We start from the raw sequence: 139864 nt of genomic DNA, 5'->3' as shown, positions 1-139864 counted from the left end.
TTTGGCTGACAGGTAGAGTAAACAGTGCTGAACATTTTTAGCAGGGAGTGCCAACCTGATCTCTCTTCGTATAGCAACAGTTGCTAGGTAACATATTTACCTTAGCAACCACCATTTTGGGGGTGTTACTTTCATTTAAAAAACTATATTTTGACTTCTAAGCGCCAAATTTACAATCCCATATCAAGCAACGTTCCAACCATTTACAGCAACAGTTGCTAAGCAACACATTTTCCATAGCAACTACAGATAATATTCCTGCATACCACATCTGGTCATAATATTTGAATGAAAATTGTTAGAAAATTGGTCAAAGTATGAAACCTGGGAGTAATAAGCCTGAAAAAATCAGAAGCAGTCCAAATAATTATAATATCTGCATAATAATAGTATCTAGGTAATAAACCTTATTCAAAGTGTGTTGGCTTTCAAGAGGCCGACTACTTTTAGCAAGGGATAAAGTGGTATTCAAGCACTCAATTGAAAGTTCACTTCTGGCAAGTTTTTGGTGTTTGAAATAATTCTAAACTAAGTTGACTCAATCAATTTTTGGTGGTCATTCTTTAATCTCTCCAAGATCAGAGATATTTAGGTTGTAAGTACCCATGACCTCCTGGGGAGCTCTTGTAACCGTTCTTCAAGAGTGACCTCTTGCTAAATATTGATATTGTGGAATTATTTCCTAGGGTCGATCTTTTACATAATGTTTAAATTAATCTAGAATAAATATGGTTTCCAAATGGATAATTATGGGTGAGGTTCTTTTCACATGCAATATATACATGTATTATACCAATAATATGGAACCCATAGACATCGTCTTTGGAAGTTGTGCAATGTTTTACTTTTTAAGCATCTATTAGTACCTTTATGATTTACCCACATCAATAATCTTACCTTACGGCCTTTAACCATTGGTTGCTACAGAAAACATATTACTTACCAACTGGTACTTCGCATGTGCTTGTATACATGGTATAATTGTTCTTGGGTTGTTGTGATTAATGTATTAATGCGCTAATAAAAAAGATGCGATTCATAGAAATTATAATCATAAAAAAGATACCCTATGATAAATGGTTACCGTGGAAAATGTTACTTAGCAACGGTTGCTATGGTGCTCATTTTGTCTACCTATGGAAAAATTCATCACATGAGAAATCTATGGGCCAGATTTAATTTCTGAGCTATTCTGAGTAAATTGTAATGATCTGAACTAAGACAAAGAATCTGTTGCTACGGAAGAGGGCCACTTAGCAACCGTTGTTGTGAATAAATGGATAAAAACTATTATGATACAAAAGTACATGCTTTAGATTAAAATTTATATGACATATCGCCTGTGAAAATGTAACTCAAGCCCAATTAAGCTCAGTTACTAAGGTACATATGTTACCTAGCAACCATTGCTATGTTTGGTGAACTCACGTTGGCACCCCCTGCTAAAAATGTTTAGAATAACTTACTCTAACTTTGTGCCGATTTTCATGCTTGTACCATTTTCTGAACATTTTTTTCACCAATCACCTAGACTTTTAATGCAATCTTGCGCCCTAACTTAAAAAGGCGAAAGTATGCACCATTTCTTCCTGTTCGCACCATAAATACGGCATCTTTACAGTTTTGAGAGTGCATGTTTCTTTTTGCATTCAAAATAATACTGAAAATTTGAACCTTCCGGGGGGTGGGGAGGGGCAGCATGTTCATGTGATAGCATATGACAGAATCTGAATGTCTCTTTAGCCAAAAAAACTTTTTCAATGGATAGTGGTATACCAGAATGGTACGGTGACATTTTTTTTTTCTCTGATAAGAAAATATTTGGCCCTTCTGACACCACTGCTCTACAGGATATGTAACTCTGCACCCTAAACTACGCCGCACGATTCGACTACGACGCTATTACGGACAAATCGCATTGAGATTGAATATAACAGATTTGAAGTTCGGAATAGAACAGGAATACTAAAAGCAGGAGTATAAAACTATAAGTCCAGGGGCCCGTTTCATAAAAAGTTACAACTGTTGTAATTTTGCAATTATGGCAACTACCATGGAAATATGGCTCAGCAGCCAATCCAAATAAAGGTTACCTAGGTAGTTGCCATAATGGCAAAGTTACAACAGTTGTAACTCTTTATGAGACGGTCCCCAAATCTGCTTCACTTCGCAGCCACTGAACTGAAATCTTGCATTGAACGCAGAGGGCGTTTTGATGCGTAAAGTGTGCCCCATGGGAACAGGAACTCCCAATGTTGCATTTAAAGACCCAGACCGGGACAAAAGGTCAAATTGACAAATGTGAAATACATGAGCTACATGTACATAGAACAAAAATGTAAATTTTATGTATATAAACCGCTTGACAGCTGAGTATTTAGCTTAAGAAAACTCAAATTAAGGGCTTTCGACAATAATAATAATAATAATCTAGGTATATTTACCCAGGGTAGCCACTTCAGTTTCGAAAACTGTTCTACCAGCGGGCCCTGCTATTATTATTACCCTGGCTTTAGCTGAGCTGCCTAGGCGCTCAAGCATAGGCTTTCTTGTGCTTTTGTTTGTATGGATGTATGTTTTATTTATTTAAATACAGAATAAAAAACATGCTTTCAGCCGCAAGGCTGTTTTTCAGCAAGTCCGTACATAAAGGCTGAAAAACATAAAACAATAAGTTATAAATCAAGAACAAAATAATAAATATAAACATTTGAACAGAAATAAATTACATGATAGAAAAAGAGATTCGAGATAAGAGAATAAGAACTAAAAAAAACAAACAAAAATATATAAATATATACACATTTAAAACATAAACAAAAGTACAATCAATATACATGACAATAAATGAAAACAATACAATGGTCAGAATCTCAGTCAGCAACAATTACGGAAAACTAATTGGAAATATATTTTTAGATGCATTTTTAAAAAGCTGGTAGATTTGTTTGTGTTCTTACAGATTGGGGGAGGTTATTGAATAAATGACTGGCAAGATATAAAGAGCCATTTTTCACATATTGGTGTGGGATTTTGGAAGATGAATATACTGTTCGATATTTCTAAGTGAGTGTAGCGTGTAAGTTTTGAGTCTAATACATTTGGAAGCAGATTATTTGATAGTTTGAATATCAAAGTGACGAGGTCTTTCTTTAACTTTACATTTAAGCAGTTAACAGAAACAGTCTGATAAAGAAGTGTTCTACTGCAGCGACAATCCACCTGTAGGATTATCCTCATTGCTCTGTTTTGGAGGATTTGAAGCCGTTTCAGAGAAGTTGAATCAGGTTTCATCCACACGGTGTTACAATAGTCGAAATGGGGGTGAATCAATGTCTTATACAAAAGAGTAGCAGTGGGTATGTCTATATATGGTCGGATTCTCCTCAACATATAGAAACTGCGTAGGACTTTGGATCGGACACCGTCAATGTATGGTCGCCAAGTTAATTCCTTTTATCAATAACGATACCCAAACCCATACGGCTTCAAGAACGTGACGTCATGTTGTGTTAGAAGCGTTGTGAATCCATAGGTTTGTACACATAACACATTTGTGATTTTCAGCTTTTTATGTTATAAATTATATTTTTTTTTATTGCAGAAGAAATTGGCACTGACAATTATTCAGTGCTTACAATGGATGGAAACCTACAACCCTTCACTAGTTTTTGAGTGTGATTTCTTTGTTTGTCATGAATTAACGGCTACCTGACAAAATAATGTTCCCACTATGAGCTCTCACTTTACTCCCTATGACCCTTTATGTCTTCTGGACAAAGACTTCTGAAGATGAACTTATCAAAATCGAAAAAAAAATGCACACACACACACACACACACACACACACAATAAAACAGAGCTTTCTTAACACTATTAGTGTAATGTAAATTGCCATTAAATGAAAGGTCGATGACCTTTTGACCTTTCCGGTCATAACTGTTTAATGGAAGGTCAAGGTCAATGGTGCTGTAAATTCCTTTGTTAAGTTTAAAAAGATAAATAATTTGATGTATAAATCGACCCATTGACCCTTATTGACCCCATTTGACCCCGAACATTATCAAGATAACCACTAGAAATTTGACACCAAGTTGACAATTGTTACTTGTGATGTCATCGAACGTTGGAGGTGAAAAATCTAACTTGGCCAATTTGTCCAAATAGATGACATATGCTGTCTATTATTTGGCCTAAATTGCTCTCTCAGAAAAAGATGTTACAGATAATCTAAATGCCGATAGAATTTCAAAGCTGCGCCAAATTAGCGGGAAATATAATATGACAAAACGTTATTTAAAGCTGTAGATTCCATCAGTTCAGGCTTATAGTTTAAAGAGGAATGAAACCTTTGGAACAAGTAGGCTTGTGTCGAAACAGAAACAATCAAAGAATAAGGACAAGGAAAGTTTTAGACAAATTGGACAAATAATGAGAAAGTTATGAACATTTGAATATTGCAATCACTAATGCTATGAAGATCCATCAATTGGCAATGCTACAAGGATGTGTGATGTCACATGTGAACAACTTTCCCTTTGAGGGACTATAAAATACCCCCAAAATGTCTCATTTTGCTTTTTCTTATATGGTGATACAAACTATTTATCCACGACCCTGCATTATGTATTCTTTAGAAATTTGTATTACATGCACTCCTTTAGAAAGAATATCATGATCTACTGATATATGTGATAAAAGAGACAGTTTAAGTGAAATGCGGAGAGTTGTTCACAAGTGACATCACATATCTTTGTCGCATTGCCAATGTGAGGATCTCCATAGCATTGTTGATCGCAATATCCAAATGCTCATAACTTTCTCAATATTTGTCCAATTTTTCTCAAACGTTCGTTGATCTGTTTCTTTGATTTTTCTGTTTTCACACAAGCTATCTTGTTCCAAAGGTTTAATTCTCCTTTAATATATTAATGATATTTCTATGTCATAGAAAAAATGCTTAATCTGAAAAGCATAAAACTAACCCGGATTTTCTGTGTTGAAACACAACGTTTAAATAACTACGTAACGTTACGTTTTAAGGCCGATGGAAAGGACAAGAAAATCTGTTTTCGAAGCCAGAAAATTTGAGCTATTATTTAGCAAAATAATAATTAATACTCAGCTGGTAAACGGTAGAAATGCATAATGCTTGAACTTCTGAGTTATGAAGTATTACAAGCTTTCAATAGACCAGTTCGTAGTTACTCATGGACAATTTTCGGTCAAATGACCTTTCATTTCTTTCATTATGATAGGCAGATTTCAAAGCAAGATATTACGTAAGCTTGCCTTACATAGCAGGATGAAGAAATTAGTCCAGTAGATATGTGAAAAAGATTCTCGAATCTGGCAGAAAGTGTGAAATTTGGCACACAGGGGTATTTTTGGGCGCTGATTTCAAAAATTACCGGCCCCAAGCGATTTGACCTTCGGGTCGGCCGCCATTTTGAAATCCAAGATGGCCGCCATGAAAAATCATTAAATGTCATTTTCTTGAGTTTTACATGGCATGTGACACTGAAATTTGGCATATAGGGGTATTTTGAGGCACTGATTTCAAATATTGCCGGCCCCCAGCAATTTGACCATTTGGCCGGCGGCTAAATGGCCGCCATCTTGGAATCCAAGATGGCCACCATGATATATTATTGCAATCATTTTCTCGAGTTTTATATGAACTGCGGTATTGAAATTTGGCATATAGGCTTAATTTGGGGTTCTGATTTCAAATATTGCCGGCCCCAAGTGATTTGACCATCGGTTCGGCCGCCATTTTGAAATCCAAGATGGCCGTCATGAAAAATCATTAAATGTCATTTTCTTGAGTTTTACATGGCATGTTATACTGAAATTTGGCATATAGGGGTATTTTGAGGCACTGATTTCAAATATTGCCGGCCCCCAGCAATTTGACAATTTGGCCGGCGGCTAAATGGCCGCCATCTTGGAATCCAAGATGGCCGCCATGATATATTATTGCAATCATTTTCTCGAGTTTTATATGAACTGCGGTATTGAAATTTGGCATATAGGCTTAATTTGGGGTGCTGATTTCAAATATTGCCAGCCCCAAGTGATTTGACCATCGGTTTGGCCGCCATTTTGAAATCCAAGATGGCCGCCATGAGAAATCTTTAGTGTCATTTTCAAGAGTTTTACATGACGTGTTACACTGAAATTTGGCATATAGGGGTATTTTTAGGCACTGATTTCAAATATTGCCGGCCCCCAGCAATTTGACAATTTGGTCGGTGGCAAAATGGCCGCCATTTTGAAATCCAAGATGGCCGCCATGAAAAATCATTAAATGTCATTTTCTTGAGTTTTACATGATAGGCGACACTGAAATTTGGCATATAGGGGTATTTTGAGGCACTGATGTCAAATATTGCCGGCCCCCAGCAATTTGACCTCCAGGTCAGCAGCAAAACGGCCGCCATCTTAAAATCCAAGATGGCCGCCATGAAAGATAATTTGCTCAAGTCTTACGTATGGCCTGTAACACTTTAAATTTTGAAAAAAACTTGATCTTTGCATCCTTGATCAATGAAAAGAACATAGTAAATAGATGCTATTTTGAATTCCAATATGGTTACCAAGTTTGAATGATGTTCAACATTATAATGGTGAGTAAAACCCATTGCATTGGCACTGAAAACAAATCCAACACAACCACATCTTTGTCCGTTGCAAGGAATTTGGCATCCTTAATTGCTGATATAGATGTTACGTAAGTATGAAGCACCATAAATACACAAACCAGCTAGCTTCTTCCGCAGTTACACATTTGAAGTGGCTTTGGTTGAATAATAACCATCCAGAACAATCATTTTCTGTTGAGAGGCTTTAAATTATTTCTTTGAGTTTTATATGATCTGCATTATTGCACTTTGACAAATCGACGGAGTGTGGGGTGCTTATTTCAAATATTGCTGGCCCTCAGCGATCTGATCCCGAGTCAGAGGCAAAATGTCAGCCATCTTGAAATCCAAGATGGCTGCCATGAAAAAAGATCATTGAAAAAAAATCACTTTATCTAGTATCACGTAACGTATTATTTTAAAGTTTGGCATCTAGGGATATTGAAATTGCCCCCAGTAATCTGTCCAACAGATATGCTGCAAAATGGCCACCATCTTGAAATCTAGAGAGGGTAGACTGTCATGAAAATTCATTAAAATCATTTTCTTGGTTTTAAACAATTTGAGGCACTGCATTTTAGAAATACAGGCAGGATTTTGGCCCGCTGGTTTTAGAATATTGCTCCAATAATTGCAATATTTTATTACAAATCAACATGAAGAAAACTGCTCCAGACTTGAAGTACTGATGGTTATATAGTAGTATGATGATGATGATGATGAAATGAAATTAATATTAATAATGGATGATAATAATACATATTTTATTGTTCAAAATAGAATTCAGTAACAGAAATGCTCCGAAAATTTATTTTGCCCATACCCTGTAGATCGTGAGCCCGGCAGCAACTTAGCAGCGCGACATCGGACGTTGCTCTATCCTTTAAAAAGGGAGTTCACCCCAGAGAAAAGTTTGTTGTAAAAACAAAAGAAAATATGATATAAAAAAGATATTGGTGGATCCATCAAAGATATTAGAATTTTAAGTTTTTGATTTGTGACGTCATATAGGCTACTGTACGAGCAGCTTTCCCATTATGTTGTGTGATATGAAATGCATAAATGGTTCATCGTGGGTATTTTTTTTTTCTTTCTGGAGCGGGTGTGAAATCATTAGTTTGTTGATATACTGAGGGTCCAATAAAAAAACATTTTCATTTTTTGAGGAGGCTACATTTCATTGATTTTTGTACTATAAGAAACATGGGGGAACTGCTTGAATCTGGCGTCACAAATGCACCAAATGAAATTCCAATAGCTTTTTAAATATTTGATGGAATTTCCTCAAACCTTCAATATTTTTTTTCATTACTTATTCTGTTATTGTTTCAATAAACTTTTTGTCAGGTTGAACTTCCCCTTTAATTCGTTGACCGCCAAACAGGTTAGAAGCAGCTCCCCTTTTCTAACATCTTTTGGTCTGATGCTGTCGGAGCTTGAACTCCCGATCTCCCGATTGTGAGGCGAACATGCTCCCATTGTCAGATTGTCGAACACACGATGGTTATTCAAAAATGCCAAATTTCAAAATAATACCTACATTATAATTATGATGCTTGATTTTTTTTAATGATTTTTTTTATGGCAGCCATCTTTGATTTCAAGATGGCTGCCATAAATTGGATGAACATTACTGGATTCGAAAGAAGTCTATGGAGATCACAGGGAAATCTCAGTTGTGGGCGATGCCGTCGAACTTAACACACGTGTAGAAAGCAACTCGGACGCCAAAAGAAAGCTTATTTTCTTTTCTTTTGACTGATGATACATATGTTTACTCACCATTGTAATGTTGAACATCATTCAAACTTGGTAACCATATTGGAATTCAAAATAGCATCTATTTACTATGTTCTTTTCATTGATCAAGGATGCAAAGATCAAGTTTTTTTCAAAATTTAAAGTGTTACAGGCCATACGTAAGACTTGAGCAAATTATCTTTCAAGGCGGCCATCTTGGATTTTAAGATGGCGGCTGTTTTGCTGCTGACCTGGAGGTCAAATTGCTGGGGGCCGGCAATATTTGACATCAGTGCCTCAAAATACCCCTATATGCCAAATTTCAGTGTCACACGTCATGTAAAACTCATGAAAATGACATTAAAGATTTCTCATGGCGGCCATCTTGGATTTCAAAATGGCGGCCGACCCGATGTCACATGTCATGTAAAACTCATGAAAATGACATTAAAGATTTCTCATGGCGGCCATCTTGGATTTCAAAATGGCCATCGGGTCGGCCGCCATTTTGAAATCCAAGATGGCCGCCATGAGAAATCTTTAATGTCATTTTCATGAGTTTTACATGACGTGTGACATCGGGTCGGCCGCCATTTTGAAATCCAAGATGGCCGCCATGAGAAATCTTTAATGTCATTTTCATGAGTTTTACATGACGTGTGACACTGAAATTTGGCATATAGGGGTATTTTGAGGCACTGATGTCAAATATTGCCGGCCCCCAGCAATTTGACCTCCAGGTCAGCAGCACTTGGGGCTGGCAATATTTGAAATCAGCACCCCAAATTAAGCCTATATGCCAAATTTCAATACCGCAGTTCATATAAAACTCGAGAAAATGATTGCAATAATATATCATGGCGGCCATCTTGGATTTCAAGATGGCGGCCATTTTGCCGCCGGTCAAATGGTCAAATTGCTGGGGGCTGGCAATATTTGAAATCAGTGCCTCAAAATACCCCTATATGCCAAATTTCAGTGTCACATGCCATGTTAAACTCAAGAAAATGACATTTAATGATTTTTCATGGCGGCCATCTTGGATTTCAAAATGGCGGCCGACCCGATGGTCAAATAACTTGGGGCCGGCAATATTTGAAATCAGCAACCCGAATTAAGCCTATATGCCAAATTTCAATACCGCAGTTCATATAAAACTCGAAAAAATGATTGCAATAATATATCATGGCGGCCATCTTGGATTTTAAGATGGTGGCCATTTTGCCGCCGGCCAAATGGTCAAATTGCTGGGGGCTGGCAATATTTGAAATCAGTGCCTCAAAATACCCCTATATGCCAAATTTCAGTGTCACATGCCATGTAAAACTCAAGAAAATGACATTTAATGATTTTTCATGGCGGCCATCTTGGATTTAAAAATGGCGGCCGACCCGATGGTCAAATCGCTTGGGGCTGGCAATTTTTTAAATCAGCGCCCAAAAATACCCCTGTATGCCCATTTTTACACTTTCTGCCAGATCCGAGCATCTTGGCCACTTTTTGTCACATAACCGCTCCACTAAATTGAATAGACCAGGTGACTAGAATAGCACACCAATGAACACTTTATGAAGGTATTTGTTGCATTCCTACTTTGAATGCATATCATAGCATGTGGCACAATGTACTTGGCAAACTGTGAAATACCAGTCGTTCGTGGACGCGTTTTTTTTTGTGGATGTAAATGAAAACCACAATTAAAAAGAATATATGAATAATCAAGACATCAAATTTGCTGCTTATCTCATTAGATTTTAAACCACCATGTCACTTTAGTACAAATGACCTTCCTCTGATCATGCGTAGAATCTTTTGATCATGCGCAGAAAGAAACTACGAACTGGCTTATTGGTATGACTTGTCAATTTCATGTTTGGGTCCAGTCTGTGTCTTTAATTTGTTTTAGAGTGTGGAATTGTTAAAACCGTATCAAATCATTGATGTTTTTTCCATTCATATATTTCCAAAGGTTATCTGTTTGATGTCACCCAGTCCTTCACGAAGGTATTCATCATCATCGGTGTCATCCACGCAATCGCGGTCATCAATCTCCTAATCGTATGGTTTCTTATCAAAATACGTCGAAAGCACATTCAAACAAAATAGTGTTTGTGTCAACAGATTGCTTTGAAACTTTCAGACTAGGGTGTGGTTTCATATAAGAAGCGCTAACCAAAACTTCGAGAAATTACGATTATTATTAGAAAATACACAGTTTGCCAATCCCCAATCATTGCTCTTACTGAAACTTGGTTCACGGAAACCCCGAATTCCTTATGCACCCTTCCGAATTATGATATTGTTATAAACAATAGGAAAAATAAAATTGGAGGTGGACTAGCATTACATATTCCGTCTTCATTTGATTATGCAATTAGACATGAATTTGAATATATAAATGAAATCATCGAATCCTTATTTGTAGAAGTAAAAATTCAAAAAGATAAGAAAACTCTAATAGGTGTCATCTACAGACCTCCTCAAACTTCTTGTAGAAGATTTTTTACTTGCTACTAATGAACTTTTGCAAAACGGAGAATTGATAAATAACAATTGTATCATCACTGGTGATTTCAATATTAATCTCTTGACCAGTAATCACTCTTTAACAAATGATTTCCTTGAATTAATGTTATCTTCTACTTTTTTGCCTATTATTTCTAGACCAACCCGTATTACTGATCATTCTGCTACGCTTTTAGATAATATATTCTGTAACTCTCATCCTCTTCCGAAAGCTGGCATTGTAACGACAGACATATCCGATCATTTTCTTATTTTTACCCATATCCAAACAATGCAATCACTCGCAAAAATGGAAAAGAAATATCGGATCTGTCGCAACTTTAGTGATAAATATATTGAACGCCTCCAAATAGATTTAAGCTCTGTTGATTGGTCTGACGTTTATAACTCGAATGAGAATGTCGATGACTCATTTGACCTATTTTTGAAATCTTTCGATGACTGCTTAGATTCTTGTGTTCCTTTAAAGAAATATCAAAATTACGATTATAAACGTGTTCCAAAGCTCCCATGGGTTTTTAAAATCTATAAATCGGAAAAATAATCTGTATGTTTCTTCTATATCAAATCCAAATGATATTTCACGGAATAGATACACGTCTTATATAAATACCTTAACAACTACTCTCCGAATAGCAAAAAAGAGGTTTTATTCAGAAAAAATAAAATCATATGAAAACGACCTTAAAAATACATGGAAAACAATAAATGGGGCCCTCAACAAAATTAACAAATCTAGTGCTGTTAATAAATTATGTGTAGATGGAAATATGGTTGAAGATACTCATTCTATAGCAAATGAATTTAATACATATTTCTCTCAAATTGGACCAAAGTTAGCTGGAAATATTATGCCTGTAGAAAATTCGTTTAAGGACTTTTTGGATAAACAAAATGATAGTTCGATATTTCTTACTCCAGTTCATAGAGAAGAATTACTTGAGATTGTATTTAATTTGAAAGCAGAAAAGACTCCCGGTTATGATGGCATTACAAATAGAGTTGTGAAAAACATTATACATTCTCTTGCTGATCCTCTGCTTCATATATTTAATTTATCGTTGCAGCTTGGCCAGGTCCCAAAGAAGATGAAAATAGCTAAAGTTATACCCATTTTCAAGAAGGGAGACCAATTAATTACTAGTAATTTCCGCCCAATATCTTTGTTAACTTCGTTCTCAACAATTCTTGAAAGGATAATTTATAAAAGGACAGTTGCTTTCCTTAAGAAATATAGTATTATATGTGATAATCAATTCGGTTTTAGAGAAAAACACAATACAACTCATGCTATATTGACATTAATAAATAAAATATATACTTCTTTTGACGATTCTGATCAAACCGTAGGGTTATTCCTCGACTTCTCAAAAGCGTTTGATACAATAGATCATGAAATACTATTATGTAAGCTATCAAATTACGGTATCAGAGGGACAGCTTTACAATGGTTTAGGAGTTATCTTACTGACAGAATTCAGTTTGTTACAGTAAATGAATCAGAATCTCCAACAAGGCCAGTTTCCTGTGGAATTCCACAAGGTAGTATTCTTGGCCCTTTGCTATTTGTACTTTATGTTAATGATATGAAAAATTCATCTCCTGTTCTCTCATTTATTCTCTTTGCTGATGATTCCAATATTTTCTTTACACATCGTGATCCACATGTACTTGTGAGCACTATGAATGCAGAATTTAAAAAGTAACAAACTGGATTAAAGCCAACAAACTGTCGTTGAATCTGCAAAAAACTAATTATATGCTTTTTAGTCATTCATTGAAACATCTACCGCATCAAATACTTTTAGATAATACTGAAATCAAAGAAGTGCAAACAACAAAATTCTTAGGTCTTACTATTGATAACAAGCTTACGTGGAATGCTCATATTAACAATATTTGCAAAACTGTGGCAAGAAATATTGGAGTCATCAATAAGCTTAAAAACGTTCTTCCAGCACAGGCGCTATCCGTGTTGTATTGTGCATTAATTCTACCATATCTTAATTATGGAATTCGGGCATGGGGTAATGCCTCTAAAACGAGACTCAATAAATTCATGCTACTTCAGAAAAAAGTACATAGAATAATATGCAATATGTCCTTTAGAGCTCATACAGATGAATTGTTTCGTCAGAAACGTATCCTTAAAGTCAATGACCTTTACCGCTTGCAACTATTCCAATTCATGTATCAGCTAGATAGAAATAGTGTACCTAATGTCCTACAAAAGAAATGTATGAGAAACAATACTTTACATTCATATAATACGAGACAATCAAATGACTATCACTTACCCAAAAGTAGAACAGTATTTTCTAGCAAAACTGTATTTTTCACAGGACCAAAACTCTGGAATTCTCTGGACAGAGTAATAAAAGAGGCAGCTAATCTGAACCAATTTAAATTACTCATCAAAAAATTTCTTCTGAATTCTTATTGATTCAATCAAATATTTTGTGAACTTCATACTTATCCACGGTAGTATTGATTATTTTAAAGTCAATATTTAATTTTGTATATAGTGGATATACATTTATGTTACAGTGTTTATATCTAAAAGTATATAATTTTATAGAATTTTGCTGATTATTTTACTCTACTTATATCATATTACCCTTGTATAAAATTTTGATAGGGGGTCTACATTTTAAAGGCTTTGCTTTTTAGTAGGCCCCTCCCCTTTTTTCATTTCATTGCTATGTTTCAATCCTGCATGTGTTATGCATTTTTTTCATTGTAAAAATGATTTAATATAAATGTACTTTGATGATTGTGGAATATGAATTTATCAATAAATAAAAAAAAAGAAAAAAAGACTTGTTAATATAAAAAGTTTGCTATCAGCCAGTCAAATTTAAAGATTTTAGTAGCACAAAACTGTAATTGTTATTGCAACAAGTTTCATGAAACGGGCCCCCAGAGTAGGTGGATCCAGGGGGGGGGGCGAAGCAGTCACTGCCACCATGTTAGCGGCGCAAAAATAAAGAAGAAAGAACAAAAGTAAAAAGGAAGGAGAGGAGAAAAGCGCTTCGCACTCACATTATTGATTTCCTTAGGTAACCAACCTGCTAATGGTTACAACAAGTAGTTATAACAATCATTTTTTTAAGGTTTGAATAAGAAAAACACATAATTTTATTGGGTCATACATACTAAGGATTGGAAGTAAAACCATTTTTAACTTATTGAAATTTGTAGGCAGTACATTTTTAAAATATGTAATTATATAAGCTGTTTTATACAACACAAAATGTTAGGTGATCGTGAGTGTCACATTGAAAATGCATTTTATTTTATTTATTTATTTTCCTGTTTTAACCCAATCAATTTAACCCTGTACTCGAGCCAAGGTAGCAAAGAGACATGAATCTTATCTTTTTATTCTCTAATGAGCAGTGCTTATATGATTTAGGTTACCATCACTGACTATAGGTAATTAAGCTTTTTTTTCAGGGCAGTGATCTTTCTCTGCCTTGCCTGAATAGGGCCCTTTGTTCCCTTTTTGTCCCAGGCAGGGAACCAATCATTTTGACCAGCTGCTTTGGATTTTTCTGGGCAAGAGTATAAGTGTTCAGTAGCTTTCCATTAGCTTTTTGCACACTCCAATTTCCAGACTTTGGTGAGCACACATCTCTGTGCAGTTTTTCTCGAGCCTGCCAGAAGAAAATTAAAGCTTAATCTATTTCCGAGCAGCTATATTTTTCCTGATTTTGAGCTGCTAAACATTACTACCTGCATGAAGTTTTAAAATGGGGTTTAACACCAATTTTAAGCCCGTTTTGCTGAAGTCATCGGTGAGTGTAAAAATGACTTTTCATCCCCTTTTTAATGACGTGTTAAAGATTATCTGATGTGAGATATACTGTGAAAGATTTGTGGGATATTAACATATATTTTCTAAACTTATAATTCTGAAAGGATATTTTGAAGCTGGTGCTAGTAGGTAGTCATCAATTGTTTGAACAGTGGAATTAATAAATGTTTATAATCATGATAGTGAAGTCAGAGAAGTTTGAATATGGATGTTTATATCATTGAATATTAATATTTGCAAGTGAAAAAGATTTTTGTTTATATATTTTTTTAGAATTCAATGTAGGGCAAGACTTCCATATGTCCCCTCCACTGAACTTGAAAAAAAAAACCATGGAGGTTTATCAACTGAATAATTATTTAATATATGTCTAAAAGATTTAAGAAGGAAAAGTTGGATACATTCCAAAATATGGCTTTATTCCATCAAAATTTCGAGAAAGTTTAACTCCCAACGGCATCGGTTTATTTGGTCAAAAAAATAAATACCCAAAACTCTTGGAGAGTAGACTAGTCGAAATATCGTTTGATAATCGTTATGAAACCCATGGCTCTCAACAATTCCTGCTAGCTCAGTGAGTAAGGCGACAGACTGGAGATGCTTCGTTCTGCAGCCAGAGGTTCGAATCCAAGTTCCAACCGGAAGTAAGAAGAAAAAAGAAGAAAAGGAGAACGAACGACGGGGGTTTTGGAGAAGTATTTCTTTATGTCCCCTCCACTAATAAAAAAAAATACTTCTCCAAAACCAGAACTTACAATGTATTTTGTTTTTCTTATGATCTTCATTGGAAAGCATTTTTTTTTGTTTTAACTTCTTATTGTAAACAAATCAAATTCCACTGAAATAAATTGTAAATAGTTTGATATTGAATGGCACAAGTTTTGCTGAGTCTTATTTGAGAATATACATGTTACAGTTAGTTTAACGTTTTAGTGTAAAAAAGTGCATATAAATGAAGTGTCACAATAACCTATACCGAAAGAATTGTGTTGTCTGTGCATTTAAGTGATGAGAAAATTTCCTAGAAAAAATAGAAATGTAAATTAACAATAAATTAATAACATATAACATAAAAATTAAAATATATTGCAAAGCTTAGAATCCCTTCTTTCATCTGGTGCAGCCAATTTGATACATATACTAAAACATAGTCTGCTGTCCAAGCCCTTCACTTGATGAAAGTGATCTGAACATGCAGGATGTATAATGTGTGTGAGTGGAGGTGCCGTGGCCGAGTGGTCTTTGGCGCCTGACTAGACACATGAAGGTCCGGGGTTCGATCCCCGGCCACGGCACTTTGAGCAAGGCATTCAATCATCACTGAGTGCTCCTTTATCCTATATTCAAATGGAAGTGCTATAATAATTATTGGTAACTATGTGTGCACACATCTCCATATCTCCATAGGGTACAAGCCAGTGTGTGTGTTTAGAGCATGTACATATCTACATAGGGTACAAGCGGGTGTGTGTGTTGGGTGTGCGCGGTCATGTAAGTGGGACTTTGTGTGGGTGAGGTGGATGGGGGTGGGTAGTGTTTGTGAGGGTTTATGCGTTGTGTGGGTGTGTGTGCGTCGAGTTGCGTGCGTGTGTGTGTGTGCGCGCACGCGTATGTAGACTAGTACTTGTATCCTAAGTTCCCCCGTTCATCTGAGGGGGTTTGTCATGGCGCAAATTGCTCACGAACTGATAAGAGGAAGCTTGGTCGTTTACTCGCCAGAAGCTCCCGTCTCATTGTGGATTTGAGAAACATCACACCTGTACACGAATCTCCGTTCATTGGAATATTTTTATTTTCCTCTTGGAATCAAAGTGAGTATTAAAAAATGGTTAACAGTTCCCATTTCATTTACTAAACTGCTCATATGTAATTTATATCGAAGTTGTCCTGACACTCTTCAAATTGATTTATTAACTTTAAAGTGATTGGCTAACATTGCTTTGACTTTAAAAAAATCTGAGCTAGAAGGTCACACTTGTCACCTGTGTCTGTGATATGTTACAAAAATGAAGCCCAGAAAAAAATGCGTTCGAAAATAATTATTTAGTGCTTCAAAAATTGAAATATAAAGAGACCGAAAACACCATCTTAATTTCATCCCATACACTTATTTGTACTATTAGACGCCTATTTATTTACAAAATCGGGGTTTGCCTTGTAGTTTAAGCTTTTCATTCTCAATAATGTTTGTTTTCAGGGTTTATTAGTTCTATACATACACATGTTTCATCTTGGTTTGAGAATTATTTTAATCGGCTGCTCACAAAGTTAAACAATACCTTTAATTGTTCTAGATTCTAAATTAAAATCACGAATCTAGCTACTGATTCAATCATCATGATCATGATCGAGATTCTTTCGCTTGCAGGGTCGTCAGGTGCTTCATAAGCTCAGTGGTGAGTACGTTGTTCATCAAGATATGTAGGCCTACGTTTTCGCAACAAGAATATAGGCCCAACACCCTACCACTATGAATTACATGACAGAAAAAAAAGGAGATCTAACAATTTATATGAAAACCAATTCAAAATTGTGTCTACCTGTTTTTCGTAATACATACTTCAAAAGTAGGCATAATACCAAATTATTGTCTTTACCATCTCATAGATGTTGTGGCTCAGTGGATAAGTCTCCGGAATTTGAACCACAAGGTTCGGGGATCAAATCCCACAGTAGCACTGCACACGCGTCCTTTGGCAAGGCGTCAGTATCACCACTTTCCACCCAAGTGAAGTAAATTGGTACCCGGTAGGAAGGAATTCCTTGAATGCTTGAGCGTCCGATCAGGTAGCTCCGCGCCTAAGCAGGGGTAGTAGTATTCAGCGCTTAGAAACATTGTTATTGAACGCTATACAATTGTTGCATATTATCATTATTACTATTATCATTAATCTTCAAGTAGGCACCTGCACCATGGAGATAATAATGCTCTTCAGATCATAAGCATAGCCGCAGGGGGGGGGGGGGGGCGGGGACTGCCCCCAGAAATTCTAAAAACTTGTAATTTGTCACTGATAATTAAGAGTGTGCACGAAATCCTCTCATTTCAGTTTATAAATACATATTGCCCCAATGACAAGCTCGGTCGGTTCGCGAAAATTTTTACCCATCTTTCTCCCCCAGGAAAAAAATCCTATTTATGGCCATGCTCATTTGTAAAAGGCATATATACAAACATGCCCCATGTCATTGGAGGTGTATCCATGTGTGTGGGGGGGGGGGGGGGTGGCTAAAAGTAAAATATAATACATATGAAACGCACTGGCAATGTTTCGTAAATTTGCACAGTTCTTAGCAGATGCCTGATTCAAGAAGTCTTTTATTTATTTTGCTTCTCATAAGACGAGAAACAAGGTTTATGGTATTTGTTCCCGGCTATAAAACGCGTCGTCTATTACGTAACTTTGGATGGATGGAACCCAATCGGAATGATGAAAGATGAGTGGAAGAAAATAAACAAGGAGAATATTTGGCCTTTTGGAAATACTAACATAGAGTAGTAGCTCCATGCTTTAGCGGTACCTCAGGAACCTCTCCAAATTCAGTGATTTTGTCCTGACATATAAAGGAGACAAAGACGATAAAAAAAGTAAATGAAGTTGAGGATGAAGAAGAAAAAAGAAAGAAAAAATAATAGGAAGAAGAGAAATAAATAAATGATAGAATGATAGAGGATTTGTATAGCGCACGTATCCACCTTGCTAGGTGCTCAAGGCGTTCTTATAATACCCCGGCTAAGCTAGTCTACCGATTCTGGTGCCCACAGCTTTTTGAGGAATTTCTTGCTGCCGGTACCCATTTACCTCACCTGGGTCGAGTGCAGCACAGCGTGGATAAATTTCTTGCTAAAAACACGTCTGGCTAGGATTCGAACCCGCGACCCTCTGTTTTAAAGGGGAGAGTCAGAGCCACTACACCACGATGCGCCCAAGATCGAGGAGGACGAAGAGACAAGGGGAAGAATGGGGCGAGGAGGTGGAGCTGAAAAGGAGAAAGAAAAAAATCACATCCTGACTTCTCACAGCGTGTGTTACCATTGTAGTATTCTTGGAGAACAGGAATATCTTATTGTCTTTATCACAAAAGGAATTAATTATTCCTTTATTATTTTCTTATTATTTGACATCTTCGTTTTGCACTTTAAGTGAAGTTGATATTCTTTGATTATACAGATGGCGTTTCGAATCATTCTGGCAATCTTGATAGTAGGCACATCATCGGTTGTAGAAGCTGGTCTATCAGGTAAGCTTGTGGTAATAATAATAATAATAATTGGCATTTATATAGCGCTTTATCAATCAACGACTGTTCAAAGCGCTTCACAATTATTATTACCCGGTCACTGGATTCATAGCATTTCAAGCAGCCTGTTAGGCGCAAACTTGCTGAACCAACCACAATGACGGTTGTTTCCTACCGGTGGTAACATGTTTTATATATAAAAAGAGAATTTGTTCGACCCCTATGGCGATCATATCTTGACAAAATGTGAAAGAAAAGGATTGTGGAAATGACGTTAATTCATTTTGGTCGCAGACAAAAATTCTCAGTGTTGAAAAACAGAGTACATGCAATGATATTGCCGTCAAATGACAATGAACAGCTGGGAGGTCTTTGTTGCAAATTGTGAAACAAATCATCAGTTTCGTCCTTGAGTTTTGACAAGCGACATATTTGCAATTTTTCGTCAACTCCGAGACTCTGAAGGAAATGGCTGTCCGCTTCACCAATTTTCGACAACGACCTCCCAGCTGTTCTTTGTCATTTGGAGGGCATTTAAAAAGCATTTTCCGCATTCGTGAATCCTCCGTAACGTTGCCGGGCGAAAACCCCCCAATGGAGCATTGCGAAATGAATGAATTTATCTATTAGAACATCATTGGCATCTCCCAATATTCTTGCTCGAAACAAAAATACAAAGTAGTACATAACAGATCAAGGGCGGAAATCTCTCCTCAAAGTTGGGGGGACCAGGGGCTGGAAAATTTGACAAGCAAAAAAAAAAGTAAGGTCATCACGTCCAAAATCCATGTTTTATTTTGATTTTGAATGATGTATTTCTTTCCATCATTAAAGAACAAAATAGCAGGGGGACATTTGATATTGCGTCCCCCTACTATTTGGGGTAGGGGGACGCGTCCCCCCTGGGATTTCCGCCCATGTAACAGATATACGATTTCAGGAACACAAACAAATCAACAATTTATCAGTATTTCATCAAAACTTAAATCTTCGTTCAGTAAATATCTTATAATAGAAAAGAAAGATTAGCATGCAGGGGAGATAAAGAGACAGATATAAAGAAAGAGAATGTGAGAGAGAGAGAGAGAGAGAGGAGGAAGCAGAGAGTAATATGAACAAAAAAGACGAAACAAATACCGTAAATCATGATTTATTATTACATAGAAACATATGAATACCTTGTGTACAGCGGATGTGATAATAATAATAATAATGTGACTTATAAAGCGTAAAATCCACTCTGTAGAGTGCTCAAGGCGCATAAAGAGCTAAGAGTTAAATAAAAAAGTTTTTAGAAGATTTTTGAAAGTTTCGACAGAGGTACATTTTTTTATGTCTTTAGGAAGGCTATTCCACAAAGTGGGGCATGCAAAAGTAAATGATCTTTCCCCCCAAGTTTTTGAAACTTTTGGAATGACAAGGAAGTCAGAAGTGGACGAGCGCAAAGACCTGCTTGGTCTGTAGTAATTGATAAATGAAAGACTGTATTGTGGTGCTGATGCAATTAAATGATGCACATTCTCCTTTTTTAACAACCAGATCAAACGTTCACGTGGATCGACCTCTCTGCTGGCGTTGCAGCCACCGTGGGCATATGCGTCTTCCTCGTCGGTATCGCCTTCATGATCAACGACCTCGGCTTCAGGGAGTACTTGGCGGAGGTACGACCAAACGGCCGACCCTTCGTAGAAGACCTTCCCGATGTCAATGCCCCCGAGCCGATAGGTACCGTCTTCTCCCCGCCGATGAGCGATGGGAATGACCTCGCGGTGCCTGAGAAGGATGATGACGATTTCACCAAACCATCAGCAGCAGAGGTGGGCTACGTCAACGAGGGTGAACTGCCCATCGTACTGTCATAGGCAACACGGGGCAAGGACATTGCATGATTAAACCGTTTTCTACTGAAACCGGGAGATACCTTTACAAAGCCTTTGTAATTACATAAATTAGTAATCAAAGAGTTAAGTGTCTATCTCGATTAAAGATGTCACTGTTATCAATCATTGGGTGAACTATTTCATCTACTAAGGTGATATCATGGGTAAAAGAACATATTTTTTTTAAAGGAAGCAAGTTTTCTCGAATTGCATTTCTTATAGGACCTTAGTAAGGGAGGGGGGGGGGGGGTGTCAGGGAGGATTGATAAGGTACAACAGCCTTCCTCTGACAGTGTGACTTTTCTGTAATAGCTTCCCATAAGCTATAGTGGAAGTCTTGGCCTATTGGGCAAATACACATTAAAATCTGCGAGCAAGAGAAGCGAGCTAACGAATTTGTTATTGATATTAAGAAAAAAAAAATTGTGATAGACTTTGGCATACTATTCTGAACTTGATAGCATATTTCACCTCGTCCCTTTTCTTTTTCTTTCTCCCTTTTTTTCTTAACCTTGAAACCTTTGTTGGAAGGGGGTGTATGCCAATGATAAATAGAGCAGGATAATGCCTGTATTTAACCTTCCTTTGACATAGATTTTAGATAAAATTTTGGGGTTTTGCTAATGTTTTTTCTCTATTCAAAGCATCCTTTTGTTTTACTGGACGTAGCCTTAATCTATATCGAGCATAGTAAATGTATAAACTGTATATTTTTGTTTTTGATTAATGATATAAATGACTGTTTACATGTGTTATAATAACTGCGGTGAATATTGTGAAAAGTTGTTATGTAATGAACAATGAAATCAATTTAAACGATTAAATTAAAACATAATTAACATTCACTATTTATTAAAACATGTGTTTTCTTACGCCCGGATTTATTCATATTATGTTTGGAGTGTTCACACACACACACACACCCCCACACACACCCTCACACACACAAAATGTTGTGAACCAGGTTTGCAGGAATAATGAACTTAATAGTGAATATTTTGAGATGTAATAGTCGGTCCTTTTGCTCCCTCATATCATGACTAATATTCTAATAATTTTCTTTTAATATGATCATACCCCTATGTCAATTTTTAAGAAGTTTTATTTCGAATTCCGTACATATATCCAACGTACATTGGTCATGTTGGTGTAATGAGAAAAAACAATTGAGGGGGTCAAACATGGCGTATGGTGTGCGAAAAAAAAAATATCGCGAACGAGCGATGTGAGTGCATGAGCATGAATGTTGACCTTTTATAACAAAGAGCTAACTTGGGAATTGATTTTGACAATGTAAATAGTAAACAACACATTTTACTAATTTTCCTGTTCTTTCTTTTTTGTATTTTTCGTTTTCCACCTTTTTTTCTCAGTCTTTGATTTTTTTTTCTTTCTTTTTTTAGGGGGGATGCCCAAAAGCCCTCTATCTATTCGTCAGTGGCACCATAAGCCTGGGGAGTCCAATAAGGTTCCCCGTCGTATACAATGGGCTACTATGGGTTCTGAGGGGTGGCTGGATTTTTCCCCCGAAGTTTTGAATGTGATCTTTATATATTTGGCGCCCTCTGTCGTTAATATGTTTAATTCCTCTCTAATATGGCATTTTCAGCGGTTTTCTTACAAAATTGAGTAATAATGTATTCATTGAAATAAAAATACAGACAAAGATTATACCCTGAAACCTTCTCTCCCCATTCCACTCTTCAGAAGTGGTTTTATAATGAAAAAAAAACCCATACACACACGCACACCAACGCGCGCACACACTATATTTTCTTTTTACTTGGCACCTGATCAAAGTAATTTATTTTTCTTTGAAAAATATGATAATGATATCATAACCTTCACACTCTAACTGCACAGGGAAAAGACAGTCATATACTATAATTTCGATATATATTTAATAGAATAGGGGCCTTCAGGTTTTGGGGATTTACCACCACTTAACATTAGGTAGTTTTTTTGCAACTACAAAGGGGACGGATTCAAGAACACAGTAAATCTATTGAAAATGCCCGTCAAATGATAATGAACAGCTGGGAGGTCTTTGTCGAAAGTTCGTGAACCTGAACAGCAGTTTCATCCTAAGTTTCAGTGCTTACTAAAAATTACAAATATTTCGTTTGTCCAGGACGAAAACTCTGTCTCGATTCACACATTTTCGACAAAGACGTCTTGGTTGTGCTTTGTCATTAAGGACGTTTGACAATACATTTTATGTTCTTATCTCGTGGAAGCGAAATCTCACTATTGACTGTAAAACCGACAGTATGTATTCATTTATGTATGCTCAGATAAATGGCACCGGAAAACGTAGTCAAATATGGAAGGAAGTTTCCTCACTTTGAACAAAGTGCAAGAGAATCGAGTACCCCTAAGTCATCGACATATACATAAAATGAACAGAGTTGAGTGTCCCTTATGAATTCGAATGTAAATCTGAATTTTGTTCTAGGAATATAAATATAATGTTTTATAATACTGACTGATCATTTTTATGGACGACGCACCTGAAGTCCAGTTTTGTATGGCCTGATATCGGGTGAGTAGAAAATGTTATGTACGATATCTATTTTCTAAATTCATTAATGACTCCAAAAACATAATACATTATGATTAAGGAATGATTAAGTAGTATTTAATATGTGGCATAATTCCTTTGGCATATCATTACGTTTGCATGAACAGAAGACGTATTAAAAACAGTGTAAATTTCTCGTCTACTCCATAACCACCTTTCCGAATTAAGCAATATAACTATTAATGAGGCAAAATCCTAGTCCGTTTTGAGCTGATATCCGTTTTATCTTTTGCTTGTCAAATTCTCAAGGAGGCGAATTTCAACCGTTTTGTAGTTGACTACAGTTTATTCATCATTCATTCATTCATTCATTCGTTCGGTATTTCATTTATTCATTAATTCATTCATTTATTCATTCATTCATTAATGTTGCGGACATGAATCAAAAGCAAATTCTGCATTTACATTCCATCTGTGGTATTGATTCCTATTTCTAGTACTATAAAAATGAATTGAACTATTCTTTATAAACATGTCCGATAAGCATTTACGATGTCTAAATATGAGTATTGCACACATAGTCATTTAACTGGTAGACATTTAAAATACTGAGTTGTTTAAATAGTGGTCTAGAATGGGTTTGATAATGAGAAAGTGTAATCATTCTTACAACCCTCTTTTGCAAAAGGTATAAGCATTAAGCTTAGTTGGTAGTCAGGTCCAGATTTGAGAAAAGTAGACTGCCTTAGGCAAATCGTGTTAATGCTGAATTGAGAAGTGTTTTAGCATAATTCGAGGGCGCTGAGTCCAAATTTGCTGTTTGTCAACCTTGATTTTGATGTTAAAATCCTCAAATTGGCAAAAACAATATGGCCGCCATTCTACACCCATTTTTACTCTATTCTGACCCCCAAAACTTGTAACAAAAATGTTTGTCAACGATTTTTGGTACTATTTGATCTCAGGAATAACATACTAAAAATCCACCGAAATCTGGATCCGGGAAAGTGGTTATTTTTAAGATGGCGTCTAAGATGGTCGCCATCAACTGAAAATTAGAATAACCGGCATTTTTCTACCCTAGACCCCTTTTTTCGGTGCATACATGTATACATTGGTGTAGGGGATGAAAGGAAAGAGTGAACATATGCACTCCAGGGTACCTGAAAATCAAAGATTGCGTAAAAATGGCTGCCATGGCCTAAAAATTCACAATTCATCTATTACCTATTTTAGTGTCTTTTATTTCGGTTTTATTCATTGGTGATTTTCAAGGGTCAAGAAGTAAACCGGGACAAGTTACAAGGACAGTCAACGGTCCACTATGTCCAAAAATCCAAGATGGCTTTCAAAATTGGAGTCTAAAATAGCTGTTGTTATCTAAAAACCCTAAAACCCGACATAGTTTGTTTAATATCTGCCTTGGGGATATGATGTTGGTGTCTAACCCATCATTTAATGGGTCAAGAAATACGTTGGGACAAGTAACAAAGTTACAAGGACAGTCAACGGTCCACTATGTCCAAAAATCCAAGATGGTTTGCAAAAATGGAGTATAAAATGTGTGTCGTTAATTACAAACCGACATAGTTTGTTTAATAATCGCCTGGAGAATATGATTTTTTTTGTATAAAGCATGGTTTAAAGGGTCAAGTATTAGATTGGGGCAAGTTACAAGGACAGTTAGTGGTTCCAGTATGTCAAAAAATCAATAATGGCTCCAAAAATGGAGTCTATATAGGCCGTTCTTACCGAAAAACTGACATAGTTTGTTTAATATCAGCCTGGGGTATATGATTTGGGGGTTTAACCCATGGTTTAAAGGGTCAAGTAATAAATTAGGACAAGTTACATGGACAGCCAGAGCTCCAGCATGTCCAGGAATTCAAAAAGGCTTCCAAAATTGGAGTCTAAAATGGCTATTATTACCCCAAAACTGACATAGTTTGTTTAATATCCGCCTGGGGCGAATGACTATGTTGTCTAAACCTTGGTTTAAATGGTCAAGTAATACATTAGGATAAGTTACAAGGGCAATCAATGGCCCCGTATGTCTAAAAATCCAAGATGGCTTCCAATTAAGGAGTCTAAAATGGCTGAGCTATACTTAAAAATTGACATAATCTATTTAGAATCCATCTGGGAGATATGATTTGGTGTCTACACTATGGTTTCAAGGGTTAAATAATACTTTTTTGATTATTTACAATGGCATGAAGCTGCCTATTTTACCTATTATTTAAAGATCGCTTTCAATGAGTCTTAAAAGACTTCCATCACCTAAACATAGTCATAATTATGTGAACAAAATCTACACTTTTGTGGGTTGAAGGCTGAAATAATAAATCGGGACAAATAAAAAGGATGGTCAGTTTTTCTTTTTGTCGTAAAAAGTCCAAAGCGACTTCTAAAATTGTGTAAAAATGACTTATGTCCCCTAATCTTGAAACCATAGGATGGTCCTAAGCACATAAATGACATGTCTTGAAATACTTATCAGTGAATTATGGAACTTTTTAGGCAAAGTGTACCTTAGTTTTTAAAGTTTGTTTTTCGGATGTTTGCTTATTGTTGCACCACCATCTAATGATATTATGTCACTAATTCTTGTAAAACGTATTTTCATGAGTCTTAAAAACAGAGACACCAAAATAGTGGCACTAGATGGGATATGAAGTATTGTCATTTTTGTATTAATGGTGGCCAATTCGAATGTAATTTTTGGAGCGTTCTTCATTTTTTTACAAAATGGACAACGGTGTATCCATGTAATTCGTCTTCACCTATATTATTTGAACTTTGAAACCATGAGGAAGACACAAAAATGTTTCTAGGTAGATAGTATATGCACTCAGTGCAGCCAGATTTTTAAGAAATAACTATTTTTTAGGCCATCATCATTTTTTTGCAAAACTGCACCACTAATAAACCTTGAAATTTTTCCAATGTAATTTTTTCCCTTTGGAACCATGATTTTCTTATATGTTTTATTTTATTCTCGGTAGACCCCAAAGGTATTTCTACCAGGTGTATATATTATGAATTTGGACTATTTCAAAGATACAATGTCCAGACGTCCATTATAGACGTCAGTTTGGAAGGTCATCTTGGATTCGCTGACACACTCACTATCTTTTAAACCTGTCCTGATTCATTATTTGCCTAGAAAGCTTTTTGGTGGTTTGATTTTGAGGATTTACTTTATTTTTGGAGTTAATGGTACTACGGCTGCCGTTGTGGATGCCATGCTGGATTTCCATGTAACCTTGACGACCTTTTTTAACTATATTACCTGTCTCAATAGATTTTTTAAATCCTAACATCCCTAAGTTTCATGAAAAAGACATCTATACCCTAAAAGTTATGACATTTCAAAAACTTAACCCCGGTTAAGATTTGATGTTGATTTCGCCGCCGCCATGATCATCGCCGCCGTCGGAAAAGCGACGTCCATGTCATGCTTCTGCTGTGCAGGCAAGGAAAAAATGGCGGACACTTTAAAGATATCACAATGTGAATATGCCAGCATCGCCCCAAAATTATCAAACATTGGCCATATTATTTATCAATCAGCAGCTGTGAATCATGGCAGCCATCTTGGAATTAAAGATGGCTGACGAATCAATCGATCGGACACATTATGTTTGCAACCCTGGGTATCGAAAATAACGCGTAGATCCCAATTTCTGAAATACAATCACCCATAAAAATCGTTTAATATGGGAAATTGCTTTAAAAATGCCGCCATTTTGTTTTTTGCCGATTTGAAGATAAAAACGTCGGAATCAAGTTTGGCAAACAGCATTTTTGGATTCAGCACCCCTGAATGACCTTAAAACAATTGATAAATCAGCATTAACACAAAATGCCTAAAGCACTTTTTCTGAGCACATTTTTTAAAATCTGGACCTGACTATGGGTGATAGATGGATTAACAGATTTGATTTTACCTCTTGTAGATTAATTATTATTTTGTAATTACGCACTGATTGTATTATCGAGTAGTATTTGAACAATATCTAATTGTAGGCTTAGCTGGTCAAAGACAAGTCCTTCCTAGGATGGCCACACATGTAGGGGATACGTGATTTGATAGATCTCACGGATTTGAAATGGGTCGATATAGCTGCCGTGTAGCGACATCGGACGATATATCAAAGGTGTATGATCTGCTCAATGAGTACGTCATCGAACAGGAGTTAGAAGACGAATTCACGAATTCCAAGCGAGGTAAGCTGTCAAGAGTGGCGTAATAAGCCAAACGTTTTAGGGGATGGGGGGGGGGGGGGGCAAACATTGTGTATAGGGCAAACTTCTTTTAAGAAATTTGTCCCATACACAATGTTTGTGAAAGGGGCAGCAGCGTTTTAAAAGCTTAAACAAGCTTTAATAATAATAATAATATTAATAATAGGCATTTATATAGCGCCATATATCTAGAAATGTTCTATTCCCAGGCGCATTGTTTATTATTATTATTACCCCGGCTTTAGCTCGAGCTGCTTTAAAAAGCTGTTGACCCTTTCACTACAAAAGTCAAAATGTATAATAGATTTTGAAACAATACAATATTCGGAATAGGATATAATTTGTATGCCTTTTTCTTTTTCTTTTCTTTGTTTTTCTTTTTTTCTTGTTCTTGTTCTTGTTCATGTTTTTTTTTTTTTTTTTTTTTTTTTTTTTTGGGGGGGGGGGGGGGGGGGGGGGGGGACTATGACCCCAGAGCTCCAATCTGTGCGTCAGTGGGGGTTGCCAATAACACTGATTTAAGGACAAACCTGTGCTTTCCTTCATACCCCTCATGGAGGTTAAAGTGAGTTGAAGTATTTATTCATTTTTTAACAATTAACTTTTGCCTATTTAGATGTTATCTTTGATTTCAAATCTGTATTATATTTAACCATTTTATTCCCCCACAGCATTCAGCGACCATTATAAGCGTGGACTCTTTACACCAATCATCGCCGAGGTCACAGATGACGGAGAAAATAAGAATGATGTCATTGGATGTGCCTTTATTTCGTTTCCATTCAATTACGTCATCGGAATCACTGGTTTTATCCATTGCTGTTACTTGAAGCCGCCTTATAGGGGTATGTTTGATGCTTTAATCGACAGTTGGCAAAAATCAAGATTCATTTCAGCGAAGCGCTACTTTAATGATGATGATGTTCAATCAGCATTTATTTATATCGAGCCATTTATCTGTAAAAAAGAAAAGAAAAAAAGGCACCGGCTCCCAATATGTCACACATTTTTCATAAATTTGCTGGAAAATACGGGTCTTTAGTTCAGACAGGGAGTTCCCTGGTTCGGATTTGAAGGTGTCAATGTTGTTACAAATACGAAGTTGGTTTGGTAGAGAGTTCTCAAAAGACGAGGAGCAACTGATGAAAGAGCTCTTTCACCGTTAGGTTTCAGACGGGTACTGGCCAACACTTGAAGAGAAGATTTTGAGAATCCTATCAGTACAAATTCTAAAATTTGTTATATTATCATGAATACATTCCCCCCTCACATGCACACCCCACACACATACACATCCATTCCCTCCAAACAGATAAGCTGATCCAAATATTACACACGCCCGTATACACATTACACATAAGCATGGCTTATTCCTATCAATGGTTTTCATAACTTGGGAGTGTTTAGATAAAAAAGTTTAAACTTAAAAAAACCCTGGTAAAACTAGTTTAACAATTGTTGTTAGAGTGACGTTCTTAAGCAACGTGCTTGCTTGAGAAAAAAAAATCAAAATTTAAGCTCGCTTTACGCATTATTTTTTTGATATATTGTGATATACAAACACAAAAACGTCCCCATTTGCCTGTTGTATACAAAAATGTATGTCCCCGCTTCCCTGCGTCGCTCCCGATTTACCGTCCACGGTTGACACAATATTCTTTAAGTTTGGCGTGTGTGTGTGTGTGTGTTTGTGCGGGTGATTGCGCGAGTGTGCGAGGAAAACTTTAGTCTGACTGTAGAACGTAAACATCCTATAAATAGTCCACCATTATTGTATAACTACTCACTCGAAGACACCGTTGTATGTGGCTATATTCCCAGCAAAGAAGGATGTGTAATATCTTATTGTAAAATCCTCTTTTGGTAGCAATTTGATACGATACAAATGAAACAAATCGTGATTTCTCCAACGTCATTAAACTGGCCTAAACTATCATTTGTCATCTTGAATTATTATTATTTTTATTTTATTTCAGATAGGCTTGAAGTCAAAGTATTTGCATTGTTAAACGCATGGAGAATGAATCATTCGTGATTGTTGTAGTGATATGAATTACAGGTGCATAGAGCCTGAATGAATGAAAGAAAGTTATGTAAAATACTAACAGGTGCAACAATAACTCTTGGGCATAGAGCCTGAAGTGTATGATAGAAAGTTATGTACAATACAGGTCAGCCTGTATTGTATGCCTGCACCAGGCAAGGTGCTTAATGAATAGAAACAATTTTTTTGGTTTGGTTTTTAGGGTGTGTCCTGAACAGGACTATTGACATGATTGATACATGTATTTATTGAGAGAGAGACAGACAACATGTACCATGCTAAGCAACCTGGCAGTTGACTCTTCATGCTCTTCAATCTTGTACAACCATGTAGTTGTATGTGAACTCGGTTTTTTGTGAAGTCTGAAGACTATTGGAGTTAAAAGCTGAATAAAGTGATTACAAAGTGATTTTTCTGATCTCTATACCTGCGTCATTATTTTGTACCCCGTTTATTTCATTATAATCATTTTTGATCTCATTTGACAGATCATGGACTTCAGCAAATGTTACTAAAGCTGGCAACAAAGGTTTGTTTAATTAATCTAAAACAATGTAAAACAAGATTTAAGATGAAGAAATATTGAAATTATGCTAATGATTTTCAATCAGATAGAATAATGTTTTAGCGGGTTTGTAAAAACAGGGGCAATGTCATTGTTTCTAATGGGAATGGTATAAAATGGAAGTATTGTCGTTCCTTAATTAAGAGGGCTGGTTTGGGGGGGGGGGTGGTGTTTCGGTTACAATTTTGGAAAATGCTTATTTTCCCTCAATTTTGGCCAATTTGGCCAGGTCGCAATATTCATGTATCATTCTGAATTAATGATCACCTTCAATCAACTATCATAATTCTATAGTTTCATGTATTTTATATTTGATTTTGATGTTGAACACACAATCAACGGAGAAAAATTCCCGCCCCACCACACCCCCAAAAAAGGTATGGGACGTTGGGCTCCAATATCTATTCAATCATTCCACATAAAGTCCCTCCAATGAAAAATTATGGTGTATCCAACTAAACCATGTAAATGAAACAACATTATTTAATAAAACAATATTTCGAATTTTACTTACACAACCATGCATTTCAGGTTTCTATAGAAAAGGGATCTCACGGCTTGCTGGCGGCTGTGTGTGGGAAAGACTATATGTTTAATTCCGCTTTCGAGTCCGAAGGCGCGACTAACTTAAACACCAGCATGGCCAAAGGTGCAGGGAGTGATTTCTGGATAATGCCAAATCCCTCAGCAACGCCAGAGTTTTTGGTAAGCATATATGTTCGTTCAGGGTGTGTGTCGTTCTGATTCCACATCTTTCTATCTAGTGCAATAATGAGCCAATATAACTGAGGCGTATGGGAGAAATTTCAGGAAGGCCACGAGCGAGCAAAAACATTAGCTTCTTTAAATTCAGAATCTAATTTTGCCAGTGATTCTAGCAGTATCTGTTTTTAAATCGATTACCTGAAAATCACAAGCCAAAGTTGACGCTCAATAGAGTGGCCTTCCAACCACCAAAAGAATTAAAGAAATAGTTGTATTACCAAAAAAGAGTAAAACTTACATTGTTAAATTCAACTTGCTTTACAAGCCTTTAGTTTACACGTTGTCACAAAGAAAAATGTCACTATAACAGAACCCTGTGGGACACCCATTGTAAAGATGGATTCATACGGTATTCCGGAGTTCCCAATATGCATGTATCTAATTTATCTTCACATATTCGTCTTTCTTTTTTTAATTTCATTTTCCATGTCACAAATCCCTGATTGTTTCTCCCTATGCCTTCTTCTTGTAAAATGTGTGCTACCTCTTTCATCATTTACACCAATGTAATTCCTTTACCGTTTTTCATCTGAATATTCTCGGCCGACTTGCTTTTGCTTCAAAGTTTCCCCAATTCCAAATCTTTCGCTTTCTCCCACTCACCCCCTTCTCTAACTATCCCTACTGGAAAGAACACAATGTGTCTGTCACAGTGTGTTCACAGTGTGGAACACATTGTGAAAACACCTTCACACTGTACAATTAGAGCATTTCAACAGTGTTCATCACATATTCACATAGTCGACCAGGTAAACACACTGTGAACAGTCACACAGACTGTCGAGGTGTCCACAGTCTGAAAATATCTTCACACTGTTGAATTTAAGCATTTTAACACTGTGAAAAATATGTTCACATAGTCCAGTATTTGAATACACTGTGGTCACACTTTGTTCTTTCCAGCAGAGATATGAAAAAATAATGTTCTTATACGTCTTCTGATTCTTAATTTTGAGAGTGACAATTATGTGATCCGAGAGGGCGCTGTCCAAGATTCGGAAGGTGTTTACGATTTATGTCAAGAGTTGGTGAAACTAGAGAAAATAGAGGATATTCGGCCTCCATCATTTACCAAAGAAGGTAATGTGCAACTCCAACTTTCTTGTAGAAATAAAACCCGTCTTATCCAACAATCTATACAGATATGTAATGCAGTCACAGTGTGTGTCAAATTTCATTAATAAGTTGCATTGCTGCGTTGAATATGGCCCAGTATCATGATTAATTTTGTTGGAATTGAAAATAAACGAAATTAAATAAGATACTACGTCACATTTTTGCAAACTACGGCAAACTCCATCAAAACTTGTCCTCCATCTTCAGAATTCATACGTAAAGGGGGAAGAGATAGTCCCTTGTATGGAACAGTCGTCTTGGAACATCAACGTCGGATTGGTGATGATGAGAGCGACGTCATTCACGATATCGTCGGTTGTATACTGTATAGTAAGATGTATCATGCGTTGAAAGGAGACACATATTGGTTACAAGGGTTGTATATCTCTCCAGCACACAAAGGCAAGTACATATACTTTTGTGGCTCATCCCATAGAATATATGAAGAGCTCAGTTGCAAAAGGGGTAAGGTCCATTTTTCATCAAATTTGATTTTTTTGGGTCTCAATGTATAGATTTTTGGTAGCTCTATATGATGATATCAAAGAAAAGTTGAAATTCCCATTAAAAAGTGAGCAAAAATGGCAAAGAAAAATCACTTTTTTCAAAAAGGGGTTAGGTCTATTTCAGTATTGTTGCAACAGGTCCACAAATAGTTTTTTTTGAAAAGAATATTAAAAAATATGAAAACAGGTAAATTTCTTTTATACCCAATTTTATGTTCATATGGTAGGGTATCATGAATATTTCATAGTTTCGCATAAGAATATTGCAATATTGGAGAAATAAAAAAAAGAAAGATTTTCCTCGAGTGGGCCTAACCCCTTTTGCAACCAAACTCTTCTGAAGAGCTAATTTGTCAAAAGGGGTTAGGTCCATCTTTCAGCAATGTTATTGTTTTCTGTCTCAAAACCTATAGATTTTTTGTCGCTCTGATGATACCAAAGACAATATGAAATTTACATCAAAACTCATTTGTCAAATGGGGTTAGGTCCATTTTTCATTAATTTTATTGTTTTCTGTCTCAAAACCTATAGATTTTAGTCGCTTTGATGATACCAAAGACAATTTGAAATTTACATGAAAACGTGAATAAAAGTGGCAAAGAAAAATCACTTTTTCATTCAAAAGAGATTAGATTCAGGTCCACAATGATTATATATTTTTTAATATATAGAAAAAATGGAAGACAGGTACATTTCTTTTATACCCTATTTTATGTTCACATGTTATCATGAAAATTTAGTTTCTCATAAGAATATTGCAATAAGTGAGAATAAAAACATGTTTTTTTTCTCGGAATGGTCCAAAGTGGACCTAACCCTTTTTGCAACCAAACTCCTCATATCATCAGACTTACGTTGTGTTATTTATACCGATGTCGACTGGTTCCAACAATTTCAAACGACTCTAATGTTTCACATGGCCATGATTGCAAAGAAGATAACGCCGGCTATATACCTCACTGATATGTACATGATGTGTGTGTCAAGCACCAAGATACGGAGCAGAAAAACTATACAAATTTAGCTTTCACTGAAAATGAAAATAAGGGGGAAAATTGTTGTCACAAATTAGTGGTCACATTTACCATTTCATTATTTCATGACAGGGCGGGGGGTCAAGCAATTTTGGAGGAGAAGCAGAATACATATTGATACGAATCTTTTGTCTTAAAACATCTATGTCTATATAACATTCTCGAAAATAAAGTACAAGCATATTGATATTACGTTTTGGAAGAAAAAAAACGTCTGACAAACATTTTTGTTTTTTGCCAACGTTCCGGCTGAGTATCAGTTCTCAAAATTTGCATCAAAATGTCATACTACTGCTACTACATCTTCTACAAATACAATTCTTATTTACCAGAGTTGAATATAATGCTGCTCTATCACAGTGCGTCTCTACGTTCTGGAATGTGTGTGTGTTTTTTTTTTTTTGGGTGGGTAAGCCAATCTGGAGTAGACGAAAAATTAGCATCGATACGACTTGAAGAAGGAAAGGGTTTATTACTCAATGTTTTTAAGGAGCATTTTATTCTTCATAATTATTTTGAAACAGGAAAAGGCCTTGGAAAACCGCTGGTCCGTGCATCACTTGAGGTAAATTTTACCCCTCCCCCTCTCTCTTTCTTTCTATCGTGCCTAGCGTCGGGCTATGGGTGCGTGTGTGGGTGTATGTCAGGGTGTGAGCTTGTAATCCCCTAATTCTGGGGACATTTTCTTACATGTCACCCATCGAACGGGGACGTCCCATGACCATTTTAACCAAAATCGATTCCTCACCACTTAATAAGTTCGATTAGTTGAACTCGGTTTGTGTGTGTTGTGGGTAGGATACGTCCCGGGTAAGCGATCTATACACATTTTGATAATGTCCGAAAATGAGTCAGGATAGTGGAATAAATTTAGTTTACGATACCGCACACATACGTCCTTTCTTCGGCGATTAATGATTAAAGAGTCCCCGATTGTCACATTACAAGTGTGTGTATTTTCTGCCCGTTTTCCATACTTGAACCCCGACGCATTAAAATCTAGCAGATTGCACTATACATTGTCGAAGTTGGAAAATATAAACCTGTGTGGTTACTGAAAATTTGTTGTTTGGGGCAACGCTCAAATTGTTTTTTTAACGGAGAACCAAACAAAATTAATATTATTCTAAGTTGTAGTATAAAAAGAAAGTTCTTGTGGTGAAGAAATGGCATGGCAAGTTTTCAATATAAAGGAAAGTGACATTTAAAAAAAAACAATGGTCCCAATTCTTATTAGTCTAATCACTATACATGTTCTCGTTTTACCTCTCTTTTTTTACAGGTTTGCAAGGATCGCCATGGAGACGGATTCATATTTATTATTCTCAGAAATAACCATGTATCACAATCACTCTTTAAATCACTCCAAGGTGTAAATATGACAAAATCTAAACACAACATGCAATCACACCTACTTCTTTACATGTAAATCTGTACAAATACAGAAGGATATTGTCGGTAAACGAGTGAATAAATCAATTTTGTATCTGGGGTCGGTCGTACTACGAGTTAAAATTGACCGGAACCACTAACCAATGGGAAGCGTCCAAAGTCTTGATACAAGTCTATGGAAAGCGTCCGTCATAATACAAATCTATGGAAAGAATTGAACGTCATAATACCAATGTATGGAAACCGTCAACGTCATAATATAAATCTAGGTGATAAAAAAAAGGTTGCAAAAGGTTTTAAGGGGGTACAGGTAGTTGGTCTAATGGTCTGAAAGTATCTCGTATGGATTAAATCAATTTGGTCTAATTGGTCTAGTAATCATTTGGTCTAGACTGAGATCCATTTGGTCCTACCAACATTAATCTAATATCCATCTGGTCTACTTTCCAATTCAAGTACTTTATGTTTTTACTTTGTCAAATGAAAATTTAGTTCATAAATAACTCACATAATATGGACTAGATGGTTTTTGATCAAGTGGATATAAGACAAATGGGTAAGGCATAATTGGAAATCAGATAAATTGTTAAATGTACTAAATAGCAATCATACCAAATTATTGTAGATTTACTGGTTGTTGATGAAATAATATTAGACCATGTAAGATGAGACCAAATGGAAAGTAGTCAAAATCATCGGCGGCGGAAAATTTTGGGATGGACACAGGTTAAAAATTTGACAAGCAAGCCAAAAAAAAAAGGTTATCAAGCAAAATATTAGGGGAGGGGAACACCAAAACTTTTTGACAGGCAAAAAAAAGGTTATATCAACAACAAATTTAGGGGGGCCGTCCCCCAACCTCAAATTTAGGGGGGGGGGACAGGTCGTCCCCCGCTTCCGCCGCCTATGGTCAAAGTGGGTGTGGACTGAGTGGCAATTAATTCCATTGAATTTACAAATGGCTAGTAGATGAACTAGGATTAGACCATGTGGGTTGAGAACAAACACGAAGTAGGCGAAGTAGTACGAGACCAATCGGAAATTCACCAAGAGAGTTTAAAAATGCTCAAGTATATAAACATATACATATTCATGTTATATCCATAAATTTGTACAAGTAATTGAAGGTATTGTACTGAAATTACAGGCATCAAATTTAATAATGCCATTCTGTTGATCTTGATCCATTCTATATCTCTGTTTCCCTTCAATATATTTTGTCTGATTAGTTTATTTACTCCACGCTGTTTTGATGATCAAGCTTACTATTTGTCTTTCAGAGGGTTTTACCATCTCATAATTCAGCTCCTCAATAATCCCTCCTTCGTTAATATGTTGCATGTACTTCGCAATCGGTAATTTGTTGAATTGTCAATATTGTTATATATATGGTTTTTTTATTGTCCAACTTAATGGAAATTCATTTTGTTTACATGCAAACATACAAATTACAACACATAAGGAAATATACATAATCAAGGAGAGACAAATACAAAATATTGGCGTGCACATAATACATATTACATATTCATTCTTATCCATAAGTCGATTAAAAAGTGTAATGAGCTCATTATTCCTTTGTATTTATGTATCAATTATGTTCCTGTATTTTTTTCAATGTAAATGTATTGCTTATAAGGTTCATTCTATTTTCTTTTCTATTTTTGAATATATTATACAGTATTGTGTTGATCATTGCAAATAAAGAATACAAAAAACCCCAAAATGAAATTCAACTGATTAAAAATGAGAAAGACGATGTAATGTTCAATGGCGATATCTCACAAGCAGTAGAAAAACAAAACTGTGATCAGGTGAACCGATAAATCAAACAGTCAATTTGATTTGATTTGATTTATTCATATACATATATACATCATTTTCAACATTACATAATATTCATATTAGTATAATCATTCATATTATATATATATAAACATGATTGGAGCATCATAAGCTCTATGAGCTTGAAAACGATGTTCCAAGAAAAAAATACATACACATGATACATAAATTATACATTTGCTAAGAGAATACATTCAATGATGCGAACATCAAATAAGAGGTAAAGGAAGAGCAAGTGAGATAGAGTAAGGGGTGAAAAACAGAGTGGGAAAGAGAACTGAATAGAAAGAGAGAAACATGAAGAGAGTGCTAACAATATATAAAATACAAGACATCATATTTTGATAACGAAGACTCGTTGGTGAGGTATTTTGTTTGTATAATAATCATAAATAGCAAAAAGAATTACATATGTGTGGTGGTATATTATGTAACCATGCAATGGTAATACAACATATATGACATTATTATCAGCCTTGTGTTTCATAGTTTGAAAGAAGGAAATTTTTAACTTGCCTCTTAAATGAATTTTTCGTTGGGCACGAACGAATATAAATAGAAAGAGAATTCCAAATGTCAGGGCCAGTATGTCGAATAGATCTATGGGCAAGAGCTGTTCTTGGGTTTTCTAAATGAATATTTGTAGAGGTTCGGGTTGGGTAATTATGAATATGTGTATTGAAATGGAACATTTTTAAAAGGTTGTCTGAAGGTCGCGGATTTGGAATCTGTACATAAAAAGAGCAATTTGAAGGTAATGAATGTCATGTATGGTTAGGGTTCTCAGCTTATGGAACAAAGGATTTGAATGAGCTCGATAGTCTGAGCTTGTACAAATACGAATAGCTTTTTTCTGAAGAAGAAATAAAGAATAGATTTTTGTTTTTTGACAAGCCCATACAACATTACAATATGAAATATAAGGCAGTATGATAGAATTATATATAGTAAATAATGTTTGGCGAGGAATAAATGATCTGACCTTATACAATACACCGACTCCACGTGATACAGAAGTAACAATATTAGCTATATGTGTATTCCAGTTTAATTTATCATCGACAGTAATACCTAAAAACTTTGTTTCTTTCTGATCAATTTTCATATTATCAATAAAAATATCAAATGACCGAATATTAATATTGGAGCGTTGATTTTTAAAGTCTATATAATTTGTCTTTTTTACATTTAAATGATAAATTGTTACTTCTGAACCACGTGGAGACTTTGGGGAGTTCTGTATTAATAGTTTCAATAAGATAAAGAAGGTCACGGTGAGAAAAAAATACATTCGTGTCATCTGCAAATAAAATTATTTGAAGTAATGAAGACGAATTACAAATATCATTTATATATATTAGAAACAAAGGACCAATGATTGAACCTTGGGGAACTCCACATTTGATAGGTAAAATATTTGAGTTGAAATTATTATAAGATATGTATTGTTCTCGGTCTGAAAGATAATTAACCAACCAGTCTTTAACCAATCCATGATTGCATCAACCGATATTGTTAAATCAATCAACATAATAAACATGGGAAATGTACACACACACCCTCATCAATTCACACACACCCTCACACACATCCTCCCTCAATTTTTTTCAACATGTTTTTTATTAAGGATTTCATTCCAATGGATTACATAAACTCCAGATAAATACATAAAAGTACAAATCTTCATTTTATATCAACAAGGACATGCAAAAAAATAAAAAATATAGATATATATATATATATATACCAAAAACTGAAGCAAATAAGGACGGAATGAAATTCCTTAAAATTATACTTTTATATCTAAAAAAAACTTACTTAACTGAGCCCCCAACACTATGTATTTTTATAATAATTAATATCAAATGACTGAATGATTTGCTGGAAAACAGAAATAAACCTACGTGTATTATCATTGCATCCCATTTTACATCAAGCTTCAACATAACTTTACATAATTATACACACATTTTTTTTTCTTTTTTTCTCTTGCTTTTTTAGCCTTTATTCAGATACTATTACATTTTTCATGTACAAGGGTAATAAATCAAATACATGTATGCAAATTAAAGTGAAGTACACTTATACAGCAATATAACATATGAAATAATATACATCTTGATATAAATTTTTCGAACAAATATTATCATAACCCATAATACCAATAACAAAAACCTCGTAATTTCACATGTATTTACTGTATAATAATACCGTATTGTATGATGAAAAATCAAAAGTACAGACTTTTTTAAGTGAAGAGGTTATCCCATAATAAAAAAAAAGTACTTATACATGTATATTCATTCCTCCAACTTTTGTAAGACAATACAGAAAAAAAAAGTCTCTATGTTTATTCTTAGAAAGTATACAATAATCTGAATAAAGATTTTGTATATAAAGCACACACGAAAACAAAACAAAACACAACATCAACAAAATGAAACAAACAAAACCTTTTCCACACCCCAAACAAAATATTCTTTCTTTTTGGATCTACTCAAACATATATTTTGCTAACCATGGAGATAGGAACCCCCCCCCCATCCCTGGCAGCAAGCACTCACATTCACACGCGGACATATACCATTGCACACTCGCATTCACACGCGGACATACCATTACATACTCACAGCACCAGCAGACGCTTCACACCTGTTTGCATTCACTGCCTCATTCACCTTCAGTTCTTCCCATTTCTTTACATGCAAACTCAATTTGCCCGATTTTATAGCTAAGCATTTTTCTTCCTCCCTACGTTCCGCAATATATTTTTGTATTTTATGGCAGGAAGGAACCTGACCATTAGTTCTGGATTGGAAAATGGCATATTTGATGAAAAAGATTATACAGTTTACACAATTATTTCTATTCGTACTTCCAGATAATCCCAAATGTATATCTCTCCATTCTAAATCTCTTAATTCAGACATACAGAAATATTTAATGAAAAATTCCCATAAAGGTTTTACCTTGGAACAATTTAGAAAAATATGAATGTATGATTCGGTTTCTCTGCCACAAAAAGAGCATAAACTGTCTTTAACATACCCAAATCTCAATAACTGTTCTTTGGTATAAATCGCCCCGTGTAAAAGTAAGAACTGGAATTCTCTTTGTTTCCTAATCAAAGTTATGCTCCTGGTTTGGGCAAGCCTATTACACATTTCAACATCTGTAAAATTCAAATTAATGTTTTTATCTTTCAATGTTAAATTATAAGTTTCCCGTAAATTTTCAACAAAACAACTATAAATCATTTTTGATTTAATCACCTCAAAAGTAGTTTCCAGCTTACTGATATTCAAATTAACATTGAAGTTCTCATCGTCAATCTTTATAAATTTAATAGAGCTATAGGCATTTTTCCAAGTAATTGGAATATCATGCACTATATCAATAATGTGGAGCAGTTCATCTGCGGTTACCCCAAGATTTTGAAAATAAGCCACAGGTCTCACAACCCCGTTATCAAAAATATGATCTACAGTGTATATTCCCTTATTATAAAGATCAATATCAAAAATCATTTTACCTCTTACACATACATTCTTATTATTAAATATAATCGGGTTTACTTCCTCTTTTGTACTGCTTGTTAATTGAAGCAGAACGCCCGAATGATCTGGCGTGATTGATGTTACAATATCACAACCATTAACTAAATGCTGAAAAGCAGAGGACCCGAACCAATAATCCAATCGACTTTGCATAATAGGACATTTTTGCCTGAATGTAAATTGTTTCTTTTCAGGATTCATCCTCCTCCATATATCTTCTAAACCGAATCTATCTAAAAATCCATCAAATTTCTTGTTAAATCTGTTTTTATAAAAGATTCTTGGACCTAAATAATCCAAATCTCCATTCATTATTGTATTAAAATCTCACACATACACACACCCTCCTTAACACCCACACACACATGCACATACCATGCATACGTAAACAAACATAATATATATAAATATGCATATGAACGTTTAATTTTTCGCGAAATAGGATACAGAAAGAAAAACCTGCAAATCGTTTTGATACAAGAGAAGGGGAAATTGAAAAGAACTAGTAAAAAGAAAAAAGAAAATCACACACCCCCACCCTCCCCAATACACATCCAAATACACTCACACTCACACAAATCGTCGTTTGGTATATACGCTCCCCTATCTTTTACTATATTCCTTGAAAACCCTACAATATTGTAATGATCATGGTCCTGAAAGGGTTCGGCAGCCATACTGTTTACCGTCTAAAAAGATAAGTACACGTATGTACTTTGCAGAAACAATATGGACAAAGTCCGTTTTGAACATGAATCGTAAAACGTGTGTTATGGTCATGCTTATAATAGCTATGACGCCCTATGTCTCCGTCGGGAAAATGTACAGGATACTCGCAGGCAGATTTTGGAAGGAAGGTGCAATATTTTAAAGTATTCAAGTGCAACAGGTAAAGGGTATTATTATTTTTTTGGGGGGAGGGAGCCTTTCAAAGTTATTAGTTATTTGAAAATAAATCTTGCTAATATCCAATGTGAAAATAAATCTGTTTGTTGTACATGTTGTACTAGAAGTAACCATGACACTACCTATGTATGCTAATTGATCATTTCCTCGAATAACGTACCTTCTGCTATGCATTGATGCGCCCTTTCTAAACTACTGGGTGAGTACAAAAATACATCTAAGCCATTCTTACTACCTTTCAAAAATTATTTATGACGAGCAAAATCGTCAATCTTTATTTTGAAAGAATTAATTATGTAAAACTATGTGGTATCTTTTTGTTAAGCATTTCTGCAGGAATGGATGAATATGAGACAATGTTAGAGAGTGTCAAACTGTGCTTACGCCTCATAACGTTCCTTTGGAATTTAAGAGTCAACGTGTCAAATTCGCTTGTAACCAAAGGCTGGAAATGTTTATATCTCAATAAAAAGAGTAAAATTCACAGATAAAATTTTTGAAAATTTGATCGAAATCGGATAACAAATAACAAAGTTATTGAATTTTATAGTTGTTTTATTATTCCGGTGAAACAGTTCTAGGCATGCCTTTGTGAATAATCATTAGGTGGGCTGTTTATTCGTTCCCCACTTGGTGCCACCACTGCTAGGATCCGATCGTTTATTTGAAATTGAATGACATAGCATTATTTACCTTCAACAGTCAAAGACTGATCATTCGGTCGTGCCAAGGCAAAAAAAAAGACAAAAGGCTTGGTTCATCATAAGGATTGAAAATGGGCCGATATAGCTGCCGTGTAGCGACAACGAATGATATATCGACTGTTTACGATCTCCTCAATGAGTACGTCGTCGAACAGGGTTTAGAGAAAGAATTCACGAATTCAAAGCAAGGTAAGTTCATATCTAGGTATCAATAGCAGGAAATGGTTTGGTTGACTATGATTTAAATCTGTATAGGATTTGAAATCAATCAAACCTAAAAATAAAACACAAAGAGGATTCGGAGTCAAATATGACAGGGGTAATATTGCTTGAAGCATTATGTACATGTATTTGGTAGAACATTCATGCACGATATTTTTAAAGATGATTGAAAACCTGGGTCCCGTCGTACAAAGAGTTACAATTGATCAGATCAACCACAACTATGGAAAGCCAGCAACGTCAATATATCAAATGCATGATTCTTCAAAACATTTTCTAGATGTGCTGTATATCCATGCATTCACTGTTTTCTTGAAAATTCAGTGTGCTTCTATTTGTTTAGAAAGGATATTATGCAAATTTCCTGGAAAAAAATATGATATAGTTGGATTTTACATATAGTTTAAGATTATCTGTTCAATCGCAACTCTGTATTCAGACGGGGCCCAGGTGTAATATGTAATACAGTTTCACATCATATCATAAATGAATTATTGTTTGTCTATCATTAGAATGAGCCAAAAAATAGATGTTTGGGAATATAATATTTCCATTGTCCAAGGGGTAGAGTTGTGTGACATCATAGGCAATTCTAACAGACTTTATGATCGATGTCACACAACTTCCGATAATTTACCGTAAGGATGTCCACGTCATTAGTGATTTAGACAATCAATCGCTCACAATTTCCTTCTTTGTCCACTTTGTCAACTTTTGTTATTCTTTCATTGTTAAGTTGTTCCTGTGGTTTCATTCTCCTTAAATAAAAAAAAGATTAATTTCTTTATCTTCATTTTGTTTTTATTCATCCAATTCAAACGTACACGGTATACACTTCTTAATTATTTCCCGCAACAGCCTTCATCGACCATTACGAACGTGAGCTTTTTACAGCAATCATCACAGAGGTTACAGATGAGGCAGAAAATAAAACTGAGATCATCGGATGTGCCTTTATTTCTTTCCCCTACAATTACGTAGTCGGTACAGCTGGTTTTATACATTGCTGCTATGTGAAACCGTCTCACAGGGGTAAGTATTATCGTCTAGCAATATGCTGGTGCTTTGTTGGGGCAGGAGGGCAAACACCAATTTTTTTTTGAGAAAAGAAAGGAGAAGACCCAGAAAAAATAGAAACACAAAAATGTAGGGAAAATGTCATAAGGAGACGCCCGGGTTATATAGGTCTTCTCGATTTACCTCTGTTGGAGGTTCAATAATAATCATCATCGCCATCAAAAACAAGTGGCCACCCTAAGGTCGTCTTCTCATAAATTTTAAATTATTATGAAAATACTCTTTTTCATCAAAATTATTATCAATATCATTATTCAATATTATTATCAATATTATCTTCAAAATTGTAATTATCAACATTACTAGGCCTATTCATATTATTATTATGATAATCATTTATTATGTTTATCACCAGACCATGGACTCCAGCAAATGTTACTCAAGATGCTTAAGAAGGTTTGTTTTATTCCTTAAAAGTTATGACAGAAATTCATTCGAAGTTTAAAAATTGTGGAGGATAGACATGGTAAACCTATTTTCCATCCATCCAATCGGACCAATCATATGATATGGTTTATAAATATATAACATAGACAGGCCGGTGCACTGGCGGATCCAGGGGGGAGGGGGAACCCAATGCCCCCTTTTTGAGAGGCAGGATTGAAATTTGTAATGCAAAAATGCAGTTAAAACAAACATGACAGAAGTGTGCCCCCCCTTTGAAAGTGAAGACCCTCTTTTTTTTTGCTTGTCATTTTTTTTTACTCGGGGAAATGTGTCCTCCCCCTCTTTGGAAAATCCTGGATCCGCCCCTTGGGCCGGTGCAAGAGTCTTTTCAGGGCTCCTGCAAGCAGCATGCGCCACAGTCAAAACGGGAACTGCGTGAAAGCTGCAATGACAAGACGCATTACATCATTGCAGCAGTACCCCTGCGAAAATGACGCGAAACAGACTTTTCGTAAGTTGTACATGTACCCCGTTCCCACTGTCGCGCGATCCTTCACGAAAGCCACGATTGGCCTTTCGTGACTGATCGCGATAATTTTTTAACCATTCAAAGTTTTCATCGATCAGTACGATTTCCCCGATTGATCTGTCACGATCTGATACGACCAGACATGATCACTACGATTACTCTACGAGTAAGATCACATAGTGGCGCGAATCGTAAGTGGGTACTAGGTATTACGGAAGATGGGAGAGAGAGAGAAAGAGAGAGAGAGGGACAAGATAATTTCATTTTCTTGTTGTTGAGAAAATATGTGTATCATAATACTACTCATAATACTAACTTTTTTTTTGTTCTCTTTTTTTCTCTCTCAATAAAATGTAACATTCCATTTGTGGTCATTGATTAATATTTCAGTTTCCTCGCTCTATAAGAGTCATGGGCGGAAATCACAGGGGACAGGGGGTTGCGTCCCCCTTCCTAAAATAGTAGGGGGGATTACAATATCAAATGTCCCCCTACTATTTTTGGTATTTTATGATGGAAAGAAATACATCTTTCAAAATCGAAATAAAAGATGTTTTTTGGATGAGATGACCTTACTTTTTGGGTGATAACCTTACTTTTTTTGCTTGTCAGATTTCTTTTGGTCGAAATGACCTTTCATTTGGGGTGATAACCTCTTTTTTGCTTTTCAAATTTATTTTGGTCAAAAGACCTTACATTTGGGGTTATAACTTTTTGTTTCCAGCCCCTGGTCCCGCTACCTTTGGGGAAAGATTTCCGCCCTTGGTCCTGGCGACAAAACGTCTCCACGGCGAAATTCAGAATAAGTAAAAATAAAATAAGAGAAAGGGGCGTTTCCCCTGAAGAAACGGAATAGATACATAAACAGAAAAATGAATCAAATAATGCTTCTAATGGATAAAGAAAGAAAAAAAAAATGAATGATTACATGCTATTCAAATAAATAATCGATGGCACTCGTCCTAACTGTACGTAACCCCTGGCCAACGAACGTGGAGGGTGTCAACAATTTGCAGTGTTGCGTAAGTGTTGACGCCCTCTGCGTTCGTTTCGACTAATACTTTCTTATGACTCATTCCAGGTTACTGCAGAAAAGGGCACTCATTTTATGATGGGGAGTGTATGTGGGAAAGACCACACATTTGATTCGGCTTTGGAGGCCGAAGGATTGATAGATATGGCCACCTTGCCGTCAGGTGCGAGTGATTTGTGGTTCATGGCGAATCCCTCGACAACACCAGAATTTTCGGTAAGAAATTTTTTTTTTCTTCTGAAAATACAGAAAATGTCATATTACACATTGATTTAAAGTTCACAATTTGTCAAGGGATGAAACCAAATGTATTTCCTTTCGCACATCAGACAAAATGCATTTACTTGATCCTCATCTAATAATGTATCTTTTTGACCTTGAAATGAAATGAGAATTTAAGTTGTCAAAAACATGTTTGCAAGTTGTATGAAAAGGGTCCCATGAGGGAACCTTGTGGGACACCTCATTTACGACGAATTCCGGTATACAGTGTGTTTCTAAGTAACCTCTCTTTCACGCCTTTTGCCTTCATTTATTTTTTCATGAAGTAATATCGCTTCCCGCTTATGCACATCTGCTTTATTTTTTTTTCTCTTTTCTGGCCCTCTTCTCCCCCATCCCTATTTCATTTGAATTTGCTTTTTTCATACATTCTCAATAAAATCAATTAATGTATTTCTCTCTCTCTCTCTTCCGCGTATGTTCCCATCTCTTTCTTTGACTATTTGTACTATTTTTTCAGAATGATGATTATGTGGTCCGAGAGGGAAGTTTTAAAGATCTTGACGATGTTTATGATTTATGCAATGAGCTGATGAAGTTTGAGAAAATAGAGGAGCATCGACCTGCAAACTTTACCAAAGAAGGTAATCATACTGTAACATTATGCCAAACCATGAACATAGTACTGTAATCCCCTATGTAAACAAAATAAAATAACATTTAATTCTCTAATAATCGGAAAATACATATAAGTGCTCACACAGTCCGTGATTATCATTTAATGTTTTTGTACCCTGTTTTATCATGTGTTACAAAGAATTGTGATCGATAGAACGAAATATCTGCAGGAGTAAAACTAAATGTCACGAAAAGGTTATTTATAGAAGAATTTTGATAACGCATTCTAAATGTGTGATCCCGCCCACTCTCCAGGGCTGATTATGATGACATGTTTTGAGATTTTGTTTGATTTTAAAATCAACCACAAACCAACAATTATTTTGATCATTTCTCATCTACAATGTTTGCGATTTCTCATTATGAAGGTCTACCGCAATCTACATAGTTCATATTTCAATACGCAACATGAACCCAGATATTTGTTATACACTAGACTATTTGGATTTACGAATTAATTTTAACTAAATCAACATTTGTCATTAGGCCTACTGTTTCTTTCAAGAATACGTCAAGAGTAATGTGATATATTTTGTGGGGAATCAAGTAAAATATTTTATGTAGCTTTTTTTCTCAGTGGCCTGGGAAGTATTTTTAAAGAGGGGCTCTGGATTTGTAAACAAGCAACCCCTGTCCCCCAAATAGTTTAACTCCAGAATGTATGTGATTTTGATTTTAAAAAAATTGCCAAGCAGAAAAAAATGGTTTTAATATATAAAAATATAGGTGATTTTACTCAGAAAAAAATTGACACAAAACGAAGGGGATGTAGGCCAAATCTCTACACTGTTAAAAAAACCTGATTTTACAGAACAAAGAGAAGATTTTGCAGAAAGCAATAACATAATCATTCTTTAAATTCATAAAACAGGAATTTTTATACAATTTAACAGAACAGGTCTGTTTAAATAGGGGAAAAAGGTGTTTTATTAAGGGAAATTTGTAAGGTTCTATACACCAAATACCAATTTCCTGTAAGATTACGCAATCTGGTTAGATTACAGGTGTTCTCGAGACTGCTGCAGGAACTTCTTTTATTTTATAAATTTTCTAACAGTGTACATTTTAGCATACAACCATGATTTAAAGGATGCTGCCAAATGTGTAACCCCGTACACAGCATCCCCACGTCCATCAAAACATGATACTTCCTAAAATCCAACTTTCAGTATTCTCGCATGATGGAGGACTGGACGATCCCCCATATGGTGCAATAGTCGTAGAACATCGACGTCGCGTCGATGACGAGGAGAATGAAGTCCGTCCCGACATCGTCGGCTGTATACTGTATACCAAGATGTACCATACCCTGAGAGGAGACACATACTGGCTGCAAGGGTTGTATATATCACCCCAACACACAGGTATATACATCTGCAGGTGAACCTCTGGTATTCGACCTTCTATATCTCTGACATTCCCCTCTAGTCGAAGCAATTTTTGATATTGAACCACAAGCCCAATTTTTTAAAATCATTTTTGAAAATATTTTACTTTTTTTATTAATTAATTGAATTATTTATTACAATTATTTATCATTCATTTATTTTATTTTATTTTATTCATTTATTTATTTATTTTATAATAATAATGATTATAATTATTATAATTACTATTATTATTTTTATTGGGGGGGCATGTTCAGTATTACGTCGCAGACTCGCAGTCATTTATCGCGACGTCAAGCTGTAATAAATTTAGCTCTTATCCCTCTTGTCATTGTCTCATATTCCGATAGTTGCTAACAATTTCCAAATTTAAACTCTGAAATGAATTTGATAAGATTTTAGTCAATACTTTATCAGCGAAACATTTGGTAGCAATTCTTTTGAAGAAAAATTACTAGTTTCTATTGAAGATGAATAAAATTGTGGCCATAAAGAAATAAATCAGTTCTTCTGACTAGATTTCAAATAGAAATGTCTTTTAGCCCCCCCCCCTGACAAGAAATCTGTTACAGCTTGGGTAGATTATCTTTGGTGCGAATGTTTTACACCCTGTCCGGTACGGATCAAGGAATTTACAGAAGAGGAGGGGTAGAAAACTGTTTTGTCGCAAAGACGTCGTTCTCATCTAAGAGTAACGAAAAATATGTTAAAAGTTTTCAGTGAATAAATTGTCATATTTATCCCTTAAAAAACTGCGAATACAGTAAAAACAAAAAATAGGAAATAGGGGAAAACTGAGTATTAAGGAGGCAGGGTACATGGGTTTTTACTTCATGATAATTCTATTGCCGTACTGTGGATAGTACTCCCTTGTAATGAACAATTTATTCTTAACATTATTTACAGGGAAAGGTCTTGGAAAACCGTTGGTGCGTGCATCGCTAGAGGTAATAATATACCCCCTCTTATCTCTCTTTCTACTACATGCCGAATAGATGTGCGTAAGCACATACCTTTGTTGGAAAACGAGGACATCACACATTAATCCGAGGACGTCTTCGGTACAAAGACAATGCAACTATACGGTCCCGAAGTACGTCCTATTTTATATAGAGGTATAATTACCCGTATAGAATAGATGTCCTCAATTGTACAATTTTCTTTTCACCCACGGGATTCCTACTTACACACAAGTCCTCGCTTACATAGTGACGTGCAATAAGTTGTATATAAAAAAGATTTCCTCGATTTCTATCATAAACATGTATACCTGTGTATGGCGTACGTGTTTTGTTTTCAACTTAATTAGTGCGTTTAATCGGGTAACTACACTGAAATGATTGGGTGTTAAAACTGACACCAGTTGGTGTCCCCTGAGGGCCATACCCCGAGGTGTTAACTTTACACCTTAGATTTTGAGCAAAACACTACACGCTGCTAAAGCCACGACCAAAGGTGCTGTAAAAACACCAATAGGAGTCGAATTAACACTGTAAATTTAATACTACAGTAGTGTTGTCCGTGTAAATCAGTTATAACCACATGTTTGCTGTGTATAAATTGATGCTTTAAAGTTTCCCACGATGGATGCATTGGTGCAAAATGTGGCAACCTGAGGCAAACAATCTCGTAAACTCCTCGTGGTGCCATGTTCAATCTCCTATTGCTCTCGAGACACCAATTGACGTACTTTTTTTAACATCTCAGTATTACATAGTATTGTGGTGTTATGAGGTGTACTAATGAAATAAAAAAAAGGATAAGAAGTAGTTTGGTTTTCACCGTGAATTTATATTGACATTATACTTGAATAAGAATTAAAAAGAGAATAAAATCAAATCGATTTAAATGCGTTAAATGATTTGGGAAGGAGTAATAAATTCTGTATTTATTGAATGTACAAGTGTCTTACGAATACGAGACAGAACATCATTTCCATCCAGACCTTCGTCGTAATCACCAGCTTCCTATTTTCTACCAAGGTTCCCATTTTTCTTAGGTATCAAAACTCCAATGTAACAAAATTCATCTATCTCGGTCAATGTAAATATTACAAATTTAATTTTTTGAGACCATAAAGCGTTTCTCCTACAATACTAGATTCTCCTATAGCATGAACTACAATCCCATTGCCATCCGGCGTGTACCTGGGCATTGATTGCCTACAGAAAATCAGTCTTAAAATGATCTGCTTGTAAATGATTTCAACAATTGAAAAAAAAGTCACCACACCACACTGCAATAATATTCATTCAGAAAAAGACAATACAACGTCAACTTAAAATTTAAAAGAACAAAAGGTTTCTTAAATAAAGACGAGACCAGAGGCCGCGGAAATGGGGGGGGGGGGGTTGGATGGGGTTCAGCATCCTCCTTTTTCCCAAACCGTGTACAAAAACGTAAAAATTACCATCTGACTGATTTTTTGCATGGTCAGCCCCGCCACTTTTTGGCTCAGCCCCCCCCCCCCCACTTTCAAAACCGTCCCGCGGCCCCTGAAGACTACTGTAAAGAGAGTGAACCAGAACCTAAATTTGGTCACACTAATGCTTCATGATAAAGTAAAACGTACATGATTAAAGGAATGCATTACAATTCAGTGTGTCCCTCAGAAAGAGTATCGCTCTCGACCTTGTCGCTTGAGGGCGTGCTTCGTAGTTTGGGAGAGATAACATTTTCGTTTGCCCGATTAGAGGCGTGGTCGTTTTCTGATTTCACTGATCCATCTTTCTTTGGTTGCAATACACGTGCCTGGAATTCCATTTGCCTGGCAATTAAAGAAGAAAGATAAATGAGTTACACAGAATATTGTTGAAGCTAATCTCGACTATAAAATACGCGGAACACCTTTGTTGTTATACTATCTTGGGTTGTAACTAGTCTGCAGGCACATACACAAGACTAGCACATACAATACTTGCTGGAGGGCCTTCAGTACACAAGGCATGAGTAGGCTGCAATTCAGACTAGGTTTTAACGCGCGTACCATCCAGATGTGAATATTTACGCCTGGCCAAGTGGATTAGGCTGGTGGCCATGTGGAGCATGAGGGCCGTCTGCACCATCCCGAAGTTTCAAATTAGCGCGCTATTTCTGATCCGGCAAATTATCCCGATCTGAAAAATCTCGAGATAGTTGGCGGTGCAGACGCAATTATCGCGCTAGTTCGTAGGATTAATCTCGAGATTGCAATCCCAAGTCAACTCGGGTTTATTTGCAAAATAGCGCGCTATTTTACGAATTATCCCGCTAATTCGTCGGTGCAGACGCACTCGAGATTGGACTCGGGGTAATTTATTCATGACGTTAGTCCATAATGCAATTCGCGTTGTTCCACTTCCGCCTTGGTCAAAACATAAACACGTGCGAAAGTCAACTTTATACATGCGAATAGCGTTCATAAGCAACGATGGTGTCCCCACCAGTGAATGGATTTTGGGAGAGACCCCGGGAGAGACCAGACCGAAGGGGGAGGCGCTCATCGCATCGACGATGGTCATATTCAATAACAACACTGACAGCAGTGTTGTCTTATTCCTTCGCAAAATGTGAGCAAATAGCATTTCTTTCCTCCTTCTCCCTCTCTCTCTCTCTGTCGTTGCCTCCTACTCCGCCATCATATTTCACGAAGAATACATCACTTCTTCACTCGCTGAGCTGAAAGGATTGTTGCATAACACCGGTTGAATTCGGCGAAAGTACTAGTGAAAGGAGTTCATTGCTTGCATATCGCGGGAAGTTATTCAAAAGCGCGGGCCGTTGAAACTCCAAGATCCGAAAGTGCGCATGCCCGGAATATCGGGCTTGTTGCCTCGCTCGAGCAGATATAGCTCCTCGTGGGATGGTGCAGACGGGGTTTCTTGAATCTCGAGATTAATCGCGAAGAGGGCTGATCGGGCTAAAATCTCGAGATTGAGCAAACTCGGGATGGTGCAGCACCGCCTATCGTGACCAAGAGGATTAGTCTTTCAAATAGGGTTTGGAAAAGGGTGGTGGGTTCGAGTCCCAGCCACGTCGTGATTTCCTACGGCAAGATATTGGTCCACATTGTGCTTCACTCAACCCAGGTGCGGGAAATTGCAACCGGGCAGGAATTTATTTGAAGTGCTTGCGGATCGTAAAGGCTTCCAGGTCTAAAGCCAGGGTGATAAGCGTAGAGTTAGTTGTAGCACTACTGTTATCTGCTATGCGCAACAATAAGTATATATATATATATTATCATTAGTAACAGAAAAGAGCAATTATATGATGACAAGGTTATACAGATTAGCCTACTCAAATGGGACAAGCTATTTCAACATGTTCAATAACTGATAAATAACTGTTGACCTTAGACAAACTAGTCATGCCAAGGAATACTGAGTATTAATACTTCCCTGATAATTTAGTTATTTAAGAATAATGTAACTACAAAATGCCCATCAATTCACGTCATTTGCGTTTTTAATGATAATCCAACACATACGACACATAGATATTAAACATATGATATCCTTATTAATAAGTCAATACCTTTCATACGCATTATCGACAGTAATCCAATTATTTGCAATCCATTTCGTTCCCTTTGTAACAGCACATCCACCGTGTAAAGAGTAATTATTTCGAGACGATAGCCAACCTGCAACAGACATTATAAAAAATCAATCAGGCAAAAAAGTGTCAGAATATGTGATGATTTAGCAGTTTATCTCGCTTTCTTGACTTTCTAATTTATTAGTTAAGTGAAGAAATCAAGAGTAAAAACAACAAAAAAGAGAAAGGAAACGAGAGAAGTCGTGGATAACAGAAGTACAAGGTCCCATTTCATAGAACAATTTCTATGAATAATTATGATAGCAACTTTTGCTGGAATATCAACTTTCATCGAAAGAGCCAATCAAGAATCGGAATTTTCACTGTTGTCATTCAAGCAAGAATAAGCCAGTTCGTAGTTCCTTTCTGCGCATGATCAAAAGATTATACGCATGATCAGAGGAAGGTCATTTGTACTAAAGTGACATGGTGGTTTAAAATCTAATGAGATAAGCACCAACTTTGATGTCTTGATTATTCATATATTCTTTTGAATTGTGGTTTTCATTTACATCCACGAAAAACAACAACGCGTCCACGAACGACTGGTTTTCACAGTTTGCCAAGTACATTGTGCAACATGCTATGATATGCATTCAAAGAAGGAATGCAACAAATACCTTCATAAAGTGTTCATTGGTGTGCTATTCTAGTCACCTGGTCTATTCAATTTCTTCATCCTGCTATGTAAGGCAAGCTTACGTAATATTTTGCTTTGAAATCTGCCTATCATAATGAAAGAAATGAAAGGTCATTTGACCGAAAATTGTCCATGAGTAACTACGAATTGGTCTATTGCTATCATACAGCTTTTTATGAAATGGGACCGAGATGGGAGATTTTGGCGCCCCCGAATTTCCTGGACCAAGGAAAATTACGAGGGGGGGGGGAAAGAAAAGAACAGAACAGGGGTAAGACGTGAGGTTATTTTCAAAATATTATGTCAAAATCTATCACCAAATTAGATTTTCATTTTAAGCATGCATGGCTATATTCGCTCGCCTCACTCGCCCGGGACTTTCAGGATCCCCCTCAAATCAATTTTATAGATAACGTATGAACAAAAAAATCTCGTTTTTCATGTGAAAAGGTGATATACACTAAAGATGTCATAATTCCATTTTAAGAAAATAACATGGGCCTAATACCATGAATACTATTCGGGAATCGTTATGCAAACAGTTAAAAACGTCCTCGGCTACGCCCCGGCCGTGTGATAATGATAATAATAAAAATAAATAATAATAAAAATGATAACAATAATACTGATTAAAATGATGATAATAATTTCAACAACAACAACAATAGATATAATATCAATAATAATAATTTTAATAATGATGATGAGGATAATAACAATAATTATAATAATATAATAATGAGAATAATAACACGAATGATATTAATAATAATAGTAGTGGTCGTGGTAATAATAATAACGATGATAATAATAATAATTCCTGATGTTCTTAATGATCTGTATAATTTGTTTACAAATGCAATATAGGGTGAAGTATGCAAACCTGTTTCTTCATCGATATGATGGTTATACCACATGATCGCTTTTCCGTATTCTGGTTTTACGTGGAGATTCTTATAACAGTTGGTGTTTAAGTCACCGTAGTCATAGCCCAAGTTCTTCTGGGTTAAATACTAGCAATGAAAAAGACATTTGAAATTAAATTAGATATCGGATTTACGTTACCTTATCCATTAATTCAGAAGACCCTGTAAGAGTGACCAAACTCCGTTATACTTCATTTCAGTCCGATTGGTTTCAAACTTTCACCCATTCCTTGCATTTCCTGTTCTTTTCACATGACCTTTGACCTGAGATGGATTCTCCTTAGAACGTTGTTTTTTGTGATCATAAGAATTATCATTTCTCTATCTTGTTTACTTATGTAACTTATGATTAGATATGATGTCCTTCTTTCAGATTCTGTCTGACCTTTCTATTTCTCTCTTTCTGTCTTTCTCCCTCCTCTCTATCTCCCTTTTGCTCTTTCCCACTCGTTTATTATGATCGCCATCATGTCACTTGCTTCTCTGTTTTTCCCCTCTTTCCTTTATTTTTGCTACATCCCCCTCTCTATTGTCACCTTTGCACATGCTTACTTTTGCCATGCTTGCCCCCTTTCTTTCTCCTCACCTGCGTTTTTTTTAATATATAAATTAAATCATTCAATTTCTTGTTATACTATTAATGCATTTTAAACATAATATATTGTTTCTTCTTTAATGGTCACTGCATGTTATGTATTTATTTATTTTCTCTGTTATGTATTTTTTATTGTAAACTCACATTGTTAGTCTAGGCTTCGGACTTTTTGATGAGAATTGTTGAATAAAACCGAATTTAGTATGAATATTTATCTTGTTCCCTTGGGAACAGGATATAATGAAGAAATTTGTACAGCTGCGATCAATTGGGGAGGTAGCCTCTGTGCAGTTGCGTCGATCCATTTATGGGATTGGAGGGGGTTGGGGCGCAAAAGTTGAAGAAAAAAAAATGTCTAAAATATTTGCGCGCGAAACGCGCCGAAACATTTTGTATGTTGTATGGTATATTTATGCCAGGTTTAATGTTTGAAAATGCTGTCCAATAATGATTTATGAAATATATCTTTGTATTGCATATTATGAATCATTCAAGTTATAAGAATAATTGGGGGGGGGGGGGGGGTGAGGCAGATCAATAGGCTATAGATAATCGACAACATGTCTAATTTATTCCAAAGATCTGCTGTTCTGCCTCACTCTCTCCCAACTACAAATACAAGATACACTATTATGGAGATAACAATAAACAGACGAGAAAAGATTTCGGATTAATTTACTTCCTTAGATATGTTCTCAAACTCGGCCAAAGGGAACGCTGTTTCACCTCCGCCTTCAGTGTCTTGTAGATAATACAGAATTGTCATGAATCTGAAAAGAAGAGTAGAGAAAAAAAATGATACTGTCATGTCACGCCACACGTTACAGCTCAGTCGTTGTAGAGTGTTATTAACAGTTCAAGAGTGATCGAATAATCACGAAATAAAACACCTTTTGATTGATAGAATAAATGGATAGACGGTATCTCCAAAAGGATTTCCTTTCCATCTAAACACATGATAAGGTGTGATTACTTCTGTGCAAATCCAGTGCTCTTTTCATTAAATATTAGATGATAAGATAATGAAAACTGCCCTATACTGATAAAAAAAACCCACAAAAATGAAATGAAAATGGTGAATACACAGATGAGTGGCATTAAAATACCATGTAAATACCTGCACATTCTTTTTTGATTTTCACCCTGAGTGATGTGGGCACATTCTATTTTCTCATCTATCTTATTGCTATCGTAATGTGCGTGGTAGTATCCTCCGGAATGATAATGAACTACCTGCAATGAAAAGAATATATCATATATGTACACACTGCAAAAACTGTAGAGTTAACCGCTGTGCATGGAGTGGAATATAGTTACTCCAGGGGCCCGTTGCAGAAAGAGTTGCGTTTAAACGCAAGTCAAAAAATCAATCGCAAGTGAAAAATGCGCGCTGTTGATTGGTTGAAAATCAAGTTGCGCATGATTTTTGGAGTTGCGATTGATTGCAACTCTTTCTGCAACGGGCCCCAGGACCCCGTCTTACAAAAAGTTACGATTGATCCAATCAATCGTAACTCTATGGAAATCCATCAGTGTCTACAGGAAATTAGCAAAATGTCCTTTGCAAACAAAGGCGATCACACCACATTGTCAAGAAATCAATGAATTTATGGATATACATTCATATCTAGAGTTATGCAAAACATGCATTTTATATGTTGACTTTACTGGCTTTTCATAGTTGCGATTGATTGGATCAATCACAACTGTTTGTGAGACGGGGCCCTGTTGATGCTACCCTGCTGGAAAGAACAGTGTCTCACAGTGTGATCACATAGTGGACTCATGTGAAAATATTATTTACACTGTTAAAATGCTCAAAGTGTAAGATATGCTCACACTGCGGACACTTTGACAGTGTGACTGTTCACAGTGTGTTCATATAGTGGACTATGTGAACATGTGATTTACACTGTTAAAATGCACAAATTTATCAGAAGGTGATTTCACATTGTGTTCCACACTGTAAAACATATGAGGCGCCGAATGTACCATTATTATATAGAACAATTATTTGTTATATAATCATTATTTATTAAATAATAACTATTATTTATATATAATTTACATTTTATTTGTAAATAACTACTATTATATAAAATATCATTTCTAATTATTTATATATAATTCCAAGTAATACTTCATTATTTGTAAATAATAATAGTTCGACATTCCATTATTTATAAATAATGATTATTTGTTTTTCATTATTTATAAATAATGATTATTTGTTTTTCATTATTTATAAATAATGATTATTTGTTTTTCATTATTTATAAATAATGATTATTTGTTTTTCATTATTTATAAATAATGATTATTTGTTTTTCATTATTTATAAATAATGATTATTTGTTTTTCATTATTTACAAATAATGATTATTTGTTTTTCATTATTTATAAATAATGATTATTTGTTTTTCATTATTTATAAATAATTTGTTGAGTTTTCCATTATTTATAAATAATGATTATTTGTTAAATAATGAAAACGTCTACTTCATTATTTATAAATAATTTTTTCGAGTGCACCATTATTCTCATTATTTATAAATAATCATTATTTAATGTTCGAGTTTTCCATTATTTATAAATAAAGATTATTTGTTAAATAATGAAATATCTACTTCATTATTTATAAATAATAATTTTGTTTCAATATCCCATTATTTATAAATAATCATTATTTATAAACAATTTTTACAGTTTGCCATTATATACAAATAATCATTATTTATATACAAATAACCATTATTTATTAAATAATGCCATTATTTATTAAATAATGCCATTATTTATTAAATAATGCCATTATTTATTAAATAATGGAAAACTCGCTATAACATGCAAATGTGGGACCGCCCATTATATGAATATTCATGATGCGATTTCCTTTTTCGTGATTTTTCTTCACAAATTTTTGTCCATTTCCTCTTCATAATGACATTTCTTGAAGCAATTTTCTAGGGATATGGTCTGATTGTAATATTCTTCATTTTCTATATAACTTCGTCTTCGTAGAAATATCAAAAAGTGTAATTTTATACGATTTTTCCTACAGTTCACAATCCCCATAGGCGCGCGTGTACGGTAGGGACAACCGGTGAATCGACGGAGTGCTCTTCATCGAAATACTACGTTGGTTGGTCCCCGGAAGTGGCGGGCGGAATTTAGCCCGAATCCTCGATGGAAGTCGATCAAGTGCATATGAGCTGAGAGAGTGAAATATCAGTGTACTTGTACAGGCCCTTCTACTTTTTATAAATATTTCTTGTTGCTTTTTTTGTTAAGTTAATTTTTCCTGGTGTAGAGATAAGTTTCAGTTCTAATAATGCACTTCAAATACATTTTGGAGTGTCTGTTTGAGGCATTTGGGGCGATTTCACCCTGGCCCCAAAATGCTCGCAACGACAATACGGGGGCATGATGACCCCTAAATTTTTAAAAACTTATTTTTCTATTGAAAATTATCACAAAATTCACCAAAAGTGTGCACGAAAGCCTTCGTATTTCACTTTTAAAACTCCGAAAAGTGCCCAAATGACAAGCTTGGTCGCTTCGCTGTGTCGCTTTCAACTTGAGAACGTTTACGCGTCTGCTCCCCCCCCCCCTCCTCCGAAAGAAATTCTGTATACGGCCATGCTCTAAAGAGCCTGGCACATTGATTTATGTATACTTTCATTTTCATTATTTTTATCTCATTATCAACATGGCCTTACACAGAATTTTTTCCAGGGGGGCCGGGGCCGGAGCATGACGCGCGTAAACTTTCTCAAAAAAATCTTGAAAGCGAGACAGCCACGGGACCAAGCCCAAATGACAAGCTTTGTCGCTTCGCTGTCTCGCTTTCAACTTGAGAACGTTTACACGCGTCTGCCCCCACCCCCCGAAAGAAATTCTGTGAACAGCCATGCTCAAAAGAGCATATGGCACATTGATTTATATGTACTTTTCATTTTCATTATTTTTATCACATTATCATCATGGCCTTACACAGAATTTTTACCGGGGGGGGGGGGGGGGGGGCAGCTAGGACGCGCGTAAAGTTTCTCAAAAAAATCTTGAAAGCGAGACAGCGACGCGACCAAGCTCAAATGACAAGCTTGGTCGCTTCGCTTTCTCAAGATTTTTATGAGAAAGTTTACGCGCGTCATGCTCCGGCCCCGGCCCCCCTGGAAAAAATTCTGCGTAAGGCCATGTTGATAATGAGATAAAAATAATGAAAATGAAAGTATACATAAATCAATGTGCCAGGCTCTTTAGAGCATGGCCGTATACAGAATTTCTTTCGGAGGAGGGGGGGGGGGGAGCAGACGTGTAAACGTTCTCAAGTTGAAAGCGACACAGCGAAGCGACCAAGCTTGTCATTTGGGCACTTTTCGGAGTTTTAAAAGTGAAATACGAAGGCTTTCGTGCACACTTTTGGTGAATTTTGTGATAATTTTCAATAGAAAAATAAGTTTTTAAAAATTTAGGGGTCATCATGCCCCCGTATTGTCGTTGCGAGCATTTTGGGGCCAGGGTGAAATCGCCCCAAACGCCTCAAACAGACACTCCAAAATGTATTTGAAGTGCATTATTAGAACTGAAACTTATCTCTACACCAGGAAAAATTAACTTAACAAAAAAAGCAACAAGAAATATTTATAAAAAGTAGAAGGGCCTGTACAAGTACACTGATATTTCACTCTCTCAGCTCATATGCACTTGATCGACTTCCATCGAGGATTCGGGCTAAATTCCGCCCGCCACTTCCGGGGACCAACCAACGTAGTATTTCGATGAAGAGCACTCCGTCGATTCACCGGTTGTCCCTACCGTACACGCGCGCCTATGGGGATTGTGAACTGTAGGAAAAATCGTATAAAATTACACTTTTTGATATTTCTACGAAGACGAAGTTATATAGAAAATGAAGAATATTACAATCAGACCATATCCCTAGAAAATTGCTTCAAGAAATGTCATTATGAAGAGGAAATGGACAAAAATTTGTGAAGAAAAATCACGAAAAAGGAAATCGCATCATGAATATTCATATAATGGGCGGTCCCACATTTGCATGTTATAGCGAGTTTTCCATTATTTAATAAATAATGGCATTATTTAATAAATAATGGCATTATTTAATAAATAATGGCATTATTTAATAAATAATGGTTATTTGTATATAAATAATGATTATTTGTATATAATGGCAAACTGTAAAAATTGTTTATAAATAATGATTATTTATAAATAATGGGATATTGAAACAAAATTATTATTTATAAATAATGAAGTAGATATTTCATTATTTAACAAATAATCTTTATTTATAAATAATGGAAAACTCGAACATTAAATAATGATTATTTATAAATAATGAGAATAATGGTGCACTCGAAAAAATTATTTATAAATAATGAAGTAGACGTTTTCATTATTTAACAAATAATCATTATTTATAAATAATGGAAAACTCAACAAATTATTTATAAATAATGAAAAACAAATAATAATTATTTATAAATAATGAAAAACAAATAATCATTATTTGTAAATAATGAAAAACAAATAATCATTATTTATAAATAATGAAAAACAAATAATCATTATTTATAAATAATGAAAAACAAATAATCATTATTTATAAATAATGAAAAACAAATAATCATTATTTATAAATAATGAAAAACAAATAATCATTATTTATAAATAATGAAAAACAAATAATCATTATTTATAAATAATGGAATGTCGAACTATTATTATTTACAAATAATGAAGTATTACTTGGAATTATATATAAATAATTAGAAATGATATTTTATATAATAGTAGTTATTTACAAATAAAATGTAAATTATATATAAATAATAGTTATTATTTAATAAATAATGATTATATAACAAATAATTGTTCTATATAATAATGGTACATTCGGCGCCTCATAAAAACACTGTGTTCTTTCTAGTAGGGTATAACACCTTTGCTGTTACTTTAACACTCTTCGGTGTTATGTTCAGTCTCTAGGGTGTAATTTTAACACTACGTGGTGCTAGAGGGACACCAACTTGTGTCAGGTTTAACAGTGTAATGATGACAACAGCAAAAACGAGCGCTCAATCTTTGCTTAAACTCATGAATTATGTTTATTGCATGTATGCTTTATACAGTAGCACGAAGAAAATGTTGAAATATCTGACTTCTTAGTGAATTGTTTTTCATTATGTCGTCCTCATAACTCCATTTTATATACTAATGACAATGGTCATTCATGAAGCAAAAAAAGTAGACCCATATAACAAATTTTGAAGACATTCAAGATGGAATTCCAGCACCACCGCAATACTTTCCCAAGCGTCTACTCTACATGCATGCGATTCTACAATTATTTCAAAGTAATATCAGGGGGAAAAATCGCCCTCATGGAACCAACCAATATGCGATCATTGTATCAACAATGAATTAAAAAAAGGTTTGATGGAAAGAATCAAGGAAAAATTGGAGAAGGAAGATGAATTTTTTACTTTCGTCTGTGCCTTCAGTTGGATTTTTTTATTCCTCATGCGATCGTTTGAGACTAATTCCTTTTAAAGTTTGCTCGTTGAAAACCCAGCAAAAGTTTTAAAATTATTTTTGCAGACCAAGTATATGGTAAAACCGCATGAACTGTTCTGTTATTTCAATAATTCTATCATGCAAACCAAGACAAGTCCATCCACCAACAAAGAAATATACTACAAAAATGTGTATGGTGATTTTCAAACCTGAAATTCATCACTCGATAAAATGATATTACGATCAAGTTTTGTGAGCGCTGTAACCCTATTAGAATAGGCAGTAATGTGAAGGAAAAGAAGCATAACGTTAATCAGATTATTAGCAGTTAGGAAGGAAAGGCGGATTATAGGTAGGATATTAGTCCAACGCAAAGTAGTATGTTCTCGTGGGGTGACACGGAATTTGCTCCTGCGACTATTGCTCCGGGATTCGTCTAAGATGTAGGGTTATAGGGATGCAATAGGGTTTTATGTTAGGTTCAGGGTAGGGTATATAGTGTTAAACCTAAGGTCGAAGATGGTCATTCGATTCGTGCGTGGAATTAAGAGCGGAGCAATTGTTGCCGGAGCAAATGTCATTGGACCTCTCATGGAAATGACAGTCATCATGGTCATTGTCATATACCTACTGCACAGCAGTCTTATATATATATACACAGCAAAAACTGTGGCGTTATTCGGTTTTACAAAGAGAACCATTCTGGTGTTAAATATGAACCCATCATCAATGGGTGTTATGACAACACCTTTACTTTAACACTCTTTGGTGTTTTAATACGTCAAACTCTAGGACTTTATTACAACACCTTGGGATGTGGTCATTTTGGGACACCAACTGCTTTTCCTTTCTGTAATAGCTCTATGGTATAAGTGTGAAAGATCAGTAAATATGATATGTTATGCATTTAAATCATAATGGGAGGGAGGAGGGTTGGATTATCACTTATCGACTCACTTGTCAAGATTTCAAAATGACTTCTGGGGGCCCCATTTCATAAAAAAAGTTCTATAATAAAAATTTGCAATAACAGTTCTAAGCTACTGAAATCATTCCATTTTCATTGGCTGATTTTCAACTTGTTAGAGAACTTGTGAATTATTACAAGTCTTTTTGAAACAGGACCAAGTTTATACTTCAGGGGCCCATTTCATTCAACTTATCATAATAGCAAATTTGCAATAAATTTTTTTAAGTTACTGAAATCATTCAATTTCATTGGCTGATAGTGAACTTGTTAGAGAACTTGTGAATTATTACAAGTCTTTATGGAACAGGGCCCAGTTTTATACCTGTCTATGAGATGTGTTACGAGAGGGTCAGTAGTGGTGGCCCAGTCAAGCCAAGTATTCTGGCTAATACGAGTCCGTCCCCTTCCTTCTACCTTAGTTACCTCCCCTTTCCTCCAGAGGGTAAGCCAGTCCTTGATCTCGACCGTCTTGTTCTCAAGGTTCATCAGCCAGAGCTCCTTCGCGTCGATGAGCCCATCACTATCCAGGTCTAACTTTACCTTCAGGTACATATTCTGCAGCATACTCGGGGGAACAACCTCCCCTTTATCCAAGCCTGGAAGACAGCGCAGTACTTCAACGGAGTCTAGTGTCTTGTCAGAGTTGCTGTCGCACTTGGCCAGCTTCTGTTTCCATACTGCGGCGTTGTAACTGACCTTATTTTTGTCAATGCCAACCTTGTTAAGACCTTTGTAGACGGTAGTACTGGTGGCTAGACCGGCAATCAGTGCCAACTCTTTTATTCGTTCACATTCCTCCGGGGACAGGAAGTTCGGAATTTCTGGTGAAAAAAAAGAGCGGATGACTTTTTTTTTAAAAGATTTTCATTCATAACGAGGCGTTGGACTTTTTAAAACCTATACAACTTTAGTAGTGATAGCTCCAATAGTGGAATAGAAAGCATCGCATTTCATGTACATAATTAAATGGGGATCTAAATTGCCAAAGGCCAAAATCGTAATTAAAATTAGGTGAGATTTACTTGGTAGGCCTACTCTTAATTTTAAAAATGACACATGACAGGATCGGGTAAACCTTGGCTGGCAGCATTCAATTCGTTTATGGCATCCACTTCTTTTCTCCCTTTGATTAATAATTAAAAGCGATGTTGGTTAATTACCAAATGCTGGTGGTTTGACGGCGATGGTTTTCAGCTGGAGAAATCGTCCTGGAGAAACCTCTATATATCTGATATGTCCTACCTAGGTAAAAATGAAAGATATGTTGTTAAATATAAATATGGGATGCACTGGTGAACTATAGTTAAACGGTTTCGCATTCTTCACTGCAAATTCAATAATGATAATGATCACAATAATAATAGCAATAATAGGCATTTATGTAGCCCCATCTATCTAGAAATAGTCTATTCCGATGCGCATTGTTGCTGTTATCAATATTACCCCGGCTTTAGCTCTAACTGCCTTTCAGCGCTCAGTGCATTCAAGGAATTAACCATGCTGGGTATCCATTCATCTCACCTGGGTAGAGTGCAGCACGTACATTTCTTGCTGAAGGAAAACAAGCCAAGGCTTGGAATCGAACCCACCCCCCCCCTGATTGAAAGACAAGAGTCGTAATCTAAAAAACCCTTCAAGTTTGTAGTGTGTCTGTTCAGAAAATGCTCGTAATCTGGCTGTCTTCTGCGACCAGTGTATGAAGATCATGAAGATGAACAAGCATATTTCCAAGGTATGCCAAGTCACCAACTACCAGCTACGAAATAAATCGGCTCTAAGATTGCTACTCAATCATTCTGCAGCAGAAAGCCTAATTCATTCCTTAATAACCTCTAGGATTGACTTCTGCCCCTTTTGCAACAGTCTATTCGCTGGTCTTCTTTCCACTATGCTGAACAGACTACAGTGTGTACAGAATGCTGCTACTCGCCTGCTAACTGGTACGAAGAAATGTGACCACATCACCACTGTTTTCACGGAATTGCACTGGTTACCAACATCAAGTACAGGATCGAATTCAAAATCGTTATCCTGAACTTCAAGGATGTCCATTGTTTAGCTCCAGGGGGCCGTTTCATAAAGCTGTTCGTAAGTTAAGAGCGACTTTAAGAACGACTGGTTATCCTTTCTTGTGGTAAATGATATTCTCATTGGCGATGGTTTAGCGCGTAAGAAAGATTCACCAGTCGTTCTTTAAGTCGCTCTTAACTTACGAACAGCTTTATGAAACGGCCCCCAGATTATCCTAATAGAACGTCCTGGCTTGCGCTCAATCTGGTGCTGGTGTCACTCTTCATCTACCCATCGCACACTTAAAGGGATATGTAGACCGTGCATTTTCATCTATTCCTCCACGCCTCTGGAACTCCCTCCCTTCTTTATTCCGTGAAAATGACAACACTGAACTCTTCAAATCGTCTCTCAAAACTCACTTATTTCAGCAGATCTGTAGTGATTAGCTTACTTGGATTTAGCCTGCGCCTATGAATGGCTTTAACAGAAATATGGCGCAATATAAATGCTGTTGATGTTCATCATCATCATGGTAACCACTAGACCACGGCGCCCCCAGTAAAAAAACAAAAACGGAGTAAAACGACAAATCTGGTCCATTGCGTTCACAGGACTGGTTACCTCTACATTTTTGTTATTGTGAACTGAGCATGATAAATGTGGCTTGGTCTAAGGATGATTGATATTAAGCGCAGCACTTGAACATTCATCAGAAAAAGACCGTGACCACATAAATTCTGCAAAGCATTCTTGTGCTTTGAAAAAATAATGAAAATTTTGCTTTTAATATGTGGTTTGTCATGCATAATCTAGCAGGTCAGTTAATTTTTTTACGTACACTTTAGAAGCATTTAATAGTGTGCAGCACTTTGGAAAATTAGGCCTCATCTAGATATTTACAACATGTTGAATTAGGTCAGGTACCTATTACCATAATTATGTTCAGATTATCTTGGGGAATCTGTTTGAATGGTATTTCCTAAGAAGCCGAATTTCCAAGTTCCTACAGGTGTACGGAACTTACGTCAACAGGAGCAGAAAAAAGAGTACTCACTTTAACAGGATCGTATTGGAATAGTCTAAATCTATTTGAACCTGTGCCCTCTACTACAGCCCCAACGTCTGCGGTACTTTCCCTGGTCTCCATATTTTGTGATAGCACCAGTGGATAGCTTGACAGGGACAAAACTGCCAACAGAGCAATAAGAGGTCTTTTACGGACTCCCATCATTGTTTTTTTTTTGTAGATTCCAGCTCGTGTTCTTCTTTTTGTCGTCTGGTTTAATGTAAGGCCTTTGCAAGTTCCGCTTGGAGCTTAATATGTAGTAAAGTAATCAAGAAAAAGAAAAAGACAGCTCAAATCCTCAATCAAACTTTGCTCTTAAATTTTACAGTTCTCAGTAATATAAATCCGATAAATTGCATAACAATCCATAAAGTCTCTATGCGCAAAGAATGGATGGAAAACGGTATCGTCGATAGGACCTTAAACATTCTAACATCATAGAATATTAAAGTTTAGATTTGAGCTAGGCATGCAAAAATCGGTCTATGAATCAGTCAGGAAGGTTGGATAATATTTCCAAAAGTTGATGGGAAAGAATTCCATTGGCAGTTTTATGGGAAGCCCGATCCCATTACATTTTGGTCTTAATTAGAGGTTTGAGAGAGAATGGCGTATTTTAGCATCCACTTTGCAGACGCTTTTTGGAACGTTGAGAATCTCTTGAAATGCCTGTCATATTACAATGGACAGATTAGAGGTCATTGTCGATAGTTGGTGGACCGGGACAGCACATCGTCTTAAGATTCGGACCGGACACATAATGCACATATATATGTCGTTTGTCTTGTCTTGTTTGTCGTGAGTCCTGGACGACACTATTTTTTTACCGATTTTCGACAAAGGCTGCTTTGTTTAAGGGCTTCTGACAAAAGATTATTAGCTTTATAGAAAACGTCTGACATTTCTTAAACCAGAACGAAGATTAGACTTGGGTTTTCAATCTCACTCTTTGTTTAATGAGATTTCAAACTCTTAGGCCTATCTGATGCAATTATGGCAAGGGGTGTAAAACTTAATAGAATACACATGATATAAGTAACGTTAATTGACCAACAATGCATTGTATTGTCAGACACATCATTTCATGTTTGATTCTATACGGCAAATGAGTAACCACGAACCCCTAAACAGAAATTAGTCTCGTATTTATTGCAGGACGTTTATGTGGCGGCCGCTCCCATATGACGCCACGAATTCAAATCGGTAATAATTCATAATTCCCCTATTTAATGGAGTTTCGTCAATCTTTCAACAATATTTCTCTTACTACTAACAAAAGATTAAACTACTTTTTATCGTCAGGGTGAATTTCCCCTTTTAAAAGTCAATTGAACATGAATTTCACCTGCGCATAATTATAATTAATCATACCAACTGAAATGAAGTAGGCCTATCTAGTGAGTTCGATTCCAAAACGTTTGAAAATATTAATTAATAAAACACAAAGGACTATACGAAACCATTTACAACAAATGCGAGGAGTATCCATTTTGCTTTTGAATCCCCAGTTTCAGGATTTTCTTTGCTTAAAATACCGTCCCCGCGCTGACATAAACTTTTCAAGAAATTTAAAATATGCATGTACATGTAGATTATTAAATAATACAATTGAAATTAATACATACCTTGATGCGTAATCTCTGGACTGTTTTTCTTGTTGTAAATGAAGCTGTTGTGAGAGCTCTTTTGTAACACGATTAACGCAGGTATACATGGCATGTGAGCAGGGGCGGAAATCTCTCCCAAAAGGTAGAGGGGACACAGGGGCGGATCCAGCCTTCGCCAATAGGGGGGGGGGGGCGGAAATTTGTTTCAGCCATATTTTCCCCGATCGGCAGCTCGAAGAAGATTTTTGTTTGTTTCTTTGAAGGGGTAGTCCTCATTAGTCACTTCTTAGCTTTATTCTTATAAATTAATATATAGTATCATAATCCTTATTTATATGATGCGAGCGCGAAGCGTGAGCTATTTTTTTTGGAAATTTTATGTATTTTTTCCTTAAATTTGAACATTCTGGGCAATGGTGGTTATCCTGAAAAAGATGTGTATGCAACTTAATAATAACTACAAGCGCAAAGCGCGAGCAGAAATAAACTGATGGAAAAGATACCTGTTAAAGTAGCATTTAACAATCAAATAATGCGAGCGAAGCGCGACCTAATTTTTTTTTGACATTTTCACCTAAAGAATTGAAACTCAAGCAGAATAGGTATATAAGTAAACAATTGATGCGAGCGCGAAGCGCGAGCGTAAAATTTCGAGATTTAGTCCAATAATATTTACTGAACGAGACACTCTACTCATGTTTTGTAAATCATGAAAAGGATGAGTATTAATAATGCGAGCGCAAAGCGCGAGCAGAAAATTTGAATATACGTTTTGAACTGGTACCTGTTGAAAAGGTAACTGTTAAGGACTGCTTGCACTTAGCCATGAAGGCGTTACATATTTCAACAAAAATAAAAAAAATGCGAGCACGAAGCGCGAGCTGAAAAATTTTGAACTTTCTAAAGAAAGAATGGAAAATTTTAATCAGTTTTTGTAATCGTGAACAGGATAGCTATATAATTTAATAATTGAAGCGAGCTCGAAGCGCGAGCAGAAAAAAAACGAGATTTAGACCTAAAAATGGGCCACTCTGTTCATGTTTTGTACATCATGAAAAGGATGAGTAATATTGGGCCTTCCCACATAAATAATGCGAGCACAAAGCGCGAGCAGAAATATTTTGATATTGTGATCTGAAACTGGATAATGATTTAAATAGAGAACAAGTTGAGTATCTGAATAAACATGCGCGCGCGTGTTTCATAAATTATTTAGACCTAGAATCTAAGCATTCTATATACATGTACATCTTTAATCATGAAAATCATGAAACTTTGATACTCCGATCTGAAAAAAAGAGTCAATTTCAGCTTTATATTTCAAGCACTTTGTAGAAAAATTGTAAGGCAAGCAGCAAATGTTAATATTCAGACCATAAAACTGACATTTTTACAGAGCACTTTTTAAAAATCAATTTGTAAATCACACAAAATAATGAAAGTTCGATTTCCAAGGTGAAATATGTTTTGTATACTGACTTCCAAACTTGACATTCGAGCTCCATATTGAACAAGATATGTAAATCACCTAACAGGCAATGCGAGCGCGAAGCGAGAGCTAAAATGTTATATAGTGGCACGAAAGATTCTTTTTATTTTCCAAGTCTTCCCCTCATCTTGTTTTATGCACTCGTCGTCCTCTTCTTTTTCTCCTCTCTTTTCCCTCTTTTATTCCTTCTTTCTTTCCGTTTTTTTCTTTTTTTTGCTCCGCCAAGAGGGGGGGGGGGGGGGACGGGCCCCTCGGCCCCCTGGTCCGCCTACGGGGACAAGGGGCGGGAACATTTGACAAGCAAAAAAAAGGTTATCCCAAAAGTAAGGTCATCTTGTCCCAACTCGTCCCCAAATACATGTTTTATTTCGATTTAGAATTATGTATTTCTTACCATCATTAAAGACCAAAAATAGTAGGGGGGACATTTGATATTGTGTCCCCCCTACTATTTTGAGTAGGGGGGACACGTCCCCCCTGTCCCCCCTGGGATTTCCGCCCATGCATGTGAGATGTATAGTTTGTGGCCTAATCACAATAGAAAATTTAACAGCTGCGATGTTGTACATCGATGTATATCATGCTTTATGAAATATTTCACCCGTAGTTTAATTTGCATTGATTTATAAATTAAGTATTGTTCACCTAACAAACGGTTTCTAATATTTTATAAGCCTTAGTTCAATGCCCAATTCATTATCAATGCGTGATTAAATTTAACATAATTATGAATGACCGGGATTCGTGGTTCGAGGAATATGATTCCCTCTGCCCCTCCTTCATTTGTATTCCTCGCAAATCCAGTCGATACTTTCGCTATTTCTGTTAACATTTTCAAAATTTTTACCAATCCAGCGTTTTCCCTGAGCATTTTATACTTTAAAAATATGTTGCAACTATATTTGAATATTTTGAAGCATATTTTATATCTTTATATACTATCACTGTTTTTTGTATACTAATTAAATTCATGATTTTGTAAGGTTCAAGTTGGGGAATATTTAATTCGGACTTTGCCTCACAATTTCCACCCTACTTTAACTGACTGACTGACTGACTGACTCACTCACTCACTGATTCTCTCACTCGCTCACTCACTCACTCACTCACTAACTAACTCACTTACTCACTCTTTCGCGCTCCACCTCTCTCTGTCTCTTATCGTTTTAATTTTACCTTCTTTGAAAGAGCATACATTTTGATGTAACTATGATTATATTGTGTGTAGCCAGAAAAAAAATGTGTTTGTGGATGTGATTATTACAATCGTGATCGTGGTACGCTTTGTATGGAAATCGATTGGTGATTTTGTGTTCTGTTGCCAATGAATAACGACAAATTCATTGCAATTAACTGGCCAGAATATAATTATGTGAGGGTGCAACCGTGAGTGGGAATTTCGAATACCCGTGTATATATGTGTGCGCGGGGTGTGGGTGCAAGCGAGAGTGGGAGGTTGGTGTGTGGGTGTGTGTGTATGCACGGGATGTGGGTGGGTGTGTGTATAGGTACGCGTGCGGGTGCTCGTGTTTGGACATGTGTGAGTGTGGCGTGTGAATATATCTAACTCGCCCTCTCTCATGCACACACGCACACACACACACACCCTCACACACACACACACACACTATCTATCTCTATAATAACCACCCCCTATTATTTTCTCTGTCCATTTTAATCTATCTCTATCTCTTTCTATCACCCTTTCAATCAAACATAGCTTCTTGCAGTTTCTAATCAGATTCTGACAATAGAAAAGGCGTCGACGGTGTACAGATTAAACAAAAAAATTTAACCAACCCCAAATTGGGTTAAACTATGAACTCAGAAACTGTTGGTTAAAAACAACAACAAAAATTCCAAATCATTTTACCAACAATTTAAACCAACGTATATAGGTAGAAATTAATTCCTGAATTAGGAGTATAAGGAATGATATACTCGTAGTTTTTGGCCATAGATTTTGTGGATAAGGAATGCATCAACTGTTATTATTTCCGAAATATTCTGATAGTGCCCAGTCACACTCAGAAAAGTAATCGAGTTACAAAATATATGCCTAGTATCGACGGTATTGGTACAACTTTTATGCAACCGCCTGGCTTTTTAAAAAGATAAATCATAGTCTACATTATTTATCAGATTCGTTCCTTCATGTTTCCTCTTGTTTTTCTTTTCAATTTTTACAGGTATGCAAGAATCGCCATCATGGAGACGGATTTATATTTATGATTATCCAAGGCAATTTTGTATCGCAGTCACTCTTTAGATCACTCAACGGTATTAATATGACTGAATCTAAGCATAATTTTCAATCTTACGTATTCCTGTAAATGCTAATATGGATTATCACAGGAAAAATTTGAGCATGATTTTGTATCTGGGCTCATAACATAAAGGTTTGTGATGAATTGCAAATATGTAAGAACAAATGTGATTGGTTACTGGTCGGTGTTTTGAACAAAGTGCGCATGCAACGATAATTTTGATTAGTCATTGTTCGGAGCCTGTACGCGGAGTTCTGATTGATCCAATTCACTCATCTATGGAAAGCAATCTATGTCATAACTACGTCATAATACTAATGTAGGGAATGTCATCCGAGTATTGTAAGCTTCAAAAGAATCAAGGTGAATTATTGTACTTTTAATATTATACCTAAATCTTGTCACAAAATTTAATTTTTGTTTTGAAAAGTTCAAACACATTCGCTCGCAGTTGTTTACAAATTCTGTCTCGTTTGCCATATCTATAGCCTCCTCATATTATTTTGCTCATTGCGCCATTGTTATAGTGGCGTACGCGGATGGGGGGCTTGCCCCCCATCTCCAAAAAAAAAATCACGACCATGAAATAAAAAAAAGAGAAAAGTAAAGAAAGGGAAAGAGAAGGATGAAAACTTATATCATTTTCTGAATATTAAGACACAATCTTTCACAAAATTTGATTTTGGTAATGAAAATGCCGAGTTTTTTTTTCGCTCGCTCGCTCGTTTCGCTCTCTCAAATTCAAAAAAAAAAAAAATTTTGACTGTTACGCCATATCTCGCCAACTCAAAACTTTTGGCTCATGACGTCACTGATTGTTTCCATGGCTTCTTACTTCGCAGCGTCTTTCAAATAGTTTATCAGTCTTCATCAGTCTTCTACAATAATGCAGCTTGCCATAGTATCCTTACTTCCACTGGCAAGGATTTATATTTCAAGGTATAAATTCTGCTAGCCCCCATTTTCCTTACTTTTGTTGAATGCAACATAATGAGGCTATGGATGAATTTGTTGTCAAAGATAGATACACATTCATGTATTTACGTAAACTTTAATGTATTTACTCTGTGAACATGACTACCAAAAATGGAATAAATCCATCTTCTTTATCATAAAAAAGGCCCCCCTTTTAATCATGCTTTCACAGAACATGAACCTAATTTTACCATGATTGCACCGGGGATTGCATAATGATATCCATACTACGCAACTATTATATGGTTAATGATAATTAATATTAATATATGGTTCATGATAACTAATCTTAATATATTATGGCTTATCATATTTAATCTTGATATACGTTTAATGGTAAGTAATCTCATCGTTTGTGCAACTTACTACCTGATTCCATTTCGATGTTGATTTCGTTGTTGATGGGATGACAATGCAGCTGGAATTGTAATAAAGTATATTTGTAATCTTGAGTTACATGTTTGTCGTTTGTACGGCTCGGTAACATAAACAAATAACACCTCCATTGTTTATTTTGTTAATTATTCAAATAATCAAACAAATGAATACGTCAAGCAATATATTGGTCTGTTAATGGAATCAACGAATAGAAAGACACACCGATTAATAGCCGGTGGAAGAGCCTTGGTGTAGTGGTTCAGACTCTCGCCTTGTAAACAGAGGGTCGTGTGTTCGAATCCCACCGCGGTCTAGCGTCCTTTGGCAAGGCGTAAATCCACACTTTGCCACTCTCGACCCAGGTGCGAAATGAGTACCCGGTAGGATGCGAAATATATTGTATGTTTGATTTTGCCAGCGCCATAATGAGGCTGCGATGAATGCAAGGAATGCTCCCCAGGGAGTGGAAATTGTGCACTTTTCGTGTGGGATTGACATGAATCCAATGACCGGGGTAATAATATGCTGTAACGCGCTTTGAGCCATTCTGGGAAAAGCGCTCTATAAAAATTGGCTTTTATTATTAATAAGTGAATAAATGAATAAGCCAATCTAAGACAACAGAAAACTAACCAACCAACCAGCCGCTCACTACCTCACTCAATTTAGAAATCAATCTGTCATTATCATTTAATTGATTCCAGCAAAAGTATTATGAATCAATTAAAAAATATATACAAATAATTTAATAAATTAATCAGCCTCAAAATTAATCAATCATTAAATCAGGCTTTCATCATAAATGCATCAGTCTACCGTATGAGTAAAAAAGCCCCCCCTCCCCCCAATTTCTGGACTGTTTTTCTAGTTGTAAATGAAGCTGTTGTGAGAGCTTTTTGTAACACGATTAACGCTGGTATACATGGCATGTGAGATGTATTGTTTCTGGCCTTATCACAATAGAGAATTTAACAGCTGCGATGTTGTACATCGATGTATATCATGCATTATGAAATATTTCACCCGTAGTTTCATTTGCATTGATTTGTAAACTATGTATTAATTCAATGAATGAATTAGCCTCGAAATCGATCAATCAATCATTACATCAGGCTTCCATCATTATAAATGCATCAGTCTACCGTATGAGTAAAAAAAAGCCCCCCCCCAAAAAAAAAAAAAAAAAAAAATTGAACCTCACAAACCCCTACTTTAAGGAAGAAACATGTCATTAAACATAATTATTTTATATGGCCTCAAATAATATGTTCTCCCAAATAATTTGATACCATAATAATGCATGATAATGTGGTGTGTGTTAATGCTTGGATGATCAGGAGGTTTTCTTTGCAGTGATGTACAAAATTGATTTGCGCCAAAGTAAGGCATGACTGCTATGAATGAATCCAGATGTCAATGATGTCATAATCCTGCAAGGATCACATTCAAATCCATTTGAAAACATTTTTTTCAATGATTTACATTATGATTTTTAATGAACACTTTTAGTATCAATTCCAAAATTAATTTAATTAAAAAGGGAATTTGGAACTATGTTTACTAACTCGTGTAGGATTATGACATTGGTATATGGTTTCATTCATTGCTGTCATGCCTACTTTGGCGCAAATCAAAATGTACACCACTCCAAAGAATACCTACTGATTATCCAAGTGTAAAGACATACCACATAAATATGGTATCAAATTATTTGGAAGAAGATTCACTTTTCAGTCATATTTAATGATTATGCGTTCATGACATATATTTTCCTTAAATTGGGGATTTGTCAGGTATCAAGCCTTTTTTTTTACTCACACGGTACCTGATCAGCTGCATTGACTGACTGATATGTTGGATATTGTTTATTCTAAATCTATAGAGAATGATGAGTCCATCCATGGTTTGTTCGATAAATTGAGTAGGCCTACGTGATGCACCAGCCAATCAATGAATCAATCAACCATCCTCCTTATAATCTACCACTAAAGAATTATTCAATAAAATCAACAAACATACCAATCAATCAATCAATCAATCAATCAATTAATCGACCTATTATCAGTCAACTATGACCAAACATCGGTCAATCAATATACCAAATCTACCAATAAACAACTATTCAATCAAATCAGCTAACATACCAATCAACCAATGACTCAGCCAAGCAATCAATTGCTTAATTAATCAATCCATCCATCAATCATTAAATCAACAAACCAATCAAGCAATCCATTAACTAACCAATGAATAATCCAATTTATCAATTATCCAATCTATTATCAAGTCAAACAACCAATTATTGTTACATCAATCAACATAATCAACATAGGCGAATCTAGACACAGACACCCTCACTCCTTTCAATTAAACAGTCTGAGCACAGACAAATAACGATTGATAATATTCCCCTGAAAACACAAGAGAAGTTCATCTGATATATAAATTCTGTTTGTGAGTTCATTCTGAATTGATTGCCAGATACATTATAAAGAGTGGCCAATCTTCATTCCATATTTTCATTCAATTGTGGCATTCGAAATCAATTAACACCCCAAGTAAGTTAAACAACCCAAAAGATGACCACCCCACAGTCCCCATCCCCCTAAAAAAGAGGAAAAAATACGACTGACGACAATAAACAAAGACGATTAAATCAAGTGTCAACTCAACTTTTGCATCAAGTTTATTTACATCATGACCATGTATTAATTTATTTGCACTCGTTAGAATAAACATATATTTAGCCTTTTTACAAAAATAACCAAACCATGAAAAGTATCAAGAAATTCACAAATATTGTCCAATATAATATATTTTACAAAGACTGTCAAGATCATAAAGCGGATGCCCACCCTGCTTCGCATTAAAAAAAAAGTTTTATTTGCACAAAATCAATCTAAAAGTAAACTTTGCCATTCTCACTTCTTTACTGCAAAATTTCAGTATGAAACGTGACTTATAGAGGCTTGTAATTACAGTAATTCTGCACAAATACTACCAATTGCATTGTGTCCTAATTGAACGAAACAATATAACTATGGTTCAGGATTGGAGAATGAAAGAACAGGAAACAAACAAGGAGATGGAAACCGAGATCAACAGAAAACAGCGGGGGCCCGTAACACAAAGCTTAGCAATGATCAGAGAATATTTTTTAATGATCGATTCCATTGACTACAATGTACAATCAATTGTGAAAAACAAGCATACGATTAATCAGTGACTTTTGTGTTAAGGGACCCGGGAGATTGGGAGGGAAAAAGTGGGAGAGCAGGGAAAGAGAGACAAGCAGAGGGAGAGAAAAGTAGAGAGAGAAAGAGAGAGTGAGAAAGACAAAGGAGGAGGAAGGGACTGGTGGGGTTTGGATGCACACACATTATCCATGGATAGAGATTTTAGAAAGTACAGCTTTGTAGGGTAAGGCCAGAGACCCATAAAAGATACTATTGTCACTTTTCCATTCAATTGTAACTTTCATTGAGTCCTTGATTTTGATTGGCTGATGAGCATTGTTGCCATGGTATTTACCATTGGATGGCAAAACAGTAGTAACTGTTATGCAATGGGGCCCAGAACTGAAAAAGAGATTAATCTTTGACCTCCTGAAATTAATCCTTGAGATTTTTTGGACAAAGTTCATGGGTGGTCGCTTCTGGGCCCTGTTGCATAAAAGTTACCATTATGGTAACTTTGCCATCCAATGGTATCTTGCATGGAATCCTTGATTTTGATTGGCTGTTGATCAGTATTATCCAGGTATCCATTGGATGGTAAAGTTACCATAATAGTAACTTTTATGCAACGTGGCCTGGGTCTGACTAAAAGGGTCATCTCCAAACTTGAAATTGCCGATTGTCCACCAAAGATCAAGCAGATTTCAATGATCGTTCCTGAAAAGCTCTAGATACACATGGAATTGACTTTTACCGGTTACACAAGGTATTAATGAAATCTTGGAAATTGTAAAACGGCATGTGAACCGATCACTAATAGCACAATGAAATAACTCAACACACCAAATGTGACACAACTAGATTCATTGTGGCCCAAGGAATCAGTGAACGAGCCCCCAGTAAATCAGTGATCCATGAAAATACAGATTTGAGTTTGGATGCTTTTTCATCATACTCTGCAAAGATGTGGTTTACAAGAAAATGCGTTGCACGATATTTTTGACTTCGGTACCCTATTGAATTCAGCTTTTGTAACTAGTTCTAGGGCTATTTACTACGGCAGGTCCAGGACTAGGCATCAGGTTCTGGATCTGTCACACTTTGTATCTGTATCCCCTGGGGGAGCCCTTGGGTGTGGCCACAGCTGTGCTGATGGGACGTCCAGTCCTTGCGCTGACAGAACCCGCTGCAGTAGCTCACCCGATGACAACCCGTGCACTCGCTTGTCGCTTCCCTGCCACAGTTGGCGCAGGCCTGTGGAAACAACAATAGATTATATTGAGCTTTATGACATAATATTTAACAAAGTGTCGAGAAGCAAGTTTTTTTTCTCACTTGTATATAGTTTTACATATTACTACATTTTAGGTGGAATACGTGCAGATATTTGTCAAGAATATACAATTGATAGCCAATTTTATTGGCAGGGGAAGTTACAAATATCCTCTGCCATCAGTGACCTGCATTTTGTTAAAGGACAAGTCCACTCCAACAAAAATTTATTTGAACAAATACAGAAAAATCCAAGAAGCATAACGCAGAAAATTTCATCAAAATCGGATGTAAAATTGGAAAGTTATAACATTTTAAAGTTTTGCTGAATTCCACAAAGAACAGTTATATGCACATCCTGGTCTGTATGCAAATGAGGGGACTGATGACGTCACTCACTCACTATTTCTTTTGTATTCTATTGCATGAAATGTGAAATATTTTAATTTTCTCCTCATTGGACGGTGAATTAAGTTTTCTTCCTCCATGAACATGGGAATTACAATTGTTTAACATTTCATGGTTCAGTAAGGCTGGTCCTTATTGTCAAATCTGTACAAATTGAAATATTGTATAATTCAAACAATGAAAAACAAAAGAAATAGTGAGTGAGGGACGTCATCGACTCTCTCATTTTGGTGTTGCTGAGTTGTGATATATAACTGTTTTGTGAAAATAAGCGAAAATTTAAAATGTCATAACTTTCTTATTTTACATCCGCTTTTGATGAAGTTTTCAATGTTATTCTTGTTGGAATTTTCTCTATTGATTCAAATCAACATTTTTCTGGGGTGGACTTGACCTTTAAACAGTTCTAATTCAAACTCTGGTCTACAGTTTTGTTTTAACTACTTAAACTCTGGTATAGAGATTTGCTTCAAAAGTGACACATACAGTACCTAAAACAGTAGAGACTCAATTTATCACATTTGGAACTCAAACCATTATGGACTGTCCAGGAAAAATAACCAAAATAGTTTCCATCATTGAAGCAGCATGAAACAACAAAGTAAACATAAGAAATGTAAAATTTAAAGAGTGTTGTATCATATTCAGCTTCCCATAAACTTAAAACAGACTTAGACCAAAGCTAAATTTAACCCAGGCTCCAAACTATGGGCTATTCCCAATAGCCAAATGGGTTACAAAAGGGTACTAACCTTTATGAGCTGAGATGATTTCGCCTCTGCCACCGCATCAATCTTCTCTGCCTGTGCATGGGCCAAGGCTTGCGCTACCGCATTGTCCTTCTCAGCCTTTGCTTCCATCAAAGCTCTTGATAATTGCAGCTGTGCTTCCATCCTAGAGTCTGCCAGTATCTGTTTGAAATTCAAATAACATTGAGTGACTTGTTATTTCCCCCCCAAGGAGTGGAGAATGTGCATACACTCTTGATAACTGCATGTGGGCTTCCATCTTAGAGTCTTCCAGCATATGCTCATTATAAAAAGAGAAAGTTGTTATTTATCCACAAGGAGTGGGAGAGGAGCATACATTTTTGATAATTGCAGCTGGGCTTCCATCTTAGAGTCTGCCAGTATCTGTTTGAAATTAAAATAACATTGAGTGACTTGTTATTTATCCACAGAGAGTGGAGAATGTGCATACATTCTTGATGACTGCATGTGGGCATCCATCTTAGAGTCTGCCAGTATCTGTTTGAAATTCAAATAACATTGAGTGACTTGTTATTTTCCCCTCAAGGAGTGGAGAATGTGCATACATTCTTGATGACTGCATGTGGGCATCCATCTTAGAGTCTGCCAGTATCTGTTTGAAATTAAAATAACATTGAGTGATTTTTAATTTTTCCCCCAAGGAGTGGAGAATGTGTATACACTCTTGATAACTGCATGTGGGCTTCCACCTTGGAGTCTGCCAGCATATGCTTTATTATAAAAAGAGTAAGTTGTTATTTATCCACAGTGAGTGGGAGATGAGCATACATTTTTGATAATTGCAGCTGGGCTTCCATCTTAGAGTCTGCCAGTATATGTTTGAAATTAAAATAACATGGAGTGACTTGTTATTTATCCACAGAGAGTGGAGAATGGGCATACACTCTTGATAACTGCATGTGGGCATCCATCTTAGAGTCTGCCAGTATCTGTTTGAAATTCAAATAACATTGAGTGACTTGTTATTTTCCCCTCAAGGAGTGGAGAATGTGCATACACTCTTGATAACTGCATGTGGGCTTCCATCTTAGAGTCTGCCAGTATCTGTTTGAAATTAAAATAACATTGAGTGACTTGTTATTTATCCACAGAGAGTGGAGAATGTGCATACATTCTTGATGACTGCATGTGGGCATCCATCTTAGAGTCTGCCAGTATCTGTTTGAAATTAAAATAACATTGAGTGATTTTTAATTTTTTCCCCAAGGAGTGGAGAATGTGCATACACTCTTGATAACTGCATGTGGGCTTCCACCTTGGAGTCTGCCAGCATATGCTTTATTATAAAAAGAGTAAGTTGTTATTTATCCACAGTGAGTGGGAGATGAGCATACATTTTTGATAATTGCAGCTGGGCTTCCATCTTAGAGTCTGCCAGTATATGTTTGAAATTAAAATAACATTGAGTGACTTGTTATTTATCCACAGAGAGTGGAGAATGTGCATACATTCTTGATGACTGCATGTGGGCATCCATCTTAGAGTCTGCCAGTATCTGTTTGAAATTAAAATAACATTGAGTGATTTTTAATTTTTCCCCCAAGGAGTGGAGAATGTGCATACACTCTTGATAACTGCATGTGGGCTTTCATCTTGGAGTCTGCCAGCATATGCTTTATTATAAAAAGAGTAAGTTGTTATTTATCCACAGTGAGTGGGAGATGAGCATAACATTTTTGATAATTGCAGCTGGGCTTCCATCTTGGAGTCTGTTCATATTTAAAAATAACATTGAGTGACTTGTCATTCATCCACGAAGAGTGGAAAATGTGTATTCATTGTACAAGGACAAGGCTGATAAAATTTATTGACTGGGATGAACACGATCTGATGAAAATCAAAGCAATCGAGTTCCTTTTCCTTCATCACCAGGGAGCGGAAAATTAGTATTCATTGTACATATACACAGACAAATGCTGATAAAACCAAATGAGTGGGACAGGGTACGAGTCATTGTCGGCCCTGAGTTTTACCTGTTTCTTCTCCGATTCATACTGTATCTTGGCTTGAGCAAGAGCAGCATCCTTACTGCTCTGGGATTGGTGCTTGGCTTGGTCGATCATCTGCTTCAGCTGCTGCGCTTGCTGGATCAACTGTGTTGCCATCTACATAGAAAATGAAGGTTGATATCAGGCAAAAAAGATTGATTTCATATATTTGGGTGTTACTTTTCACAACCTACTGCCTACAATCTGCAACATTGGATAAACTTCAACATTGCAGTGAATGGGGGTTTAGACGATCCTCCAGACCCATTGTGTAATTTTTTTCCCCTTGTTGATATTATGTGAACAGGATTACATACACTGTAAAGCAAGGGGATCATTTGATCCTATTAAAGGATGATTTTTATGTTTGATTGCATTGATCATAATGTTCAATTGAGTGTACAAGTTATCGCCAAACTGTGTGTCACCTTTTGGACAAAATGTGGAATTGCGTGATTAAATCAGGAATACTATGTTTGATCACTACAGGATGCCATTATAGATGTTAGGATTTTAGCATTCACTGTGATGTTCCAATTCTATGAATTTAATAAGCAATATCCCAATAATAAAGTACAGGTATTCGAAATATATCCCTTATCTTTATGCAATGTTGGGAAGTCATTCGGGGCTGTTATCTTCAAATCTTGCTTTCAATGAATAAAGACTCTCTCAAGAAATAACTTTTTTTTTGACTAAACGTTAACTTGAAATAAGCTTGTATTGTTCCTTAGTCAGGATCTGAATGATGGTTGCTGGGCGTTGGGGAGACCCGCGGTCACCGGTCCCATGTGGTATGTTTACGGGAGCCTGGCCCTCCTACTTTTCGTTCTTGTGACAGAGCGAGGGGTGGGAGGATTGGGCGGGCTTGGTGCATGCGCCGTGTGGGACGGGTGGCTGTGGGGTTCCGCCGAAGGACGGCTACCGGCGTTCAGACCTTGACTAGTTAGTTATTTAGTTACCCGGTTGATATACATACAAACCTCTGCTGTGCAATTTGTGTTATGCTAATACATCGCGCCTGATACCAATTTGTTTATTATTATTATTAGCTCATAAGCTTGTGATGAAAATTTTTACAATTTTACAATTTTTAGAACTTTTTAAACTCTAACATAATTGAATAAGTTTACAGGTGTTTTTGTAATGATTTTAATGCATGTATTTCACATTATAACAACTAAAAGGAAACAATGTTTGGATTTTTATACCAATATTTCACTCATTTTTATCAAAATTTCTGTATGTGGTGGAAGACATTTATATTATTTTACAAACTGTCATCCTTTATATTTTAAGTAAATGTTTTCAGGTTTGAGCAGGACGAATTCTTGGGACGAGCGATCACTCACCCCCCCACATACTTTTTTTGGTTAAAAATCCGTAAGCTTAATGAGTGCAAGGTGCGAGGGGTGACTGCTGGGTGGGTGGGTTCAGTTGTTTGACTTAGGGGGTGTTGCAAGAAAATATTTGCGATGGATTGCAAAATTTCGAATTCATTTTTGTCTCACCTGCATAGCAGAGTGAGACTATAGGCGCCGCTTTTCCGACGGCGACGGCGGCGGCGGCGGCGGCGGCGGCGGCGGCGGCGACGGCGGCGTCAACACCAAATCTTAACCTGAGGTTAAGTTTTTGAAATGACAGCATAACTTAGAAAGTATATGGACCTAGTTCATGAAACTTGGCCATAAGGTTAATCAAGTATTACTGAACATCCTGCCTGAGTTTCATGTCACATGACCAAGGTCAAAGGTCATTTAGGGTCAATGAACTTAGACCATGTTGGGGGAATCAACATCAAAATCTTAACCTAAGGTTAAGTTTTTGAAATGTCATCATAACTTAGAAAATATATGGACCTAGTTCATGAAACTTATACATAAGGTTAATCAAGTATCACTGAACATCCTGCATGAGTTTCACATCACATGACCAAGGTCAAAGGTCATTTAGGGTCAATGAACTTTGGCCGAATTGGGGGTATCTGTTGAATTACCATCATAACTTTGAAAGTTTATGGATCTGATTCATGAAACTTGGACATAATAGTAATCAAGTATTACTGAACATCCTGTGCAAGTTTCAGGTCACATGATCAAGGTCAAAGGTCATTTAGGGTCAATGAACTTTGGCCAAATTGGGGTATTTGTTGAATTACAGCCATAAATTTGAAAGTGTGTTGGTCTAGTTCATAAAACTTGGACATAATAGTAATCAAGTATCACTGAACATCCTGTGCGAGTTTCAGGTCACATGATCAAGGTCAAAGGTCATGTAAGGTCAAAGAACTTTGGCCACGTTGGTGGTTTTTGTTGAATTGCCATCATATCTCTATAAGTGTATTGGTCTAGTTCATAAAACGTGGAAATAAGAGTAACCAAGTATCACTGAACATCTTGTGCGAGTTATAGTAGTTTTCAAAATCAGCACTGCTGCTATATTGAATCGCGTGATGCAGGTGAGACGGCCAGAGGCATTCCACTTGTTAGAAATAATAGATCACTTTTAAATGAAGCAAATGAATTAATATTTGTTGATGCGAGAAGCAGACCCTCAATCAGTTGCAAATTTGCAATGAAATGCATGAATTTCAATTGATTTGGGACCTGAAATTGACTTTCGATCAATTGCAAGTTTCTTGCAACACCCCATTAGTGTCTTTATGGTTGTTGGATGAATGAGGAGCGTGGTATGAATGTGAGTGTGTTTTGTTTTGAAAGTGATTGTTTGTCGGCCCTATTAATGCATAGCTCCGGTGGAGTTAGCTGACCCTACAAAGTTCAGCCTGAGCGATGGAATAACCAATTCCATTGCTCAGGTTGAATGGTGTTGTGGTGGGATTGGCAATCCCTGGCTGGAGCTGTGCATTGAACTTGACTGCTTGCTCGTCCCCAGACACCCACCTGGTTAAAACTAATTTTTTATTGTTTGAATTAAGATGTTTATCAATAAGCATCCTTCCACCACCACCACCTTTCAGTGTTTGTATTTTTTTTAAACTTCATCTTTTCCTTTTAGTATACATAATATATTAAGTTGCATTATATTTTCGTCATCATTTCAAGTTTGATGTTTTTAAATCTGTACACTCTATGTATATATACCTGTAAATTGTACGCAATTCAGCCTTTTGGCTGCAAAGTGCAATAATTTTAATAAAACCTTTTCAATTTCAATTTCAGTATTAGTTAAGCTTTTATATAATTGAAAAACAAATACTTTACCACCTGGTGGGTGTTTCATAAAACTGTTCATAAGATACAAATGACTTAATGCAAACTGGTGACCCTTTCTTTGCTTTATAATAATCCTAATGTAACTGACCTAGCAGCAGTTAGAACATGTTCCGTTGGTAATGAAAGGCCTTTTGCAGATCCCTGTAAGAAAGCTGATATTATGGTGTTAGAAAATCACAGGAGAGTTCTTACCTCCTCCAGGTGCCACCAGTGCTGCATCTCCAAATCCGGTGCCTTGGGTGTATTAGGGGTCATCGGAGGTATGGAGGATAGAGGGGTCAAGGGTGTCAAGGTCGGGGCAAGGGTGGGGGTCATTGATGCCAAGGTCAGAGCAGTGTCGCCCATACCTAGACCGTTCTGACTTTCCAGTGACATGGATCGGCCATCTTCTGTTAAGGCTGCAACTGTAAAAGGAGGGGAGCGTTGAAAGATAATATGAATGAGGTGAGATAGAGAGAGAAACAGAGAAAAATATATAGGAAGAGAGAAAGAGAAAAAGGGATGCAGAAAAACGAATGCGGCCCAGGTGAGGTGAAATAGTCCTATGCATTGAATACTTTCGAACCAATACGTCCGTCCAGCTACAGACAGGGTAATAATACCATGTGTAAAGCACAGTAGAATATATGGAGTTGCACTCAATCCAGCATTACATCAGATATGAATTTGTAATATATTCATGAAGGGTATTTGGAATTCAAAATGGTATCCTCTTGTTATGAACAGAGACTTCATGCACAATTTTATAGCAAAAAATTTTGATGCAGAATTTAGAAATGGGTTTCATAATAGAATGTTGTTTTCAGCATGAAAAAGGGAGGGATTTGCAGGTGAAATCCCCTGGATACCTTGGTCATTTCTGATGGTGGAAATGTACAAATATACAATTGCTAGAAGCTTACCATCTTTTAGCTTGGGCATCTTCTTCTTGAAAGTAGGCGTAGAGGGCAGGCTTTCCCTCTCATCTTTTTTCCTCCGTTTGTAAGGAACAAACAGTCTGACTGGTCCAGACTGTAAAACAAAAAGGAAACCATCATATTACGAGGGCAACAAAATAATTTCAACATACATATGTAGCAGGCTTAGGCAATGCAAGCTATTTGGGATATTTTTTGGTAGGTGTCCCCCCCCCCCCAAAAAAAAATGGAATGAAATCAGATCAAACACAGCCCTAAGAAATAATTCCTGTTAGAAGTAAGATTAAAAGCACAAAGAGATTATGACATAATCTTAGATTAGAAGACCAGAAAACAAGTCGAGAGTATCAATACTTTTGTTTCCAAGTTCTTACAACTTAAAATTAATTTATTTCTTGTCATTCATGCACTCAATCAATAGGCTTACTTTAAAGCTCTCAGTATAAATTTAAATTGGAAACTCACGTTGAAGGCATTTGATGACAGCTCGACTATGCCTAAATCTTTCCCAAAAAACAGTTATGGAAGTTTCATATCTAATTTGTGATGTTATATGAGAACACCTCTCCTATCCATGTTCGTCGTACGTTGCAAAATATTATTTTGAACCCTGTGCAATTTACAACAGGCCTCATGCTAAAATACTTGGCACAGATGACTTCAGATCGTAAGGTAAATTGCCAATTTGTCTATTGCCAAGTCAACCACTTGTCACATGGTCTACTTTCATTTAGTCTAATGCCATTCCATCCATCAACATATCATCTAACAGCCTTTTAGTCCACTTACCATTTGGTCAAACAATCACTTTGTCTAATCACCAGTTCGTCTATGACCATTTTGTCTCATAACCAGTTGGTCTAATACCTATTTTGTTTTCATTCATTTTGTACAATTAACACCTAGTCCAATTAGACCAAATGGTATATGGACTATATGGCTATTGGACCATGTGGCTGTGAGACGAAATGGTGAGTGGATGAATTGGCAGTTAGACCATGTGGATAGTGAACAAAACGATAGAAGACCAAATGATAGTAGACGAGTTGGCAATTGGGCGAATTGGAATTAGAACAATTAAACGTAAACCCTAGATCTTAGAGCTTAAAGGAGAATGAAACCTTTGGAACAAGATAGCTTGTGTGAAAACATAAAAAATCAATGAAACAGATCAACGAAAGTTTGAGAAAAATCAGACAAATAATGAGAAAGTTATGAGCATTTGAATATTGCGATCACTGATGCAATGGAGATCCTCAAATTGGCAATGCAACAAAGATGTGTGATGTCACTTGTGAACAACTCTCCCCATTACTTTAGTATATTTCATTTAAACTGCCTCTTTTATCACATCCATCAGTAGATCATGTGTTCTTTCTATAGGAGGGCATGTAATACAGATTTTTTAAATCATGGATAAAGAGTTTGTATCATCATCAGAAAAGGCAAAAAGAGGCATTTGGGGGGTATTTTATAGTCCATCAAAGGGAAAGTTGTTCACATGTGACATCACACGTCCTTGTCGCATTGCCAATAGGAGGATCTCCATGGCATTAGTGATTGCAATATTCAAATGCTCATAACTTTCTCATTATTTGTCTGATTTTTCTCAAATTTTCTTTGTTCTTATTCTTTGATTTTTCTGTTTAGACACAAGCCTATCTGTTTCAAAGGTTTCATTCCCCTTTAAATAAAGTCGCTTCTTACCACTCCATCATCGTCACAACAGGATGCACAGGTGCAGGAGGCTGCGTGGGGCTGGATGATGCTTTCCTCGATAAGACACTGGAGCGTTCGACCTCCAAACCGGATGCTCCTCTTCCAGTCCTTGCTGTTACCCCTCCCACACAGTGACTCAAACTCCGATGGCGTGTACCACTGATCATTGTAGCGGACACATTTGCCTCTCCCACCTGTTGATTAAAAAAGTTAGCTAAAAGTTGGTTAAAAAGTCTTAAAAAAGGGAAACGAATGAATATAATACATCAAAGTCCTTCCTACAAAAGTTTTACTGCATTTCTCCATGAAGTTGATAACTAACTGTACCTGAGTAAAAAAAAAAATTTCCAGGACTTATTTTTGAGCTCAGCAGCTCAAATTTTGCTACTTTGTATATTACAATTTACAATTATACTATTTTATTTACCACTCGTAGGATGGAACACCCTATCAGCAAATGCTGTTTTTCATAGGGGTCCATAGATCCTATGGGAATTTCAGGGGCTCATTCCTATTTTTTTCTAAAGGCTCATTGGGGCTAGGCCCATGTATTCTTATCCCTGTAGACTACCCATGCCACTTTGCATCCGATAAAAACTGGTACAATAGTCGAGTAGAACCACAACATGACCATCAAGTTGGGTATAAATGCAATTTTTTTTATGAAAGTTGTAGTATAGCGTGTCTACTTCAAAAATCCGACGGGTGCCACTTGGGCACCCTTGGGCATTTTTTTAAATTGACGTCATAGGCCACACCCATTTTTTTACATACCTCATAAATATGACTTTCATATTTTACAAAATAAACATGTCATGTTTGGTATCAAATTAAAGCTAATGAAAAGTCAAATGCAAATATATGGATCACTGGGCATTTAGATCACATTTATGTCAGTTAAAGGTCATTTTAGGTCTGCTTCTGCTTTTGTTTTACCTTACCTTACCGCAAATACTGGAAGTATGCTGTATCAGCACTCAAGCTTAATGGTCTATCCACTCCTAGTACCATTGGCCGATAAATATCATGAATCGATTTTAAATCTAAGTTGGCACTGCTCATGATATTGTCGCCCTCAATACGCGTCTTGTAGCTACGCTACGATAACAAAGACGGCAAGATGGCGACAATTACAGACGGTGAGTAAAGGCTCCTGCTCTTAATTATTTTTCTCATTTTTTTCGATTTATTTGTTTGGGGTCAAAACCCTAAAGAAAATTAGTATTTTGGAGCAACGTTGTTGTCTCGAAAATACTCGGTTTGTGTAGAGCAATGGCATCCCGTCCCTGGCTCCGTGGAGATTAAGCACGTCAATGATATGACATTAATCTCCAGGAGCCTCCTGGCTGGCTCACCCCCCCCTCCCGCGTGTTACGGCACTGAATTTCTGAAAGGATACTGTGAATTGAATTTGAAGTTTACCCTTGTCTTTGACCAGATCTATTCAATGTTTTATATTCTTTTTTTGCATGCGATTAATTATCAATGATACAAAAGGGTGAATCTGAAGTGATATATCATTCAATTCATCACATCAGATCAGATTCTCAGACTCAGATCTCAGTGAGATTCACATGAAGTCATGATTCACCCTTTTTTAGAATCAAGTTTTGGTATTGCTCCTTCTTCTTCTGGAAACAGTACAATCCACCGTCTGGTGTATTGTCGTACTGGTGAAGTGCAGAGTGCAAGTGTATGTACATTATCCGATAAAAAATTGCTTACAGCGTGCAAGTAAAAAAATCCACCGTTATTAACGGAGCTGGGTCTTTTGTACCTCTTGTTTAAAGATGTGTAGAGAGGTACAATTAACTTTGCTTTGGGGGAGGGAGTTCCAAAGTCTTAATCTTATCGAATCTGGGAAGAAGCTCCTCTGGTAGACAAGTGTTCTGGCAAAGGGAACAAAGATCTTCTGAGAATGACCTCTATGCATGGATGAGGAAGGAGTGAGGAAGGTAATGTCAATGAGTGAGTTGGTACTAATACAGTAGATCATCACCACCTTGGCCTGTATTATAATAAATATATTATCAGTAGGCCCTAGAGGTGCACGGCCAATATGGGAGACTCTCTCCAATAGGGGAGACAATCTCCCAAATTGGAGACTTGCTTTGCAAAAGGACAAAAGAAACAACACCAACAAAAGCATGATTTTTTCCACCCAAAATTTTGTCTCACTGAGGTCAGAAGCCCATTTGTTTTGTGTGTGATTTACAGCAAAAATCCTTGTCAAAACAAAAGTTGACGGTGAATTTTTGAAGTAGATGGTGAAAAGGGGTAATTTTTCATGAGGAATCTGCTTATCACATTTTTATTTGCCGCCAAGGTAAATAATCCTTTTGCAGCTAATGTAAACAAAGGAAATTGGTCTCCAAAACTGGAGACTGTCTATGAATTTGGATACCCAAATTCTTTACAAGTCTCTGATATTGGAGACAGTCTCCAATATTGGCCGTGCGCCTCTAACTGTTACTGTTAGTGTTACTGACTTACTCAGTTACTGTATACCGGTATAAAACCCAGTTCAGTTGATTTATTCATTTTTAGGGCCTAATTCACACTATTTGCATCTACTAGAAAAACCTCATTGTATATCTTGTATTTATTTCCCAGACATTACACCTACCAGAACCTAATTTAGATTTGAACAGTTCTGCACCGTTGTTTCTGCATCTCACTGGCAGCACGTCCAAGTGAACGGTGTCGTCCCACGTATAGTGCCGCTTCTCCCCCGATGGCGACGACGGAGTGCAGGGGGTAGCCGGAGTCTTTAAACCGTCAACAAGAGCAGCTGCTGCATCAGCTTGCTGCACCACAGCAATTATTCTTGGTTTCAGAGGGGCACCATCTTGCACTTGAACAGGCAGTCCATTAGCAGTAAATATTCCTGTAGGCGTTGCTGCAAAAACATGTTCGGTAACAGCAGAAGTGCTAATTTGACCAGACGATACTGAAACGGAATCATTCGCGAAGGCAGAATCGTCGGCATTTGGACTCGGTAGACCTTCGGAGATGTCGGCAATTCCGACCGTCACTTCGGTAACTTCTGTATTTTCCATATCTTCACTACTGTCCCCCATTTAAGCCGCTATACTTGACTGTAAACTATAGAACATTAATAATCGGTCCGATCAAAATGAAAATCGCAAATAAAAAGTACAAATTTCGAGAATTAAAATTGTTAAACGGTATGGTCGGGAAATTTCGTAAAACACTCGCAATATGGCTCCCTCGCCCTTTCGTTTTTTCGGAGACTCATTACACATGCGCGATAAAGGTTACATTGGAAACGTCCATATGGATTTAGGGGTAAAATGACAATGTTTATCGCAAGAAGAGTTATTTTGCGAATTTTTGATCAGTTTTTGAAAATATAAATCGATATAAAGAAAAGAAGTACGGTATGCAAAATCGAAAAATATAAATTCGTAGAATCGTAATGAATCAAACATGCATTATTATATTGATCATTAAATCATATTCGCTGCACAAATAAAGAAGTACCCCCTTGCCAAAGTGTGCTAACCTTTGTCGTCTTTATATTTTATTTCAACTGGGATGAAATGGATTTTACCAAAGTCAGGATTTTCAACACTGCAAAAACAAGATGACAGACAATTTATTTGGTTATGCCGGAGATTTACCTGTAAGTTATTTTCTATGCGTGTTTGTGATATGGAATTGATTTTCTTTGGGTATAGATACTGCAAAATTAACAAATTTATCTCAAAACTTAGATATTCAATTAGGTGCTTTGGTCCTACATACGGCTTTTTGTGTAAGTTAAAGGATATTCTTGGCCATTGATTAATTAAGTCTTTTAAGATTTGGAGTGATTGGACGACTCCTTCCTTGCGCTCCTAACTTTAATAAGCAGGGGCCTAACGTTATTATGTTTGATGTATTACTCCTGACTGCAATGTAAGTGCCATAGTTTTGAAAAAGCGGGGATAATTAATGTTTGTAAATCGTGTTGTAGTAAGTCACCCCACCCCCCATATAGGTCTTCCACCGGGAGATGGCGCTGGACCCCTTTTAGACGCTGGAGGACGTTGGATCCCTTGGATCATCGTATTTGAAGCTGAACTCACACGGAATAGACAGGATCTAAGGACATCACTCCAGAAAACTACTGGTAGGTGATTTATTCCTTATATTCTTAGCTTCAGGTATCAACCTAGTGGTCAAGCTGGGGGCGCGACCGCTACAGTGGCGCTGCGAGCCTGACTGTGCCTGCTTTTGTGGGCATTTTAGGCCAAATTATTGAAATTAATTGGGGTATAATTGTCTCGCGGCGAGCTAACGGCCCCCTATTGCGCATCGGACGAGCAAATCCCTATGCCCCGCTGCGTGGGGGGAAATGGTCGCCGCTCGAGTACGAGAAATCAGTTTTAGATTGGGCTAATTACAGTTGATAAGGCTAAATTCAGAGCCTTGTCGTATTGCGTATATTCTATGAATATTGTCCCTTGTTTCATGTTTGCGATTGTCCTGAATTGAGAGGTTAAATCTTGATTTGGGACATATTTAGGCAATCGTCCCCTGTCTTTTTTGGTAAGGTTTTCGTCGCGGGGACTGATGGTAGTTCCGGTCCCGTGACGGAAATTTCCAGAAAAGGGGGGAGAACACACGTGTTGTTGTGTTGTGAGTTTGTTTTAGTTTTGTGCTTTAATATCCGTTTTTAGTTGTGGACTGTGTTTCACGTTGGTGTGATTGTGTGATTTGCTTGTGATTTTGGGTGTTTGGATGATTTTTGTGTCGTTTTGCGAGTGATTTGTGAGTGAACTATTTTTGTTGGGGTGAGAGGTGCGTAAGAGTGTGTGTGTTCCGGCTAGGTAAAAGCGCACGGCCCGATCCAAGATTTCACGGCGATCTATTGGCGGAGAGATATTATTGGTTCTCTCTGCCACCGACCGGTGCCATCTTGTTTTACATCGTCGGCTCAACGTTTGGGTCTAGTTTGAGATCCGAACTGACGTCAGGCCGGACCAATCCATCGCACGTATACGGGTAAACAACGGCGATTATTTGGGCGAGTAGGACGGGAAGCCAGACTGACCAACAAAGGTAGGGCATTATCCCAATCCTCTCTCGCCTGCCTATTTCGGATATTTTGAATTTTGTGTGGTGTTTTAGGGTGTTTTGTCCAAATTTTGGGGGAACGTTTTGTACTCGAAGCTGGGTAGAATTCACGGTAATTATCGAGATCTAACCAGTTAGACCGCCCGATCATTTCCGGGTTTGACGTTAGATCCAGTGCAACTGTGCACGACCATTGGTTGTGTATTGCATACCTAATAGGTTGGTTTTTGGTGCCAGTGTGTAGTGTTGTGTTGCGTGTGGACCCACCCACTCGTTGTAGCGGGGAGTCCGTTGCCAAATAAATAAAAGAAATAAAAAAAAATTTTGGAGAGAGTGTGGGGTGACTGTGTATGTGAATAAGTACATGTAATTTGTCTGTGGTGTGAGCGGGCACTAGTCACTAGCGTGATTGAGGACAGAACCAGCTTCGAGGATTAATAAAATAAATAGCCTAGGTAAATTAATAAAAGACAAGATAGGCTTAACGTTAGAGGTTAATATAAATATTTTTAGAGCTACAATTATTCTTTTTGGCAGTGCTTGTGCAAACTATTAGCAACAACCGGACTAAACTAATCTAATTAATAATAAAAGCTAGAATTTTATACCATAAATTGGGTTTGCATTTGGACCTAATTTTTTGGGATAGCTTTTTTGGATAACTTTAGCAGGTTTTTTGGTCGGGCTAATTACTGTGCCTAACCATTAACTGTTAAAGGTATATTTTTGGACTTATACCGGTTTTATAATTTTAGTTGCTAAAAATAAAAGAATTGTTATAAAATAAATTGGGTCTGCATTTGGACCTAATTTTTTGGGATAGCTTTTTTGGATAACTTTAGCAGGTTTTTGGTCGGGCTAATTATTGTGCCTAACCATTAACTGTGGAAAGGTATATTTTTGGACTTTTACCGGTTTTTATAATTCTAGTCGCTAAAAAATAAAAGAATTTATTGGGGCCACTTTGGGATAAATTTAAGTAGGTTCTTGGTCGGGCTTATTATTGTGCCTAACCATAAATTGATTGGGGTATACTTTTGGACTCTTTTTTTGTAATTTAGTTGCCAAAAGAAAATAAAAGAAAGAATTTAATAAGATAGATTGGGTTAGATTGAGACCTAGTTTTAGAATAGCTTTGGGATAATTTAAACGGGGGTTTGGTTGGGCTCAGTATTGGGCCTAACTGAACCTTGCTAGGATAACACCAATTAGGGTAAACACAACATGGACGGGGAAGAGAAAATCCCTATCAATGTGTGCTCCTTTGAGGAGTTCAGGTCGCTAGGGCTAAGTTCAGCCCTAGCTGGGATAATTCAGGGGATTCGAATGGATCAGGGGGAAATAACCCCTGAGCTATTTGAGAGCAGCCCAGCGCTATGCAGCAATAGGGAGCTAGCACGAAGAGTAGATTTTTGGGAGGGCACCCAAGGGGTAGAGGGCAGTATTTTTATTACCCCTAGGGGAAGCCTCACTGCGAGCACCCCGCATAGCGAGTCTGACCAAAATGGGGTGGCAGGTTCCGGGGGTGTTTACTCCTATGACCAACATCAGCCCCCTAGGTCAAGTCAAAGTAACCAGTCTAGTGGGTCCTGGGGCGCCAGCTCATCTCACTTCCGGGAGGAGCGGGGGCCCGAGCCCCCAAGCACCCGAGAGGCAAGTATGAGAGTTGGTGTAGAGCCGAGGGTCAGACCCAGGCACCTAATAGGCGAAGAGGCTAATGGGGCCTATGCGAATAGAGGCATGCAGGTAAGTGGTGATTCAAGCGAATGGTCCGGAGGTGATGACCTCCCCGCTAAGCATCCCTCCCAAGGGGGGAGGCAAGGGGCAGGTATAAAGACCAGGGTAGGAGACGGGAGGGGCTCCTCAGCCCCACCCCCTACCCCAGATTACAGCGCAAGGAATGTGCGGGCGGGTATGACACGCCCAGCCCAGTACAGTTCATCTTCGCCGCTTAGTAGCCCGGCTGCGTCACCTGCGAATTCTAGTGGTTCCTCAGGAAGGGGGACTGGTGGTGGATTACCATATTACACGCTGCCAAAGTCCCTCACTTTCAACGGCAAGGGTAACTGGAGGGCTTTCTTCAGAAAGTTCTCCGCCTTTGCTGATCACCATAATTGGACTGCAATGGAGCGCGTAAGCCAGCTATACTGGGGCCTGAAAGGGAAGGCTGAAGATTATTTGCTAATGGTCTTGGACCAAGAGCCAAATATGCCATATGCAGGTCTAGTGGCCCGGCTGCAGCACAGGTTCGGGGAGGAAGGGCTCTCTGAATCTGCTCAGCTGGAGTTTGTGGCAGCCAAGCAGGGACCCACTGAATCCCTGCCAGACTGGGCAGACCGGGTGCTCCAGCTAGCAGCGCGTGCTTTTCCAGGGGTCAATGGGTCCTACCCGAATAGACAGGCGGTCCTTCGCCTGTGCCAGGGCGCCCTCAACCGAGAGGCGGGGTGCCACGCGCTTACGCGGAATCCATCTACCGTGAATGAGGCGCTTAAGTATATTGAGTGGCACCAACACGTGCACCGCGCAATGTACGGGCGTCCCAAGGCAGTGTCTAAGGCTAATGAAGGGGAGGTCCGTAAGGTGGAACTACCCCAAGGGAACAATGCAGCCCTTGAGCAAAGGTTGGTGAACCTAGAACGCAAGACCGATGAACGCTTGGGCTACATCGAGCGGGATCTGCAGCGTCTGGGTGGTTTGGAACGGGACCTCAAGAAGGTCCTGGAGGCTATCCAGACTAGGCCCCAACCAGCGCGTGAACGCGGGAGGTCACCCGGTCGGGACCGGTGCTATGAGTGCGGCGGGATTGGCCACTACAGGAACAATTGTCCTTCGGTCCAGGAAAACAGGGCCAAGGTACAAGTTTCCTTTGTAGGGGACCAGGAGGAGGAAAACTCCAGCGGGTCGGAGGAGCTGGCCAGCCCCCGGCCCCCACCGCCAGAGGCCAAATAGAGGGTTCCAAGCTAGCAAGCAGCTCAGAGGGGCCATCTGTAGGCTCATCTGAAGGAATAACAGAGGGCATGTCAGAGCGCCTGATAGTCCCAGGGAATAATGTAACCGGAATAGCTACTTATGTAGAGGCTGCGGCGAGGGATCCAGTTCCCTCGAACACCCGAATATCAGACCTGGGTGAAGCCATTCTGGAATCAGTTCCAGATGCTCTCCCTGGGCTTGGGTGTGCAAGCGAGATTGAAGAGGTAGTGGTGTGTAGGTTGGAGTCGCGCTCTACTCTCAAGGTCTCAGTTGTTATAGGGGGGCAGCCAGTAAGCGCAGTTGTAGATACCGCAGCCGAGGTGTCCATCATCTCGGATAGGCTCCTGCAGTCACTGGACCCCCAGCCCCCTAAACTGAGAGAAGTGATCCTACATGCAGCGGGACGGGATATGAAGATGAGAGGGACAATTGTCGGTCCCCTTTCAATAGAGCTTGGGAACCAGACGTTCTCGGAGGAAGTATATGTAGCCCCTATAGCTGATCATATGCTCCTGGGATTAGATTTCCTCAGCAAGCGCAAGGCTGCGATTCACCTCCTAGATCCGCATATGCAGTTGGGAGGTCAGAGGATTCCACTTTGGTATAGTGATGACCCTGGGCGGCAGATTGCCCGGATTCATTTGCACAAGCGGGTAATTGTTCCTCCGAATGCAGTCAAGCGGATCACCGGCATTATAGACCAACGTTTAGGGGATTTCATGTTTAACCCTTAGGATGGCTTACTGCTCCTAGTTCCCGGTTCGGTTTACAGGGCTGGGAAAACAGAACCCATCTGATAGGCACCTTAAGGTAACCTGCTCTGAGGTGCTGGGGGAAACTGAAAAAAAAAAAAATTGAAGGGAAGGGAGATGGGATCGCTCCCTGTTGAAAAATGGGTTCACCTGGATCGCGGTTCCTCTACCGAATTACAGGCAAGCAGCCGTACTATTGGGGCTAATGGTTCAGCTTGTAGATGGAGCCAGTCCAGTACAAGTCGGTCAGGGTGAGGCCAGTGGGCGTTACCGATGGGCAGCTGCCCATCGACCCGTTACGGGTGGAACAGGAGAAGGATCCTACCCTGGGTTCACTAGCGAGGTGGGAGAGCTTGTCACCTCAGCCCGGCAGATAAGGTTTCTCACCCTCATGGAGCAAGCTAGGATTAACCATCTGGCACTCTATGGGGTGTAGTGAGGAAAAAGGGACTGGAGGAGATCTGTCCTCCATTTGTCACGAAGGGATTTCGATTCCCTTTGCATTCTTGGGTTAGCTTAGCGCGTTTAGGACCCTATATGTTTTTCTGTACGGGAGGGACCAGCCGAGTCGCCTCCTCTTTGTGTCTGTTGTGTTCGTTGTTTTCGTCTATCTTTTTTGTATATTTAGGCCATGTAGGAAATGCTTCATGGTCCGCTTTGGAGGGGAGTGTTTTAAATGGCCCTTTTCGCATAATGGCAGCGCTGACGCCCCCTTCCTGCACCTGGGGGACCTAGGTTGGGTACTGGTGCTCCAGTCTCTCAACCGAACGGGAATGCTATGTGTTGCACAGCCCGGGTAAGATGGTGCCTCGACAGGGGAGGGCCAGCGGCAGCCCACTGCTATGGGAAAGTGGAGCTTTCTGGGAAGGGGGGGACCTCCTGGGATATGGGTTTTTGTATGGGTTTTATATTTTTATATATATATACCATTGTTCTATATGTTTTGTATGGGTTTTTTAAAGAACCTCAAAACTCTAGGTTTTTAGGTGTTATTACGGGTTTTTACCGTTTTCATGTTACGGGTTTTTAAAGTTTAAAGTGTTGAACAAGTTTTTAGCACAGTTGTGCCAAGTGTTTTGGATAGTTTTGGAGTTTTTATTTATAAAAGAACGGAATATGTTTATGGCTGATTACGGGTAGCAAATTATAATTAATTTTGGGAATGCAGACTTGGGACAGAACAATGCTGCATAAGTACTTTTTGCCAAATTTTAAGGAGCATTGTGTACATAAAAGACCAAAGGGAATTTTTAAATGGGCTTGTATTTACTCATGCCCAGCCGGGAGATAAGGTCTCCTGGTTGGGGTACCTAGGGAGTGGAGAATTTTTTCCTCCCTCTGCCTGGTGTCTGGTTTGGATAGCGTCCATTTGGGTTGGAAACTCGAGGGACCGAGTTTTATAGAACGGGGGGGACTGTTGTAGTAAGTCACCCCACCCCCCATATAGGTCTTCCACCGGGAGATGGCGCTGGACCCCTTTTAGACGCTGGAGGACGTTGGATCCCTTGGATCATCGTATTTGAAGCTGAACTCACACGGAATAGACAGGATCTAAGGACATCACTCCAGAAAACTACTGGTAGGTGATTTATTCCTTATATTCTTAGCTTCAGGTATCAACCTAGTGGTCAAGCTGGGGGCGCGACCGCGACAATCGGATAAAAAATCAGCATGATTGATCAGATCACTCCTAAAACTAAGTCCTAGACCTAGTACCGTACCAATGAGGTCCAAACATTACATGTATGGACCTCATACTCATAGGCGACATCAGTAGTATTTTTGGTTAGAAATATCTGAGAACAGGATATTTCTATATTATATCACAAGTAGGGCCTACAAGCTATATTCCTTTCTCTTATTTGAATTATAATTTTATAGTGTAATAAAAAACTGTAAATGCATCGTTAGCAACAACAAAAAAATGAAAGAAATGAAGGGGAACTTACATTTTCACGGCATTTTCCTGATTTTCTGGGCAGTTGCTCTTCACTTCTGACTCGCGATCGAAGCTGATATGAAGATCACGTGATTCGCGTTCTCGTCAGCTGATCGGTTGGTTATTCTTTTCGTCAGACGTTGATAATGCTAGCATTAATCGCTAATTTAGGTGAAAGAGATTGAAGTTAAACAGCGCCAGGTCGGAATCATAATTATTTTGGAAGAGTGTATTTATACACTCGATCTCATACCTGACGTAGACGGCGCTATTCAACAAATGCACAATCTTCAATATAAAAAATAAAACAGAAAGAACGCCTTGAACACAGGCCAAAATGCCTAACGATTTCTCCGCGGCATTAACAACTATCGTAAAGGGCGCTCCATTTATTAATAAAGATGGACGTATAGCTGTCTATGGCGACAAAATTTGCCGCAAATATTTACGAAGAATTGTGAGAAATGGTCTGAAAATGCAACAAAATAACCGGTGAGTACCGATTAAACATTATCAATTTATTTAATAGAACATATTTGAAGACTACAGTTTAACAATTTCTAGATAATATTGCTTAGTTCTAAGCTAGGGCGGCCCAAATGCGTGTGAGTGGAGTCCCAGTTTATTAACACGGGTAAGTATTGGGGTGTCGCCTAGAGTGGATCAGATCGATAATCGGATCGGCAGTTAAGCTTCTAAAATCGAAATCGAATCAGCGATGTTTAAAAATAAAGGAATACATCAAAATTTTCGCAGTCGCGCGCATCTTCCTGACAAAGTCACCAAAACTAATGCATTGGAATGGAAGTTGCCAACATGTGCGATCGTTTGGAACATGTTTTAATTAAGCCTAGGGACGTTTTGAGGTGTTACAAATATAGCTTCTTGTCGAGGCCCTGGCGGCTGCTTCCCGAGCGAAGCGAGGGCTTTCCTAATTCGCGAAGCGAATTAGGCCTGGCGCGAGCCAGGGCCTCTTGACATCTGAACTGAATTATATATTCATGAGGAACGTCTTCCTAATGAATATACATGAGACATGATATTACCGGTCACCGAGTAAACCAATGAAATGTCAGAGCTGTTTCGTCTATCTTGGGTTCGGAATACTATGTAGTAGTCCACTATTCTGCAGGGGATTCATTTAATTGCGGGACACTAAAGGGGATATAATCATATAACCAGCAAAATGCTACAAGTAGTGGTACTACTACTACTACTATACTACTACTGGCCGTAACAGACCCATCACCGCCCCGAAACTTCCCGGGAGATACTGCTCAGCCGCTGGTCAGACTCGAGTCAACTCCCAGCAACTCCACCCCAGCTTCCCTCACTGCACTGCACAGCGGAGATCGATAATCGACGCCCCGGATCGACCGGTGGAATCGCATGAAATATTACATTTTTTCCATATCCTGTGGGTAGATTTACAAAGACATCTCGTCCTTTCAGTGCAGAGTTAATTTCATCGACTTGCAAATCCTTAAATCGGTCAATATTCAGTGTTTTAGAGGCATATTCAGTGCTCTTTGATATTTCGTCGTCACTCTTCGCCAAGAATCCAAGGGTCGCCATTCAAGATGAGCTCATGAATATTTAATATGACGTCATAGCAGCTCGCGCTCTCATTGGATGATTTTCACCGACCAGTTTTTGGTCGGTGAATTGGTAAAAACAATAAAAAACAAAAGAAAGTCGGTGAAATTCGGTACAGATGTCAAGAGGCCCTGTCTCGCGGCGCTCTGTTTCGCTCTCTCCCGTGCTTTGCCATGTTCGCTCGGAAAGCAGCCGACAGGGCCTCGACAAGAGGCTATTACAAATACTGCTTTAACATGTTTAAAATAGACCAAGTGATTTTTATTAGAAAGATAGATAACTGAATGATGCATCTTCCGAGCAAAGTCGCAAAGGAAAATGAAATGAAAATAATTCTCATAGTCATAGATCACAGGTTAATGAACGATCGGCAGAACATCTATTTTTATAGGTGCTAGCGATTTAGAATTATTTATTGGAATGATCTCTTGATCTTGTACTACGCATCATCTTAAAGTCGCAAGTGCAATTAAAACGTAGTAGAAGTCGCAAGCACGCACGATGATTCGGAACATGTTATTAAAATGTTTTGAGGAGCTAGCGTTTTCAAATCAATTTATTACTATCTTGAGAAATGAACTTTTGATATCCAAGAAGAAATAAAAAAAGGAATCTCCCGACGAAGTTGCAAAGACAAATAAATTGAGGTTGAAGAGAAGATGTTTATCATTATAAAGGAGGTAAGAGAGTAAAGAATGATTTCCGTCAGTAATACAAACTTTAAAAGTTCACGGCGGCGTCCGCTATCACCACGAGCTTGAAGAGAAGATGTCTATCATCATAAACGATGTAAGAGAGTAGCGCAGTGATCTCCGTCAGTAATGCGACCTTTAAAAGTTCATGGCAGCGTCCGCTATCACCACGAAATTGAAGAGAAGATATCTATCCTCGTAAACATGGTCAGAGATAATACCACGTCTTTCTCCCTGATTAATGCGACCTCTAAATAGCTAGCACCTCAAAAAAATATTGTGATCACGCAATGTAACTAGATCTACGCTGAATTTTTATATCCGATTTTTTTCCTTCAAGGGGCATGATCGAAGATCGGAAGGTGATCGCCGATTGTGGTAAAATTTGATAAAATCGGGAGCCGATTTTAAAATCGGTTACAGCCTTAGGATGGGTAAAAAATGGGGGTGCGTGCAACAAAAACAACATCACCACCAGGCATCATCATGAGCCCAAAAAAAATAATTTTAAGAACCAAAGTTATTTAAGAGCCAAGTTGTAAGATGAATAGCTGTAATGGAAACTGACAGTGTCAAAAAATCAAGCATTTGTCCCAAAGAAAAAGAAAAATAAGCCTAACATTGCCAACCTTATTTCACCACACAGGGAGTAGTAACAGAGAACAAGGTTATAATTACATCATAACCTTGTTCATAGAATGAGTGCATCATGAACATCCTCCTCTTTATCATAACCAGTATTGACATCGTCACCATTATTTCCATCATTATCACCACTATTGTCTCCCTCATCATCATCAAAGTGATTACCATAAACATCCCTCCTGTTGTTCATCAGCAGCATCATGTTAAAAAAAGTGTTTGTGCTGGAACATTGGAAAACAACTAGGGTCGGTCAGTCATTTATTTATTTGATTTATTCATTCATTCATTCATTTATTTATTTGTTTGTTTGTTTATTTATTTTCATTGTTTTTATTTTATTCATTTATTTATTTATTCATTTTATTTTTTTTTATTCACGTGTATGCTTGATATAAAAGTTCCTACTTCTATTTAGGATCTGTTTGGCATGAATGTTCTTTGAACAATATGGACAATGATCTCCTCCATAACTAGCAAAGTAGGGTTTGTTGACACACTTAGCATCCACTATAAAGTGGGAGGTTCTATTCAGGCCATTAATGTTGTGCAAACAAGATTTTTTTTATTTGTTTGTTTTATTCCTCGTCACCGTTTGTCTTATTAATGTTTTGTTAAACAGCCACTTGATGAGGGACCAGATGAGGAGGATTTAGGAGAGTTCTATGACAATGTCAATGATGACACCTTCGGAACTGGAGCTGATGGTTAGTGTATTATGATTATTATTATATATTCAATTAAAATATGTACTGTAATGATGTAGAGTCCAGAGTCAATTATCTTGCTGCCTCGGAACCGACAACCATCCATATATATAGAGCTCTCTAGAATCAATGGTTACACTATGGATACAATTATTTTTATTATTATTTCTTTTTTTAGGTTAGCGACCCAATTGTTAAACAAATAAATCACTGTTGGTAAAGGGGATTGGGATTAAGGCGAGTTTGAATAAACCAATCCTAAGCCAAATTCTTATGGGCTGTTGCAAGAGAATATTTTCAGTCAATTGCAACTTTCCCTCGGGAATGTACAATTGATTGATCAATTTTAGCTAATGCAAATCAATTTTAACATCTTGTTTCAAAAGGTAGACCAGCAATTGAGTTTAATTGCAAGACTGACAATTTATTTTGGGACCTGAAATTAGCTTGCAGGTTTCTTTCAATGCTCCATAAATGTAAAATATCTATTTCTTCTGGGTTGTGGATGATTCTAGATAGTTTATTACACATGTATGCCATTTTGTATGTAACATCAGAAAGTAACTACATTTACATGTATTTGCGGGGAATCTCTTAGTATGTATAGGGGTATTACAGATTTGTAGTGGTGAATATGCATTTTTTTTTTTAACGGAATTCATTGTCATTCAATTTTAATTTTGTAGCGGGAGATTGGGCCGATGCTCATGAGCGTATGGTAGATGAGTTCCAGTTTGGTGGAGATCAACCAGCCGGAGCCCATGGAGGACAGCATGGTAATATGGTACCTTTCTTTGAGGTAAGAACAAAATGGTTTGCAGTGTGCAAGTCATACATCATATTTTGACCTGGGGCCTGTGGGGGTCAGGATGATGATATCATACCCTTCTTTGAGCTAAGAAGAGAATGGTTATGGTTTGCAAGTAAAGATCGTCCTTTGTGTCGAGATCAAACAGTGCACTCCTGATTATGACCTGGGCCCAGTCTTACAAAAAGTTACGATTGATCCGATCAACCTTGTCCTAATTCTTCCCACAGGAAATTTGCACAATGTCTGTGTACACAGAGAGAGGCACACCCAATTGTCAAGACAAAGATAAATGTTTGGGTTTACATCATATCTAGAAAACATTAGATATTGGCGTTACTGCCTTTCTATAGTTGTGGTTGATCATATAAATCGCAAGTCTTTGTAAGACGGAGGCCTGGGGACCATGATGTCGGTGCCTGGGGAGATAGCATGATGACAAGTTGGTTTGCAATAAGCAGGCAAAAAATTATCCTTTGTGTTTGAGATTAAAACGGTATGCCTTAATACTGGTCCCAGCTTGGACACGTGGGAGAGAGCATGATAAGATGGTGCCTTCCTTTGAGGTAATAACAAAATTATTTGCGAGATATGGGCATAAAAATTATCCAGTGTGGAGTGCATTGAAAAGATTGAGAGGAGGATGGCAGATGGATGTGCAGGGTATCATGTGAAAGAAAGAAAAACCAAGACCTCCTCCAGTCCATGGGCCTGGTAAGGACAGGACAGGTGAGACAGTATGGTCATGTGGTTAGGAGAGAAGAGACCCACTGGCTCCTGGGAATGCTAAGTTTCAGTTGTTCGGAGGAATCAAGACATAGGGGGGGACTATCAAAGAAGATAGAAAAGTGTCAAACATCACCTACAGCATTGGCCCACATGACAGGACATGTTAAAGAGAGCCATCAAGGAAATAAACCGTCCAACCCCACAAAACGCTGATGAGTTGCAGTCCCAAAATCCTTTTTCTTGAGACCATTATTGGGTGAATTTTAATTCTTATGGAATATCCAGTCAGGGACCCTGTCAAAGTTTGCAGTTTGCTGGCAAAAATATATTTGTGTTTATGTGTTTAGACTATGGTAACCTAAAATTGTAGTTATGATTACTACATGTGTGATGAAATCTTGATTTTGCTTTACTAATGAGCTAGTTACCATGGTAGTTATAATACAAAAGTTACCTTAGATGTTTATTATTAAATGGGCCTGTGGCAGAGCTTGCTATTTAATTGCTTTGCTTGTATGCCCACCTTAACTGCCTAATACTTACAATATTTCTAAGCTGATAAAAAAGGGGCTAACTGCAAGAGCTGCCTTTGTGTATTTTTCTAGTTTTTCTGTAAATTGTTTGCGATAGACTGTGTGCAATGTAAGAACCCAAGACTTGAAATGAGAATCTTGATTGATTGTGTTTGTTGACAGGAGGATGACCTTGAGAAGAGTATCACCAATCTAGTTCTTGAAGAGGAAGAATCTCACTACGATCCAGCCAGCAGGACCTCTTCCCAGTCCAAGCCCATCTCCATCAAGGTAATTTCCTTCACAAGATATTGCTAAGATTATTTCAAAGTTTTAAACTCTAATGGTTGGCTTGCAATTTAGCCACGTGTAGACACATTAAAAAGTGAACACTCTTTATGTGAATAGTAGATTAAAATTAAAAGATTGCTTTGGTGTATGCTGTGTCCACCTGTCGAGAGCCCCCACTCATTGTTATGAGTCGTGTGGACACGATAATCAACAAATTGAAAGTCATCGCGACATATTCCTTCTCCTAGTACTAACTGGGGTCCTTGCAACACTTAAAGATCTGTGATTTGTAAGGGATTGAGACTTGTTCCAGAGACAAATCTTACTCAGATTATGTGCCAACGATCATATAGCTTCTATAACTATGGTGGCAATATTTTCAAAGGAGATTAAAGGAAAATAAATGCATCTTCATTGGGTTTATGCAATGAGCCAGGTGCATTCAATGCATACATTATCTTGTACTCTCCTTGGTTCTTTTAGGGTGGTCAGGAATCCAGCATCAGTCAACTGTTCGGGCCAAAGTCCCCGCCTTCGCTCTTCGACCCTACCGACTTCATGTCCCCGACCCGTAACATCTGGGGCTCCCCGGAGGTGCACCAGACGGTGGAGATGCCAACGAAGCCAGGGGTAGCTGCCACAGAGGAACGGCTGAAGGCTATGCTTCATATCGGCCAGGCCCCTCCCGGAAGGCCCGCCGACGATGGATGGGAGGTAAGAAACAAACCTCAAACTATCAGAGATATGTATGAAAAGCTTGGTTTCAAATGTGCATTATGTGCTGCATCAACTTTGGATGATAAAAGATGCATTTTAAGTTCTCATTGATGTCAGAACTGTAAACTATGGACTGGTGATGGGAGAACATTTAATAGGAACTAGTTTCCTTTTTGCTATCCCTGCCCTTCGGTCGATGGGTCTTTCAATTTTCTTGTATAAATTTTTTTTCCTGTATTCCTTCTGCCAGAAATAATATTTATGAATAAATGTGATAAATAAATAAACTGAACGATTACTTCACAGTACTGCACTTCCCTTATTATAAATCTAGCTAATTAGGTGATGCGCCACCCAGGGCAGCAGGGTCATGATATCTTGATGGGCAGGGGGGGGGGGGGCAATACACCCTAAAGGTGATATAATATTTTTTTCCAGCTGAATTTAGAGTCATTATACAATGTAGTATGGCCCAGACCTTTCTTTTATATATTCTTCTCCCTTGTTCTTTCTTTACACCCTCATTTTCCCCTTTGTATTCTGCTTATCTCTCACCACTTGCAAAAAAACAAAGGGCCCCTGCCCCCCCTTAGGGTGCCTCTCTTATGTACCAAATAAAACTGGAAACGTAGGCAACTTTTAAGTTCTACAGATGAATTTGCCTAAGATTATTAATAACTTTTCAACTTTTCACCCTATGTGAAATTTGACTTAGAAGTCGTCAATGACACGTGTTTTGCATATTGATTTTACAAATTGCTTAGCCCAAGGGGGTGTTTTACAAAGATTTAGGTGTGACTTAGAGTCGCACTTAAATTCCCAGTTGCGTACGGTATAGAATACATCACCTCATTGGTCAGAAGATGGGCATGGGACGTGCACTTCCGCATGTCCATCAATCAGATTACGCGTTACATATCATATGCGCGTCGGCATTTAAAGGGGAATCCAACCCAAATAAAAACTTGTTTTTGTAAGGAAAAGAAAAATCAGACAAGTTGAAAGGTGAAAGTTTGAACAATATTGGACAAACAACAAGAAAGTTATGAATTTTTAAAAGTTGTAAATATTGGTAATCACTATACCCATGGAGACTTCAAATTGGCCGCATATGGGATGTCATATTGATGTATTAAAGGCAAGGACTACTCTTCCATGTACTCCAATACATATTATGGCTAAAATGTCATTTTTCCCAAAAGTTTAATTTCAAATTATATTTTTCTTTCATGAGGACATAAAACAATATACTACCTGGGTTATATTTAGATTACTGCCCCAGGGAATGGGTACGTAGGAGAAAACCACAAATCCCTGATAATAAAGTATATGGCCTATGGGAAAGTTGTCCTTGCCCCTTGTCATAATTTACTTACCCAGTTGCCAATTTGAAATCTACATAGTATTAGTGATCTCAATTTTAAAGCAGCTATAACTTTCTTACTGCTTGTCCGATTTCTTTCAAACTTTCACCATTCTGTTTAATTTATTTTTCTCCTTCCCAACACAACATTTTATGGCCAAGGCTGGATTCCCCTTTATCAAGTGCGATGCAAAGTCATACTTTAATCTTTGTGAAACACCCCCCCTGGTCAATTACTTGCCTTGTAGTAGATTGACTTATGTATGTCTCCATTCTCTCTGAAAAACTACAGGACCCTGCTATCGTCCGTGCAGTCAGCGACTCCCAGCCTGTGAAAAAGAAAGTCATGTCCCTCGCCGAGCTTGAACAGGAGCTCATGACGGGGCGCAAACCGACCCCAAGCAAAGCTCTTCCCGCCCGCTCCGTCTCGCCGGAGATCGGTTCTCCACCCATTGCCATTCCGCTGCCAATCGGCACACCACCCAGGGGATCCATGATGCACCATGCACGATCGTCCCACCCCCCTATGGAGCAACAGAAACATTCTCCATTTCCTCAACACATTCAGGCCCCTCTGCAAGCAACTCCCTCACCAATACAACAAAAGGTACATGTACATCCTTTGGTTTTGATTAATTAGTATTAATTCGATATGAACAGTTTATTTCAATAGGTCATTAGCTGTAATAGTAGACTGGAATATTACATTTTGACATGAATCGTGGTACACTTTTAAATAAAGAATACTTTTATATTATATTTTCTTTTATCAGTAGGCCGTCTCGTGATCTTTGGTGCCAAATCACGAACAGAATGGAACCTACATGTGTTCATCTAACTGAATATACTGGAATAATTTTCATTTGATATATTGCGTATCTGGCAAGTACTCCTATAAAATAGTGGTATTCTTATTTTGGGGAAAATAAAAATTGTTATCCACGGGTTCCTATTTCCGAAAATGTTTTCTCTTGTAGTGACTAGGAAATGTAAGAATGTCCCCATTTCTGGATTTTTGTTTACTTGTTCCTATTTTTTCGCTGTCAGAGTTGGCAGGTATGATAATGAAATGTCCATAAATTATATTTGTTTGTTTCATGCACACATAGACTCCTGGTGTGGGGCAGTCTCCCGTCGTTCCCATCCACCCGCAGCACCTTCAGCAGCTCACCCGCCAGATCCACCAGTACATCGGAGGGAGGGTATCCCCTACTCAGATCAGCCAACTCATCATACGCCTGCATGCAACCGGTGGGCGCATCTCCCCAAACAGCATCCGCACGGCCGTCTTCACCTCCATCCCTCCCCCCTCCGTCGACGTCCCGCGGCCGAAGGCCACCAACGTCGCAGGGTCGCCAGGCTTCCCGGGAACCCAGAGATTGCCATTCAATGCGGGGTCCCCGCAGATGCCGTATTCCTCGTCTCCGCGGGGGATGATGATGGGGTCAAGTCCTGGAGCTAACACCCCTCCCATGCACATGGGTGGCGGTAGAGGGGGGCGGTTCCCAAGAGCGATGCATGGCCTTACACCCATGAACCCAAGGTGAACTTTATGGCCGGTATTCTGAAGTCAGGTTTAACTTAGACTATGGTCTAAAAAATTATGAGAAGCCAAATGTTTAAAAATATTGTTTACAGTAAATGCTTTTCATGTTTACTGTGCTCTTTACTAATTCTTTATTGGTGAAGACACTTGTCAAACCTATCCTTCCCAGGCAGGTAGTAACCTATTAGGAGTCAAATGAGCTGATACACTGAACCTCTACTGTTAGAGATTTATGTAACAACTTGCTTTCCATAGTTAAACCACAACTTAAAACCAGAGTTTAAATTAAACCCAACTTCTGAATACGGGTCCATATCATTGTTTCTCAATACATTTTTCAAGTCAATGGACGAATACCGGTAGGCGGAAAATGGAGTTAATTTTGGGGTGTGTCAAGAAAGTTATTTACAATGGACTGAATATCAATCTTAAATTGAAACATTATACCGTGAATATGTCGTCAAAGACAGGTATATATGATATATATATATATATATATATATATATATATATACGTTGTTTCTCAATACATTTTTCAAGTCAATGGACGAATACCGGTAGGTGGAATGGAGTAAATTTTGGGGTGTGTTAAGAAAGTTATTTACAATGGACTGTGAATATCAATCTTAAATTGAAACATATATGTCGTCAAAGACAGGCATATATGATATATATATACGTTGTTTCTCAATACATTTTTCAAGTCAATGGACGAATACCGGTAGGCGGAATGGAGTTAATTTTGGGGTGTGTTAAAAAAGTTATTTACAATGGACTGTGAATATCAATCTTAAATTGAAAAATTATATATGTCGTCAAAGACAGGTATATATGATGAACATGTAAAAATTATTTGTACTTAAAAAGGCAGTAGCTTTAGAATGTTTCACAGATAAATCTCATTGAATAAACTATATTAATTTTGGTGCTGTTTCATGCTAAAAGTATCATTGTTTTATCTATCTGCTTCATATCATTTGTAGGATTCCGCCTGTACACTCTAGACCCGACCAAGGCGGCATGAACAGACGCTACCCATACAGTCCACAACAGAGAGGTCCTCATCAGAACATAGGGTAAGCAAGACAAAAATCTCTAGACCGCAGGGAAATTAAATAGAAATGTACTTCCATAAACATCAACCTTCCCTCCCTGAGCTAAATGAGGGTAGTTGCAGTAAACGCTGATTTCAGAAGAAAAGCTTTAAAAGCAAGGTTAACTGTCGCTATTTCATCCTAGATCTAGATCTGGTACAGTTAAAAATACTGAACTTTGTGAAATCATGAAATATAAGCTAATAAAGAATAACCCTGAAGATCGCCAACACAGATGAGCACGTGTGGAACAGTGTATTATTATTGTTTGGAAAAAAGCCCGACATTTTGCTCGAATCCCATGCTTAATTTGTTTAATTTCTCAGTAATTACACAATATGTTCCATAATTCCGTGGCATAGCTTTTTATATATACACTTGGGTGGTCGTTTTATTGGATTCTGTACAAACTCATTTTGAAATTGTTACCACGACTGGCATTTATCTTTTAAGATGCCAGTTGTAACATTCTCAAAATGTTTTCGGATGTTAGTTTGTATGAAAACCCTGCGCCGAATGATGCTAGTATAAAATGTGTAAATGGATAGAAAATGAAAAAAACAAGCTTGGTGTTTCAGTCAGGTGTTGGGTCTTTTTCCAAGCAATAGAAATACCTCACCCCACATGTGTTTATTTGTGTTGGCCGATCTTCTGTGTGATCATATTTGAATGTAGATTTCATGATTTCACATACTTTGGTTTAATATGAACTACATGTACATTAGCTACCTGTTTCTGAGAGAATACATTATCGAATACTTGTGCAAACCTATAAATCTATGTCAACCACACTTCCTTCTTACATTTCTTCGTTCTGCAGCTGCTCCTTCCTATGTCATTCCAAAATCCAGAAAACAGGCCGGCTTCAACTCCTTTGAATCTCTTGCCCCCCGTCTTTGGAACAAACTCCCTCCATCTCTTCGAAACCTTCTCTTGACCTCTTCAAAAAACATCTCAAAACACACTGATATAACCATAAACCTTAACTTGTCTTATGCGTATTATTTATTGTTATTAATATGAATGTACCAGATCTAGATGTATGATTATGTGGTGACAATTACCCTAGCTTTTAAAGTCTGTATTATGAAATATTTGTTTGCTGCAACTGCAACTTCTCAGTTTAGCTTTGTTTTTTAAAGACTTTTTCAGAGCAGGTATACATGGATGTATGAAATTCTCTTGTTGACAAAAAGTTCCCTTTTACATTTTCCTGTAGGAAATATGGTGACGGACCACGTGCCCAGCGGCAGATCCGTTTCCAGCGCGGCGGGGGCGGGGATAACCAGTACCATCGTCGTGGAAACCGAGGGGATTATGATGAGTATTCCTGTTTGATGTCGCAGAAGGAGAAAGAATGGGTGATCAAGATTCAGATGCTTCAACTGACATCAAACAACCCTGCTGTGGATGACTTCTACTACCAGGTGGGTTATTATTATAAAAAAAATAAAATTGTGAGTTATACATTTTCAATATGATTATTAACTCTTTGCTCACCACGGACAGAATCACTTCTTTCTTAGATTTCTTAGATGCTAAATCCGATTCCCAATCAATTGGATTCCCATTTAAGTTGAAAAGCAATCTTTGTAACTTGAAATTCTCGTTCACAATTATTTCATATTCTTCTCAGACGGTCTGTCAAATCTTTTGTAAAATACATCTTCTCATAGCTTTTCAAATCTTATCTCACATTACCACTATTACCTTGAGTATACTGTAATACTTTGAATTTATATTGTAATATCGTTATTGTAATATCTTGATTCTTTTGTTTAATAAATTGCATATTTGTTCTTTTCATTGATTTGTTTAAATTGTAAAACATCTGTCTATTCAGCAATAAGCTGCGATCACATGTTTTTAATAACTCTTGAATCATATGAATGGAAAATTCTGTTGCTTACACAATTCGATTAGGGTTGTGAACAATTTTTAAACAATTGTTACCTACCACCCCAGAACCAGCAATAAGTCGCCAGGTAAGGTTCTCTGTAAATAGCTAAAATAGTAAATTGGTCTTCAATAACCAAAACTTATAAAAATAGCTTATCTGAAAGAGCAATTCTTCTTCTTCATACCGTGAAAATTTGAAGTCATGAAGTTGAATAAAAGAAAAGATACAAGAGTTTCTTGGACACTACTTTTGCGGACTGCTTGGAAGTTTCACTGAGATTACACAGTATGTACATCTCATGCTTGGGTGAACCCCAGACTTCAAACCCTGTTTTCTCCAATAAGCTCTTGCTTAATTTCCTCTGCATTCAAACAAGTACTTGAAATGGTTATTGTTGGTCAATTGTAACATATTATATATCATTTTAAAGGAAGTGAATTTTCAAGCTCAAGAAAAAAACTCAATATTCATTTTGGTCGACTTATTATTGGTTTTGGGGTGGCAGGTCACAATTATTCCTTTTTCGTTGCGTTGATTAGAATTATATGGCCAGAAAAGCGGCAAAGGAGAAGGACCGAGAGGAGAGTGGAAAGAACAATGTACAAGGAAATGATGGCAAGAAGGAGAAGAAACTTGTATTGCGCCCTCTAGAGAGCAAAGCCTATCAGCCAGGTTAGTATTGCTTGGTGATTTGTTTGAAATCTTCATTTTCATAAAGTTGCCTTATTTACACCCACAATCAACCTTTGCATTATTCAAATTGGAATCGTCAATACATTTTTTTTAATTCAACAGGAATTTTGAAACATTTCTACTAAAATCTTAAAGATCTCTCTTTACTTGATACCATAATTGTACAACAGCAATTCTTTTTCTTATTTTTGTTAATTACAAAGTGAAAATTGTCACATTCCGTCTAAAATACTGTAACAAAGGGGCATTTTGTTCACATTTTTGTGTTAAAGTAATTTTGATGGTTATGAATTTTATTTCTTGTGTTTATTTTATGCCTTATTTGTCTCTTTCTCACAGCCCAATTTGAAGGTGCCCTTGGAAAGTTGACCTCAGCGAGTGTGAACAATCCCCGTCAGATCATTGATATTCACATTGACAACACACCAGATGAGGAAGAGGTACTGTATGACAGGGTTCCCAGCCCATCAGGGAAATCAGGGAAAATTATTTTACTTTTTTCCAGTCAGGGAAAAATCAGAGAATTTGATTAAAAAATACCTCAAATCGGGAAAATGTCTCAAATGAGGGAAAAAATCAGGGAATTGTGATCAGCCCAAAAGTCGAAAGCATGGTAGTCAGTCAGACTCTGTTATATTTTGTTGCATACCAAAACAACATACACTTAATGACTGGTTATGGTGGTACTCATTAGTTTTACATTATTGCTTTTATACTGAAAATACATGTAATTCACTGCAACAACTTTGAAAACAAGCAAAACTGGGAATGGGTTTAGATAATTATCAGGTAGTTTTTAAACTTCATCAGGGAAAAATCAGGGAATTTTGTTTTCTTGAAAAGCTGGGAACCCTGTATGATTGTGTAGTTATGTTCTCCTTCTCCTCCTCCGTCTTCTTTCCCCTCCTCCCCCTTTCCGTCCTGGGACAGTTTGCCTCTGGAATACAAGAAACACTTTTCTTTGTGCTATTTACAGCAAGTATAAATCAGCAACCTTGTATGGTACCAGCTGAAGTCGTCAACTATTCCAATCTGGTTCAGGTTCCTAACCCATAATGCCACGTTCTGAGCAGTGTAGTGTTTTAAAAATAGGCCCAATAGCATGATGATGCTCTAATTTACTACTCAATATATGAACTTTCATACCGCAGTAATTATGTTACCAAGTAGGAAACAAGTTCTTAACGTGGAGAAGGTTTACGGTTCGCCATGTGTAATATGAAGAAGGGAAGGAAATACAGATTGAAATGGAAAGACGAGATAGGATGAAAAGAGGAAATTAGAAGTATTCTTTTCTTGAAAGTGAGTGAAGTCCTGAAAAGGACTGTAAACCAGATGAGATGAGCTGAATATGGCTTGAGTAGCGATGGTTTGAGTAGTAGCAGGATGAAGTAAAGAGAGGTTAATCGATCTTTCGGGCAGGTTGACTGTCCGTCTTCAGGAGTGAAGGATGCTAAACGAGCGCGGGGTACTTCTGGCTAAAATGTGGATGTCTGAGGAATCGGTTGCCGGTCGGGTCGGCGGCGGGTGGTCAGTGGTGGCGCTGTGACTTCGAGTTGTGTGGGCGTGAGTACGGACGTCGGAGGATGTAAAGCCATATTCAGCTCATCTCATCTTGTTTACAGTCCTTTTTAGGACTTCACTCACTTTCAAGAAAAGAATACTTCTAATTTCCTCTTTTCATCCTATCTCGTCTTTCCATTTCAATCTTTCTGCCTGTATTTCCTTCCCTTCTTCGTATTACACATGGTGAACCGTAAGCCTTCTCCACGTTATAAACTCCACCATGCAAACCTACAAAGATCAACAAGTTCTTCTAGTTTCTCTTACAAATAAAGATTTATTTGCAGAAACTTCTTTTTTTCTCTGTGTCATTGATAGTCATTAAAAAAATTTAAGATAAGTTATTTATCACACACATTCTATTTGACAAATGTATTCTCTATATTATTAATAGTTATATCAAAATGTATACTATAAAGCTTGCTATTAATCACACGCAGATGCCACACACAGTTTTGTTTAGCTCGCTTCCTCAGTTTATCAATCACCTAAAAAATTAGTCCGCATAACTCATATACTGTACTCCTTATATTATTATAATACTTTCATTATAGGGAGGAAAGGCAAAGGACCATAGTCGTCGACGTCGGACACTCCTCGCTATCGAGCGCCTGTTCAGCCTCGTCCTCGAGTTAGAGGATCTGGATTTGCTTGTCAGAGGCTTACCTGAATCAGATCGCGGACCCCTCTTGGAGAAAAGGAAAGGACCTCTGATGAAACTGTGTGCTATGCTGAAAGGAGAAAAGGGTGATGGACTTAGTGAAAGGTAAGGTAGCTTTCATGTAGAGGGGGTTCTTGTTTGGAAACTTGCCTGACCAAAACAGGAAAATACCAACAAAATTTCCAATTACAAATAGAACTGGGTACTGTTTTGGAATTTTTGTTGGTAATTTCCTGTTTTGGTCTGACAAATTTCCAATCAAGAACCCTCTATACATTGTTTTATAATGCATTTTTTTCAAATGAGAGAGAGAGGGGAACAAGGAGAGTAGGTAAGAGAGAGAGAGAGGGAGAGTGGAGAAAAAGAATAAAATAGAGAGGAGGAAAAGAAAGAGGGAAGGTGAAAAGAAAGAACAGGAGAGAACAGGATCCTGTTTCGTAAATAATAACAAATGCACAATTTCTATAAAACGTTCACTATCAGCCAATCAAATCAACTGATTTCAGTAGCTTTAAACTGTTATTGCAAAATTTGTTATCAAAAGAAGGTTTATGACACAGGCCCCAAAGGAACATTAGAATGACGCTGATGGATCAAATGTTAGAAAAATAATGCCAGCCATCTTTTTTTTTATGTGTACAGGACGCCCAGTTCTCTGTTCCATCAGGTCCTTGGTATCCGTAAGGGACGTAAGCTGGTGAGCCGGATCTTCCCACTCCTTGGAAAGGAGGAAGTGTTTCCTATGGTTGAGACTCTCTTTGCCGACCTCACCTATGTCTTCAAACAGGAGGCTAAGGACCTGAAGAGGGATGCAATCGAAAGTCAGAGGGGGAGGTTAGATGAGGTGAGTTAACCTAAGACACTGAAAAGCTCATGAGGGAATAGGGAGGGATTAGCATGGGGTGGGTAGGGGTTGAGACTTTTCCCCTGGTGGAGACTCTCTTTGCTGATCTCTCCTAAATCTTCAAACAGGAGGCTAAGGACCTCAGGATGGATAAAATAGAAATTCAAAATTGGAAGGTTACATTAGGAGAGTTTACCCAAGACACCGAAAAGCTCATAAGGGAATAGGAAGGGATTAGCATGGGGTGGGCAGGGGTTGAGACTTCCCCCCGGTGGAGACTCTCTTTGCTGATCTCTCCTATATCTTCAAACAGGAGGCTAAGGACCTCAAGATAGATAAAATAGAAATTTAAAAGGGGAAGGTTGCATAAGGAGAGTTTACCCAAGACACCGAAAAGCTCATGAGGGAATAGGAAGGGATTAGCATGGGGTGGGTAGGGGTTGAGACTTTCCCCCTGGTGGAGTTTCTCTTTGCTGATCTCTCCTATGTCTTCAAACAGGAGGCTAAGGACCTCAGGATGGATACAATAGAAATTCAAAAGGGGAAGGTTAGATAAGGAGAGTTTACCCAAGACACTGAAAAGCTCATGAGGGAATAGGAAGGGATTAGCATGGGGTGGGTAGGGGTTGAGACTTTCCCCCGGTGGAGACTCTCTTTGCTGATCTCTCCTAAATCTTCAAACAGGAGGCTAAGGACCTCAGGATGGATAAAATAGAAATTCAAAAGGGGAAGGCTACATAAGGAGAGTTTACCTAAGACACTGAAAAGCTCATGAGGGAATAGGAAGGGATTAGCATGGGGTGGGTAGGGGTTGAGAATTTCCCCTGGTGGAGACTCTTTTTGCTGATCTCTCCTATGTCTTCAAACAGGAGGCTAAGGACCTCAAGATGGATACAATAGAAAGTCAAAAGGGGAAGGTTACATAAGGAGAGTTTACCCAAGACACTGAAAAGCTCATGAGGGAATAGGAAGGGATTAGCATGGGGTGGGAAGGGGTTGAGACTTCCCCCCGGTGGAGACTCTCTTTGCCGACCTCACCTATGTCTTCAAACAGGAGGCTAAGGACCTGAAGAGGGATGCAATCGAAAGTCAGAGGGGGAGGTTAGATGAGGTGAGTTAACCTAAGACACTGAAAAGCTCATGAGGGAATAGGGGGGATTAGCATGGGGTAGGCAGGGGTTGAGACTTTCCCCTGTCGGAGGCTCTCTTTGCTGATCTCTCCTAAATCTTCTAACAGGAGGCTAAGGACCTGAAGAGGGATGCAATCGAAAGTCAGAGGGGGAGGTTAGATGAGGTGAGTTAACCTAAGACACTGAAAAGCTCATGAGGGAATAGGGGGGATTAGCATGGGGTGGGCAGGGGTTGAGACTTTCCCCTGTCGGAGGCTCTCTTTGCTGATCTCTCCTATGTCTTCAAACAGGAGGCTAAGGACCTCAAGATGGATAAAATAGAAATTCAAAAGGGGAAGGTTAGATAAGGAGAGTTCATCCATGACACTGACAAGTGGTAAAGAAAGAGTGCAGAAGGGATTAGGAAGGGGTTGATACTTTCTTCTTGTAAAGACCCTCTTAGCTGATCTCACCGATATCCCCAAGCAAGAGGCTAAGGACCTCTAAAGAGATATAGCCAGAATATAGCCAGAAGAGGTAGATGGTGAGTTCACCCAAAACACTGAAAAGGTCACAAGGGGTAAGGAATGGGCGAAGAAGGGATTAGGAAGGGGTGCACATGGTACTGAGCCTTTCCTCTGCTAGAGACCCTTGTGGCTGATCTCTCCTATATCTTCAAAAAAGAGGCAAAGGACCTCAAGAGTTCCATATTCAAATTGGTTTTCTTAACTCCTTGTGATTTTTTTTCTTCAGACGTTACCCCAGCTGTTTCCGCCGCTATCTCAGGTAATCCAGGAGAGTAGTCTCATTGACCTGACCTCGCTAGTTGGTGACCTCCAATCCCAGATCCCGACAACCCCCACTGCCACACAACCCAAGGGGTCAGCAGTCATCGCTGGTGCTATTCAAAACAAGGTTAGATATAAGTTTCATTATCTGTTGCATTAAAGATAAATGGAAGTAGTTGCAGGAAATGGTGGGTTTGCGAGAAAGTCTGTAAAACAGATTAATTATAACGTTATCATGGATCTAGGTCTGGTTAATTTTTACTATGAACAGACACATTGCGAATATTTTTTTTTTGTGCAAACTCTGCACTGCCGGCATTGAGAGAAGATGGATTATTACAATTGCATACTTAAAATGTACAATTGCACCAAAATTTGTCCATGAAATGATATTTACCCTAATACTCGTGGGGCCTGTTGCATAAAACCTTTTACCTGAGAAAAAACTCTGGTAAAAACTGAAAACTGAGGTTAGTCTGATTTTTGCCATTGACTTTAACACAGGGCAAAAACTCTGGTAAAAACAACATCTGAGTTTTCTCAGGTAAAAAGATTTATGCAACAGGCCCCTGGGGTAATTCGAACCTTGTCATTATCAGGGGGGGGGGTATTATGCCCCCCTTAATATCTCGTCCTTGCATCCCTCGATTGCGATGAAAATTTACATGATAGTAGAGAATGACGTAATCTACGTGGTTGCATCTGTATGAATTTCACATAATTCACATTTTTTTATATGAATTAATTAAACATATTCATAGAATACTTTTTGCTTAAATAAAGCTTCCTGAATGCCAATTTTGGTGTAAATATTCTTTATAGCATTCCCAACAAGTATAAATTAAAATAATTCTGGTACCAAAATTAATTTCTTATGTATTATATTTTTCAAAACATTGATTCGGAATCTGAGCCTTAAATTAACTTTCCAAAAAAGATTTTAATACCGCTTTGCGCATATATGAAATTATGACTTTTATGTCAAAATTATGACTTTTAAGCTTCTGGATTCCTACTTATTACTTTTAAAGTTTGGCAGCTCTGCTATCGCATATATTTGTGAGATGTGGTCAATGTTTTACTTTTCTCTCCTTTTTATGTTTTCTTCCTCAGCTTGGTGTATCTATTGTTATGTGTATGTTGAACCGTGCTGAGGAGGTTTATACGTCTACTACGGAAGAATCGCCACCTTTTCACACGCAATGGTAAGTCCCTTTATAGTGATAATAAAATTAATAATAATTGGCATTTTTATAGCGCTTTATCAATCAACAACTGCTCAAAGCGCTTTACAATTATTACCTGGTCACTGGATTCATAGCATTTCAAGCAGCCTGTTAGGCACACACTTGCTAAACCAACCACAATGACGGTTGTTTCCTACCGGTACCCAATCAGCACCTGGGTGAGAGTGGCAAAGTGTGGATTGAAGCCTTGCCAAAGGACGCTAGGCCATGGTTGGATTCGAACAAATGACCCGCTGATTACAAGGCGAGAGTCAGAACCGCTACACCACGGCAGAACTGCTGCACCATAAACCAAATTTGTGACCTGGGGCCTGTAACACAAAGCACAGCGATGATCGTAGAACATTTTTCTGTGATTGATTGCATTGACTACAATGTACAATCAATCGTTAAAATCAGGCATACGATCAATCGCTTACCTTTGTGTTACGGGACCCAGGTTTTGCAAAACCCACAAAAAGTCGCCAGAAATGAATTTTCTGGTAAATATCCCTACTGAAAGAGGAGATTCTCATCTTTAAAATGATATCCTTCACTACACAGAGAAGAATATTTACTTCCAGTGAATGCTACTTTTGAGAAAGGGGGGATTAAAGTTGACAGGTCTGCTAAAGCCCACTTACACTCAAACTTTTATGCAAAGGTGAAATAAAAAAGAAAATAAGAACTCATTGGAATATTCCATGAGTTCTTAATTGGTTTTGTTTTCTATATTCCTAGAGGGGTCATTAAATTAGCCTTCCAAAGTGGCCACACATCCTGTTCAAGATATAACAGAGATGAAATAAACTTGTTTCATTATTGGAGTTCAAAATAAGTGGATGACCTTGGTTTGCAGGAAGAAGAACAAAATTGCAACATAATATTAGAAAAGACAAAATATGGTTTTATTAAAATTATCAAAACAGCCATTTGGGTTTGTTGGTATGCATTTTGTTTAAAGTGCATATGATAAAGTATACTCTTTCGAGAAATACTACAAGCTGAAGTTCATTTATGCTGACCAAGGCACGGTTGGTGTCCTACTGAAAATTGCACAGAGCAACTTTTTGTTGGTTTGCCATGTCAGGTCGCATTTGTTTATCATGATGATGAGGATATTGATGACAACTTAATACTGCTTGACAAAGTAGTGAAATGTTTATGGCGATGGTGGTGGAGATCATTATGATGATGATACATTGGTTACCGATACGGCAGCATTCAATGGTCGCTAAAATTGTGACTCTCCGTGGGGCAGCAAATGCAACCACGGTTCTTGGACATGATAATATGTAAAATATTATGAGTGAATACATGCAACATCTTGCCATCGCTGAATTCTGCTCCTAAACTCAAAATTAAAATAATATGCGAAATCGTACAATTGATTCGACTGGAAATTCTGCCATTCACCCCGTGTTTATTTTTTTTATTCGCTGTATATATGCGCTACGTTATATTATTATTACATGTATATCATTGTGATAATGACGATCATGTAGATAATGATATGATCATGATTGTGGCTGGTGTTGATGATGAACTGATGATGATGATAATGATGTTGATGAATGCTGATAATGATGATGATGCTTTTCATGTTTGCATTTAATTAGTTTCCCACATAAGTCTATAAAAAAGGTTTGTAGTTATAGCTTAGGCTATTTTAAAATTGCACAGGCCCGGGGGAGGTGGAGGGGGGTGCACAGTATGCACATCTCTTGCTTGAATGAACCACAATCATCAAATGTTGTTTCTCCATACCTTTTTTTTAAGCTCTTGCTGAGTTAAATAACAACAACAATAATACTGATTTTAAAATAATGATAATAATACTACTACTACTAATAATGATAATAGTAATGATAATAATAGTAATAATAAGAATAATATACTGTATAAGCTGTTATTTTCGCGGTGGTTTTATTTTCTCGGATTTCGCGAATTGCCGATCGGCCTCGAATTTAACAACGCGCGAAAATATTGACACATTTATCAGTCAGTGCCAATGTCCCCAACAGCAAAGTTTTGCTATTGAAAACATCCTGTGAAGTGAGAAAATTGAGATATGCACCTTTATATGTACAAAAAATAAGGTTTAGAAAGTACAGTTAGTGATTCAAAAAGTTAGCTAGAATTTCACTTTTTTTTATTTCTCAAACAAAATCATAGCCTAAACTATTTTCTAACATAATTCTATCGATATTTATTCACTCACTGTAGTATTACAATGTATTTTCCATAAAATGATTCAGGGTTGTTTGATTTAAATCATGTCGATTTAAATCATGATTTAAATCATGTCGATTTAAATCATGATTTAAATCGCGATTTAAATCACTTGATTTTTTTCAAAAAAATCACTGATTTAAATAAACTTTTATGAAAAAAATTAGTTTTCTCTATTTTCTCTTCTTCTTTAACAGATACTTTCAATGTAATCATTTTCATTTCTGTTCCACATGCTTTAGAGATACTTTAAAAGAATGATACACCCTCATGGAGTCTGATTTTACACCACTGTTTTATTTTCAAATTGTAAAACAAGCAAAACTGATGAAAACAACAAGTTTCTAACGAAGTAATGATAAATAACTCTCTGTATGTACACCAAACTGTTAAATCTTCAATAAAATAATAAATAAAATCTACAAAGGTGCTCAAAGTCCACAACTTGGATACTTTTACAAAACAGCTGAACTACTTGTATGTACCTCCTTCTTGTTACTATTAATACCCATTCTTTCAATTACTGTTTTCATCCGCTTCACAATCCCCATCAACTCAAAACCACATAGTTTGCACTTTGCTCTGCATCCAGTTGCAGATTTTGATGGCAGTTTCTCAAAAAAGTACCAAATGGGGTCTGATTTTCTTCCAGACATGATGCTTATTCATGCATCACAAAAGCGGCAAAACCCTTTGTTTATTAGCTATTACCAGCTGTTAGTTGGGAAGTCCCCCATGTGATAGTTCTAGGAAATATTCCTAGCTAAAATCCCCCATGTGATAATTCTAGGAAATATTCCCAGCTAGAATTCCCAAGGGCAGTATAGGAACCCTAACAGGCCTTTAATAATGTCAATTTTGTTGGAAATTCTCAAGTTCTTTGAGTACTTCATGCATTGGAGTAACACTTCGGATGTTTTGAACTGACTGATATAAACATTTCAAGAGCTTAAATGTATACATAATACAGAACATTACTTGGGCTTCCATAAAATGTCCCTCTCTATAATGCAAATAAAAAAAAAAAAAAAAAAAAATTACCTGTATATAAGTGGATTATTGTGTCAAATAATACAATACACAATGTTCAAAAGACTACTTGACTACTATTATTGGTGTAAAACAGTTTAGATATAGTTTAAAACTTGTTAAGTGTGACCATTATTTTTCGTTGAAAAAAAAAAAAAATCTGATTTAAATCATAAAAATCCGATTTAAATAAAAAAAATCAGATTTTTTTGATTTTTTTTTTAAATAAAAAAAATCAACAACCCTGAAATTTGATTTTATTGTCATCTGATTGACTATATACACACGTATTGGCAGCTATTTGCATACTCTTTAATAAGAGTCTGTTGACAGAATTCAATATTTTTGCACTGAAACCAACTTTTTACTAAGTGAATCTAACAAAACACAACTTCAAAAGATAACTCTTACATATCAAACCGTGACATGATGAATTTTCAGATCTAAAGGTACAAAAAGTGAAATTTAAGCCACTTTTTTCCACACTTTGTTACAGGATGTAACTGTTTTTACCGGGACATATTTATGTATAAAGCACACATCAGCATAAGGTTTTTGAGAAACATAGTTTTGCACATGGTTTGCACTAGTTTTGCTTCTCTGAAATGCTGTGGAAGTGTTTTGTACATCTTCCGAATCGCGAATTGAACAACCCGCGTAAAAATGTCGGGACCCCCGCGAATCGCGAAAAATCCGTACGCGAAAATAACAGCTTGTACAGTACTGATTTACATGCATGTATATACATGTATAGTGCAGAAGCTATACATGTGCGTATTCTTCTGCGCTGTAAAAGCTCTGTCGTGCTTGAAAAATATGATTTTAAAAAAGGAAAAGAAAAAATATAATGGAAAAGATCGGTTTTTAGTCTAAGTTTGAATGTTTCTAGCGATGGAGAGGATCTGATTACATACAGTATATGGCAAGCCATTCTATAGGATGATGATGATGCTGATGACGATAAATGTATGATCATAATTATGATGATAATGATATGATTTAAGGGGAATCAGACCTAAATTAAAACTTGTTTTTAGAGGAAAAAGAAAATAAAAAACAGAAAAGTTGATAGGTGAAAGTTTGAACAATATCAGGCAAACAATAAGAAAGTAAGGAATTTTAAAAAGTTGTAAAAATTGGTAATCACTATACCCATGGAGACTTCAAATTGGCCGCAGATGTGATGTTATAGTGATGTAAGGGAAGCACTACTCTTCCAGGTACTCCTATACATAAAATGGTTAAAATGTCATTTAAATTTTTTTTAGATTATTGCCCCAGGCGAATGGGTACTTAAAGCTAAATGAACGTAGTTGCAGTAAAACACTGATTTCGTGAAAAAGTCTGTAAAACCAAGGTAAAGTATTGATATATCATTGTGGATCTAGATCTGGTACAGTTACATTAACTGAACTTTGTGAAATCATAATATCTAGCTAAAAAACGATCACACTGAAGATCGCCAACACAGATACTATTATTGCTGGAATAAAGACCCGACGGAAATGACCGAATCCGCGCTTATTTTGCTTATTTCTCAGCAATTACACAATTTCTTCCAGAATCCTTTGGCACATATTTTTTATTCATACAAACAGACACTTTGGTGATCATTATATTAAATTCTGTAAAAAGTCATTTTGAGATCGTTCCCACAACTGGAATTTATCTTTAAGAGAAAACCACAAATCCCTGATAATTGTAAACATGGCCTATGGGAAAGTTGTCCTTGCCCCTCGTCATAATTTACTTACCCAGTTGCCAATTTGAAATCTACATATCCCTAGGGATCTCTATTTCGAAGAAGCCATGACTTTCTTATTGCTTTTCTGGTTTCTTTCAAACTTTCAGCATTCTGCTTCATTTATTTTTCTTCTTTCCAACACATCATTTTATGACCAAGGCTGGATTCCCCTTTAAGATATTATTTGTGGGTTATTACCGATCAATTTTGACAAGTTAATGTATATCATTTTATAGCTTAGAATGTGTTTTTTTCAAACTCTATAGAAATATCAAATATAATTTTGGGCAACTTATTGTTGGTTTTGGAATGGCATATCACATATGACCCTTACCAACAATGAAGGACAGGGACATGCACATGTAGACACTGGCGGATCCAGAAATAACCCTAAATTTTATGTGAAAACCTTTTTATTTTGCTTCTCACATTTTTGCAGACAAAATTACCTTAAATATTACATGAAAACCTTTTTTTTTTGTCGGGGGAAAATGTGCCCCCCCCCCCCTCTTTTGGAGAACCCGGGATCCACCCCTGTATATATAAGAAAAATACTGCCAAAACCCACATGCTGCAAGTCTCTCAATAAATGAAGAAAAAAAATAGTATGACTGCAGTTATGCTTAAGATACAGGCTTCACCCGACACAGTTTAATGTTTCTGTTATTGTTCATCAAATAACTATACACTACCATCCTCCGACAAGGATGATTACTCCTTGAGATAATTGAAATGAAGCAATATCTCAAGAGAGGGTTGATATTTCACAGAACAGCAACTCAAATTCCACCTGACTTTGCATTTAATCTTGCTATTCACAAGACATTCATTTTAAGTCACTTTTTCATCAGTTATGCCCTTCACTCCATGCTGTATGCGTTGGATATTCATTATTTTTGTCTGGGTCTCAATAAATAGCCCATTCTAATATTGGCAAGTGTCCCGAGGTTATTGCTTTATTGAAAACGATTCTTTTCTATTCCGGTTCTTCAAGAACGATATGGGAAGGCCCCGTTTTGAAGATCTCCAATCTGTGTATCAATCCAGGGGAGTGTTCACACTTTCTTTGCTGGATTAGAAAACGACGTGGTCATGGAAAGTTGAGTTTTGTTTTGGCAATGGCTGAAAATTAATCTTGGCCAAAATAATATTGAAAAAGGGCATAGAAAGTTTAATTTTCATTTTGTCCAATGCCAATTCGTCCAATTGCCAACTCATCTACTATCATTTGGTCTACCATCAGTTCGTCCAATATCTACATTGTCTAATTGCCATTTTGTCCACTCACCATTTCGTCTAAAAACCAGTTGGTCCAATAGCCATTTAGTCCATGTACCATTTGGTCTAATTAGACTAAGTGTTAATTGGGCAAAATGAAGGAAAATAAAATGAGTATTAGACCAAATGGTTATGAGACCAAATGGTCATTGACCAACTGGTGATTAGACGAAGTGATGATTGGACCAAATGGTTATTGGACCAAATGGTTGTTAGACAAAATGTTGGACAGAATGGCATTAAACCATAAAAATGAAGGTAGACTATGTGGTGAGTGGACGAGTTGGTAGTTGACAAATTGGCAATTTACCCATAGCTAATGAAACGGGCTGTAAAAATTACATTCAAGGACATGACTTTCGAGTAATTGTAATATTTGGTGTAGTAATTCGGGTCATTTCAAGCTTTTTCGTAAAGGTCAGTTGGAAATTATACCCCCCCTCCTGCCCCTTGATGAATCATGTGGACCTAAATAAATTTTGTAGGCCTACCTTTATGAAGTAAAAAAGTTGATAACTTTATATTCATTCATGGGATGAACAATCATTATTAATCAAACATTATGAGTACTGTATTTGAAAACTAATAAATTATGATTTCAAGATGTACATGAACGTACACAAACTTGTGGAAAAAACATGAATTACAGTATTGCACATGTAGACCTGTACAGGTAACAATAACGTGACATGAATTCACTAGAGCCAGAATAATCAACTGGGTCCCTTGTGGTGTGAAAGGCACTATACGCACATCATTAATTTCATTCTGTAGTACATGTTAGTTTAGAGGAGGAAATGTTTATTTTTTACCTAGTCAGCCGATAACGGTTGACTGTAATTGCCTTTTTGTGTAGTCATGGCACTTTCCTACCAGAAAATGCCAATCTGTCCCCAAGTCATGTAGAAAATTGAGTACGCGGACAGAAAGTCAAGTAGTTCTTGATCCACCCGAGATGTTTTAGAATTACCTGCTGAACATTGTGTGAATTCTAATTCATTGTCGAGTATATTGCATTTACGCTGCAGTAAATTTGTGTTTTGATTCACAAGCAAAATGAGTAAAAGATCCATTCAAGTTTATAGACCATCTCCAACATTTTACGGTTCTATGTATCTTGTTGCTACCCATCTCGCGTAAAAAGACTATTGTATTTTATGTCTATGCCTTTATGACCAAAAACAGTGGTTATTGCTGAACATTGTGTGAATTCTAATTCATTGTCGAGTATATTGCATTTACACGGCGCCGCACTATGTTTGTGTTATGATTCACAAGCAAAAGGAGTAAAAGATCCATTCAAGTTTTAATATAGACCATCTCCAGCATTTTACGGTTATGTACACTGTATCTTCTTGCTACCCATCCAGCGTAAAGAAACTATTGTATTTTGTGTCTATGCATGACGAAAAACAGCGGTTATTGCCATGTTCAGGCCGGGTGAGGGGAGAGGTAATATTTCAAAACAGAAATGTCTGTTCGACACGCATGGTGCTCAACAAATACATCTATGACAATTTGTAATAAGTTGTTCTAATAGTAAAACAAATGTTTTAAAAATACAAGGAACACCATAAAATGTTTAAGCAAAAAAAATGAAAATAAAAAGATTAATATTGCTGTTACATTCATAGTTAAGTGAAAGTATGAACAATATCGGACAAACAAATTATGAATTTTCAAAAAGATGTGAATATTGATAATCACTATACCCATGGAGACTTCAAATTATAAGGTAATTATGTATTCCAATATTTTGGGGCAAACACAGAAATGACCTATCACCCATTCATTTGAATGTCCTTGGGATGTGAAAGAGGGATATGAGAATTTATGAGAATTTCATACACAATATCTGATCACTTCCTAGAGATTACCAGGATATAGGGTTTTTACCTTTTTACCCTGTGTTGTTCCCATATTGTTCAAAACTAGCGGTGAAAAGAATAGCGTGAACACACCCCAGTTCAAATGTGAACAAAGCCGGTTGACCTGCCAGTGTTTTAATTGCCTGGGGGGTGTGCATCCCTTTCCGCTCTCTGACGAAAATAATTAAGCTGTCAGTTCTTCTTTGGAAGAAGTCACCAATGCGCCTAGAAGAATGGCTGCAGTGTCTCATTTATTATGAAAACTAAATTACCGAATGAACAATTGCCCAATTACCTTGCCCTTTTGGAATAGGTACAGAACACAAATTTTTATTGTCCCGAGGATTGTTAGATTTCATTACTTCTCTGTATTTTTAATGTGTTGATCAATATGTTTTGATCAAATGAGAAATGCACATGCTTTGCCTTTATAATCAAGGATAACGTACCCCTATAATATCAAGCACGTTCCCCGCAAAGTATCTGGACTTCAGGTTGAGAGTTTTGCAGGAAATGATTCGGTGTGAAAGGGGAAAGAGCAATCTACCTTTTAACCCACTGAGGTGGAGACTTAATTTGTCTTAATAGTAATGAAGGTTCTTTCGCACCAGTCTGAAAATGCTGAATATTATCTACTGCTTTGACGCCTAATGAATAACAATGACCTCCCAAGAACTATGGCCGGAGGGGGGGGGGGGGGGTCACTGCCATTGAAGAGTGAACAGCATCCGCGAAAATCGTCCGGAAAAAAGCACCCTAAACGAGGATTTAAGGGCATGCCACTAGTACTCTAAACAGATTTTGTGCAGATGTACCAGATTTGAACACTCTAAACAGGGATTTCATTTATTGATTTTTCAGTGTTTTCTTTGTAGCTGATGCTGTTCACTGTCCAAATGGCAGTGAAACCACCCCCCCCCATCCCCTGGGTTATGACCATCTCAAAATCAAACTTGAACAGCTATTCAAATTCCAAGAAATATGTAATATTAAATTCCATAAAATGCTATTTCTCAGTTAATGATAAATTAGTTGCTTTTGCATTTTAATAGCATGAAACAGACAATATTTCAAACATTTGAATATGAGAACCAATATTTTAGGTCTTCTTGAGGTATTGAAAATGGAAATTCATGAAAATTTCTTGTACATGTATGTATATCCTCATTATCCATGGCAGCTGCTTGCAAAATCCAAGCTCAGATAATGATAAATTAGTTGCTTTTGCATTTTAATAGCATGAAACAGACAATATTTCAAACATTTGAATATGAGAACCAATATTTTAGGTCTTCTTGAGGTATTGAAAATGGAAATTCATGAAAATTTCTTGTACATGTATGTATATCCTCATTATCCATGGCAGCTGCTTGCAAAATCCAAGCTATACACACACTCACAAATTTGTTATTCGTGATGGATTTGAGGACTGGATTGACTCACTGTAAAAAAAAATGAAATAATCAAAAGTTAGAGAAGATGGGAAAAAATAATTTGAGGTATCGCATTCTTTTCATGATATTTCAGACGAATATCAAGTAGCTCACATTGATATTTTAAATACTGTAAACATGCAAGTAATTTCATTAATGTCCTCGTCCACCCCAGAAAAAATGTTGATTTGAATTGAATTAAAATGAAAAAAAATAAAACAAGCATAATGCTGAAAATTTAATCAAAATCGGATGAAAAATAGAAAGTTACGACATTTTAAAGTTTCGCTTATTTTTCTCAAAACAGTTATATGCACAACTCAGTGACATGCAAATGAGAGAGCCGATGATGTCCCTCACTCATTATTTCTTTTGTTTATTGTTTCAATTATACAATATTTCATTTTTCACATATTTGACAATAAGGATGAACTTGACTGTAACCATAAAATGTTAAAACAATAAATCCAAATGATCAGTGAGGAGAAAACTTTTTTTGCAGGACAATACAGGAGCAAATTAGAATATTTCATATTTCATACAATAAAATACAAAAGAAATAGTGAGTGGGTAATGTCATCAGCCCCCTCATTTGCAAACCAACTAGGATGTGCATCTAACTGTTTTGTGAAATTAAGTGAAACTTAAAAATGTATTGACTTTCTTATTTTACGTCCAATTTTGATGAAATTTTCAGTGCTATGCTTGTTGGATTTTCCTCTTTTTATTCAAAACAACTTTTTGTTGGGGTGGACTTGTCTTTTAAGCAACCTGAATGTATGATAATCTAATAACTTTAGAACTTACATATAATTAGATAGCAAAATCCATATGTGCGCTTGAGACGAATTGGACACAAAGGCCCATATTCTGAAGTTACGTTTAACTTAGACCACGGTCTAAGTCTGTGCTAAAATTCAGTCATTTCCAGAATGATGAACTTGGAATGAATTGAGTGTCAAATGAGTTTAAAAAATTGGATGTGCACCAGGGTATTTAAACCAGTGTTCAGAATACGGGCCAAAAAAAAAAATATATCATCCTATTGATAAAGGAGAAGACTAGAGATATTATTTCTAATCGACTGCTAAACCCGTTTTCCAAGGACAATTGGACTCAAACTCTCATCCTGTATCAAAGACAAGACTGGAGATAATAGTAAAATAATGTAATTTGTAATTTTAGTGTGTTAAAAATAACTTGTTTTACAAGGACAAATTGGACTAAAACTTTCAAAATCTCATCTAGGATAAAAAGACAAGACTAGAGATAAAAGTAGGATCTTGTAATTTGTGTGTGTTAAATACAACCAGTTAAAAATAATTTAAACAACGCTGTTTACTATGTGAATCACACAGTAGTTGTTTTAACAGTTTAATCAAGTGTTTAAAATCTTCTTAAACAACCCTGCTAGAATTATTGATAATTAAATACATGTACTTGAATTTAAACTTTGTTGTTTAAACAAGTACTGTGCAATTAAAAAAGTAAACAGCATTGTTTAAATTATTCAACAGTGAAATTGTACTAAACTCAAAATCTCATCGAGGATCAAAAGAAGACTAGAGACAGAAGTAGAATGTTGTAATTCTTGTATATCATACAACTATTTTTCCAAGGGCTTCATACATTCGATGTCACAATGAATTGCATGACTTAATTTACCCACGATACATTATGAAACTTAAACAAAATTTATCCTGTCACATTCCAGTTTTTACATGTATGTTGTCCATGGTACAACTATTTTTCCAAGGGCTTGATACATTCGATGTCAAAATGTATTGCATGACTTAATTTACCAATACATTATTAAACAAAAAAAAATTTATCCTGTCATTTTCCAGTTTTTACATGCATGTTGTCCATGGTACAACTATTTTTCCAAGGGCTTGATACATTCGATGTCAAAATGTATTGCATGACTTAATTTACCAATACATTATTAAACTTAAACAAAATTTATCCTGTCACATTCCAGTTTTTACATGCATGTTGTCCATGGTACAACTATTTTCCCAAGGGCTTGATACATTCGATGTCACAATGTATTGCATGAGTTAATTTACCCATACATTAAACTTACACAATATTTATCCTGAACCAATGCAGTTTTTACATGCATGTTGTCCATGGTACAACTATTTTTCCAAGGGCTTGATACATTCGATGTCAAAATGTATTGCATGACTTAATTTACCCATACATTATTAAACTTAAACAAAATTTATCCTGTCACATTCCAGTTTTTACATGCATGTTGTCCATGGTGCAACTATTTTTCCAAGGGCTTGATACATTCGATGTCAAAATGTATTGCATGACTTAATTTACCAATACATTATTAAACTTAAACAAAATTTATCCTGTCACATTCCAGTTTTTACATGCATGTTGTCCATGGTACAACTATTTTTCCAAGGGCTTGATACATTCGATGTCACAATGTATTGCATGACTTAATTTACCCATACATTAAACTTACACAATATTTATCCTGAACCAATCCATTTTACATGCATGTTGTCCATGGTACAACTATTTTTCCAAGGGCTTGATACATTCGATGTCACAATGTATTGCATGAGTTAATTTACCCATACATTAAACTTACACAATATTTATCCTGTCACATTCCAGTTTTTACATGCATGTTGTCCATGTACAAGTATTTTTCCAAGGGCTTGATACATTCGATGTCACAATGTATTGCATTCATGAGTTAATTTACCCATACATTAAACTTTAATACACAATATTTATCCTGAACCAATCCAGTTTACATGCATGTTGTTCATGGTTTATTTAATCCATCAATAATCTCCATCTACGATTGTTCTTCCGTGATTCAAAATTATTGATAATGAAATACATCTACCTGAATTTAAACTTTGTTGTTTAAGATTTAAAATGCTTGTTTAGAATGTTTAAACAGCTACTATGCGATGCACATAGTAAACAGCGTTGTTTAAATTATTCAACAATGAAATTGTACTAAACTCTCAAAATATCATCAATGATCAAAAGAAGACTAGAGACAAAAGTAGAATGTTGTAATTTGTAATTATTGTGTATTACACAACTATTTTTCCAAGGGCTTGATACATTCGATGTCACAATGTATTGAATGAGTTAATTTACCCATACATTAAACTTGCACAATATTTATCCTGAACCAATCCAGTTTACATGCATGTTGTCCATGGTTTATTTAATCCATCAATAATCTCCATCTACGATTGTTCTTCCGTGATTCAAAATGATTCAGAGTGGACACAGGCATGACAGGTCAATCAGTTACAGCACTGCTGTGTCAATGTTCTCATTTGAGATGTTGATTGTGTAGATTAATACAGTTTGAGAGAAAGAGAGAGAGACAGAGAAAGAGATTGGGGGAGAGATGGATCTTGGGACTCTTGGGGGAGAGGTATGAAGGGACTCATAGAGGCCGTTCTCATTACGCTTTCTAAAACTAGTTTACTGGAAACCGATTCAGGAAACCACTTTGGAAGATCGCTTTGCTAGCGTTCCCACTTGATCACACGAAAGTGGTTTTCAAAATCACTTCACGTAAAGCGCTCTTGTTGCTATGGAAACGCTCTCAGTGGGGTGACACGTTTTGCGCGAAATTCGAAACCGCAGCATAGACATTCTACACCTGTCGTGTGGAGTAGCGCGCTCAAAATGTGCGAAGATCGCTTCCCAAAGAATGGTACGCTAAAACCAGTTTAACGAGGCAAAGCGATCTTGAAAACTACATCGCGAGGTGGTTTTTCAAACTGGTTTGGAAGATCGCTTCCAAGACCGCTTCGACCATTCTCACTACGCGTTAAACTAGTTTCCAGTAAACTAGTTTTAGGAACGTAGTGAGAACAGCCTCCAAGATAATGTTCTGCATATTCATTTTATCTTTCTGTCTATACTATAGGCCTAAGTTTAATTCATAAGTGTTTGAAGTGCCCTTTGAAAATAAAAATTACAAAGAAAGGGCAATTGATATCTGATATACATGTAAAATTGATATTTTTTGCAAAAATTTAACCAGATGAAATTAATTCTTAAAGTCATTTCACTTTGTTTTTCAAGAATACAATGTTTGATAGCCTAAGATAAAATATTCAGAATTTTAGATTCACATTAATATTCAGCAAATCTGATTTTGATTTGATTTATTTATTTACCAACATTATTCACATGTTTACAGGTTATGAAACAAATTGCATAACAGTTACACATACATGTATAAGAATACCATGGTAAATGGAATCAGAAAGTAGCAAAGTGCCAGTTGAGCCTGGCCCCACAAATATTACAAAATGCACATTTAAGAATGAAAAAAATATATAAATTGCAATATAGTCCTTGTAAAGGGTTATCATTAACCTTTTTTTAAAGCATCTTAATTATAATAATAATATATTGTAGACTTACATGTTGATGGTGTGAATTTATCAAAACAAATAATTTTTACAGAATTCCTAAAACCTTTTCTTGATTTCTTCAATTTTATTTCAACTGGTACTTTATTCCAGAAATCGCTACCTAGAAAGGAAAGCAAAATTTGGCCTTGAGATGTTTTTATTTTGGAAAGATTTACTTTTTGGTCTTTCTACTGTCTAGTAGGGTAATTGTGCTCAATTAGGTTACAATAATCTGCTAAGGAGTGAGGTAGGTTATTATTGGGTTTTTATTACGCAGATCATACATGAAGGTACAAACTGATGCAAATCAAAAACATTAAGAATCTTTAAATCATCAAATAAGGGCGAGAATGAGCTTGCAGTGACTAAAGGTAATTGCACACACTGCCATTTTTGGGGAAAGATACAATTTAGGCTGCTCTTGTACATACATGTATGTACTCCCCCACACCTCAATGCCATAAGTGAGATGTGGCTTTATAAAAGCTTTGTATAATAGTATCAAAGTAAATTTGGGTACAAAATGTCTTAAAAGAAACAAAATTCCCCCTTTCTTACGTATACTTGAGTTTCATCCGTGTGTGGCCTTTCCACGACAGATGCTCATACCTACAAAAGTTGCTTTATCAACTTCTTCCAATTCTTCTCCATCTGTTGTAATATTACCATTCAACTTAATGTTTCTTCTTCTACTGCTAATTAACATAACTTTTGTTTTCAGAAAGTTGATAGTACAGCTTTTGATATTTGCAACACAGTATTTTTGTACTTAATTTTTTAAAGTATTTATCTCATTGGTATTGATTTAATCCTGTTTTCCTGTCCAATTGGAAAGGTGTGAAAAAGATTAGAGTCGTCAGCAAATAATCTACCATTAAAAAAACTTTGAAACTGATGAAGATCATTAATAAAAACACTGTTGGCCCTAATACTGAGCCTTGTGGGACACTGCACCTTGTTTTCATGTTCTTTGAATATACTTCCCCATGTTGAATAAACTGATATCTGCAAGCAAGATAGTCCTTAAATCTTTAACATGGTCTCTGTTTTCCACTCCATTTTTCCATAATTCTTAATGTCCTGCAGAACAATATTGATGATGATAATGAAAATAGTAATGATAATAATAATAATAATGATAATAATGATAACAATTATACTAATAGTAATAACTGTACAGTGCGTCCCAAAAAAACTATACACTTTTGAAATGGCTGCCAAATAAAAAATGTAGCACTTTGGGGGGAAAAGACTTATAGATATGGAAAGCCAATAAAATCAACTTTCAAATGACACCAAAAAGTTGGAAAACTATTCATGCTTGAGCGAGCACTGCCCACTGAAACAAAGGGTATGAAAACTAGAGTGGGCCGGAATTAGCCTTCCAATTTCTTTCAGGTTTTTTTTGTTTGGTACTTGCAAAGTTGAGGGATATTTGGTGGATTAAAGATCAGTTTGTTGTTTGTGAAAATTTAATGCGTTATTAAATTGAAATTTAATGCATGAGTGGTTATGAATTGCAATTTTTAGTGCAGCATTTTGTCTTTATCATGTGGATCTCAACAATGTGTTCATGACAGTCAGGAGAAGAGGGGGTAATATGACTTAGGTAGGTGAAGGACGTTGATGGGATAAAGGTCAACAGAACATTTAGCAACCCCTCTCTCCATCTCAGCCCCCCCCCCCCCGCTTCTCTCCTCCTGAGAGACTAAGCTCGGCTAGGCTGGGCAGGAATTAGCCTTACAGGTTTTTTTTTTAGTGGTTAGTCCTTTGGAACTTGCTATTAAAGCTAAATTAATGAGTGAGATAAGTTTTGGTTTCTTAGGCAAATTTCATGAGTTACTAAATTGAAATTTAATGCATGAGTGAACAGGAATTGTAATTTTAGTGTAGCATATTCATCTTGTGGACCTCAGAAGTGTGTTCGTGAGAGTCAGCGTGTGATGGTACCTGTTACAAGCAAGAGGGCGAGGTATGCTAAGAGTTTGTTAAAAGGGCATTCCTCTTCTTTTGTCCTTTTATAAAAAGTCATATGTACCCTCCCCTCTCCACCTCCATTTCCCAGCCCCCCTCTATCTCTCTCTGTCTCACTTCCTGGATTGTAGCCTATTCAAAACTTAACTGCCAAGTGACCGGTGGCTGATGGTCATTTTTTTAATTAAATGATTACCAAGAAATTTAATGATTATGATGATTAATGAAATAATTTATTGAAAAAACTGAATGTTTGATTGATCACATTGCACATTGAATGAGTTGATTTACTGATAAATTGTTTGATTAAATGAGTAATAGGAAAAAGGTGATGCCCCAATTCAGAATTAATCATTAAATCAACATTCTGCTCTGGACTTCACGCGTATATGACAATAGCCATCGGTCTCTCAACAGGAGGGGAGGATGGGAAAGGGGGAGGGGGCGGGGGCTGAATGTTCTGTTGACCCTTATCCCATCAACCTACTTCTCCAACTTAACTCCTATCTCACCCCCTATTCTCCCGACTCCCATGAACACATTGCTGAGATCCACATGATAAAGTTGAAATGCTGCCCAAAAAGAGAGCCAAATGATAAAGTTGAAATGCTGCCCAAAAAGTGTAATTTGTGTTCACTGATGCATTAAAGTTCAATTTCATGATTTAGAAAGTTTGCTTAAGCAACCAAAACTGGTCACGGCTGATCATTAATTTATCACAACGCCCTTAACTTTGCAAGTTCGAAAGGATTTGCCTCTCAAAATCTGACATAAATTGGAAGGCTAATTCCAGCCCACCCTAATTTTCATACCCTTTGTTTCAGTGGGCAGTGCTCGCTCAAGCATGAATAGTTTTCCAACTTTTTGGTGTCATTTGAAGGTTGACTTTATTGGCTTTCCATGTATGTAAGTCTTTTTCCCCAAAGTGCTACGTTTTTTATTTGGCAGCGATTTCATACGTGTATAGTTTTTTTTGGGACGCACTGTAGTAATAATGAATAATAGTAATAGTAATAATAATAATAATAATAGTAGTAATAATAATAATGATAATTGTAATAATCTTGGAAAAGGGGAGGAAATAGTTTTAAGTCTAACAAATGAAATTTTTACATCATTCAGTGTTAGCATGTGCGTGGCGTTGGTATTCATTATGTTTCAGATGAACAGTTGAAGTTACAAGATTGCTGTGTAAATGTCCTGATTGAAGATATTGATTCTGTAAATACACTTAGTGGAGAGAATGAAAGATGATGCAGGGAGATGACATAGGAGAAAGGAGGAGGAGAAGGGGGTGGGGTGGTGAGAGAGATGGGATGAGAAAGAGGAGATAAGAGAGAGGGAGAGAGATGGGAAGAGAGGGAGAGAGATTTGGAAATAGTGGGGGAGAAAGAGAGAGAGAGCTTGGAATTAGAGAAAAGCTCAATTCTCATTTTTAACTAGCATTTTAATGAAACGTGCTATATTTGATTAGGGTTATATTTTCAAATTTCACTTCTTGTATGGAAAAATTTGTGGTATGGGGTATCTGAATTAGCATAATTTGGTTTTAAGCCGTCAGAAATCTGTTTTCTGCAGGATGATCGGAAGTGAAGGTTCTTTGATGTCTTTGCAGTCAGTTGTCTACGGTGAAGAGACCGAAAGATTGAGCTGTAAATAAATGTGCAAATATACGTTGATGGAAAGGGGGATTGGAGTCATGGAGATGTTTGTGAAAGAGAGAAAGTGTGACGAGGGAAATGTTGAGAGAATGACAAGATGGATAATGTTTGGTTGAAAGTCATGGAATTTGACCTGACTGCTTAAACAGTTCATGAAAAAATGCAAGGTTCTTTACTTTCTTGTATTCAGAAATTTCTTCAGAGTAATTTGATATCCACTATGACTATGTTAATGTATTGAAGTGCGCATTTCTTGGTACATGTAGGTTAACCTGCTTTCCTCCTCAAACTTGACCCATTGTTTCAATTAAAAATAATAACTGCAGATATTTAAAACAAAAATTATAATAAATGAAAAAAAGTTAGATGTTAATGGATAATTCCTGGCTCAATATTTTAAAACAAAGATTTCATTTTATTTCTTTAGTCAGTTAATTCCAATACCAAATTTACATTTTAAAACAAAGATTTTATTCTGTTTCTTAATCGCACGACTTAATTAGAGTGTAATTATTATGATTTCAGGAATACTTGTACTTCACTGGGACATGTAAATGGTGTCAAATTTCTAGGGGTACATTCGTCTTCTTCTGTAATGTACCATGTGAGATAAGATCAACAAAAACTGGAACACTGTACTTCTAGATATTTCGAGAAACATTGGGGAAACTTAGTTGGCCTTCAGTGATGGTGATACATCAAATAGATGATTCTTTTGGTATTTACTGAACTGAATGTGTCCAATTGATATTTGAACATTGCCAATACGATGCTCTCTTTTCTAAAACTATTTCTGTAGCATTGTCAGAGTCATTTGGGATGCCTTTAAATGTATGACACTCTTCATTCTAGAGTTTCTCGCTCAACCTCTTGATTTCTCTCTCTCTCTCTTCCTCCCCGTGTCTTTCCCTTTTTCTTTATTCCTTTTTTTCTCCTCCCTGTCACCTCTTCCTCTTCTCATCTCTATTTTTCTCTTTTCCCTATTTTTTGGGGTACTCTCTTATGGGATGTTACAATAAAATATTTGGATTCAATTGAAAATTTCCCTTGCAAAAATCACAATTGATATATCATTTGTTTTAATTGAGCAAATCAATTTGATACTTCTTGTTTCAAAAATTAAACTCAGCAATATGGAAATCCGTTATTGTCATAATTTTTCCTATAGGAAATTCTCAAAATGTCAGTTGTAAGAGGAACACTGAATTGTCAGGACAAAAATGAATGTACAATGTATGAGTACACACCATATTACCATAAAAACATTTTGGAAAAACATCATGCATTTGAAATGTTGGCATGGCTGGCTTTCCATAGTTGTGGTTGATTGGATCAATCTTAACTCTTTGCAAGACGGGGTCCAACAGTTGAGTGCGAATCTGCAATCCATTGCAAGACAGTTGATTGATTCTGGGATGCGACATTGATGGCAAATGATCGGAAGTTTCTTGTAATGCTTCAATTAGTCTTTATCATTCTCTTGCTCCCTCTTCTCTCCCCCCTTCTTTCTCTTTCTCTCCCTCTCTCACCTTCTCTCTCTCTTTCAGATCACCCAAGTCTGTCTGCTCTTACGCAGCTATTTATACAGGCATCAACTAAAGTGCCACTCACTTTCAATTTCTATCCCAACAAAAGAGAATACATCTGGGAGCACAAGTCATCCTACTTTGGCAATTTGAAAGTAGAAAGACAACTAATTTTAGCTAGTTCATCTCTGGGACAGTTTTGACATATTCCCCCACATCCCGTCCAATCACAGCATCGCAACGATTTGGAGAAGAATCGATCAGTTTACCCCCGTTGTCGGGGTGTTTATCTTGACGTTTAGGCATCTTCAACATCCCAAGTGTTTATCTTCACGCTTTCAACATCTTGTTCGGATGTACTCTTACATGTAAACCTCAAATTGCGGTGTTTACAGAGTTGCCATGAAGACCCTACCTGTACGTGCACGTGTATTATGTTGCAAAGAGAGAGATGTTGATACAGAACAGAATGTGCACATCCAGGCTGTACCTGTATATTAAAAGAAGTGCTTCATTTTAGAAACCCTATTACAAAAAAGAGGTTTGCCGATTTACCACAGTGTTAATCATTGTGAATAAGAAACAACTATGACAAAAGAGATAACTGTGCATGCATAAACGAGTTTTGCCAACTTCACACTAAGTTTAAGCTGAAGCAGTTATAAGAAGTTTTCACTGTGCATTCATATTTTTCCCATGTTTATAATGTTAAACCATGGTTAAACCTGACTCTCAGTTGTCAACCTTTGGTCCACCGGTCTTTGAGCCAAGAGATGACAAATCCCACGATTTGAGTCAAATGAAATCATTTTATATTCATGATAACCACAGTAAATATATTATAATATACTGGTTAGTGTTTGCAGAGTATATTCATGCAACTAAAGGCAAGACTACATAATATTTTGGGGGTAAATCAGGCATTGTTACATATTTACCCCAAAAATTGTGATGTGAAATTTTGTCTTAATAGATGATTGCGCAATATTATTTTGGTAAGAGTTATCCCTAACAATTTATATATCATTGGAAAGGTCTCACTCTAAAAAGTTGAAATGTGCTTGTTATTTTCCTACATGGTGTAAAGTTTTTCTGATTCTAATATTTATTGGGAAGTATATTTTTTTCACATTTTTCCACATATTTTGACCTTTAAATTTCAATACTTTACCCTATGCCTTTTCTGATTGTATTTTTGAATTGTTCAGACAATTTCCTTTCAGAATATATATACTTCTATGGGTGTAGGATGTCAAACATAATAAAAAAATGCACTTGAATGAAACAATGCGATTTTGGAGGAAAGTTTGAGTATTGCCCAATATTATACTCAACTGCTTATTACAATAATGTTATGATTATTACCCTGGCTATAGCCTAAAGGTGCTTTGGCATTCCAGAAATTTTTTCCCTTTGGGTACCCATTCACCTCGCCTGGGTTGAGTGCAGCCCAATGTGGGTAAATTTCTTGCTGAAGGAAATCACATCGTGGCTGGGAATCGAACCCACGTCCCTCAGATTGAAAGACGAGTCATAACACTAGACCACAGCGCCCTTATTACAAAAATCATTTCTCTCGCATTTATTCTTCAGAGTGATGCTTTGTGGAAAACCCATTTTAAAAACTTACAGTATGTCAAATGCAAAGTACATGTATATGTTCATATCTCCCTAAGATAGCACTAGGCAGTATTTCAGATGTGCTCTGTCAAAATTTATCGATTTTTGAAGATAATTTATTTCTATCACTCGTTTGAAATTCAACCAAATTTGCACATTCCTTAATAATTTTTCAATAAATTTAACAACATACATTATGAAGCAAAAAAATAGAAATATATAAGAAATAAAGATTACATAGAGTTTGGGTGGTCCTTTTCAAGACCAACACTTGCCCATGAAAAATACATGGTGTACCGTTAAACTTACCACACTACTGTGTAACATACAAAATAATAGATTTCCATATACCAAATGTAACAAAATATATATCTCACCAGTGTGTATCTGGACCCTAAATGAGCAGAACACTATACCTATACAATTTCAACCAAAAGTTCATTGGCCACGCAGCTCGCGACACTGGCATTGGCCCGATAGTCCCAGACCAGTAAAAATTGCTGTCGGGCCAGTAACTTTTCAGATATAGCCTGATTTACTGGTCTGACATGACCCTTAAAAAAATATATATCAAACTGATACAAATGACATTTTTGTCTCTTTTGTAAGTTATAAGAAATGGCTCTGTCATCTCAAAAACTGGCTCTCATGAATTATGTTGTGTGTGTGTACTTTTTTTGGAGGGGGGGGGGGTAACAATAAGCAATAAAAGGCAGCAGAATAAACTCAAGCCTGTTTTGTTGTTTTTCTTTACTTTTGAGACCAATAAAAATAAAAATAGAAAAACTGCGTATCTACTGGTCCAACCTGATCATGTCGGACCAGAAGAAAAAAGGTTTAGTGTGGAGCCGTGGGTAAGGGTCATACTCACCAGTTTTACCTTTTTTGTGTAATGTGTGTACAATGGTGAACAAACAAATTGTAGGTACCTTACATTTTCATGCAGTACCATATATAAATTACAGTGTTGCTTTTTATCAGGTTTCTGTATATTCACTTTGCCTATCAATATTAAAGATAAATTCCAGTTGTGAGAACGATCTCAAAATGACTTTTTACAGAATTTAATATAATGATCACCAAAGTGTCTGTTTGTATGAATAAAAAATATGAGCCAAAGGACTCTGGAAGAAATTGTGTAATTGCTGAGAAATAAGCAAAATAAGCGCGGATTCGGTCACTTCCGTCGGCCTTTATTCCAGCAATAATAATACACTGTCCCACGTGTGCCTATCTGTGTTGGCGATCTTCAGTGTGATCGTTTTTTAGCTAGATATTATGATTTCACTAAGTTCAGTTTATCTTTATGTAACTGTACCAGATCTAGATCCACGATGATATATCAATACTTTACCTTGGTTTTACAGACTTTCTCACGAAATCAATGTTTTACTGCAACTACGTTCATTTAGCTTTAAGATCTCGAGTTTTTTTCATCCTCATTCTTTAAGGTAAAAGAAAGTAGCAACAGAAAACAATTATTTCATGAGAAAGTCTGTATTAAAATCAAGGTTAATTGCCACCATATTGTTATAGAGCTAGATCTGGTACATCATAAAAAATTATCTTTGTGAAATCATGGAATCTTAGCTGATCACTAACAGAAAAAGGCAGATGTGGGATTGTGAATTGATATTGCTTGGAAAAATACCTGACATTTCATGGAATTCTGTGCTTATTTTCCTAGAGGCATTTGCCACATTCATAAATACAAACACTTGGGTGGTCATTTTATTGGATTTTGTTTGAACTCAAGTTTGAGATCGTAATATGAAAAGTGATATTAGACATGAAATTATGCATTCTTTGTTTTTTTATCTCCCTCACACTCTACCTTTAGGATGGAATGCGTACATCTCTTTGCCCAAGCAATCTGCGTTGTAAGTGACACCGCCATCGCTAGACCCTTAGGCAAGTTCCCTCTTGTGCTGGACCATTTCTCACGTTTCGTCAGTAAGCAACCACTCAATGCACTAGAGAAGAGGTTAAGGTGAGTTCATTACCAGTCTTTTTTTCTAAAGTGGGATCTAGGGTAGGAATCAATTTTATTTCTTAGGGGCTATTTTTTTTATCCACATTTGGGCAGTTATGGAATTTGGGGGGCTAATTTTGTTTTTCACTCCAAGGGCTACTTTTTGTGCAACGAGCAATAATGCTGTAAAATCTTTTCTCATTACTTTTGGACTATACTGTCTGAAGAAAATGATTTTCTGAACTTTCTTGAAAATTGTTTGTGGCAGATCTTTAGAAAAGATGGTCGTCGCCCCAAAGCATCCAATTTCAGGAATTTTAGGGGCGATTTGGGCTGTCAAGAATTTCCCTTTGCCCTCATATGTATTGCTTGTGCTGGTGGGAACCCAGATATGTTGAGTTTATTTGAAGAAACATGAGTGAAATTGAAAACAATTAAAGTGAAGTAGACATCTTGAATATTAACATTGGATCTCATTTTTTCCCCTTTTTTAAGGCCAGCTTTTTACAATTTACTGCAGCCTTAATCTGCACCATTTTAGATAAGCTTTAGCTTTTCAGTGAACGGGGATGTTCCAGGGCTTTTGTGAGCATTTTGGGAGCAAAATATCCCTGATCCCCCATCCCATATAATCTTTTCCCTGCATCATAAAAGGACCTGTCGGACATTTTCTGTCTGGCAGTCCTGTTTTTCTGACAGTTACCATAGTAACAGTGCTTCTCAGCCAATCAAATTCAAGGAAAGCTGTCAGATCTGACAACTTTTTGAATGATAATGAAGTGCTCAAGTACTACTGAGCAAGGGGAAAAAATCCAATCTACTCTGTATTCAGTTCAGGAGTATGATTATTTGCGTTCATCTTGCTTGCCATAATACAAGATGCACAATATTCTTGTGATGAATCCCCATTCATTAATAATAATTGAATTCTATCTTTTATTTAATAAAGTCTTTGTTTTTTAACGCATACCCGATTAGGTAATGGGTGAGGTACACATCCTCCCTTCCTCCATATTCCATCTTCCTTTTCCTCATATTTTTGTCCTCTTTTTCATTCATTTGCTTTCTTTTTCCTCTTCCCCTCCTCCTTCTTCCTCTTCTTCTTCCTTCTTCTTCTTCTACTGATTCTTTTTCTTCTTCTTCATTCCTTTGCTTTCTTTTTCCTCTTCTCCTTGTTCTTTCGTCGTCTTCTTCTTTCTTCTCCTTTTCCTCCTCTTTCCCTTGTCATCCACCCGTCCCTATTTTCATTTTCATCATCTTCTTCCTGTCTTCATTCTCTTTTCCCTTCCAATCTTCCTTTTTTCTTAAATTTTTTGATGTCTTGATTCTTCCTTTTTTTTCTAAGCGTGGATATATGTAGGTTTTATATTAAAAAAATGAAATATGGTCTACCATGAGCTCAAACTCAAAGCTCTTGTTTGTGTTATGTACCTCATGTATTTTTTTTAATATCACCTTTATTCAAAACAAAACAAAGGGAAGTTACAAACAATGACAATAAGCCCAGGTTACTGTTTTTTTTTAGGACAAAGTGCAGGACTAATAAAATAATTATGTACTTCTGTTTTTTTTTCATGTATAGGTAACTGATAGGTGGTAGAATTATGATGCCTTTCATAGGAAGTTTCCGAAAACAAGGATCTTGTCTGAGGCCTATACATTAGCATTGTACATAAAGCTTGGGTTTTTGCTCAGAATTAAGTGTTAATGAGATCTAGCTAGCAGGCATGACGCACATAACAGGCCCTCAACTGCTTTCAAGT

The 139864-nt window shown here is 37.0% G+C and overlaps 6 protein-coding genes and 1 long non-coding RNA gene across 13 annotated transcripts in view; 5 read left to right on the top strand and 2 right to left on the bottom strand.

The window, feature by feature from the left end:
* Nucleotides 1-16220: 16220 nt before the first annotated feature.
* On the top strand, nucleotides 16221-21694 carry LOC129283082 (uncharacterized). 2 transcript variants are annotated; one of them, XM_064113784.1, is made up of 4 exons: nucleotides 16590-16648; nucleotides 17022-17123; nucleotides 18900-18969; nucleotides 20509-21694. In XM_064113784.1, the coding sequence occupies exons 3-4, from the start codon at nucleotides 18900-18902 to the stop codon at nucleotides 20829-20831; spliced, it is 393 nt and encodes a 130-aa protein (XP_063969854.1). In that variant the 5' UTR covers nucleotides 16590-16648; nucleotides 17022-17123; the 3' UTR covers nucleotides 20832-21694. The 2 variants fall into 2 exon arrangements, with proteins under 2 accessions (XP_054774893.2, XP_063969854.1); XM_054918918.2 differs by lacking the exons at nucleotides 16590-16648; nucleotides 17022-17123 and adding an exon at nucleotides 16221-16538.
* A 1512-nt stretch (nucleotides 21695-23206) lies between these two features.
* Nucleotides 23207-36774, top strand: LOC135157608 (uncharacterized). Its single transcript, XM_064113912.1, has 9 exons — nucleotides 23207-23391; nucleotides 27400-27600; nucleotides 28290-28463; nucleotides 30151-30191; nucleotides 30759-30932; nucleotides 31949-32072; nucleotides 32316-32510; nucleotides 34174-34214; nucleotides 34932-36774. Exons 2-9 carry the CDS (start codon nucleotides 27483-27485, stop codon nucleotides 35076-35078), a joined length of 1014 nt encoding a protein of 337 aa, XP_063969982.1. The 5' UTR covers nucleotides 23207-23391; nucleotides 27400-27482; the 3' UTR covers nucleotides 35079-36774.
* A 4344-nt stretch (nucleotides 36775-41118) lies between these two features.
* Nucleotides 41119-49843, top strand: LOC129282757 (uncharacterized). Of its 3 annotated transcripts, none has more exons than XM_054918620.2 (8): nucleotides 41119-41332; nucleotides 42052-42242; nucleotides 43134-43307; nucleotides 43708-43748; nucleotides 45350-45517; nucleotides 46044-46167; nucleotides 47371-47565; nucleotides 48496-49843. In XM_054918620.2, exons 2-8 carry the CDS (start codon nucleotides 42125-42127, stop codon nucleotides 48582-48584), a joined length of 909 nt encoding a protein of 302 aa, XP_054774595.2. In that variant the 5' UTR covers nucleotides 41119-41332; nucleotides 42052-42124; the 3' UTR covers nucleotides 48585-49843. The 3 variants fall into 3 exon arrangements, with proteins under 3 accessions (XP_054774595.2, XP_063969957.1, XP_063969958.1); XM_064113887.1 differs by having other exon boundaries at nucleotides 41198-41332; nucleotides 41956-42242; nucleotides 48496-49398; XM_064113888.1 differs by having other exon boundaries at nucleotides 41255-41548; nucleotides 41956-42242; nucleotides 48496-49398.
* On the bottom strand, nucleotides 49369-66636 carry LOC129282756 (transmembrane prolyl 4-hydroxylase-like). Its single transcript, XM_054918619.2, has 10 exons — nucleotides 66543-66636; nucleotides 64906-65165; nucleotides 62999-63080; nucleotides 62161-62659; nucleotides 61078-61135; nucleotides 55443-55558; nucleotides 55005-55095; nucleotides 53688-53817; nucleotides 52102-52210; nucleotides 49369-50356 (listed from the first exon to the last, which is right to left on the bottom strand). The coding sequence occupies exons 1-10, from the start codon at nucleotides 66634-66636 to the stop codon at nucleotides 50179-50181; spliced, it is 1617 nt and encodes a 538-aa protein (XP_054774594.2). The 3' UTR covers nucleotides 49369-50178.
* A 7665-nt stretch (nucleotides 66637-74301) lies between these two features.
* LOC129283211 (deformed epidermal autoregulatory factor 1 homolog) lies at nucleotides 74302-88392 on the bottom strand. 2 transcript variants are annotated; one of them, XM_054919046.2, is made up of 7 exons: nucleotides 87746-88392; nucleotides 85108-85313; nucleotides 83386-83494; nucleotides 82676-82887; nucleotides 79233-79364; nucleotides 77242-77400; nucleotides 74302-76063 (listed from the first exon to the last, which is right to left on the bottom strand). In XM_054919046.2, exons 1-7 carry the CDS (start codon nucleotides 88197-88199, stop codon nucleotides 75881-75883), a joined length of 1455 nt encoding a protein of 484 aa, XP_054775021.2. In that variant the 5' UTR covers nucleotides 88200-88392; the 3' UTR covers nucleotides 74302-75880. The 2 variants fall into 2 exon arrangements, with proteins under 2 accessions (XP_054775021.2, XP_063969724.1); XM_064113654.1 differs by lacking the exons at nucleotides 74302-76063; nucleotides 77242-77400 and adding an exon at nucleotides 77417-77622 and having other exon boundaries at nucleotides 87746-88367.
* A 251-nt stretch (nucleotides 88393-88643) lies between these two features.
* On the top strand, nucleotides 88644-116010 carry LOC129283374 (protein PAT1 homolog 1-like). Of its 3 annotated transcripts, XM_064113653.1 has the most exons (16): nucleotides 88653-88765; nucleotides 89123-89254; nucleotides 99415-99499; nucleotides 100186-100298; nucleotides 101732-101839; nucleotides 102323-102553; nucleotides 104212-104526; nucleotides 105029-105462; nucleotides 106449-106541; nucleotides 107779-107986; nucleotides 108999-109131; nucleotides 109492-109592; nucleotides 111270-111481; nucleotides 112019-112220; nucleotides 114083-114244; nucleotides 115231-116003. In XM_064113653.1, exons 4-16 carry the CDS (start codon nucleotides 100215-100217, stop codon nucleotides 115324-115326), a joined length of 2379 nt encoding a protein of 792 aa, XP_063969723.1. In that variant the 5' UTR covers nucleotides 88653-88765; nucleotides 89123-89254; nucleotides 99415-99499; nucleotides 100186-100214; the 3' UTR covers nucleotides 115327-116003. The 3 variants fall into 3 exon arrangements, with proteins under 3 accessions (XP_063969721.1, XP_063969723.1, XP_063969722.1); XM_064113651.1 differs by lacking the exon at nucleotides 89123-89254 and having other exon boundaries at nucleotides 88644-88765; nucleotides 115231-116010; XM_064113652.1 differs by lacking the exons at nucleotides 88653-88765; nucleotides 89123-89254 and adding an exon at nucleotides 95371-95502.
* A 21958-nt stretch (nucleotides 116011-137968) lies between these two features.
* LOC135157576 (uncharacterized) overlaps nucleotides 137969-139864 on the top strand; it is an 11172-nt gene continuing 9276 nt past the window's right edge. Inside the window, exon 1 of the long non-coding RNA XR_010296563.1 lies at nucleotides 137969-138119. This is a non-coding gene — a long non-coding RNA (uncharacterized LOC135157576). The remainder of the gene's footprint in view (nucleotides 138120-139864) is intronic.

The sequence above is a fragment of the Lytechinus pictus genome, chromosome 19 (assembly GCF_037042905.1).
Source record: "Lytechinus pictus isolate F3 Inbred chromosome 19, Lp3.0, whole genome shotgun sequence".
Classification (NCBI taxonomy): domain Eukaryota; kingdom Metazoa; phylum Echinodermata; class Echinoidea; order Temnopleuroida; family Toxopneustidae; genus Lytechinus; species Lytechinus pictus.
Note: the sequence above shows the minus strand (reverse complement) of the source record. Positions and strands in the feature narration are given on the sequence as shown.

What these genes read in the sequence shown, in the direction of transcription:
- LOC129283082 (XM_054918918.2), top strand. Translation starts at nt 18,900, where the DNA reads ATGGCGTTTCGAATCATTCTGGCAATCTTGATAGTAGGCACATCATCG. An exon ending in TGTAGAAGCTGGTCTATCAG is followed by an intron (nt 18,970 to 20,508) that starts GTAAGCTTGTGG and finishes TTTAACAACCAG; the next exon opens with ATCAAACGTTCACGTGGATC.
- LOC135157608 (XM_064113912.1), top strand. Translation starts at nt 27,483, where the DNA reads ATGGGTCGATATAGCTGCCGTGTAGCGACATCGGACGATATATCAAAG. An exon ending in CTTGAAGCCGCCTTATAGGG is followed by an intron (nt 28,464 to 30,150) that starts GTATGTTTGATG and finishes CTCATTTGACAG; the next exon opens with ATCATGGACTTCAGCAAATG. An exon ending in TGGTCCGTGCATCACTTGAG is followed by an intron (nt 34,215 to 34,931) that starts GTAAATTTTACC and finishes CTTTTTTTACAG; the next exon opens with GTTTGCAAGGATCGCCATGG.
- LOC129282757 (XM_054918620.2), top strand. Translation starts at nt 42,125, where the DNA reads ATGGGCCGATATAGCTGCCGTGTAGCGACAACGAATGATATATCGACT. An exon ending in TGTGAAACCGTCTCACAGGG is followed by an intron (nt 43,308 to 43,707) that starts GTAAGTATTATC and finishes GTTTATCACCAG; the next exon opens with ACCATGGACTCCAGCAAATG. An exon ending in CGACAACACCAGAATTTTCG is followed by an intron (nt 45,518 to 46,043) that starts GTAAGAAATTTT and finishes CTATTTTTTCAG; the next exon opens with AATGATGATTATGTGGTCCG.
- LOC129282756 (XM_054918619.2), bottom strand. Translation starts at nt 66,636, where the DNA reads ATGCCATGTATACCTGCGTTAATCGTGTTACAAAAGAGCTCTCACAAC. An exon ending in GTAACACATCTCATAGACAG is followed by an intron (nt 61,136 to 62,160) that starts GTATAAAACTGG and finishes CTATTCTAATAG; the next exon opens with GGTTACAGCGCTCACAAAAC. An exon ending in GTCGATAATGCGTATGAAAG is followed by an intron (nt 50,357 to 52,101) that starts GTATTGACTTAT and finishes TTTAATTGCCAG; the next exon opens with GCAAATGGAATTCCAGGCAC.
- LOC129283211 (XM_054919046.2), bottom strand. Translation starts at nt 88,199, where the DNA reads ATGGGGGACAGTAGTGAAGATATGGAAAATACAGAAGTTACCGAAGTG. An exon ending in GATGCCCAAGCTAAAAGATG is followed by an intron (nt 82,888 to 83,385) that starts GTAAGCTTCTAG and finishes CTCCTTTTACAG; the next exon opens with TTGCAGCCTTAACAGAAGAT. An exon ending in AATCATCTCAGCTCATAAAG is followed by an intron (nt 76,064 to 77,241) that starts GTTAGTACCCTT and finishes TTGTTTCCACAG; the next exon opens with GCCTGCGCCAACTGTGGCAG.
- LOC129283374 (XM_064113651.1), top strand. Translation starts at nt 88,727, where the DNA reads ATGACAGACAATTTATTTGGTTATGCCGGAGATTTACCT. An exon ending in CCAAGCCCATCTCCATCAAG is followed by an intron (nt 101,840 to 102,322) that starts GTAATTTCCTTC and finishes TGGTTCTTTTAG; the next exon opens with GGTGGTCAGGAATCCAGCAT. An exon ending in CTGGTGCTATTCAAAACAAG is followed by an intron (nt 114,245 to 115,230) that starts GTTAGATATAAG and finishes TTTCTTCCTCAG; the next exon opens with CTTGGTGTATCTATTGTTAT.